This window comes from Brugia malayi (genome assembly GCF_000002995.4).
Source record: "Brugia malayi strain FR3 genome assembly, contig: Bm_v4_ChrX_scaffold_001, whole genome shotgun sequence".
Lineage (NCBI taxonomy): Eukaryota > Metazoa > Nematoda > Chromadorea > Rhabditida > Onchocercidae > Brugia > Brugia malayi.
This window is the reverse complement of record NW_025062479.1, coordinates 1134127-1263059: the sequence shown is the minus strand read 5'-3', so window position 1 is coordinate 1263059 and position 128933 is coordinate 1134127. Positions and strand designations below refer to the sequence as shown.

General features: G+C 25.9%; 11 protein-coding genes and 1 non-coding gene across 16 annotated transcripts; 7 read left to right on the top strand and 5 right to left on the bottom strand.

Annotated features, from left to right (window-relative positions):
* Positions 1-13823: 13823 nt before the first annotated feature.
* Positions 13824-14467, bottom strand: Bm17886 (Uncharacterized protein; the record flags this gene model as incomplete). The annotated part of the gene is made up of 2 exons (XM_043073217.1): positions 13824-14060; positions 14228-14467. The coding sequence occupies 2 exons, from the start codon at positions 14465-14467 to the stop codon at positions 13824-13826; spliced, it is 477 nt and encodes a 158-aa protein (XP_042929151.1).
* Positions 14468-21088: 6621 nt separating this feature from the next.
* Bma-osm-3 (Uncharacterized protein) lies at positions 21089-28455 on the top strand (the record flags this gene model as incomplete). Its single annotated transcript, XM_043073216.1, has 15 exons — positions 21089-21160; positions 22315-22461; positions 23118-23309; positions 23416-23731; positions 23879-24018; positions 24347-24435; positions 24666-24784; positions 25294-25556; positions 25686-25761; positions 26373-26476; positions 26778-26903; positions 27175-27316; positions 27475-27548; positions 27878-27983; positions 28307-28455. The coding sequence occupies 15 exons, from the start codon at positions 21089-21091 to the stop codon at positions 28453-28455; spliced, it is 2115 nt and encodes a 704-aa protein (XP_042929150.1).
* Positions 28456-38014: 9559 nt separating this feature from the next.
* Positions 38015-39858, top strand: Bm1833 (cysteine-rich protein 1, putative; the record flags this gene model as incomplete). The annotated part of the gene is made up of 3 exons (XM_001891881.2): positions 38015-38054; positions 38471-38571; positions 39739-39858. The coding sequence occupies 3 exons, from the start codon at positions 38015-38017 to the stop codon at positions 39856-39858; spliced, it is 261 nt and encodes an 86-aa protein (XP_001891916.1).
* A 2261-nt stretch (positions 39859-42119) lies between these two features.
* On the top strand, positions 42120-44255 carry Bm1219 (Uncharacterized protein; the record flags this gene model as incomplete). Its single annotated transcript, XM_043073215.1, has 5 exons — positions 42120-42204; positions 42390-42472; positions 43048-43139; positions 43509-43692; positions 44064-44255. 5 exons carry the CDS (start codon positions 42120-42122, stop codon positions 44253-44255), a joined length of 636 nt encoding a protein of 211 aa, XP_042929149.1.
* On the top strand, positions 42435-42565 carry Bm15572. The gene has a single exon (XR_006227957.1). It is a non-coding gene; the product is annotated as an Unclassified non-coding RNA Bm15572 (non-coding RNA).
* Positions 44256-46262: 2007 nt separating the features above from the next.
* Bm6565 (Uncharacterized protein) lies at positions 46263-55549 on the bottom strand (the record flags this gene model as incomplete). 4 transcript variants are annotated; one of them, XM_043073214.1, is made up of 10 exons in its annotated part: positions 46263-46283; positions 46495-46718; positions 49129-49217; positions 50229-50318; positions 50724-51044; positions 51159-51385; positions 51686-51799; positions 52459-52709; positions 53082-53629; positions 55476-55549. In XM_043073214.1, the coding sequence occupies 10 exons, from the start codon at positions 55547-55549 to the stop codon at positions 46263-46265; spliced, it is 1959 nt and encodes a 652-aa protein (XP_042929148.1). The 4 variants fall into 4 exon arrangements, with proteins under 4 accessions (XP_042929148.1, XP_042929147.1, XP_042929146.1 ...); XM_043073213.1 differs by having other exon boundaries at positions 50724-51035; XM_043073212.1 differs by having other exon boundaries at positions 52459-52595.
* A 2767-nt stretch (positions 55550-58316) lies between these two features.
* Bma-qui-1 (Uncharacterized protein) lies at positions 58317-69566 on the top strand (the record flags this gene model as incomplete). Its single annotated transcript, XM_043073210.1, has 29 exons — positions 58317-58458; positions 58860-59032; positions 59172-59271; positions 59472-59605; positions 59834-59969; positions 60061-60254; positions 60526-60815; positions 61041-61470; positions 61632-61920; positions 62110-62210; positions 62498-62684; positions 62908-63044; positions 63649-63748; positions 63980-64101; positions 64172-64328; positions 64692-64792; positions 65078-65185; positions 65296-65398; positions 65469-65571; positions 65802-66045; positions 66185-66287; positions 66467-66576; positions 66768-66902; positions 67131-67348; positions 67742-67910; positions 68304-68496; positions 68743-68831; positions 68961-69126; positions 69277-69566. The coding sequence occupies 29 exons, from the start codon at positions 58317-58319 to the stop codon at positions 69564-69566; spliced, it is 4824 nt and encodes a 1607-aa protein (XP_042929144.1).
* Positions 69567-77452: 7886 nt separating this feature from the next.
* Positions 77453-80011, top strand: Bm2990 (Glycogen-binding regulatory subunit of S/T protein phosphatase I, putative; the record flags this gene model as incomplete). Its single annotated transcript, XM_043073209.1, has 6 exons — positions 77453-77620; positions 77832-77950; positions 78120-78263; positions 78366-78582; positions 79432-79563; positions 79829-80011. The coding sequence occupies 6 exons, from the start codon at positions 77453-77455 to the stop codon at positions 80009-80011; spliced, it is 963 nt and encodes a 320-aa protein (XP_042929143.1).
* A 5171-nt stretch (positions 80012-85182) lies between these two features.
* Positions 85183-87043, bottom strand: Bma-vti-1 (Uncharacterized protein; the record flags this gene model as incomplete). Of its 2 annotated transcripts, none has more annotated exons than XM_043073207.1 (5): positions 85183-85267; positions 85406-85533; positions 85965-86054; positions 86491-86644; positions 86838-87043. In XM_043073207.1, 5 exons carry the CDS (start codon positions 87041-87043, stop codon positions 85183-85185), a joined length of 663 nt encoding a protein of 220 aa, XP_042929141.1. The 2 variants fall into 2 exon arrangements, with proteins under 2 accessions (XP_042929141.1, XP_042929142.1); XM_043073208.1 differs by having other exon boundaries at positions 85193-85267; positions 85420-85533.
* Positions 87044-88053: 1010 nt separating this feature from the next.
* Bma-mrps-7 (Ribosomal protein S7p/S5e containing protein) lies at positions 88054-90010 on the bottom strand (the record flags this gene model as incomplete). Its single annotated transcript, XM_001895030.1, has 4 exons — positions 88054-88295; positions 88634-88810; positions 89366-89504; positions 89864-90010. The coding sequence occupies 4 exons, from the start codon at positions 90008-90010 to the stop codon at positions 88054-88056; spliced, it is 705 nt and encodes a 234-aa protein (XP_001895065.1).
* A 4697-nt stretch (positions 90011-94707) lies between these two features.
* Bma-cars-1.1 (Uncharacterized protein) lies at positions 94708-97702 on the top strand (the record flags this gene model as incomplete). The annotated part of the gene is made up of 6 exons (XM_043073206.1): positions 94708-94803; positions 95150-95311; positions 95807-95931; positions 96215-96350; positions 96995-97115; positions 97665-97702. 6 exons carry the CDS (start codon positions 94708-94710, stop codon positions 97700-97702), a joined length of 678 nt encoding a protein of 225 aa, XP_042929140.1.
* Positions 97703-102259: 4557 nt separating this feature from the next.
* Positions 102260-110943, bottom strand: Bm7866 (Uncharacterized protein; the record flags this gene model as incomplete). Its single annotated transcript, XM_043073205.1, has 10 exons — positions 102260-104594; positions 104925-105003; positions 105272-105404; positions 105657-105773; positions 106867-106978; positions 107278-107422; positions 107883-108006; positions 108403-108534; positions 109337-109465; positions 110773-110943. The coding sequence occupies 10 exons, from the start codon at positions 110941-110943 to the stop codon at positions 102260-102262; spliced, it is 3477 nt and encodes a 1158-aa protein (XP_042929139.1).
* Positions 110944-128933: the final 17990 nt, after the last annotated feature.

Below are 128933 nucleotides of genomic sequence, written 5' to 3'. Positions count from 1 at the left end.
ATGGCAGTAACGTTGGTTGTGAACATTTTGTAAAGAGTTGGGTTATCTAAATTGACGAGAATTTTTGGATAATTAATGTTGCAAATTATAGTTTCTGAGTGCTTTTTTGATCACATTTCTACGAATTATTACTGATATGATTCCTCGTAATATGGAAGTAGTAATTGAATGATGACAATGATTTAAAAAAGAAAAAGGGTTTTATAATTAGAAATTAGTGGAAACATCGACATAAAAAATTCGTCTCGAAATTTTATGCATCGTTTTAGTAAGCCAATATAATGTGCAATATCTTTAAGAATTGATTCGAACTATCTTATCATTTCATACAATATATTTCTCATCAAAATTATATCAGCAAACTTGTGCATTTAAACAAATTCTGATTTCAAATAGAAGTGTCGGTAATTTGAAACATTTGGATCTTACATCTCTTTTAACGTGTTCGCACGACTTCCGGTATTTATAACATGTTTTGATGCTTGGCAGTGACTTTGCTAGAAGAAGCGCTAAAGGAAATTGTATAATGTAAATGGAAACTGGTGCCTCTATTGAAATAAATATGAAATTAAAGTCGTTCGAAAAATTTGTGACCATTTTGAAAGTATCGTTTTGCAAAAGTTTAACACAAATAATTTTATTATAATTAATTTGCCATTAAATCATTTGAAATTTTTGGTTGAACTGTTAATACTCCAACCAGATTACCATAAATTGAATGGAATGATTTGTTGTTCATTACTGATTTCATAACTGAACAAAGGTAGCGGAGACCTGCGTCATATACTAGTTGCATTTGCGGTAAAAGTTTAATGAACAATAAATAAGGATTCAACTATCATGAACGTACAGGAACTTATCATTAACCAATGCTTATACACCATTTGACCTTGGAAGTCCTTTAACAGTCTAGTCTATGCATACCTGTGTAAGATCTACTTGGCAAGATATAAGGTAGTTTGTAAGCCAGGAATGAATTAATAACAAACATGAAATAGTATGACATATGAAATTAACGAGAAAAGAACTGGACCATAATGATCACATTAGCATTTTTACATTTCATAACCGGATTGTATGCCAGGATGCATTAGTTTTCAATCTCGAAATAGGATTTTGTGACCAGAAAGAATATATTGCATCTTGTAAAGGAACTGATCTCGTTAGTAGCTCTTCCACTACATTGTCCTCTATCGCTGGAAACAACCTCTATCACTGCTCAACCATCGTATCATTCAATTCGTAAGTGCATTCACTATACCACCTATTTTCTTCTTTTGGCTATAATAATATAATTATTGATTGATTCCTTAATTTCTAAGCACTCAAACAATGGAAATACGGCGATGGATTCATTGGGTAATGTCAAAAGGTTGTTCAAGAAAATTTGTCCTCTGCGTCAACAGTAATCAACATTTATTCTTTTGTTAGGAAGGCTTAGTGTATAATATCAACACTAATTGTTGTGATCATGCACAAAATGTTGTCGCTAGTGATAGTGTAGCGAATTATAAATTCTAACCAAAATAATAAGGTTAATATAAAGAAAAACTTAAAAGTAATCAATCATTTTTAAATTGTAAACAATCTTACGGCATCATAAATCATCTCTCCATAAATTTGGCTTCTTAAGATTTATTACTCATGTGATTTTATGTGAAATTAGCCCCTATCATAATTTCTTATTTTAAATTCCTTGTAAACACTCCCAACCCCTATGTAAAAGCAAATTTAGAATTTCTTTCTTAATGCCCTGTTTCCATGTGAAACAAAATAGGTTTTCTTTCTTGATAGTTCAGATCGTTGACTTCTTTGTCTTCGATACTGATAGATTCTCGAATCTGTACTGGTACCGTTCTGTGTACGTGTACTGTGGGAGTCTTCGTAAAACACTTTATTATTCAAACCTCAAACTTGGGTAATTAAACCACAGATTAACATTAAAAATTATACAACATTACAATAATGAATTGATAAATAACACACAAATGTAACTTAATTATAAAACATTTAAAGATATAAGCAAGCTAGACACCTCACAATCAAGCCATACCAAACAAGGAACTATAATGAATGGCTTTATAAGGAAGAAAATTGGGAGGGATTTTATGAATGCTAAGGTTACAAAGCGGATTAAAATCACTTAAAACACTAGCCTTTGTTCATTACGTTATAGCTTCCCATTGTGGCGACACCCTCACATATGTGATTTTATCATATACACACTTAACCTTCTACATGTATGATCTTATTGTAAACACTTCAAAATTCCTCACATATGTGATTTTATTATAGACACGCCCAATCCTCACCCATATAAATGCAATCTTGATAAACAAGAGTTTATTGTCGACTATAACCTTCATAATAAAACTCTATTTCCTTCAATTTTATAAATTCACATATGTGATTTTATATGTGATTTTATTATAGATTATTCAAACCTCAAACTTGGGTAATTAAACCACAGATTAACACTAAAAATTATACAACATTACAATAATGAATTGATAAATAACACACAAATGTAACTTAATTATAAAACATTTAAAGATATAAGCAAGCTAGACACCTCACAATCAAGCCATACCAAACAAGGAACTATAATGAATGGCTTTATAAGGAAGAAAATTGGAAGGGATTTTATTGAATGCTAAGGTTACAAAGCGGATTAAAGTCACTTAAAACAATAGCCTTTGTTCATTACGTTATAGCTTCGCCATTGTGGCGACACCCTCACATATGTGATTTTATTATAGACACGCCCAATCCTCACCCATGTGATTTTATCATAGGCACGCCCAATCCCCACTCATATAAATGCAATCTTGATAAACAAGAGTTTATTGTCGACTATAACCTTCATAATAAAACTCTATTTCCTTCAATTTTATAAATTCTATTTCTACTGATCAGATTACTGTTTTGTAAGAATAAAAAATTACAATAATTTCTCTGCTATATTATAAACAACAGCGTATTTCACCTTTTACTATCTTTAACGCTCCGAGCGGAACACAACAATCAACGTAAGTCCATTTAACTTTTATATTTCACGAATTAAAGACAACCTTTCGCGACAAAATTTTTTGGTGCCAAGAGCCGGGATTGTATCCTTTTCCTTGCTCAGGTTTGGTAATTATAGGTTTAATATTGATTTGAGAGTGAATGTTGGCAGTTTCTAATCTGCTCATTCACATTAACTAAGTTTGTCAAAAAGTTTCTTAATTTGAGAATTGACCAATGCATATCCTTTTTCTTTCGTCTATATATTTTATTTGATATCCATGATGGTAATTTACTCTCGATCAAAATTTCGATATTTGAATGTTCGAGGCTTTCTCCTAAAGCTTCTCGTTCTATTTTCTCAATAGTTCCAATCCATTCTTGTTCATTTCTATTAATTGACTGGAGCTCATTGTATAGTAATGTCGTTTTCCTTTGAGGCATGAGTACAAATAATTCAGTTTTTGGACTTCTGGAATTGCTTGTGTGTGGACTGTTGCGTTAAAACTGCTCCAAAATTGTCGCCATTGTCTAGCGTCTCCATCGAAAGTAGGGAGCGATAAATGAGGAAGATTTACATTAATATTTGAAGGAATAAATTTTACCTCTTCTTTTGCCTGTTTGCTTGTCAACTCCTTTGAGAGTTGCGTTAAGTTTTGGTCAGCTTCATCCTTGTGCATTATTAGTGTTATTATCGCTCCCCTTCCTTCGTGCAATAATTGAAATATTCTTTGGTCGCCTTCTGTTACTGCTTTGTATTTTTCTTCTTCTTCTCTTCTTTTCATTGTGACGATTTGTTGAGTGTATGTGAACCATTTATCATTGATAGAATTAAGCGTAGTTACGCATAATTGGATTCCTCGAAGTTTATCTTCGAATAATTTTTTTCTTATTATATAAAAATCTTCTTTTTCTTCTATTGTCATACTTGATTCTGGAGATTTGATCTCCAGTTAATTTATTTCTTTAAGAAGATTGACTAACTTTTCTTTTGCCGGTTAAAGGCTTGCAATAATGTTGCTTGACATGATTCCCGGCTCGTGGCACCAAATTTTGTCGTGGAAAATTTGATCGTTTAATTACTAATTTTGGGAGAGGTTTTGATCGCAGGGAGATTCGTTGGATGTGTATACATACGTGAGATAACAGAGAAATAAACCAATTTCTTTACTAGCAGAAGTGACAGGACAATACGTTGATGGAGAACAATTGAAATTGAATTCGTCTGGTTCTTGATAACAAATTACACACACACACATTCTTTTAACAAGGATAATAAAGAAATTGGTTTATTTCTCTGTTACCCCACGTATTTACACATCCAACAAATCTTCCTGCGATCAAAACCTTAAATTCTTTTAACAAGAGTGACCCTTATACAGCAATTATATCTTACATTATATGTGTTAAGACGTGTTTTATAATTAGACGAGTGGTTTATAATTAGACATTTTTGTACAAAGTATAAATTGTTTAGATATAATAATGAGTTACTTTAACAATAGGTTTTACAATGACATTGTGACGGGTGCCTACTATAATATTCTAGTGTATGTTGTCGTGGAAGATTTGATCGTTTAATTATCAATTTTGGGAGAGATTTTGATCGCAGGAAGATTTGTTGGATGTGTAAATACGTGGGGTAACAGAGAAATAAACCAATTTCTTTATTATCCTTGTTAAAAGAATGTGTGTGTGTGTAATTTGTTATCAAGAACCAGACGAATTCAATTTCAATTGTTCTCCATCAACGTATTGTCCTGTCACTTCTGCTAGTAAAGAAATTGGTTTATTTCTCTGTTATCTCACGTATGTATACACATCCAACGAATCTCCCTGCGATCAAAACCTCTCCCAAAATTAGTAATTAAACGATCAAATTTTCCACGACAAAATTTGGTGCCACGAGCCGGGAATCATGTCAAGCAACATTATTGCAAGCCTTTAACCGGCAAAAGAAAAGTTAGTCAATCTTCTTAAAGAAATAAATTAACTGGAGATCAAATCTCCAGAATCAAGTATGACAATAGAAGAAAAAGAAGATTTTTATATAATAAGAAAAAAATTATTCGAAGATAAACTTCGAGGAATCCAATTATGCGTAACTACGCTTAATTCTATCAATGATAAATGGTTCACATACACTCAACAAATCGTCACAATGAAAAGAAGAGAAGAAGAAGAAAAATACAAAGCAGTAACAGAAGGCGACCAAAGAATATTTCAATTATTGCACGAAGGAAGGGGAGCGATAATAACACTAATAATGCACAAGGATGAAGCTGACCAAAACTTAACGCAACTCTCAAAGGAGTTGACAAGCAAACAGGCAAAAGAAGAGGTAAAATTTATTCCTTCAAATATTAATGTAAATCTTCCTCATTTATCGCTCCCTACTTTCGATGGAGACGCTAGACAATGGCGACAATTTTGGAGCAGTTTTAACGCAACAGTCCACACACAAGCAATTCCAGAAGTCCAAAAACTGAATTATTTGTACTCATGCCTCAAAGGAAAACGACATTACTATACAATGAGCTCCAGTCAATTAATAGAAATGAACAAGAATGGATTGGAACTATTGAGAAAATAGAACGAGAAGCTTTAGGAGAAAGCCTCGAACATTCAAATATCGAAATTTTGATCGAGAGTAAATTACCATCATGGATATCAAATAAAATATATAGACGAAAGAAAAAGGATATGCATTGGTCAATTCTCAAATTAAGAAACTTTTTGACAAACTTAGTTAATGTGAATGAGCAGATTAGAAACTGCCAACATTCACTCTCAAATCAATATTAAACCTATAATTACCAAACCTGAGCAAGGAAAAGGATACAATCCCGGCTCTTGGCACCAAAAAATTTTGTCGCGAAAGGTTGTCTTTAATTCGTGAAATATAAAAGTTAAATGGACTTACGTTGATTGTTGTGTTCCGCTCGGAGCGTTAAAGATAGTAAAAGGTGAAATACGCTGTTGTTTATAATATAGCAGAGAAATTATTGTAATTTTTTATTCTTACAAAACAGTAATCTGATCAGTAGAAATAGAATTTATAAAATTGAAGGAAATAGAGTTTTATTATGAAGGTTATAGTCGACAATAAACTCTTGTTTATCAAGATTGCATTTATATGAGTGGGGATTGGGCGTGCCTATGATAAAATCACATGGGTGAGGATTGGGCGTGTCTATAATAAAATCACATATGTGAGGGTGTCGCCACAATGGCGAAGCTATAACGTAATGAACAAAGGCTATTGTTTTAAGTGACTTTAATCCGCTTTGTAACCTTAGCATTCAATAAAATCCCTTCCAATTTTCTTCCTTATAAAGCCATTCATTATAGTTCCTTGTTTGGTATGGCTTGATTGTGAGGTGTCTAGCTTGCTTATATCTTTAAATGTTTTATAATTAAGTTACATTTGTGTGTTATTTATCAATTCATTATTGTAATGTTGTATAATTTTTAGTGTTAATCTGTGGTTTAATTACCCAAGTTTGAGGTTTGAATAATCTATAATAAAATCACATATAAAATCACATATGTGAATTTATAAAATTGAAGGAAATAGAGTTTTATTATGAAGGTTATAGTCGACAATAAACTCTTGTTTATCAAGATTGCATTTATATGGGTGAGGATTGGGCGTGTCTATAATAAAATCACATATGTGAGGAATTTTGAAGTGTTTACAATAAGATCATACATGTAGAAGGTTAAGTGTGTATATGATAAAATCACATATGTGAGGGTGTCGCCACAATGGGAAGCTATAACGTAATGAACAAAGGCTAGTGTTTTAAGTGATTTTAATCCGCTTTGTAACCTTAGCATTCATAAAATCCCTCCCAATTTTCTTCCTTATAAAGCCATTCATTATAGTTCCTTGTTTGGTATGGCTTGATTGTGAGGTGTCTAGCTTGCTTATATCTTTAAATGTTTTATAATTAAGTTACATTTGTGTGTTATTTATCAATTCATTATTGTAATGTTGTATAATTTTTAATGTTAATCTGTGGTTTAATTACCCAAGTTTGAGGTTTGAATAATAAAGTGTTTTACGAAGACTCCCACAGTACACGTACACAGAACGGTACCAGTACAGATTCGAGAATCTATCAGTATCGAAGACAAAGAAGTCAACGATCTGAACTATCAAGAAAGAAAACCTATTTTGTTTCACATGGAAACAGGGCATTAAGAAAGAAATTCTAAATTTGCTTTTACATAGGGGTTGGGAGTGTTTACAAGGAATTTAAAATAAGAAATTATGATAGGGGCTAATTTCACATAAAATCACATGAGTAATAAATCTTAAGAAGCCAAATTTATGGAGAGATGATTTATGATGCCGTAAGATTGTTTACAATTTAAAAATGATTGATTACTTTTAATAGTTCTTCTTTTAACCTTATTTTTTTATTTATCTTATTATTTTGGTCAAAGTTTTCGCGAAATTATAATTCGCGACAGGTGGTAAAACTAGGATTCCATCCAAAAAAGAGCATATGGTAAGATTTTCGTCTTTTTTTTTTTTTGAAATTTTAATAATTCCTTAAACTCTGATTCATTATTATGCTTGGAATTACGATCTTTTAGAAACATTCCATTTGGAAAAAGATTTGATTTCGACCATTCATGCTGTGGATTTGAGAACATCTAATGCTTCAAATCAACGGGCATTGTCTGACAAATTTTATTTTTTCTCCATGGAATTTTTTTTTCTTTTTCATCAAATTTCACTTCTTGGCTTGAATAATAATGACTAAGAGAAGTGTTAAAGAAGTTAGTTCGAAATTGTAGTGGTTGTGAGCATGTGCTATTGTTCACTTTCTTTGTGCAACTGATCCATCCGGTGTTAGTGATTTGCAACGAACTGGACCGTATCGGAAATCATATCGCCATATACAGTAAGTGATACAGATTCATACGTGCATGTTTACAGGTAGCAGTGATTTATTCATTTTTGAAAGCTAGTTACTCAAGATGAGATTTTACGACATAAATATTGAAGTTATTGGTGTTGAGAATTTTTCATAAACTTTGAATTGCACTGAAAAATATCGACTGCTTCTCTACCGTTTGAAATAATAAATGCTTTTTCAATATCTGTGCTTGTCTTGGTTTATGTTAAGTAGAACCTTGTTTAAAAACAACGTTTTCTGGTGAGGTATCACACAGTCGTAATTTGATTAATTTCTTCATTTCAGGTACATTCATCGCTTATTTAGATTTTAAGCTAATAAGTTGGCTGCGAATGTAACACCGAAGTTTGATTAGCTTTGATGCATTCATTATATGCACAATTTAAATGATCATATTCATTTGTTATTCAAAATATTGTAGAACAATTAATGAAACAAATGAAGATATTAAAATTTTACCAGCTAATGAGTGCATCATTAGATGGCTTACAGTGTAAGTTATTGGAGAATTTTTATTGTTTTGAAGTACTTAAATTTTTTGCTGTAAATATTACCAACTTTTGAACTAAGGAGTAAACTAAACAAAATAACTGTGTACTATTTTAACAAAATAAGTTTCCTAAATGTTATGTACCAGTGGCTGTTTATTGTTATAACGAACAGTCCTGGGTTTAGTTCTTTTAATTATATTTTATATAACTTTGCTTCTTAGTGATATTAGCAACAAAACCCAATTCACATTTTACTTATTTTTCCAGCATGTTTAATGAGCCTTTTTCATACAGAAATTAAAGTTTAGCTATATTACAATATAGTTTCTTGTCATAAAAAATGATACTGTGGGCTAAATATTTATCATTTCTGATGATATTTTTCTTATATCATGAGAAGAGTAAATGAGAAGACTCTCGTGAAAGGTTTGTCGATGGATACTCGAATAATTGTAATACAGCAGTAAGATTAATAAATCTTTATTTTTACGAAAACGTATTATTAATAATCTGAGCAATAAAAAAGGAAATTTATAATAAAAAGAGGAAATTGAGGTTGGTTATCAGAGTAATAGTTGACAATAATGACAATGAATCCTTTTGTTTATTAGAATTGAATTTATATGAGTGAGGATTGGGTGTGTCTAAGATAAAAATCACATGTGTGAAGAATTTGAAGTGTTTACAAAGAAGAGATTAAAGTGAAGAGGGATTGGTAGTGTTTACAAGGAATTTAAAAATAAGAGATTATGATAAGGGCTAATTTCACATAAAATAACATGAGTAATAAATCTTAAGAAGCCAAATTTATGAAGAGATTGTTTTTGAAACGTAAGATTGTTTACAATTTAAAAAGGAGAGATGATTTATGATATTATAAAATATTATAAAATTGGTTAGAAGTTTTCGCGAAATTATAATTCGCGACACACCCAAAGCGGGAGAGAAATTGTTTTAAGATGTAATTTTGAGAGAGTGATTTTGAGGTATATAGCTAAATGTATGGAGTTTAATGGGTGGGATTTCTTCTTTAGTTAGGAATTGAGTATGTGATGATTCCATAGCGAGAGTAATGATAGTAGTTTAATTTGAACTTTGTTTTGGAGTACTACAAAGGAGAGATTGAATTAATTTAAATTTCCACTTAATAATAACTAAAATAGTTAATATTGTCACGATAATTATACAGACAAAAATCAATTTCCAATGTGTTATCATCACGTCTTCAAATTCTTCTTCTATCGGTAGAACAATTTCGTTAAATTTCCTTTCCATTTGTTCAATAATTTTTTCTCCTTCTTCAGAAATTTCTTGCCAAAAGAATTCATTCTTCATTTGATGTGGTATTGAATTGATTGTTTCGTGGTTTTGAGTCAGGATTTCTAATTCTGCGTTAATTGTTTCAATTTCAAACTTACTTATTAAATCTCTTTTGAATTCGATATTTTCGATTGTCGGTCGTTCTGATTTGCAAGGAGCCACCATCAAATTTCCGTTAATTCTTTTAGCTATCACATCGTTTCTTTGAATTATTAGTTTCGCGGAAAGTGTAGGGTTGTTGATTGATAACCATTTGATCAACAGTAATAAGTTATTTCTGTTTTGGCAACTTCTTTGATGCGTTTGTTTGAGTTGTTGAATGAATTCTTGTGAATCGAAAAGGTATTGAAGTTTTACGTTTTCAGGATCGAACTTTTTGTCAGGAAACTTTTCCATCATTAATAGTTTATTTATAATCCTTCGTTTGAATTTTGTAGTAGAGTTCGAATCATCTTCAACGTCTACCTCAATAACTATATCACCTTGCATTAAAAGTGGAGAGGTGAATCAACAATTTTTGATGTTTAATATATGGGGGTTTTCATTAATTATAAGCGATGCTTGTAGCTCGTCGATGATGAAGTGTTTGTTATACTTTGTAGCCTTAGATCTTCCGATCTTTCGATACAAACAATGATTGGTTGTATCGTTGTTATTCCATATGATAATGTTAGTATTTGTTATACATTCCCCCTTTTGTGTCAAACAATCCTTTATATCGTTAAGGATCGTTAAGGTTAGAGACTAATCCTCTTCCATCGTATAGGAGAATTTCTCCTTGGGTTAATATGAAATTTGATGTTGATTGACAGTTGACTCCTAAACATCCATAGGAGTATTGTATTTCCTTATTCGTTATCCATTGATTAGGAGAAGATTGAATTAGTCCAATTCCATTCATTTGTTTTCGAACATTTAAATATCTGCAGAATTGTGAGGAAGTTGCAGTAGTAGACGTATGGTCTGATACTACAGATAGTGATATTCTAAAAAAAGCTTTCGTGCATAGTAATATTCTAAAAAAAAAAAGTCCGTGTAATGTTGTTACATTTTATAGCTGTTTTTCTTACATGGATGCGTGTGTACACATCCACTTTGTGATATGTAGCATCTTTGTTAATAATTTCTTCACAATTCCATTTTCAGGAATATTAAAGGGTACTCCAGAAATTCAATTACAGCTGTTAATACCTGTCTTGGTATTAACGACATCATCGTTATCAATGATAAAGTTTTTATCAAAAGATTAGACTTATCCTTTGAATCGACCGTAGTTTGTAATTTTTTAGCACTTCTGGTTCGTCTAGCAATGATTCTTCCGGTTTATCTTCCACTTTGTCTTCTATATCTTCAGCAGCATCTATTTCCATAGGATAAAGCATATTTATTGATCGGTCAATTTGTTTTCCAGTTGGTGATTCTATTGTTGCGCTTCTTATTTTTCCATCCCATCCTCGTTTAATTTTTATTATCTTTCCTAATTTCCATTCATCACGAGGTATTTCTCCTTCATTTAATAATACTATCTCATTTTCATGTGGTATTCTTTTTTCCACTATTCTAGGTGATGCTAATTCTCTTTGTGTACGTTCTCTAAGACTTATAAGGTATTCTTCTTTCCACAACTTCCAAAAGACATTTAATGTGATATGAGTACTGATCCAATACTTGACTAGTTTATCTTTAGTCTTTATTGTATAAGGAGTATATTCGTCTTGATCACTATCATAATTGATTGGTAGATCTAATGAGGCGATAGGTGATATAAAATCAATTGAGCGTATGATTCTGTAGTCGTCAAACCCTACATAAGTTAATGGACGAGTATTAAGGATTCCTTCTATTTCAACTATTAATGTTATTAATTCTCTTTCCTTTAGAAGTTTTCTTCCTATTGCTCTTCTTAATGCCCTTTTTGTGAGTCCTATAAGTCTTTCATATACACCACCACTCCATGGTGCTCTTGGTGTAGTATTTTGCCATACCATACCCTTTGTCGCCAAAAAATTAGCGTTTTCTTCCATAATGGTTTTGAATACCAGTTGAAATTGGCTTACATTATCGCTTAATATTAATTTTGGATATCCACGTCGAGCGATAAATCTTCTTAAAACATGTAAAAAATTCTCGGCAGATAAATTCTTCGCCATTTCTAGATGCACCGCTCTGGTAGTAAAGCACGTAAAAAGTGCTATCTATCTTTTGACCAGACTGGTATTAGATTTGACTGAAAGAGGACCCATGTAATCTAGACCGACTTGTTCGAAGGTTCTAGATCGTTTTACTCGTGTTTCTGGTAAACTTGGCATCGCTGGCAGTTTGAACGGTCTAGCTTTCCAGCGAATGTAAGAACAGCATAAGTTTATGATTCGTTTTATAGCAGCTCTTTCTTTCGGTACCCAAAACTTCCGTCTTGATTCAGATAACGTATGTGCGATTCCTGCGTGATATAATACATTATGCTTGTGTAAAATGATAAGATTGGTGGTATAACTATGGTTCGGTTCGGTAAATATATGGAATATTTGCTTTCGTCCGTTAATTCTGAATTTTCCAGTCGGCTCATTAACTTCCATAAGTTATCACCTTCATCTTGATATAGATTCCATTTTTCCTTTTCGTCCTCTGTTAACATTTGTAATTGGGCTTGTTTGATCAACATGTTTTTCGCTATATCGTAATCAATTTTAGTCATATATCTCTTTTTTATGTATAATGGTTGTAGCCACACTAATTTCCTTTTGCAGGTTTGTTTAATAAATCGAAGAGCCCAAACAGTTACTCGAATTAGTTCTATCCAACTGCTGAAGCGATGTTCGTCAATAAATTCAATTGTATCTATTTTAAAAGTTTGAGTTATCTTTGTCAAGTTCAAAGCGATAGCTTCTGCAAATTCATCGTTTCCTGAATAACGAAGTTTACACTTAGGCCATTCAGATTTCTTGAGTTCCAACCATCGAGGTCCTTTCCACCATTGTTTGCAATTTTGAAGTTTAAGTAGTGATAATCCTTTGGTGGCTATATCTGCTGGATTTTGATCACTTGGTATGTATTTTAATTCGAAGTTAGATTTCCTTATTTCTTCGATGCGATTTTGTATAAATCTGGGAAGCAGCTTTGTATAATTCTGGATCCAGTAAAGAACACATTTTGAATCTGTCCACAAAGTAACTTGATTATTTTCAAGATTTAATTGTTTCAATACGAATTGAGCTGCTTTTACTCCAATTAGTACAGATAATAATTCAAGTCTAGGAATTGACATACCTTTAATTGGAGCAATTCGAGATTTAGCATAAATTAAGAATGAATTCGAATATGTGTCTTGATATCTATGATTGAGAATATAAATAGCTGCAGAATAGGCGACTTTCGAAGCGTCAGTAAATATATGGAATTCTGTTAATTGTGAAGTTTCCATTACAAATCTTGGCAGCTCTATTATATTTGTTGGCCATTCTTTGATGAGATTCGTCTTGTTTGTTTAAAGATTGATCCCATGGAATATTTTCTTTCCATAAGTGTTGTATGAATAATTTAAGTTTGATCATTATAGGAACGAGAAGACCCAATGGATCGTATTGAGAGGCTATGAATTGTAGGATAGTCCTCTTTGTTAAACTTTTTCCTATCCATGGTTTCAGTGTCACACGGATAATATCTTGTTCATGGTTCCATTTAAGACCAAGAAAATTTTCCTGGTTTATTTGGCTTAGGTCGCATTCAGGTATTCTTTCATTAAATTCTTCGTCATTTGAAAGAAATTCTCTTATGTTCATCGATGCTTCACCAAAAATTTCTTTCGTTCTTTCATATTTATATAAGGCCTCTTCTGTTCCATTAGCTGATATAATAACGTTGTCCACGTATAAGTTCTTTCTTATCTCCCATGCCAATTCACTACCATTATTTTCTAGGTGGTAATTTAATGTTGCTGCTAATAAGAAAAGTGAGGATATTACCCCAAAAGGAACTCTCTTAAATCGGTAACATTTTATATTTTCATTGGTTAGTTCTTTATCAGTATCATCTAACCAAAGAAAACGTGTACAATTTCTTTCCTCATTTTGTAGTTCTAGTTGTAAAAATGCTTTTCGATATCAGCGGTTATTACTATTTTCATCATCCGAAAACGTAATATTACTCCAACTGAATCCGGTAGCATTACTGGACCTCGATGTAGTACTTCATTTAAGCTTTTAAAACCTTTGTGATGTGCTGAGGCATCATATACTATTCTTAATTTAGTTGTTGATTTACTAGGAGTTAATACTTCATGATGTGGTAAGTAATGAATAACGCCTACCTCATCCTTTGGAGGTACTTCTTCAATTATACCCGAATGTAGTTGATCCATAAGTATTTGATGATATAAATGGAGATTTGAATTATGTTGTAGATGGTTGTCTTCAATCGTCCCAGGCATAAACCATAATTATTGCTTAATTTTTGTTTGGAGTCTTTCAATGGCCAACAAACCTGATATCTTCCACCCTGCTTGATGATGGTTCGTTTGAAATGCTTTAAAGCTTGATCATCATCATCATCTTGAGATGATTTTTGAATATCAATCGTCTCTAACTTCCAAAATTTTTCTAACTCCGAGTTAGTATTGGCGTTTGTAGAATATACTACTTCTTTAGGATATAATTCGTTCTTACAAAATTTCTCAATATCTCCACTTCCAGCAATCATAGGACCATTTGATTGAACCAACATATGCCCTGATTTTAATTCCTTGATTTCTGGTAGACTAATAAATTTGAAAAACTAATCAGCTCCAATCAATACGTCAGGTTTTTTCCAATAATTTGTTAAATTTTGAATTTGAAGTTCATTCGATGTTTTCACTACCTGCAGTTCGTTCGTTAGATAATCAATTATATTTGCTTGTAATAGTATGATTTCGCTTTCTGTAGTTAGCACATTTAGTTGTATGCGAGCAGTGGGACATGATTTCGGTTCCTTCATACCAAATGGAGTTATTATCATAATTTGAGTTTCGGTTAACCTTAATTGACGTGATAATTTTTTGGAAGTGAAGGAGAGTTGTGATCCAATGTCAAATAATGCCAAAGCATTTTATTGTGTTGAGGTTGTAATGGACTGAAGACTTTTATCACCTTGCATAAAAGTAAAGTTTCTTTTGTCCCTTTGGATCGACTTGTAAATGTCGAGTTATAAAGAGAAGTTGAACAATTCCTTTCTTTCGAAGGTACGATTTTTTCTTGTTCTCCATTCCTTTGATACATTGTATTGTTCAAAAAAAGTAAATTCCTTTTATCACATAAAGCACTATTATTTGAGGCTCTGCAATAAAAGCATTGTTTTTTGGCTTTACAATTTTGTCCTTTGTGATTGTCTTTAAGACAAATAGCACATTTCTTTAATGCCTTAAGACGATTCAGTCGAGCGTTGAGAGTCGTGTAAATCTCACAATCACTGTCCCAATGATCTCGACTGCAGAATACACATGGTCTTCTTTTCACTGTTGTAGTTTTTGAAATATTTTGATTATCTTTTATTGTTGAAATGCTGAAGTTCCTCCGGGATTGTATCGTTGTTTTTGTTCAGGTTTGGTAGTTGTAGATTTAATATTGTTTCTAATCTGCTCATTCACATTAACTAAGTTTGTCAAAAAGTTTCTTAATTTGAGAATTGACCAATGCATATCCTTTTTCTTTCGTCTATATATTTTATTTGATATCCATGATGGTAATTTACTCTCGATCAAAATTTCGATATTTGAATGTTCGAGGCTTTCTCCTAAAGCTTCTCGTTCTATTTTCTCAATAGTTCCAATCCATTCTTGTTCATTTCTATTAATTGACTGGAGCTCATTGTATAGTAATGTCGTTTTCCTTTGAGGCATGAGTACAAATAATTCAGTTTTTGGACTTCTGGAATTGCTTGTGTGTGGACTGTTGCGTTAAAACTGCTCCAAAATTGTCGCCATTGTCTAGCGTCTCCATCGAAAGTAGGGAGCGATAAATGAGGAAGATTTACATTAATATTTGAAGGAATAAATTTTACCTCTTCTTTTGCCTGTTTGCTTGTCAACTCCTTTGAGAGTTGCGTTAAGTTTTGGTCAGCTTCATCCTTGTGCATTATTAGTGTTATTATCGCTCCCCTTCCTTCGTGCAATATTGAAATATTCTTTGGTCGCCTTCTGTTACTGCTTTGTATTTTTCTTCTTCTTCTCTTCTTTTCATTGTGACGATTTGTTGAGTGTATGTGAACCATTTATCATTGATAGAATTAAGCGTAGTTACGCATAATTGGATTCCTCGAAGTTTATCTTCGAATAATTTTTTTCTTATTATATAAAAATCTTCTTTTTCTTCTATTGTCATACTTGATTCTGGAGATTTGATCTCCAGTTAATTTATTTCTTTAAGAAGATTGACTAACTTTTCTTTTGCCGGTTAAAGGCTTGCAATAATGTTGCTTGACATGACTCCCGGCTCGTGGCACCAATAAATTTTTTGTCGTGAAAGGTTTATCTGGTTGATATTTGTATAGTTGCAATACATTAGGGAGATTAAAAAATTTTTATTTTTTGAAAACATATTATTAATAAACCGAGCAATAAAAAAGAAAATTTATAATAAAAGAAGACCGGAGAAAATTGAGGTTGGTTATCAGAATAATAGTTGATAATAATGACAATGAATCCTTTTGTTTATTAGAATTGAATTTATATGAGTGAGGATTGGTGTGTCTAAGATAAAAATCACATGTGTGAAGAATTTGAAGTGTTTACAAAGAGATTAAAATGAAAACTATTTTCAGTTTTACATAAAATTACATGAGTAATAAATCTTATGAAGCCAAATTTATGGAGAGATGAGGAGAGATGATTTTTGAAACCGTGAGACTGTTTACAATTTAAAAAGGAGAGATGATTTATGATATTATGAAATTGATTAGAAGTTTTCGCGAAATTATAGTTTGCGACAAAGACTAGCAGAGATTTTTTCTTAAAAGCAGTCAGTTTTGTTGCTTTTCAACACTTCTAAATTATGTATAGATATTTTGTCATATTGCTTGAGTAACAGCGCTTAATAATGTTAACTTAAACTAATCACATTCTCAAAACTATTAAATAAAACTATTTCGATACGGTTAGCAAACTAATCCTTGCAATTTCTTTAATTTAATAAGTTGAAACAAGTAGGAATTACAGAGTAAAGAAAGCTGAAAAAACTGTTTTAAACTAGAAACATGTTTAAATAATGAGTACAATGTGAGGAGCATGCTAATTCCGATTTTTTTTTCAACTATGTTTATTGCGACTGCTTAGTAATCATTTCTAATAGAAATTTATACAAACTGTGGTCTGAATACTGTAAACGAATTCCATTGCTTTCATTTAGTTACTACTTCAAACATAATTAAATAGTATTGTATTTTTGACTGTAACAATTTGGACGTAACGCAATGAGACAGAAGAATAAAGCGGCAGAAATTATTTAAATCATTCATAGAGTTCAACAAATTTCTGTTGGAATAGCAGCATTAGTATTATATCAATATTATATTAATGTGTGTTTGTTTTTTTTTTTTTTTTTAGTTTTACTTCATTTCAATATGTATCATCAACAGCTGTTGATGTTTTTCATCAATGATAAAACTTATTGTATGACCTTAAATATTTACAATAAATATTTCTTTTAAAGAATTCGAAGTCTTTAATTTGATAAGGCTTGATTTCTTGATCCGAATCACTTCTCAACCTGTTTTACATTCTTTTACTGACTGCAATTTTGACTTCTTCCGCAACATTTCATTTTTGATTTCTCTAACTGCTAGAATTTGAGCAAATAAAAGAAATAAATGCTTTATTCTTTTTTTTAAAAAAAAAAATACTGTTTTTTTTGTTCCTAATTTGAATTTTTTCTTGGAATTCGTTCATTTTTTTACTGCGAAACATCTTACTTCTTTTGATCCTTATTTTTCAGTTCATTGTATAGCTTACGTCAAATAAAACATTAATATTTTGTTGGACCAATTGACAGAATGTTAAATTTATTGCTAACAATTGAACAATAAACTTTCTCAGAAGATAAAATATACAGCAGTAATAGTGGAAGTTAAAAAAAAAAATGAAAGAGTAGAATGAGAATGAATGGTTCTGAGAACGGTCCACCGTTTGATAACAAATTAAATACGACCATAAAGTAATCTGCTAAGGTTATTCGGGTTATTCAACTCTTTTAGCAGAGTTAATGAATAATTTTAGTGTTATTGCTCATAGATCGAAATATAAAATTGTTTTTATTTCATTTAACATTGATGAAAATTTTTTATATTTTATTGCATGCATATATTTTTAAAAAACTTCTTTCTATAATGGATAAAGTGTTTTTCAATTTATACAAGGTTTACCTATTGTTGCTCGGCGGTAACAATAATGCCACAATAATTATTAATTATTCCCGCATTTTTTCCTTTTTACTTCTATGTTATGATTTTTTTAATAAAAATACTGTGCTTTTCTGGGTGATTTTTCTATTATCAAAAAAAGAAATGGGTGAATTACCCATTTCTTTTTTTGCTTTTGGCGAGAAATTTTTTATCAAATCTACTGTCATCATACTGCAAATGTATTATGATATCTAAGTTGAATTATTTATGAATTAGAAGAAATGCAGTTTTCGAATTGAATCATTTTCAGTTATAATTTTTAATAATTAAAGAGAAAATATGTTCGAAACATTTTAATCATTCTCCAAAAGTCTATTTTAACGAATGCCATCAGTCAGTAGATTTTCTGTATCAATCAGAAAACACAGTATTGGTGATTATGATGGGCGAAATTTTTCCGCATTTGTACTTTTTATAAAAAGTACGATGATCGATTCAAGAATTACAATAATATCAAATTTCTCTCATCATTTATCATAATTTGAAATTAAAACAAATGTAACTGGAAAGAATGGTTCAATGTTATACACAAAACAATAATATATGTCAAGTATGTTGACAAATTTTGTTAAATCTGAATTATAGTCATTTTTCAATCGCATTGAATCCAATTTGATAAACACAACTTCTGCAAAATTCACTTATATTTAATCAGAAGGAATTTTCTTAGTATCATAAGATATTAAATGATTTTTTTGTTTTCGTACTTTTTCACTTTTCTTTAACGATTATAATAAAGTAATTTTTATTAAATTTTCTCACGTTATTACCACTGCTTGTGATATTTAAAATCCAATACTCAAATATTATTAAAGGTGGCAACGAGAAAATAAAAGGCAAAAAGCTTTTTAGTATAGGAAAACAGAATAATTGAAAAGAGAATGAAAATTTGATAATGTTTGTATCGTATAACTCTTCTTCATATTTGATAAACAAATCTCTCAGATCGCTTCATGCTAAATTTCAAGTAACAAATTTGACTGATAGAAAGTAATTACAAAAATAAGGAAGGAATAATTCATTAAATAGCAGTAAAGTTTTTTCAACAAATTCAAATCAGTAGGATTAGTGACGTAGCGGTTTGAGTTCCTTTAGTGCATCCTAAAAAAGTGAGTGTAAGTGTTATTTGATATCTTCGAGAAGAATTGAAATACCTGTAAGATGTTTTCATTTTGTAAACAATTTATACGTCAACATAATCAAAAAAAAAGAAGAAAAAAGGGAAAGTGGAAGAAAATGTAATAAGAATTGATTGGATGGCATTTAGAGTATATTTGTATTATGGAATATCAAATCACATCTGATCTATTTAGAAAATATTATTATATATTATGAAGGGAAACAAATAATATGGTTTTGAATTATTTCATATCAGTTGGTTGTAATTTAATTTTTAACAAGTATTATCTATATATATATATATGCAATATTGTACTGAATTCATATCATTGAACTGAAATGGATTTAATAAACTGTTAACAAATATTTTGTTGAAAGCTGTTTGAAGCTATCGGTTCTTTGATGGTCAATGAAATAATTATTTTTAATTTAAAAAATTTCTTCTCTTAAATACACAGTCGATTTCTTTCTTTTTCAGTAAAATAATTGGGGTAGAGGAAGTAAACTTAATAGTATATGCCTGCGATTGAGAAAAGAAAGAAGGAGGAAGTGAAATTTTCAATTTTAAAATATTATTAGTTATTAAAATGAAGGAAAAAGAAGAAGTGTTGAAAAATTATCATTCAATAATCGTTTCAACTTCTTTCACTTGAAAATTTCAATTTCACCTTATTAATCTATTTGTTTGAAAAGTACTTAAAGAGGGCATTTTAATTTCCACGAAATGTTGACATCATAAATATCGAAATTGAGGAGAAGCAGAATATTAAATATATTCTGTGTAACGTTGTAGTTTGTAACTTATTCATGGTCGTTTATTTGTTTGCTGAAATTTTAACGAAAATTTGGAACAAAAAAAAAAAAAAGATGAGTGAGAAGTTGCATAACAATTTTTTCTACTTTTTTTTTTGCATTCAAATTTTAATTTACGGAAAAAAGAAAACTTAAAAAGAATTTAAATAATTTCATGTTAAATGGAAATAGGTAATTGTTTTTATTATTAAAATAATAATTTTAAATTTCAGAAAAAAAATTTTTTTTTTCTTTTTTTAAATTATCTAATACATAATGAATTTATATCATAAATGATAATTTAAAATGAAAGTAAGGAAATATATGAAAATGCAATTTTTCTTATAACTAAATAATAACAGATTTGGTAATCATTGATTAATTAAAATTTGCGTCATCGTTTGCACCTTTTGAAATGATACATTAATAAGAAGTGAATTAGAAACGAAAATGAAATATGCATAAATGCATCGAAGGAATCTAATCTATGATAGATGCAAACGATGATGGAAAATAGGAATGGAAGAGATAGGAGAATTGTTTTGGTGAATAAAACAAGCCTTTATCATTGATTCAGCTGTTTCTAAGCTATCATATGCTTGCTATGTGTCTGTCTGTGTATGCATGTGTGTGTGTGTTTGTATGGGTATAAGTATAGATACAAGTATAGGTATAGGTGTGAATATAAATATGAGAATAAGTAATGATCAAAAGTATGGATTGGAGGATGAAAAAAGAAAAGAAAAAAAAAAGGAAGGAAGGTTATGTTTGAAATGATCTTTTTTAATTTTTTTTTTTTTTTTTTTTGAAGAGAAAGCTTAAATTAAAGTAATTTAAATGTGAAAGTGCACAGTATGTATTCCATAATGTATGTTTGTATGTCTGAATATATATGTTTGTGAATAGCATTATGCATTAAGAGCGGTTGCTAAGAGCGACTATTATTTGAATGCAATATTCAACTTTTTAGATTCTAACAATTATCAGAAATATTCGAAACAGATGGCGGAAAGTGTCCGTGTAATTTGTCGATGTCGTCCATTAAATAATCGTGAAATAAATCTTAATTCACAGGTAAATAATGCATATATTTTAAACACTTATTTATTTTCATCCAATTTTTTTTTTATTTCTTTCCTTTTTTCTTTTTTGTTTTTGTTTTCACTTCTTTATTTGCATCTTTATTATTATTGTTTATTTATTATTTTATTTTTATTTTTTTGACAAACAATTGATACATATTTTTTTAGTAAGATATTTGTCCACATTTTGTTATTGTATCTTTTTTTTTTTTTTTAGAAAAGAATGAAAATTATGTTAATTAATAAAAACAAAAATTCTAAATTTACTGTGATTCATTTCATCAACTTTTTTTTTCTTGAGTGTAATGAGGGAAATGTATTTTTCTTTCTGTTTTTAAGTTTTAAGAATTTGACGAAGTGATGGAGGAAGAACAAAACACAATTATATATCACTAGATTTAAAAATTTGAAATTTCAGTTAAATTCGTTTAAATTTGAATTTTACTTGATTCCAAATTTATTTCTTAAAATGAATTAAGATGTAAAATGAAATGAGCAAAATTTCGTTGAACCTTTTTTTCTGATCAGTTAAATTTATTTCTTATAATAAATAAGTAACCGAATTATATTTTAAAAACATTACACGTTACAATCGTAATTGCATAATGAATTAATAAATCAACATCACTGCTTAACATTCACTATTACAACACTTCACATATTTGTAAATAATCTTTATTCAATTTTTGGAATTTAAAATATATTTTAGATCAGAAATAAGCTGAAATATTAAAATCCATGTTACTTGATTATTGACTAAAAAGTCTTTTTTTTTTGAAAAAATAGAAAAATTACAAGCTCTAATTAAAATAGAAATTTTACATTTGTATTTTAATTTTTTGTTCATTTTTGAAATTGTTTTTATTGGAAATAATTCTTTGTTATAAAAAATATTCATCAGATATGATTCTTAAAATATTGTTAGCAATATTCTTGCTAATAATTGGAAACAATACAATGGATAAATATACATGCATTGAAAAACAAAGCAGGTGTAAAAATAATAATTTATTCTCATTTAATTATTATTAATCAGTTAATATCTTCAGATTACTACTATATTTTTCATTTTTTTTCCTGTTTTTTTTTTTTTTTTTTTTTTTTTTTTTGTCTCTGGAAATTTCAAATAAGAATTCTAAAATTTAGATATGTGTGCAAATGGATCAGAGTTGCGGGCAGGTAATATTACAAGGTGAAACTGGTTGTCCGAAACAGTTCACATTTGATAGTGTTTACTATATGGATGCTACATCTGAGCAAATCTATAATGAAATTGTTTATCCGCTTGTTGAAGTAAATATTTATATTTAATAACAAAATTTGAGGATGGATTAAATTTAATAATATTTTAATAATCTCTCAAATATTCGGTATCTTGAAGAATATTTTTAAAAAAAATTAATTTTAAATAAATTTCGAATTTATTTGCGAATTTTCAAGTTAAAATCATCAAAAACAAGCAATGCGAGGGATGTTGCATTTTACAAAGAGCGGTAAATATAAAAAAAATAGTGTCATTTTAAGCTTGCTGATACAGGTAAACATAGCCAAACATTAAGGGCTACTAAGACGTTTGGCTGGAAGATCAAATGTTGAATGAATATTAAATTTGTATAAAATATTTTTTTTAAAGAAATAATAATTTGCAAAGAAAAAACAAAATTTTAATTAATTTTTTTGATTTTCTATTCTGTATATTTTAAATAATTAATTACTGTCCTATAATAATTTTGTTACTTGGTACTTTTATTTTCCTTACATATAATAATTTCATGATTTAATGAAATACACTAATTTCAAAATCCAACTTACCATGTTAATCTTACATCGATTTTTTGCTTTTAAATTTATTTTTTAAACGATAATTTTTTACAGCATTTTTTGCTTCATAAAATAGATTTAAATTAGTTTAATTGCGAAAATAAAAAACAAATGTGCATTGTTTGCAGAGTGTTATTCAAGGTTATAATGGTACCATTTTTGCATATGGTCAAACAGGTTCCGGTAAGACATATTCTATGCAAGGTGATGATAATATTTCATCTCAAAAAGGTATCATATCTCGAGCATTTGAACATATCTTCGAAGCAACAGCAACCACCGATGATGCTAAATTTTTGGTTCATGCATCATATTTAGAGGTTTAATTTATATCGCAATTTGTGTCAAAAATTTAATGTTGTAGACTTTAAAAAAAAAAGAAAAAATGTACAAAAATTTCAAATTTTAATTAAATAATATTTCTAGATTTATAATGAAGAGGTACATGATCTATTGAGTACGAATCATACTAAAAAATTGGAAATTAAAGAGCATAGCGAACGTGGTATATATGTTGCTGGATTATCCATGCATGTTTGCAATGATTATAAAGCTTGTCAACGATTGATGAAGGAAGGTTCAGAGAATCGACATGTTGGAGCAACATTAATGAACAAAGATTCATCACGATCACATTCAATTTTTACGGTTTATGTTGAAGTAGCACTTAATAATGGATCAATACGAATAGGAAAATTAAATTTGGTAGATTTAGCAGGCAGTGAAAGACAAGCAAAAACTGGTATTTCTTCATATATATATATATATATATTTTTTTTTGACAGATTTAAATTAAAATTTGTTATTAAAAATCAAATCTTAATTACATTAAGATTGAACTAAAATTTATACCATTTGATAAGAAATAATGAAACATTTCCTTTTAAAGGTACTGTTGGTGATCGTTTCAAAGAAGCAACCAAGATTAATCTTTCATTATCTGCTTTGGGCAACGTTATATCAGCTTTTGTTGATGGTAAATCAAAGCATATTCCTTATCGTGATTCAAAATTAACACGATTGTTAAAAGTACGATTACAATAATTATTAATTCAAATGTTCATTTCTTTTCTTCTTATTATTATATAATAATAATTATAACTTTCAAGAAAATCAAATTTAAATATTTCTTTAGTAATATGAATCAAGAAAAATGATATATTTAATGATATTTTTATGATATTTTAAATAATATCGTAATTAAGATTTAAAAAAAAGAAAATGAATAAAATTTAGAAACTAATAAGACGTTGTGAACTATATTAATTCTAAGATAAGCATTTTTAAGTTTTTAAAAAAGTAAAAAACAAAAAGCTCTGTTTGATAATTTTCTTTTTTTTTTTGCTTCTTTTGTCAGGATTCGTTAGGAGGAAATATGAAAACAATTATGCTTGCTTGTATATCACCTTCCAGTGATAACTATGATGAAACGCTTTCAACTTTAAGGTTAGTAAATAAATTATTATTATTATTATCAAGCATTTTAAAAAAGAAACGAAAAAAAATTGCTGTGTGGTTATTATAAACAAACATTAAAATCATGAATTTGATTTTAGTTGAAGAACGAAAAACTGAAAAATTATATTTGGTACTATTTTTTTTTCTCTATCTCTGCTTTTACTATGAATGGATATGATAATTTGATGGTTTTTACATTTTAATTTATACATTTTCAGATATGCAAATCGTGCAAAGAATATTAAAAATAAGCCAAAAATTAATGAGGATCCAAAGGACGCATTACTTCGAGAGTATCAGGAGGAAATTCAACGTCTTAAAGCTATGATACAAGGCGGTAAATATCATTTATATTTCATTTGATATGTGATCAATTGACAAATAATTGCTAAGATAAACGTGATTTATAAGATATCTAATATATTTTCATTGATCAGATATCTGAAAATGAAGGTAACATTAGAATTGAAAAAGTATAAGTTCAAAAAATAGTTGAATAAATTTTCATGCATACTTAAAACATTCATTTACATAAAGGAAGGAAAAAATTAACACTTTAATTGGTTGAATTTAGAATGAAAATTACAACCTGCAACAAAAATTGCTAAAGTAAATTATCGAGATTGAAGAAGTATTCTTAAAAAGTAACAATGAATGAGAGAATGAGAGAGGGAGAGAGAGAGAAGAAGGTATTAAACAAAACAAAATATATTTTGACTGAAGAAACAATAAAGATTGATAAAATTGTTGAAATAAATATAATAAAAATTGATCATATAAACAAAATAGATAACCAAACAAAAAAAAAGAAGTATTTCACAAATTTTTAGTTTCAATTGATTTTAGATGGTAATACAAATTCAAATTTAAATCAGTTGGATGAAGAGCGTGAACAACTTAAATCAGAATTTAATGCAGCAATCAATGAACTACGATTACAGTATCAAAATGAGCAAAAAAGTAAAGCAAAATTGCAAGAAGAATATGCAACATTAAAGGAGCAATATGAAAAAGCAGCGGAAGTATTAGAAAATGATCGTAATTTAGACGTAGGTGAAGCAAAAAAACGATTACAAATTTTGGAAAAGCAATTTGTTGGCGGTGAACAAGTTAGTTCATTTACTTTTACAATCATTAATTTTAATTAATGAAATTATTGTTTTAATCTTATTATGAGAAATGATAAAATTTTGAGAATTTTTTTTTTTTTTTTTTTTTGCAAACAAAAAAAATTATAGGCAAATAATGAAGCCTTGAAAGAACAACGACAGATTAAAATGAAGGAAGCGGAAAAGAAGATGGAACGACTTGCTGGTATGTTTTTTTGAAATGACAGAAAATTTTTTTTTTTTCGAATCATTTTTTATGTATTTTAATAGGAGTTATATCTTAGGATATTATTCATATTGACATAATAATTTTTTATTGTTGTATGATTATATTATTTTTTGTTTATAAAATTATTTTATTAACATTTCAAAATGTTACGTAAATCATGAATAAAAAAGTTCAAAAAGTTAAAAAATTGATTGAAAAGTTAACGAAAAAAAATGATATCATGAAAAATAATAAGTATTTATTAATCATAAATATGACTATTATTAACAATGAATATCTGTTCAAATTAAAATGATCTGATAAGTATATGCCGCTAATGATGCTAATTTTATTTTAGCTAATCAAAACTAGATAGTCTAAATCATTGATATTTTAAGTTTATAGTGAATTAAACAAATGTGTAACAAATGTCATTTGATACATTGGATACATTCTACTACTACTGAATGAACTTAATTATTGTAATTTTTATTTTATAAATTGATGTTATTTTATATTATAAATTAGAAGATTAATTAAATTCCAGAAAATATCTAATTTTGAAAAATCAAACTTATATTTATAGTTTTAATTAATGCAATTTTTAGCAGCATTGAATGTACATAGTGATGATCCATTACTTCATGTTTATAGTTCGACACAAGAAAAGTTAGAAGCAATTACGGAGCAATACAATAAAGCTAAATTGAAAGTAATGTTTAGTTTTATAATCTTTTTAATATGCACTCAATTGTTTTTTGTGGAATTTCAATTTTTAATTGCTAGTTAACTTTAATTATTACTTTGTCAAGTAATTATAAGCAGAAAAAAAAAAAAACGAAATTCAATATTAATTTTCTCGAAAGATGTACACAACAACTCAACCATTAGCTAAATAATTTACATGCCTAGTTGAAAAGATTTGAAATTCCAATTAGACAAAAAGACAAAAAAAAAGAAAAAACGAAAAAACGAAAGAATTTTAAATTGATAGGTAAATTTTACACTTATAGATACAAGCGCTAGAAAATGATATTGAGGATTTACATGGTGAATTTGAACTTGATAGGCTTGATTATTTGGAAACGATCAGGAAGCAAGATCAACAAGTTAAATTGCTACAGCAAATTTTGGATAAGGTATTAATTATATTGAAATTTTAAATGATAACTTTTAACGAATTTTTTTTTCAACAGCAATTAAATGTTAATTTTTCATGACGTAATTAAAGTAAATAAGATGAAATAATTTTCGTGAGACTTTTCATAGAAATACTTCAACTGGCAGCTTGTTAATATCATCATTTATTCAAAAATTTTGAAATTCCTGGCCACGTTTTTTTTTTTTTTTTTTTTTCGGAATGATATAATTAACAACATTGATTTATGATATTGACATTTGACAATTTAGATACATCCAATGCTTAAAAAAGATTGCAATTATTTTAATATGGAGAAAATTAAACGTGATGCAATGTGGAATGAGGATCAGGGAAAATGGATTTTGCCAGATTTAATTATTCTTCGTACAACATTACCTCATGCAGCACCTGGTGTGTTTCTTCAATATTTTTTTTTTTTTTTTTTCAACTAATGAATTTAAGAATAATCTTAAACAATTAAAGTGATTGGAATTTTATCGATTATTTAAAAAATGAATTTTTATTATTCACATTATAAGTTTGATTTAAATATATTAACTCAATTTTAGTAACTGGTAGCATAGCTGATTCACATAATCCATTACGTTTGGATACAACAGATGATTTATCCAAACTTAAACAGGTTGAATTTTATTCTTATCTTCGTTCTAAATTCAATTCTAAAATTGAAAATTTATCATTACAACAATTTCGTTTTTATTTTCCTTTTAATTTGTTCCAATTATTTCTTCAAGTAAATTCTTCAATTATTGTTTGATCACTGAAAAATTAGTTATTGTTAGAATATACAATGATGGTAGCAATCTTCTGGCTTTCAAATTGAAATTTTTACTCCCTCATCTTTTTCATTGTTTATTATTTGAATTTTCTGTTAACGTCTTAGCAATTCATTAAAGTGAAAATAGTAAAATTAATATAATGAATTGAAGATGTAAAACTGAAATATTACAGAGATTAGCGAAAAGTGCAGAAGAAAATATAGCAAGCAATTATTTTAAACCGTTCAGTAGGGATGGTCTTGTCAACAAATATAAAGCCGATCGGAATCGTACGATTGGTTAATAGTTTTTTTTTTTTTTAAATTGCTTTTTCTTTTTTTCTCTCATTAGAAATTAATAAAAGTTTAAAAAAGTTTTCTATTGTTATTAATTGTAGACTAATTCAGGTAATGGTAATGTCAGAAAATAAAGTAAATTAAATGTTAATTGATAATTTAGTAATCCTTTTAATCCTAATATCTTCCAAAAATGAAAACTATATTGAATAGCATAAATTTAAAAAAAAAGAAAAATGATTTATGAAAATTATATTCAAATATTTTATTTTTCTTTTTTTCTCCTCTTTTCTTTGATTTCTTCATTTTTTTTCTTATATTTACAGATTCACGACTGGATAAATATTTGCAACCAAGGAAGCAAACATGTAATGATTTACTGAAAGGTGTTGTATACACGGATGATATCTATGAGAGGTCTTCTCTATTCCGGAAACCACAACGCCTTGAAGCACTTTCAGTGAAATCAAAATAATCATATTTAAATGCTTCAATTCATTTATATAGGATTCATAAATATTTAGTTCTTTGTCAAATATTTGTTTGTTTTTTTTTTTTCCTTAACTGAAATTAATTTATAAATAGGCGACAAATATGATAGAGTATATTTTTAAATTCTCTGAATCATTTCTGTAATTTAATTGCTCAATAAATATGTTATAGTTTGTGAAAATTATAAAAAACTTTGAATATATCTTTCCTATTTCTATTCGTCATTTTTTTTTCTTTCATCTATCTTCTTGATTAATTTCTTATCATTATGTAATCATATTTATTAAATTCACATTTAGTTTTTTAATTGGTTGTTTGTGTAATTTATGTCAAATAACAATTAAAATTTGTTCATTGTAAATTTTATTTTATTATGCGTTTATTGTTGTTCATCAATTGCTCAATTATTATTATTATTTTTTTAGTGTATTATATGATATTTAATAAACATTGCAATGCAGCAGCAGTAGCAATAGTATCAGTGATAGTAGTAGTCAAATTAGCTGGACAATGGTCAATCATTTCTCAGTTAATGTTGGGAAAGAAAAAAAGCTGAAAATATCAGACGAAATAATTGAATTCCATCGTTTTCATTTACTTATTTGTTTGCTTATTTATTTATTCATTTAAATATACTTTAGTAAAGTTTATATTTTCAACTGCTATTCTTCTTTCTGATATTATTCGCAGCTTCAATATCTTTATCACACCATATGATGCAGTAAAACTTTTTGGAAATTTTGTTAATCATAGATAATAATAATTGAGGCCATTGCTAAATGGATATTTACTAAGGTTGTTATGGTGTTTAACAGTGTATTTAGGATATTTATCACAATGACAACTGGAATTACTTTCCCGGAAGAAGAATGAAGAGATTTGGTAAAGCAGCAACTTATCAATTAATTAATTAATGATATGGAACAGTTGCTCCACTAATGAGTACATCCATCTCAACCTAATTTCTCTTTTCTTAATTTATAAATTCCATTTCTTCCTTTTTCACTCTTCTATTTTCCATCCTTCTTTTCACAATTTCACACTTATTGTTGCACTTTCTTTTTCTTTTTTTTTTTTTTTTTTTTTTTTTTTAAGTTATAATTTTTAATAGATAAAGTTAAATTGTTTTAAAGTAATATTTTGATAGTAATAGCATGAAAATTCAAATATACAATCAAGCAGTGAAGAATTTTCAACAATCAATAAGCCGAATTATGTTGAAAATTGCAATAGATAAGTGTGGAGATGAAATTATGCAAATTGGCGCCTTGGTGCCTTTCCTCTTTTGTTCATTTCAAATCAAAATTTAATCAAATAAATGTATTATCATTGTTCGAAATATGTTATTGATGAGTTAAAAACTGTTCATATTAATGATATCATTTTTCACTTTTTGTCAAATTATAGACAATATTTATTTATTTTTTGCCTTTATGTTCATAATCCAAATCCTTCCTCAATTCGTCATCATCTATTATTACAATTGAAAACAATTTTTGCTCTAAAGTTAAAAATTTGTCCACATCCAAGAAACATTTTCCATTGGTTTCGTAAAAATGGCATTAAGTTTAATTTTTATGTTTAACATATTTTAACATATGCAGTACATACATACATACATACATACAAATACATGCATGACATGTCACATACATGGATTGATATATATATGTCACATATAAACATTTAACATAAACATCTATACATACATATAAAAAATATAATAAAACACACACACATACATGCACACACACACGCAGACAAACACACACACAGACAGATATATATTGACATTTATAAACACATACACTACATAATCACATGCATAAATAAACATACATCAATCATACTTGTCGAATAAACATGTGGCACATATTTTATACACACATTTACTAATATTTTGATTTTAAAATAGGGTAAATCGAAATTTTGTTGAAATTTTATGGATTCTAAATGCTTTTGAAATGTCATCAACTTACATAATTTCTCCTGCTCCTCTGACTCGTTTCGTAATGTTTCTCATTGAAATTCTCAATTATCATCATCATTCCAGTTTCCGTTTCTTTTTTTTCCTTTTTCCTTCTATATCACAATTCTTGCTTTTCTAACATTTTCATCCTTTTTTCCTTCTTTTGGCTTTTCTTTTCTACTTTCCTTCGTTATCATATTTTTATATTTTTAATTTTTTATATATTTTAATCTTTTTTTATTAAAACTTTTTTATTTCATTTCAAATTTTTATATGCTTCATTTCATTACATTAAGTAATTTTGTTGCTTCTATTAATTATCTCTAAATTAGATTCAATTTGAGATTTCTGTCATGGTTAATAAATTAGCATGGTTGGATAAAGATTACATTCGATTTGCAGTTTTATTAGGATTAATAAATTAACTTGTTAAAAAAACTAACAATACATTCTTTCAATTTGATAAAAGAATATCAGTATATTCTAGGAATATAAAATTTTATTTTTAAACCTATGAATATTAGTTATCATTAATTTAATTGAACAAAAACGAAAAAGCACTAAAAAACTGACTTCATTGCTTCTTATTTATATGAGTAAATTTGTTGAAATTAAGTACACAATCTTACTTTTGCCTCCTTTGATTGTCCTATTTTTGAGGCTAAATTGTAATTTAAATTTAATAGCAATAAGGAAATTATATTCTCATTTTTGCTTGATTTTTTTTCCGTTTCTGTTTTTTCCTTTCTTTTCCAAAAAAAAATCATATAAATAATATGCGCTTTGCACTTTCTCCTGTGCCACCTTTGTTTACCGTAGAAAGTGATGAGTCACACACTCCCTTATCTGTAGTTTTCTTCTTGTTATCGGATTTTAGTCTTCGGTTAAAAAATTTCAATTTCTTTTTTTTTTTCATTTTCAATTTCAGTTTCGTTCAAACAATCCAACTAATTTCACTTAATGTTATAATGCCATATTAATTTTTCCTATCAATTCCTTCCATTTGACTTATTCTCCTGTTTGATTTAATATTATAATCCCATGTTACCAACTGCAATAGAACTAAACTGTTACTAAAATGAATTGAAAAATTAATTCTTCACTTATTGTGAGCATCCAATAAATGAAATTGAAAATTTTAATAACATTTATTTAACTGTTATATATTAGATTATTCATACCAGTCATATTTTTAAAATCTTGACAAGTAAAATTTTCTCATAAAACTGATACCAAAAAAGTATATTTAAAAATTTTTGTTATTTGTTTGATATATATTAAACCAAACTTTTTCACATCACTATCATTTTTTGCTAATATCTTCAATTGACACTTACAAATTTATTTTATATCAATAATATATCATTGATATTATCAGAACAATTTAACAATGACTGTTATCATCTCTTCGTCTTTCTTCAACATTCTATTGTTGCACGATATGATTTTTCTTCCATTGTTTCTACTTTCTATCTACCGCAATATTCATATTTTATTAGTATTCTAGCAAGTTTCCCTTCTTTATTTATTATGTATTTCATTTATTCATTTCAATACAAATAATATTTGTGTAAGAAGAATATTATTTTACTTAGGAAGGATTATGAAAATTAATTACTGAATGATATTATTAGTCAAAATTAACCTTTTCACCCTGGAAAAAAAAATAACTGTTATCAAAAAAGGAATGATTGGAAGGAGAGAGAGAGGGAAGGGAAGAAATGAGAAAGAGAGAGGGAGATAATGGTGGAAAGAAGGGGACAGGATATGCACAGCTGTCGAGTATATTATTCTTAAATCATCAATTCATCTATCTATGTATCTACATTTCAATATTATCTCATCAGCATCTATATTCGCTTTTCTATTTATTTATTTATTTAATTTTGATAGGAATTTCAAAATAGTTTTATGCTAATTTCAAAATACTTTATCTTTTTCTTCAATTTTTCTACATTTCATTCTTTCATTATTTATTCTGCAAAAAAAATTCTTTGTTTTTTTTTGCAGAATAATTTTTTTATTATTCTTTTATTCTCCATTCAACAATTTTCTTTTTTCACTTTTCTCTTTTTTTTTTTCGTGTTTATTTGTTTTCCTTTCTTTCTATTCTTACCATTTTCGTCTTTAATTAATCCATCAACCACCATTTAAATAAAATGTGTCAACATTGTTTTGATTCTTTTGTTCGTTAGACAAAATTTCATCCTAAACTTTTTCAAGGTGTTCTGCTTTCATCATATCATTAGTGATACATCGCTGTTCAATTATCTCACTTCTCAATTCATCCCTTCTCTGTCCCATACGTATAATCCTGTATTTCAACTTCTTAAGCGTTATTCTGTATTAATTTATATCTATCCATCAGTGATAATTAGACCTCATAGACGCTGAAATTCACATGATGGCATAATGATGTCGGAATTTATCCTTTTAAATTGATTTTGATTCATTGTGTATAATTCCATATGATTGATCTATGGGAATGTATGTTTGAGTGTGTCCGTCTTATGTATGTGTGTATGTGTATGTGTATAAATATATATGTGTTTATGTATGTATTAGTGATATTTGACAAATTAAAATTTATTTTCCGCGCAATCACTTTCATTTGTCAACTTTTCTGCTGGTAAATTAATTTAAATTGATCGTTGACCTCCTTTGTAATCAACAGTATAACTTGCACATCAATTGCATACATCTTATCAATTATTACCTTATCAATTTTATTAAAAATACGTCCATTTCATGATAATATTGATAATAATGTTAATAAATAATAATATTTAATAATAATATTAGTAGCAGTAATAATAAAATAAAGAAATGGCACTAATAATGATGATAACGATAATAATGGCAATGGTGACAGTGACGATAATAGTGTTAGTAATGGTAATAATGACAGTGATGATAACAATGATAATAATAAATAGTGCGTGCAAGTTTTCGACAGTTTCATTTGAAGAATTTATTAATTTGTTTATTCATAGAGAAATTCTGCTATGGAATTTCCAAACTGTCAAAAATCGAATACTTTATGAAGAGTGACTGCTGCTCTCATAGATAGCATATACTTTACCTGGCCAAAATTTCTATTCATTAGATCCTAACCTTGTCGCGTTCATGTACGTACGTCTTAAACTTCCACGGGTTAACCCATTTCCTTCCGTGCTCGCTATGCTTGCTTATATCATTTTGAACTTGTCTTATCCCTTATCAAATCTCTTACAATCACGCTTTTTCTCGACTTATTCCATTCAGGTATGTTCAGCTTAATTTTGCCCTTTATCCGGGTATCTCCAAATGAAATTAATCCCAATCGTTACTTTGGTTTATATTACTTTCTTCCCACCGATTTAACTTCTTACCAATATAAATGAATTGACTCCACTTCCATCCTTATCCTTTCTCCTTCTGCGTTATTTTTCAAATATATGCCAGATTTAAATAAATAAGTTTGACATTACATATGCCTGAATTATGTGAAAGTAGCTTACTCCTTCGGGCATCTATTCAAAAAAGAAAAAAAAAATAAGCCCGATTTGGAATAATTGGAAACGAAAACTTCAAATTTTTTTCACCTCAAAGGTTCCTCCTGGCACAATATTTCCAGATGTTTCCTCTTTCATTCTTTCATTTTTCCTGTTTTAATTTCCTTATTTCCTTTTCTCTTTCCCTAAACTTTCTCCTTTACTAATTACATATCTTCTTTTCTTCTCTTCCTCTCTCCCTCTCTCTCTCTCTCTCTCTCTTCTTAATGTATTTTATGCATACAAATTTATTTCTCTCAAATAAAAAATGGCATTGCTTAGTTTGTTACCTAATTGATTAGTAAATATAAAAATGAATCAATTTCAATTCATTCCTTTCTTTCTGATCGCTCAGTAAAACGAAGTGAAATGGGAACAAAGCCGCCTGTCTTTCTGTTAGCGCACAAAGCTTAAAAAGGTTGGCAAATAGAAATTTAAGAAGTTTTCAAATTTTCTTATAACTTTCAAATTGTTTCCGCTGAAATCCTTCACTTTTGACATTTCTCGATCTCAGCACCAAATAGCAATCTTTTCCGGCTTTAACCTGAATGGTCTCAATAAATGATTTAGCAATTCAGAATTCGGTCAAAATTGATCGAAATTACCATTGAGTAAAGATAGGAAATGAATTTTAGAATGACTGAAATGTCATATCCGGAAATACGGATATAACTTTCCACTTTTTTTAGTCCATACAAACTTTCATTATATGTAATTGGCTTTTTACAGCCCTGTAATCCATTAATTGTACACCAATTCAATATTTCTTCTCTTCCTTTTCCTCAAACTTTTCGTAACTTTAATATCGCACTGAATTTGTTTACTCTCTGTTATACGATAATATTATCTCAATGCCTAATTTTTTATGAGAAATCTCCGTTATAATCTAATGAATATCCAAGAAAAACTTCGATATCCGTCGTTTCAAATGAATTTCAATTAATTTTAATCCTAAAATTCAATAATACCTCTCAATAAAACTGAATTTCAGTTAATCTCAATTCTAAAATTCAGTAAAAATTCAATAAAACCAATATGACTGTCAGAAAAAAAAACTTTGTATATGAAGATAAAAATTCATATTTTATTGTTGTTTGTTATTGTTATTTTTACTGTTATTGTTGGTGCTATTGCTATTGTTGTCATTATTATTATTATCGTTGTCATTATTATTATTATTATTATTATCGTTGTCATCTTGTCCTCATTTCCTTGAACAACATTGAAAGTTTATTGAATTTTCAAAAAAAAAAAAGGAGGAAATTGAGGAAGGCATTGTGCTTTGCTTCTTTTTCTTCCTTTCTCCTCCTTATCAGGTAATGGTATCGATTTACATTCTTTTTTTTTTGACCAGAAGCGCTCATTTTTTCATTTGTGACACATTTGTTATATGCATGCGACACACAAATCGAATATATCTTAAATTTCCATTCATAATTATTTTGTTCATTTTTTCAAAAATGAAATGAATTATAAATGAGTTTTAGTCTAATTATTTTCACATTTTTCCATTGTGCTCTTATAATTATTTCACTGATTTAAGTTTAATTCGTTGGGAAAATATTATTGTTTTTTTTTTTTTTCTTGTTCTGATTTTTATTGACAATTATTTGGGAGGAATAAAATTGAGATGAGATGAGAATAAAAAATAAACAAGAATTAAATTTCGCCATTTATTTTTTTGTAATTACTAAATTGTAAATTTCCGAAAATTTTTACTTTAGTATTCTAATTATTCTTAAATTTTCAATCGCCAAAGTAGTTGATCTACTGATTAGTTAAAGGTTATTATCAGTGAAATGATCATAATTGATTACATATTTTCTGTGTAAGCGCCAGAAGATGGAAGTCTTTCTTATGGTTAACTTCCTTATCATTAATGATTATTGCTTCTTTGCACTAATTCGGAAATTTTGAACATTTCACTTGACCTTTGACTCCCACTGGGTTTGTTATTTTAGCTAAGTTATTGATTATTCATATACTTTGGATTTCTGACAGTTTCACTTATCTCATCGAACTCTTTTTGTTTTCATTCCTTCCTAAGGTTATTTTCTCTTTCCTGAATTATCCCTTCGATATGACTGCGTTCTGTTCAGAATTTTGAAACGTGAAATCTGGCGCGTCGATTGATTCATCGGAATACGGTGGGTAAAGGATACGGTGGTTGTTCCCGTAAAGGGTAAAGTTATGGGAAAGTGTAGTTTTGCTGTGCTATTATATTACATTTACGAGAATTCGCATACTTCTGCATCTTCACTCTTTCCGTTTTCCGGAATGTTGCCGGTATTATATATTAACTGCTCTTTACAGTTATTTAATTCAGCACTCTCACTATTCTTCTTTATCATCCAACTAATATTTGTCACAGTTATTGATTAATATTTTGTCACTTATTTGGCAGTCGTTTTTAATTCTGTCTGATAAACCATTTATTGAAACTTACATCAAATTAAAAAAGAGAAGGAAGAGATTTCTATTATTTTATTTGGTTATCAACTGATATACATCATCCATAGAGCGCACTTGTCCATCTGTCAATTGCGACACGTAATCAATCCGTACAAGTCGGATTATCTAATTTGCTTCTATAAATGAGAGTTACTCAATTATTGATTCATTTATTACTTATTGTGAGCCATTTATCACTTCAAATGTAATGTACGCCTATTAGTATGTGTTCAAGAATTCTTAGAAATACTTGAATAATTGAAAGTACTGTGTTAGCTGTTGAATATCTCAACTATTAGCCAACAGGAATCCTCGGGAATTTCCGCTGCATCCAAGTCGTCCTGTTGCACACGTTTTGCCGTACGTCGTAACATTTGTTTGATTTCTGACACGTTTAAATCGTATATTGCATGACAACCTCATAACATAATGACGTGCATTCGTGCACAAGCATTCATGGATTTGTGGGTTGACAGCATGTCATACCTGTCATTAGTGATCAGTGAGGTTGTTGTCACTTGACGCCAACGCCACTGTCTCCTTGCCAGTCAATCCATCTTTCTATATTTTGTCATCATCTGTGCTATTCTTTACAGTCAGGAAGAGAAGAATTGAATTTCCCTGTTTTTTAGATTAAATTTCATCACAGTGATCTGTGCTTGACCGGTTTTCTTTTCTTCTTCCATTTTAATTTCATTATTTCCTCTTCTATCCTATTTTTTCTTTCCTTCTTCTGTTCCTTTCCACTGTACTTTATTCTTCCCTATTTTTTTATCCTATTTTATATGAGAAATCAGATGCTTCCATGAAAAGCTACCGCTGTTATTACTTTCCCTTATTCCACTTTTCCCTCCCTTTCTCCCTTCTCTTCCTTCTTCCCTTCCTTCTTCCGTTCCTCTTCCCTTTCCTTTTTCGTTTATCATTTCCATTTCCCAATTGCTATACCATCCGATGTTTGTCGTTGCCGTTCATTTCAATTTCATTTTATTTCCACTCATCAAATTCCCACTAAATTTATATCGTTCCTTTCATTATCTCTCTTCATTTTATCTTATCAATGAACAATTCTTCTATGCTTATTCTGCAAAAGAAAAAGGGACTTTTCTCGTTGTTTTCTGTTTAATAATAATTCTTCGAAATATATGTATATATTCCTTCAGAGAATGGAAGATTATTTTTTTATGAAAAAAGATAATTGAAAAATTTTCCTTTATTTGTTTTCTTCCTGTAACAAAAAATTCGAATTCAAAATGAATCCTCCGTACTTCTGATTTTCATTGATTGAATTGCCTTTCGCTTTTTTTTTCTCTTGACTTTCCCACACATACTTTCTTTTTTTTTTTATTCTTCTCATATCCAATTTCCTCTTCCTCTCCCTCTCCTTCTTCTTCTTTTGTCAGTTGCCTTTTTCAACACAGTCATTTTAATAATGTTCGTATCCTTAGTATCCGATGACTTTTTCTTCGGTTATGTTTAAGATTGCACGTATTTCTTTGTTTTGTTAGGTTTGATTGATTTATTAAAATTGATGTAATTAGCGTGAATTTTCAGAGAGTCTATAAGAGTATTTTGGATTAAAACGTTTGGAAATGCCGAATTGTCCAGGCTGCAATAAACCTGTATACTTCGGTAAGATTATGCTTGTCTTTTATGTTTGTTAATTTGTTTAATGTTGACTTGATTAGATTCATTTATTATTATATTATTTATCAAATTATACAATCTTTTTAATTTGATGACTTTTCTGTGTTTGTACTTTTTTTTTTTTTATGATAGAAATTTATTACGTGAACGATGAGCATTTTCCTTCTATCGATTTTTTTTTGGTTTTCTTTTATAGTTAATTTATTCTGAGCAAATCTTTTTATCAGACAAATCATATTAATGTTCAAATTTGCAATAATAGTACGCCTAGAATTGTTTATAATTTTAAGTCATATTAGAGAACAACAGTATTTAATTCAGGATTAAATCTGGTTATTCAATTTTATGTTTCAACATATTTGAGGTAAAAAAAAAAAAAAAAGAAAGTTGACTCGTTTTAGCTGAGCGTGTCTCGTCGATTGGAAAAGATTGGCATCGCCCGTGTTTGCGCTGTGAAAATGAGAATTGCCGAAAGACTCTAACAGCTGGTAATCATTCCGAGGTATATCAATACAAATAATTCTTTTCAAATTCTTCTTCCTTTTTCAGAACTTTCCTCTGTTCCTTTTTCTCTTTCAAGTTTCATTTTCTTATGTTTCTATTTTTTGAAAATTTGTTAGATATGCCTACACTGCATGAAAATTCAGAAAGGCTTTGAACATTTTTTATTTATGTTTGCCTTATTTTGTTCGTCACATTTCTATATTTACTTTTGTTAAGAACACTATAATTAGCTCCGTAACTGCTCATTTTTGAAATTCTATAACTGAGGTGCTTTATTTCACACTTTTGTTACACTCCTTTTATTAGTTCGTTAATTCTTATTATGATTCGACTCTAAATATTCTTTTTTGGCTAAGGAAAAGATCTTAATTGTCACATAAGAATTAAATTTAGGCATGACTTGATTCGACTTAATGCGATTCCAATTATCATTAATTGGGGTAGTTCTTCTGATAAATGGCCCTGTCCATTATTGTGGTACAAAAAAAATCTCTTCCTACATCTTACGGCAAATGTTCTTGTGATACCCTGAAATGTGGAATAATTTCAAACGCATTTTCATTTTTGATCGTATAGTTATTAACCACAGTAAATCTATTTAATTTTATTTTTTTAATTTTTATCGCTTTGCTATTTGATGCCTTGAAGATTTTTAACGGTTTTGATTGGTACTTGAAAGTTATTAATTAGGAAGAATCGCAGAGTTTATTTTAACAGAAATAGGAAGTGATGGGTTTGAATTACATTTCTATTGATTGAACTGTTGATGGAAAGGGGAAACATTAGTGTTAGGTGTTCGTTACAGTGATGAACAACTGAAGTATAAAGGCGAGGAAGAAGACAGTATCAGAAATTTAGGAAATATGGTTAGGAAAGAGTTGAAATGAATGCCCAAAATAGGTTGTAAATAATATAGTATTAGGATGAAAAGTAGCGATTTAGATGGAATAAAAGGGGAAATTACCCCATAAAAGCGGATTTTTAAAATTGGTTCGAACTGTATTTGAGAAATTTTAAAAAATTGTCTATTTATTCCATTCATTCATCCAAAAAATGTAGTCAAACAGAGATCATCGTTAGATAGTTGAAAGGTTGTTATACTTGATTCTTTAATAAAATAACTTTGGCATTATATGGTTATAAAATCTTTGTTGCTTTTTTTTAGCGCCAAGGGAAGCCATATTGCAACCACTGTTACGGAGCACTTTTTGGACCGAAAGGTTATGGACATGGTGGTTCGGAGTCTCACACATTCCACAATGGTTTGACGGGAAAAGCAAATTGATTTCAAAAAAATTTCTTCAAGAAATTTACAAATACTTCTCAACAATATTAAAATCGTAGTGTTAAATATAATGTACGGTGTTGTTGCTGATCCTGTATGAAATGAAAGAATGTTTTTATGATTATCTTGTTAAAAATTCACAATAATTTAACTCAAATCATCTATCTATTCCTCTCCTTCATTTCTCAGCTTTTCTTGTTCTATGTAAAATTTATTTTTAATCCTTTTAAAATTTATTTTTAATTCTTGTAAATTGACCTGAGCGAGGATTTCCTGGATTATCCACTCTGGACAAATTCCTAAAAAAGAGAAAACGAGCAGAATAATCTTATTATCGGGTCTTTTCTTTTCTTGCCCATTCCATTTAACTCTTATGCACTTGTGAAATAACGGTTTCATTTTTAAATCGATATATTAGACAGTTATAAATGTTTAACCTTTGTGGTTAATGAAAAGAATTTTTCCGGTATTTTACTGTATTGTTTCTGTGCCACACGGTAGCTTTGATCATGATGGTGTTAAATAAAATTCTACCGGCGGTGAAATGGATCTTTTTTTTTTATACATTTACAACAAACAAAAATGAGAAGTGAAGTATATTAGCTAAAAGTTTTTTTGAATCAGACCAGATGATTCCAATTTTTTAAATCAAATCAAGTCAGAAAAGTGCCAGTTTTGAATCTCGAAAGAGATTAGCTCACATATGCCACGAGGAAACGTAACCTACGTCTAACAGACGAGGAAGGAAGAAGCTATCATCCAATCAATATATACCATATTCAATGGAAGGAAATGTCTTTTCAAAAGTTGCACGTATTTGTATAACTTGGCACGTTCTATAAGCGTAAGGATAACATCAATACTGCGTGCAAATTACGAATAGTCCTGCTGCTCTGGGATTTCTGGTATCTTTTCCCTGTTGTTTGAGGAACATTTGGGAGAGAATGTAATAGTCATTCATTAATTCGTAATTGAACGGTTGCTAAATAGTTGATTGATTGGTTGATTCGGTTGTTCGCTTCGGTTGATTGGTTGTTCGCTTTGGTTGATCGTTGGTGAGTGGTTGGTTGATCGCTTAATTGGTTAATGAGATTGATCGCTTGGTTAACTGGTTTAGTTGACTGATTGATGAATCAGTACATTTGGTGAGTTTGAATTATCTGGGATTCACTGCGTTTATGTTGCATTGTGTTAGATTGGAATTTATTAAGTAACATATGATGTTATTTGAGTGTTTTTTTTTTTTTGTCCAGTGTTTCTCAGTTCTCAACAATAGCACTTAATTTTTATTATGTTTAGAATATTTACTTATCTCTTCATCTACGCCAAGCGTTCCTCTACACAATAACTTTTATAATGAATAAACAAGACAAAACATCTGAACTGGGTACTTTTTTTAATTAATTGGTTGTTTGGAAGTGATAACTAAACTTCAAAACAGAAAAAGAGAAGTATATGTTTTCAATAAGATGCAAGTTAAAGATTGATAAAGCTTTCATATATCTAATTTGGATAACATTATGGATATATGATGATAATAAAAATTTTGTAGCTGAAGGATCACTACTTGGATTATACCTAGGCACCGAAATGAGTGGTATATTACCGCTTGATTAATTCCGATAATCAGCAAATGAAATTTATCCCTTTTATTTTCAAAAAACAAATTTCATGAAAAAAAGTGCGAATCTCCAGAACAATATCGCAAAATTTTTCTTTAGAAGAACTTCAGCTTAAAAGTGAGAATTTACTGCAAAATCATCAAAACCTCAGGGTTCTTAAATTGCTTTCAAGCACATTTCGATTCTCATTCCAGAATAATTGCCTTGATAGAGAACCAGCCATATTTAAGTACATCACCACTCTTACTGAAAATTTAAACAAAGGAAAAGTAATACAAAAGTAAAACTAAATAATATAGGCAGCAGATGTTAATGTAAATTTTGATTCTTCATATGGCTGTGACAATTTAAAATATTTTTGCTTCCGTCTTTAATACTTCATGAGCCTTTACTAATTTAGAAACATCTGTATCTGACGATGATGACTTCAACTTTCAGCTGACGCAAAATACGGCCTGGTAATTTCCCGTCTATTCTACAAAAGTGTTCATCGGTGATCTCCCTTACGATGTTGATCCAGGCAAAGGGTTCTGCCGATTTTGTCTTTTTTTATTGTTTTATAAAACAGCCAAATTCTTTTGTTTGTTTAATACACTCCAATTTTAATGAATATTCACTGAATTTCCAGATGTAATCGGTATGGCCCTAACTTCGTTGATTGACCACATCGTAATTGCTGTAACGTCGCGGCTCCACGAAACAGTTTATTCGTTATATCGTTTTTGTAATATATGATAAAGCTGTTGTATAGATAAGATTATCTAAATCAGTTCTGTTGAATATTTATAAGTTTTCTTCTGCCGTTAAAAAAATGATGCATAAAAGGCATAAACAGAAGAAACTGGTGGACAAATTTCGGAACAAATATTGCAGGATATGCGTTTATCATATTCAAAAATAAGCATGCAGTTCGTCGACTTATTTATGCGAGTGATATAAAGCAAGGAAAATTGTTTATCGATATGAAGAACGGTGACGTACTGGTCAAAATGGTTAGTTTAGTATATAGAACATTTTTGCTAATTTGGCAGCTAAAAGTTTGATACGCTTTGTACCCTACTGTATCACGATCCTTTTATCGACAGTAATCCAATTGAATATATGCTTCAAGCAGCTGCTTTAGATCACTTTTTCTTATCATTATAGTTTGTTGCTAAAAGAAATGAGACACAATAATGTGCCTTGCTGTATATATCAACACTGTTCGATGTCGCCTAAATTCCAAGGAAAAGTGATAGTGAGCAGGATTTTATACCCATTATTTGCAGATTGCAAGTGTTATGCAATTAATGAAATATGATAGGATGATTTGTCATGTATCTCTTGGCACTTTTAGTCTTTAAATTAGTATTTCACCAAACTGTTATATGATTTCAACTGCAACAGCAAGGAGATTAGAATGAGAATTCATGATAGCATGATCAAACAAGCGAAGATTTGTCTTCAATTTTTATCGGTGCTGGGGACCATGGTGTTTCTTCAATAACACATCTTCTGATAAACGAACTAGAATATGGCTTTTCTCAAACAGTATTTTTTTTATTTGGCTTATTAATGCGAACATAAGAAACAACAGTATATCGTTAGACGACGATGGTCAAGAATAGTCGGATCAAGAATGAAATTGTTCCACGCTGCATTAATAGTATTATTGCAAAAGTATGGCTTATTTGAAGATTTCCCTAAATTCTCGTGGTAGCGTGATAATGGTTTTATTGTACAAAAGGAATTATCATAAATTTTATTGTGTCTTTGATTTGTTGAGATTAAAATGGAAAATGTATAATTTTGCACTTTCGTTTAATGGAACAATATTGTTGGGGAAGTATAAATTATTTTGCCAAAAAATTGATAGATCAAGTGTTCGCTATTTTAGAAGTGTTACTCTTGAAGTTTAGGTTGCACAGCTAAACAATTTCAAATTTTTAACTTTTCTAGATGAAGCTAAAGTAAGTTGCTCATAATTAATCAAGAGATAGGTTGAAGATATTGACAGTTTTTTTCTTTAATAATGTATGATAATAATAGGTGCAAAGTGAGACCCTGGTATTTGAGTGGTTCGAGTTGTACTCTGCTTGTTTGTGTACCACTTGCTTATCGGTACTCTCCAAAAGGATCGGGACGATTGGTTTTCGCGAGTCGTGAAGCGTACCTTTTAGCTCTTGCTTTTCGTTACTTTACATTAACCATAACTGATGGTCGAAAAGTCATAGTAAGTTTTTCTTGAAAGGAAAAATCTTCAAATTTGCACAGGTTTTGTACTTTTTTTATCGACATATATTAGGCATTAGCTGAAATCAGTTTTGGAAGTAATGAAGAAAGTTTCCATTCTAAGCAACTTTATCTGACTATTCAACGCTTTCTAGTATACCTTCATTATGCACGAGGTTTCCTGAAAGGCTTATTTTATTCCATTCGATTTATTCACTGCTAAAATTGTCAATGATAAAGTTTCCAAAGATATGTTCCACCTTCAAGCTTTCAAAAATATAATCACATCCATTTTCGCTTCACGTTGAAATATTTAGCAATACAAAAACATTCAACAGTATACTCAAATTTTTCAACAAATGCAACTTTTAGCTGGAACTGAGACCATACATGCTCGATCGAATGTTGTGTGAGATTTGTTACGAAGCTGCCGGTGTTTACTTGTGCCCTTATCTTCCTTGTTTCCTCTACTATTGTGTTTCATGCTGGAATTTCACCCATCAATACAACGGTATGACGGGTCACAAACCGGTATCAAAAAGAAACCTCAGATTTTTCAAATAGAATTACATTTTTCATCTCCATAACTACTCCATGCGGCGCAGATATCACCACCGTTTCTATCAGTAAAATTCGTTATCGAGAGCGAGTCGTCAGCTCTTCTTTGGCACGTACAAACTTCATTTATATAAGGGTTATTAAAATACTTTACTGCTCAGCTGCAAGAATAAAGAATTATGTAAGTTGAGAATCTGAGAGACTTATCGTGAGGGTATAATAGTTATTTGAGTTTTCGACGTCGGAGATATCATTAGGGATAAAGTCTTTAGAGCTTTCTTTTGCAAATATTTTCATTATTAAAAAATTATTTCAAATGGGTTCATTAAGTGTCCTTTTCAAGATATTTTACACAATAAAAAGGGATTGTTCCCAGTCTCGAATGTAGATGTTTCTTGTTTGTGGGCGTACATGTTAACTGTTTAAATCATAAATGATTAGATTTTATTCTTGATTCATCAAAATATTCTCCATTTCGTTTTCTCGCCACTTTACGACTTCTCCGTAACTGTTCTTTAATAAGGTTATCTTTTAATTTATTTAAGCTGTTCTTTATGAACTTTGTTGCATTTTTCGTCTCTTATTTTATTCCTTGTTTGCGAAGTTAATTTCATTCTCTGTCATCCATCGCTTGGATTCTGAGTTCTACCTCATCCCTCATTTTTATTATTTCCCTTTCTTTAAAAAACATTTACGAAAATAAGGGTAAAAGGTTTTTCTGTAAATAAAGTGTTTTAAATGAAATGTTTTATCTGTAAATAAAGTGTTTTCAATGAAATGTTTTACCTGTAAATAAAGTGTTTTAAATAAATGTTTTTTGTAATGTTCAGTTTACGCGCTTAACGTTTCCATGCTATCCATTATCTTTCTTTTTTTGGCTTCCAAGGTAAATAACAGTTTACTTTACATCCCCTATTAATTCAATTTTAGTGACCTTTTATATGTGAATGAAAAATGGAGATTACAACGCTAAGTTCAGAATTTTTAGGAGAATGCATGAAATGTGTTATGCAAAAGGTTAGATAAGAATTGTATCTTTTCAACAGCAAACTGAAATGAGAATACTTGGAAAAAAGTACTTGAAGAGTCCAACCAAGATCTAGTGCTTCATTTCGATGTGCAACAATTGCACATTAAACAATCGTACGTGATTCTCCCGTGATCTACGTGATAATGTTGATAGTTTAATACACACTTGACGTAGTATATACTGTCGCGTCCTGACATATTGAAGTGTCAATCACAGAAATTATAGCATAAACTAAAACATACAGTCAATCCTTGTAAAATATGCGAATTTCTAATTTTATGAAACGCTTTTTAACGCTAAATTGGAATTGTTGAAATATTTTTCAAATCTTTTTGAAAGTTTCCTCTTTTTTTTTTTTCGAAATGTAAAAGAAAAATTATGTTTTCACTAGATAAATTTTTTTTCTATTTTATTTTCTTTTCATTCAGCATAATATAAACAATATGTGTGATATTACATACGAATCATATAGTATCTCTTTTGCGAAATAAAAAAAAAAAGAAAAAACAACCCAGTGTAACTTAATATTTGACGTTTATTTTATGCAAAAAAAAAAGTAGGTTAAAAAAAAGAATAATGGCACGAAATTTTGCACACAAAATTAAAATGATGTTGGGAATAATAATGGCACATTATTATTCAGTAAATATAAACAACAAGAACTGAAAACAAAGAAGACATGTTATTGAGATGAAGAATTGTATTTCTCTTCATTAATGATTTAAAATTTAAAGGAAAATTTGGGATTTTTTTTCATTCATAAATATAATTTCAAATGAATTCCAATGAAGCAATGATGATGAAATTATCATTTTCTATAGGTTTTTCTTTCTATTTTATTTCTGTTATAACTTTAGTTTTTCAATTTTTGTTTCACAATTCTTCAGTAGTTCATCTAAGTAAAAAATAAAAAAACACAATTTTTTTTTTTTTTTTTTTTCAAATTCAAACGAAGATTTCGAGGTGAACATTGTGGCTAACACTTATGCATTGCGAGTTTCACTCTGAAAAAACAATGAAATTAAATTTCACAAAATTTTTCATAATTTTTTTTTATTAACTGGAATAATTCAAAGAATTCAATCTTTGATTAATTTCTTCTAGTTTCACGTTTACGGAAAAAATGAATCTAATAATTGCATCCAAAAAATAATATTTCAATTGTGATTATCTAATATATTATCAGTTTGCTATTGACTAATGCGCTAACTATACCTCAACAACATAATCACGTGTATAAAAGCGCCTGTTATCAACAAATGATGCTTTTCCATCTGCTGATATCTCTACTTTACGATGCCATGTTTCACCAGTACCATTATCACGACGTCTTAATCCATCATTTTCACCTTTCCAACTTTTCATTGACCATTCATCCATAATATCACCTTTTTCATCACGTGTTGTCCACTTATCTGTCACACTTCTTTCCATTACTCCTTTAACAATACCATTTCAACAACAATTTTTTCACTGATAAATAATAATAATAATAATATGACGTTAAACGAAATAAAAGAAAAAAAAAAAAAGTTATGGATAAATAATGATGCTATGGAATTTTGGTTTCTCTTCATTTCACTTGCTATTTTAAATATTCTTTGGTTTGATTGTATTGTTGTCATCGGTAACGATGGTAACGACAGCAGTAATAAGCGGAAGTGAGCGAAATGAATTACTTAATTGATTCTTAGCTTAGGGTTTCCTTTCTATCATACTCTCTATTAAATCTTAAAATAGTTAATCCAATAAATCATAACGGAAACATGTAGTGTTATTCCTAATTTTTTTCTTCCCTCTTTGTTTCCTGTTTGTTTTACTTCATCCTATTGTTTACTTTTACATTTATTTCTATTGTTATTGTTAGATTTAAAAGAAAGAAAAAGAAAAAAAGAAAATCCCATTTAAATCTTAAACAATAAACTAAGTGATAAGATTTTAAAAAAAAATTTTTTTTTTTTTTTTTAATATCTTTAATCATATTGTTTCATTTTAATTAAAGGAATTAAAAAAAAAAAAAAAAAAAAGGACTATTGTCGATATTTTAATTATTAATCTTCAATACAATATTTATCCATTAATACTCTAATTAATTAGTATTAATTCAATTAATACTAATCAGTAGTATTTTATATTTTATAACGATTAATTTCATTTAGACCTTAATTTATTATCTTTCATCATTTATCTTCAACTATAAGCATACTAATTACAGCTATGCATGCTATCAGCAAATAATGAATTGTTTAGTTGGAAAAAATAAAAAGAAAAGCAAACAAAGGAGAATAAATGAATACACTTGTTGCATAATTTTATTTTTTTTTAAAGAAAAAAAAAATTAAAAAGGGATTAGTGGTATTATTTTTTAAAAAAAAAATGGATCAAACATATAATTAATTAACTAGAGTAAAAAAAAAAAGAAAGTTACACTATTTTATTGCTAATAAATATTTTAAAATAAATCAATTCTCCATTTTACATTATTCTAAATAATTTACTGCAACACAGTTTCTCACTTTTATAATAATTTTAAAAAATAAATGTATGAAAATTGCAAATATTATTAACAAAAGATTATTATTCCAATATTTGTGAATTTTACATTTTTTTTTTTTTGCACTTTTTTTTCCTCATTGAATGCATTGAAACACTTTTTTGGAATATTGCATTATATTTCGTTTATTCAGTTACTTTAAATAATTTAAATGAATTTGCTAAAATTATATGAAAATAGAAATGAGACGAAAAAAAAAAGGATGTGGAAAAAAGTTTTTTTTTTTCTAATCTTCTTGCATTTCATTTTATGACGTCAACAATTATATTAGTTTGTAATAGTTGATTCAGAATATTAATTAAATACTTTGTTAAAAAAATTATTAAATATTTAGAAACATGTACGTATACGTGTGCGTGTGTGCGTGTACGTATGCGTGTGTGTTTATGTTCATAGAAAAATTTATCAATGAGTAGTGATGTAGATGTAAATTTTTTTTTTTCTAAAGCAATTCGAGCAAAAGAAAAGAAGGCTTTTTTTTTTCCTGAAAATATTAGCTTACTCTTCTTAGCTGGAATAAGTGGAAGTGAAAAGTAAAATAAAAGAAATAGATGGAAGTGAGAACATCTTGAATATTTCATTGATCAAACTAAAGGGAAATTTATCAGTGAGAAAAAAAAAATGTTAAAAATACGCTTGAAATATTCATTTTCGGTTTTCTTAGAAATGATAAAACATATAATTCAATAACTGAAAAGAAGCAAAAATGAAAAGATGTATGAAATTATCAATTCAATTTATATTTAATTGAAAAAAAGAGAGAAAGAAATGGATGAAGTTATAAAATTATGTTTGTGTTAATTTAGTTATTAACTTAAAAATATTTTTTTTTTTTTTAAATACAAAGATACAATTTACTTTCAGTCTTCATTCTCGTATAGGTAACATATAGCTAATATATTTTTGGAAAAATGCTCCTCGACACAATTTTGAATATAAAAAATTTTTCAGCAATCAATAATTTTACTATAATTCTATTAATTCAATTAATATTTTAATTAATTTTATCAATTACCATTAGTGAAATATTCAAAAAAAAGTTTAAAAATAAGATTTTTCTTGTTTTCTTCTTTTTTTTTTTTTGAATGTACAAATCAAATTAAAAATTAATATCTGATGAGAAAATTTTTAAATGTCAACTATTTTACTATAAAATGTCATAATTTCAAACATTAGTTTGCTTGCTTTTTTTTTCCGCTTATTTTTTCACTTTTGTCTAATTTGAAATTTATAACAAATGCAAAATATTTGACAATAGAATGATAATGTAAAATATGTTTTAAGAAAATACTTACTGCGACACGAAACGATTTCAGTTGGAATAATATTCCAATTATCTTTAGCTACAAATACACCACTTGCATTACTTTCAGGTGGCCATTGTCTAAAATTAACCACTTCTCACTAATTTATTCTAAATTAAAATTTTATAAAAGTTGCTAAGCTTAATATTTCTATAGCCAAAAACATTAGCACTTCAATTTTTTTTTTTTTGAATAACGAAAAGGAAAAAAAATTTTTTTTTTAAAATATTAAATTGACAATTTAAAGAAATTCTTACGTAAATGTACAAATTTTTCAGTCTTTTTTTTTTTTTTCTCTTCAATTTAATGAAATGAAAAGAAATTTTAATTGAATTTTTGAATCGTAACTTTTTTTCCTCTTCTTAAAACCACAAATGCATACGGAAACACAAAAAAAAAAAGCAAAAGGCTAGTCATTATTTCCTTATCCTTGATAAGCCTGACGTGTCTATGAGTCATTACGATAGCATATATAAGCAAATATGAAATTTTTAATTTAAACTTATGATATCAACAAAAAATTATTTTTTCCTTCTTTTTGGAAGAAATAAAAATTCCTCTTTTATATTATCGAAAATCAATTTCAGTTTCGTTGCTAAAAAATTCAACTTCAATATGAGTTTAAATTGTTTATAAATTGACATTTGCATTTATGTAATACTTCCGTTTTTTTTTTAAATTCAAATTTCCAATATTTTAATTTTCTTTTTTCTACAGACGACAAGATAGGTATTTAAAATCTTTTACAGCATTTTATTTTTTTGATTATATAACTTTATTTCTTTTTGAAAAAAAAAATTTTAATAGCAGTGACAGCTTTTTTGTTTTATCAAAATTGCCTTACATTTTATTTCACATTTTACTAATTTTTCGTTAATTTAGAAATACGAGGAAAATCTTCAAGTATTTTATTAAGAATATATTCCAAATTATATTTCAATTTACTTAAATAACTTTTAATAAGAAGAAATTGATTTCAGTACCTTTTTTAACACATTCAAATAAGCTTTTTTTTTTTCTCTCAACAATAAAATTTACGTCATTATCAGTGTATAATTTTTCAATAATTCAACAAAAAATAAAATGTTTACCTGGTAAGAGTTTTTACGGTACCTTCTGCTAATCGGGGTTCCACGGTTCTGGAACGCTGTCTCAGCATATTTATTCCAGTTTCATCTCTTCTATAGAATTTATGAAGAAGTACAAATAATAAGATTTAAAATTGAATTAGCATATTTCAAGACATAAATCCACATTCAATTACTAGGATGTTTTTTTTTTTTTTTTTAATTAAGTATACTTAGTAAAATGTTTTTACTTTTAGGCCGGCTAAGGATGTTGTGAAAGTGAATAGCTAAAAATATTCATACTTTGAACGAAATATGTTGCAGAAATATAGCAAAAATTATATTGATGAAATATTAGAAATAACGGGATTTAAAAATACTATCTTGAAAACTTTTCAAAGCTTAGTGAACTTATTGACACATCCGAAATAAACACAAAGGTAATTTAAATTCGTTTTTTCTCTCTCTCTCTTTTTTTTTTTTGTTACATAAATAATTAATAATTAATTGTACAATTACCTTGGAGAATGCATTTGGTTGGTAGGTGGAGGTGAGATGACATTATGAATCCGAGATTGTGAACGTGAACGACTCGTTGGATAACGTGAAGAAGAATCCATTTGTGAATCTAGTGCTACTTCAAATGGCGTATTTATACGTGATGTCATAGAAAAATCATCCAAAGGTGTATTTAAGCGTGAGCTAAAAAAACTTTCTGAAGGAGTCTCTGTCATTCGTCGATTTACTCTATCACGCATTTCTTCCGCTTCACGTATTGGTGAAAAAACACTTCGACCCATCAAAAAATTACCATCTGTTAATCGATTTGATCTAAAATTCCTATAATAGAGCCACATTAAATAATTATTTACCATACAATTCATATTATTTTGAAATTTTTTCATAGTATGAAGTTATGTACTCGAAATTTATCAATAATAAACTGACACGTACGTAACATTTTGATGTGTTGGTGCACGAAAGATAAATTGAGCATCCTGATCGGTTGGTCGACTTATCCTTGAAACAATGTTCCTCCTTGTTGATCTTATTATTTCACCATCTTCACTTTCTTTATTTTCGATCATTGATTTCTCGTCAACTTTCGTTACTGGCATTTTCCATTGAGCAGGTATAAACCTTCTACTTGTCACTGTCCAATCGTTATTCATTTCATTATTCTAGAAACACATTCATTATATGTGATAATTCCTTAACAAATGATCATCTTTCTTGAAATCATAAGTGATAATAAATTGTTATTATTCAATTTTAAAAATTTGTCCATAATATGAGTAATAAATGAATAAGAAATTCGGATTCAATTAATTAAAAGGAAAAAAAAAAGGAAGTTGAAATGAGATGAATTAGATTTTGGGCGTAATTTAAGATGAATTTCATTTTTTGTTTAAGGTTTTAATTTCATCGGAATCACTTTTTTTTTTCAAAGAAATGCGTAAATTTAATACGCATAAGCGTACCTCATGTGATTCAGCTTTTTGTTCAATTAATTTTTGCTCACGTTCTTTAACTCGAGCATGAGCTTCAGCCATAATATCGAGTGGTAAAACAGCAACACCACCTTTTGGTGGTACCTGTAACTTTTTTTGCTAGGTGATTTGTTATACATTTAATAATGTGCAATTTAATATTTGTAACCATATATCCTAAAAAATTTATAAAAATTTTTAAAATTAAAAAAAAAAAATAGCTTTCAATCATCGTAAAATCAATTTAGTAGAGGTATTCAAATTTATGAACCAAACAATTAAATCATTCTGCTTAATTATGGAAACTTCACAGCCTAAAGATAAGATTGGAAACAAAAATTTAAAGTCTAAAGATTATTTTGCATAGAACATATTTCTTATCACATTCTCTACTCTCAGATAATTGGAGTTTTTACGATATAAAAAACCGATTGATCATAATGTAATCTGAATAGTTTGACCTTATGCTGGGAATAGAATTTTGTAAATTTTTAACTTTGTTAAAACTTCTATAGCACTGTTGTATCATACTTTAATAGTGTTTGATCATTATTATCCTCTCGCTAACTTATAATTTTCAGATTAAATAATGTAACACTTTAATCCATAATTGGAAAAGTTTTGAGTAATGTTTAAAGCTATATCTTCGACTTAAACATATTTTTCTATGCTTTGTTAAATTGTCTAAACTGATATTATTCAAATACTTAAGTTTTATACATAAAATAAAAGTGATGATAATATTGTAGTGGTGAAGGACAAACTTTTTCGCCATTTTTTGTACTTGTTGTTGATGTTTCTGTTTTAAAAATTGGTAATGGAAAAGAAATAGAAGGCGTTGATGGTGGTGGTGGTGGCGGTGGTGGTGATGATAGTGTTGTAACAGCAACATTTGAATCTTCTAAAGTAGGCCAGTTAAAATCACTTGTATAAATTTGCTTCCTAGAATAAAATTCTACCGGTTGAATAACTGGTTGGTCAACTGATGGCCATCTCTGGAAAGTTATGTTAGCATCTGAAAAATAAAAATTTTTCACTTCTTTCCGAGAAAAAAATTTCTTGACAAAGCAATCTTGAATTAAAACTTTACAACTATTGTATCGTTTAAAAAGTTAAAATCTTTTGAAAGTTATACAGAAACACCTTCCTTCTTTTTTTTTCCTATCAAAAATTCGAAATTTTACATAAATCATTTATAATTTTAAAGAAATCTGAATTTTTTTTTTTCTTCCATTTCTATTTCACAATAAATATTCTCATTGAAATTTACAGAAAAGATATCTTTTTTAATTTACGTTTTTTTTTTTTTTGGATTCTAATAAAAAAGATTTTTGAGGAACGTAATTTAAAATTTGAAATGAAATATGACAAAATTTAATAAAAGTACCCGTTGCGGAAGAATGTTGTTGTTGTTGCTGCTCATTTTGTTGTTGTAAATTTTCTTGAACTTTTTCAATAGTCGTTTTTTGTATTTGTATCTGATTTGGAATGTTTCCTGTTGAAGTTCCAGAAATTATTGTTGAACTTCCTGAGCTAATAAGCCATTCGTAAATAATCGAATAAAGCCATATGATGAAATGCACTACAATAGTACCAATATATTTCAGGAAACAGTAAAAAGCGCTGTATAAATTTTGAAACGTTCGTGCCATTTTATTGGCATATTGTTCGCTTAGCTGTTGATATGAATTCATTTTTTGAAAATTTTGAAATTTTGACGTTGTTGTTGTTGTTGTTGATGATGTTGTTTGCTTATTTTCTCTCCAAATAACTCCTGTTTTGATAAAATTAGTCTGTTGTTCATTAGTGGTTTGCATATTTTCAGTTGGCTTCGAACTAATGGATGCATCCGTTTGCACTTTCGGATTGTGCAAGCAGCAATTGTTCGTTGTACAACGTTCAGTTTGTCCTATTTTCTGCCATTCCGGTTTCCCTCTATAACATAATTATAGAATTATATATTTCTTTTCCTAAAAAAATAACTAATTCAAATTAAAATAATTTTGCAAAATTAAAGATCATTTAATAATTAATCTATATAACTTCTTCACACTTTAAACTATATTTAAAAATAGTCATCTAGCAAGTTTTTATTTGTTTTTTTTTAAATTAATGTGTTTTTTTTTTTTTTCATCATTTCGTATTCTGATAATTTTGTTCAAAAGGAAAAGAAAAAAGTGGAAAATCTTCCCGTTATTGTTATTTTGCTTTCTATGATATGCTCTAAGATGATCGATCACCTGAAGTCTTGAAAATTGACCTTTGTAATGTTCCAGCGCATTAGTATCAATTTTACTTCATGATAAGGTTAAAAGCAAAAAAGATAATTGGGAAATTTCGACTAATCGAAAATTTCAATTAACAATCGATAATATTATTTTCCCATAATATTTATGCTTATTTAATTAAAACTGACAGTAATTAAAACAAAAAAAAAAAAATTATTTTGGAATTTTAAAAAATATATTTTTGCTTTGAAATTTTCTTCAGTAATTTTTGTAATACATTTTTAATTATGAAAAAAAAAAAGGCTAAGAAAATTTGAAAACACTCTAATATAATTAAAAAAAAAAAAATTTTTTTTTCACAATGGAAAAATAAGTGAGAGACGCACTTTTTTTTTTTCAAACGATTGATCCGTGAATGAGACGTAATTTGTTTTTCCTTTTCCTTTTTTTTTTTTTTTTTTTTTTTTTTTTTGAAGTGAAATAATTGTGGCAAACTTTTTTTTCTCATTTCCATTATAATTTATGAAAGAAAATTTATTACATTTATGTAATTTGTCTAGCCAACTGGAAAAGGACAATTCAACTGAAAGATATAAAATATCTAATTGCTTTATTTTTTTGTTTTCAATTGCTACAAACTAACTTTATTAACTTGTGAAAAGATCGTTTAATGCTCCTTTCTATAAGTTTATTAAATTTCTAATTTTCTTTCAATTAATAGTAAATGCTAATTGAAAATATATCACACGGTATATAGTATATTAGTACGATTTTAAGATGTATTCAATCCAATTTGTTTCATTCAATTTAATTTATGCTATATCAATTATATTATTTAACATTTGAGATGCGTCAATTTTTCCTATTAAGTAAAGTCAAATTATTAGATTTTATGATGATATTGACAGCTTTTTTTAAATTATTTTATTAAAAAACATTTTACGGTAGTAATTAAACTGCTAATAATATATATGAACCTGATTAACTATATATAATAATTTGATAATAATTGACAATCAGTTAACAATAATAATAATAATAATAATAAATAATGATAATACAGTACTATTATTACTTTTATTATTGTTATTATCAATATAGGGAGCAAATATTTTGCTATCTTTAAAAAAAAAAAACAATTTGATTTGAAACTTCTTTCATAAGCAGTGCGATCAAAATACTTTACAAACTTGCAATATCTAACTGCAAATTAACAGCTAATTAGCATGTTATTTACCACAATATGCTAATTAATTTTTGTTTACTTTAACATGTTAATTACTAATCATACAATAAGAAATATCAAAGATTAATATCATGTAAAATTTAGCTAAACCTCTAGCAAAATCATTAAGTGCAATTTAGCACTGGAAAAGCAAAAAAAAAAAAAGAAAAAAAATGAAAGGAAAATAAAAAGGAGGAATTGAAAATTCCACATAAGTCGAATGAATGAAAAGGAAGAGAGGAGCGGGAAAATGGTCGGGAGAGAGGAGAGGGATAAAAGTGGGTTAAAAAAAGAAAGAGGAAAAAAGGAAAGAAATGATTTAGCTTACTTGAAAAGGAAATAGAAGAAATAGAAGAAGAATAGTGCGAATTGATAAAAAGCAGCTAGAAGGCAGCTAAGCATTTTGAAGTTTGTGAAGGAAATCTGTAAAAATGTTGACAGCTGTTTGAAGTTCATTACACTGTTAAATGAACAGCACAAGCATTAAAATGTATTGTAATGCATATGATAGAGAGAGGAGGTGGAGGAAAATAACGAGGAAGGAAGGAAGGAATGAATAAATGAATAAAGGAAGGAAAGGATGAAGCAACTTATCTAATAACTAAGTTTTTTTCACTTTTTTCTTTCGTGTTCCTTCAATGATTAAAAATAGCTTTTGTGAGGATTTGAAAGTAAAAATTTTAAACCCAAATATTATTGTTATTGTTTTTATTGTATTTTTTTTTTTCGAGTTTTTTAATATTTTGCTTTATTTTTACAAAAATATCATGCATTTATATTGCTATATAGTGAGAAGATATGCTATCAAAATTAATACCACTAATATATCATAAAAGACAGAAAGAGAGAGGGAGAAGGAGGAGAGAGAAAGAGAGAGAGGAAATGGAAGTATTGCTAAAAATTTTTCTATTATCTATTTTTGTTTGAAAAAAAATGTAAATTTTCAAATATGCTATGAGGATTATTTAACTTTTTTTTTTTTTTTTAAAAAAGCATTACTTGATTTTTTATTATTGTCGTTTCGTTTCATTTCTATTTTAAACGTTAGATTTTATTGAGCTCAAGAAATAAATTTCTAAATTTTAGGGTTTGAACTATATATGTATGCATAGAATAAAATTCGGCAATGGTTTAATATTTAATTTAATATTTGTTTTAATCATAATTCATTGCTAAATAAAGTATTTTAAAGGTTTTTTTAAGGCTGAATTTTTTTAAACTCTGAAACGTTCGTCATCTGTCTTCAATTTAATACGTTTTGTGAAATTATTTAATAAATAAATGTTTGATTTTCAATCATTTTCGAATGACTGTCATAAATCAGTAATAAGTTATTGCCTCTAGCTGAGCGATAGAAGAGAAAGTTTGAAAAAAAAAGAATAAAAGTTTAGAAATTATAATTTAATTATTTAATTTAATAGTTATTTTATGTCATAATACATGAAATTGGTTGCTATTTCAGTAATGATTTATCAAAAGATGCAAAAATGATCGAATAATTTTGCTGTAACTAATGCTGCAATCATCATAGGTCTTTGAGAAAAAAAATTTTTTGAAAAATGTTTTTTAAAAGGTTTAAAAATTTAAAGAAGGAAATAGTGGAGATTTAAATCATGGAATGAAATCATTATAGTGATATTAATAACCCTTTTTTAGTCGCTATAGATGATATAGTGATAATAGTAATATCAGTAATTATAAGGATTGATAATTAACAAAGTTACAAAACTTTTCATAGCTATTCAAATTTGAAATCGGAATTTCGAAGTCTTAAAAGAAAAAATAAGAAAAAAAAGGAAATTAAAAAATTGTATTCTTAGTAACACAATTATTTATCTAAATTTCGGAAATAAATGTTTTTAGATTAAATATTTTGATGCTAAAATATTCGATGTTATTTAATTTCAAGATAATAATGAATTAAAGAAACTTGCAGAATTTTTTTCACTTCAAATTAAAATTAATGAAGCTTTTATTTGATAATATCCTTGTTTTTGCTATTAAAAATAACCACTGGAATTAATTTTTTTTCACTTAAGTTTTATTTTTAAATTTAATTTTTGGTCAAAAACTTGCTAGTGCAAAATAATTTACGAATAATATATTTGTAAAGTTTTAATGCAATAAAAAAAAAAAAAGTTGCACCTTAGGAACTAAATTAATTTCATATGTTAAGAATCCAAGCTAAATGAACAATATTTACATTCATTGCTCGTCTTTTTTATTTCATTTCAACTAATTAGTATAATATTTAAAAAAAAAAAAAAAATTTTTTTTTAATCAACTTTTAACAATGACACGTCACTGTTATTCAGTTGAGTTATAAAATTAAGCCATAATTTAAAAAAAATTTTTCTGCCAATAAAGTTTTAATGCTTCGTTGAATGTTAAGCTTGTTTGGTTATCCACTCAAATAAATCGTTTTCTGAATAAAAAAAGAGAAAATTATTTTAGTCTTTTGTTAAATTTGATGAAAATGCTATGTGTTTGCCTCGTCTATTTTGTCTTTACAATTTCTTTCAAAAAAAAAAAAAAAAAAAAAAAAAAAAAAAAAAAAAAACAAACAAAAGGAAAAACAAAAGAAAAGAAAAAAAAAAGAGAAAAACAACAATAAAATTTGTCTATGAAGGCCTTGCTTCGGCCTTCTTTTTTATTTTTCTATTTTTTATTTTTTTGAGAAAAATGGTGAAAAAAAAAAGAAAAAAAAAGTTCAATAAATAATTGAAAAAGGGAAATGAATAAATAATTCTGTATTAATTCAAATGAATTAAACAAATTAATTCACACAATAATTTTACATTTATTCAATGTATTTATGAGAATATTTAGAAAAATTGTTTAAATTTATCAATCATTTAATTATTAATAAGCGAAGAGGAAATATTAATGATTTATCTAATGTTTTCTATGCAAAAATTTTTTTTAAAGCTTTTTTTAATTAATAATAAATAAACTTTGGGTAAAATGGTATTGAATTTTTTGTTTGTTTAACATTTCAACACCACATAATATATTTAACATATTGAAAAGTTAAACGAATTAAAATTCAGAACGAAAAAAAAAATGTTACAGTTTTTCTTTTCATTTTTTATTTTGTCTTTTCCAGATATTAATGTTGCTATGGTCACGAGGTTAGTTGAATTATATGGCGTAATTATCACTAATTTCCATGTTTCGTCTCAATGCTAAATCAGGTGCGACATATGTGCACCCGGAAACTGATAATAATGATAAACAATTACAAGAATCGAAACATTCTGCAAAAACATTACAACAAGCTCGTATTATATTTTTTTTTCCTTCTTTAAAAGGTATATTTTGTTAATTTTCATTCCTTTTTTTTTTTTTTTTTTTATCCGATAATTTATGTATAATTTTGACATAATTTATATAAAAAATTAAAAAAAAAAGATTAAATCACAAAAGTCATAAATATTTTTATAGATATTTAATTAAAATTAACAATTATTAATATATCATAGAAATGGTTAACTTATATGGATGAAATTAATGTTTGTTTGATAATAATTAATGTATATTACAAAATAAATGTTATATTATTATAAATGAATAATTTAATTAAATGATTCGCTACCAAATTTACGATTAAAACTTTTTTGTTTCTAAATAATTAGCATTGATAACTTTTCAAATTATACTAAATGATTTAAATTTGTTTTTTTGTTTCAAACTTTTTTTTTATTTTTAACAGAATTTGAACGAGAATATCGAGCATTAGTGAAAGATGTAGCTATAAATATACAGCATTATGCGTTTCAACTTGGTATTGATGTTGAATTTGTGGAACCAATTACTGATAATTTAGATATTGAAACATTTGAAGCTATGCTTAATGTCTTTTCCAATTGTACATCATATCTTATGGTTTGTATTAAAATTTTTCATGTTAAATATGTGAAAAAAAAAAATTGTGTCAGGAATGTTTTAATTTTTTTTCTCTATAATGTGGAATTAAAAATTTTTGAAATATTTAAATAATGTATTCAATCATTTCGATTTTTAGTGTTTTCTGGGTGATCAATATGGGAAATGCATTTTACCGAAAAAAATTCCAGTCGAAAAATTTCAAATAATTCAAGCAGCATTTTCAGAAACAAGTGATGGTATGTTTCAGGTGCAATTTGAATTTTATAATTTCAAATATTTGTAATTATACATTTTGAATTTATGGAAAAAAAAAAAACATATATGCAAATTTAGATAATTCGAATGATTTGCTGCAAACTAATAATATAATTTAAATGTTTATATTATAGCTTAAATTGAACAAAAAAGAAAAAGTAATAGACAGTTCTTTTTCTAGAAATTGAATTATTTTATCGGTATTACAAACAATGTGAAGAAATGGAATCAACAGATTATAAACTTCTGGATGAGCCCATTAATTTATCTGATCGAAATAAGCTCGCATCTATTTTACAACAAGCTGCTGAGATGGTTTTTTTTTTTAATTTTTCTTTATTTTTTTTCCTCATTTTTGTTTAATTCATTTTCAAACATCTGTTTGAAAACTTTCTAAATTAAAAGAAAAAAAAAAGGAAACGAAAGTAATAGAAATAGCAATTGTTTATCGCTATCAAGTGAATAATTAATTGATTGATTTTTTTTTTTTTATGAAAAAGATGAAATCAGTAAATAAAATTGCTTTTTTTTTTTTGTTTTCAGATATCACAAGATGATAACAATGAGCAAGAAAAATCGGAAGTATCAAAAAATCTTTTCCCATCTGCTGCTGAACAAATTACTCAAATAGCATTAATTCAACCAAACAAAGTTTTATTTTGTTTACGAAATACAACAGGTTATAATTAATTAATAATTTTTAGGAAAAAAAAAAGACTTTCTTTAACAATTTATTAAAAATTAAAATATTTTTTTAAAATGTTTTATAGCTGATATACAATCAACGAACAGTGATGCCACGAAACAGAATGATTTTGCAAAAAGACATGAAAAGATTGAAGCATTGAAAAAAACAGTTTTATTAAGTGAAGCATCCATAATTTCGCTAAATATGGAATCAAATGAAAGCAAAGAAAATAAATCACAAAAGAATGATAATTATATTAAATGGTTCATAACAGAGGTTACACTTTTTTTTTTTTTTTTTTTTTTCATTTCTGACTAAAAAAACGAGAAAAAAAATCAATATAAACTTGAGTAGCTCACAAAATTAAAAAATATTGAAACAAAAAAGAAAAAAAGAAGTTTTGAAAATAGATTAGTATAGTATGATAAAATTAATTGTATTTAAGAAAAAAAAAAGACGGAAAGATTGAATAATTTAATAAGAATTTTTTTTTTATAAAACTTGATAAAATTTTTGTACATTTTTAATTTTTTTGTTTTCTTTTCAGATAACAAATCATTTGCAAAATTTCATTTCCTCATTAAGTATGCCACCAATGCCATCGAATGATGAATATTTTATAGCAAAAGCTGAAAATGATGTACATTTGGCATTTGCTGAACGACAATTACCAAAGAAATGGATAGCACGAGAAAATATTGATAAAATGTTTGATATCTTCATCAATAAAAGCAAAGGATACTTTCATATTTTAGGAAATCAAATTTCTGGAAAGACAGCTCTTCTATGCCAATTATATGAAGTATTAATTAAAAGAAATCGTTATGCTATTATTAGGTGTGAATTCTTTTTTCTTTTTTTCATAAAACATGATGTAACATTATTTAGTTTAAATTATAGTTTGCAGTTGAATTTTTTAATAAACATTTTTTCCTGCTATAATTTTAAGCAATACATATCAATTTTGATATGTAAAATTTGAAATTAGTTAAATTTGTTTCAAAAATCTTTTTTTGTATTTTCTTTTTTTAGCACTTAATATTTTATCATTAAAATTTTTAGGTTTATTAATTTAACATCTTCATCAGAATATGCTCATGAATTATGGCATAACATATGCATGACATTATGTGCTCTAATGGGTCAAGATACGGAATTATTGATAAGATCATTTCATTTATCATCAACACTTGCCATTTTCAAGTCATTGCTGGAAAAGCTAAATCGGCCGGTATTTGTACTAATCGATGATGTTAATTTGATTAAATATGGACGAGTGATGAGTAATTTAGATCAACAATTCCGGAAATGTTTATCCAATCTTGTTTTAATATGTACAACAGATCAACCTCAAACAATACCATTTATGCATCAACAACCTATCCTGTATGAATTACCGGATTTTACCACTGATGACATCATGCAGTATATCAAATTAAATATTGATGATAATACATTAAATAAACGACAAATGGATGAAATACAAAATATTGTACGCCATTTTTTCATCTTTTTTTTTTTTTTGGTTTAATTTGGGTGATTTAATTTTTTTAAAATGCTATTTCAACTTTTCAAATTAAATTTGTTATATAATTAACTAAGCATTAAATGAAATTTATGCGTCACATTAATTTTTTTTTCTTTCTTTTTTAGGTAGAAGCTAATAACAACAATATTATAATTGCTCAATTATTACTAAAACAAATTACTGATGGAATTAATCGTCCATTTGTTGGTGACATCGATGAATATTTTTGTCATACTGAAAATTACAATGGTGTTTTATTTGTACGAACATTTGCGCAACTTTTAACTGTTACACCATACGGGCTTACTACGTTGGAAATTTTGGATGCATTAACAATGAGCGGTGAATTGGACAGTGAAATCACCGCAAATTCATCATTATCACTAATTCTTCATTCAGTTATTGATAAACTCGGTTTACAAATATTTGTTTGATTATTTTTCTCATCCATTTTGTTTGTCTGATCAGTTGTTACTTATAATCCTTAACAATTAAGACTTAAAGTTTTCGATACATTCTTACATATTTATCATCAATTTTTTCTTTGCTTGTTAAGATTTCATACTGTATAACTTTTTTTGTCTTTTGAAAAGTAAAATTTAGGATGTTTTATTGTTGAATTTATATGTGGAAATCGTCTTGTTTACAAATGGAGTCATTTATTTATTATAAATATTGCTCGTCGTCGTTATTTAACTAATCAGGTCTATTTTAACATAGCATAAAATGATACAATGAATTTTAATGGCTAAAAAAAAAAAAAAAAAAATCTGAACATTCCAGAAACTTTCTTGCTTTAAAAAGAAGGAAGATTTGTTTGTTTGCTTACTTGTTTGTTTACTAATGAATTTTCCATTTAATATCGTTAGCAGCTAAGATAACTTTTTCATTTGTTAATTTATTTTTAATTCATTTTTTGAATGTTATAGATTAAAAATCAAATTGTGATAAATATGCTTAAACAAAAAACTTTGTTATCCTATTACTTTAGAGTGAACTGATAAAAGCTCACGGATTAATTGCCCATTTATTTGCTGATGTTAATAATACTCATTCAATTTGTTCACTATTACCTTCACCAAATGAAATTCCAACATTTCCACGACCACTGAAACAGGATGACGGTACGGTAAACATACGGAAAGTACGCAACCTATGGTATCATTTATTACATACCGGTAAATTATTTTAATTTTTTTGTTTTTTTCAAAAGATTAAATAATCCTTGAAAATAGAGCTTTTCTAATTGTTTCTTTCTCTCTTCTTGAAATTATCTAGAAGTTGAAAAAAAAAATTTTTTTTTTCAAAATTTAATTGAAAACGATAATATTTTACTCATTGACAAATATTTTCAAATTTTTGTTAAACAAGAATTAATAAAAAATGTCAAAATTTAATTAGGTAATATGGATGATTTGAAAAGGTTTGCACTTTGTCATTTCGAATATATTGAAGCATGCATTAGTGCATGTGGAATTTTTCTATTGCTAAGCATTTATGAAGAATGCTGCATGCAAGTATTGCACCATGACATACAGGTATAACTTGCAAGTATTGCATTAAATTGTTAAGAAATTATTGGCATTTTTTATTTTATAATCCAATTGCTTTTTAATAAATTATATTATTTTCTCATTAATATCTATTTTAAAGTATTTTAAACAATTCATTAAATTATTTCGAATTAGGAATAAACAGAGAGTGAGACAAAAGAAAAAAAAGAGAAATAATATTTATTCTATAATTTGAATTGTTAATTGACCTAATAATCATACAGATGGACAATCATAAAAACAAAAAAATGAATTGAACCTAAGGAGAAAAGCATTCATGATAAAGGAAGTAAAAAAGTAAGCGAGAGAGAGCAAAAAAAAAAGAAGAGGTTATTGTAAACTTATGTTTAATTTATAAGCCTCAAATAGGATTCAATAATGATAACAAAATATTGTCCGCCAAATAATCTTATCAGTTATTCTTCTGTAGCATTAATTTCTTTTTTATTAATTTTTTCTTTCAATTACTGCAAATTTTTAACTTTATTACATTTAGTCACATTTATTAACTAAATTTGGCATTTACAAAAAAAAAAAAAAGTGAGAAAACTAATTCTTTTAATTATTTAAATTCATATATTTCATTTAGGTGCTATTTCAACAAGTTATATTTCCTTCCTTAAATACAATTATTCGTGATCATAATCAATTAGCTGCGGAATTGATCAACAGATTACAATATACAAGCAGTTAGCTCTCAAAAAACTTCTACGAAAAAATTTACAACTTAATTTTTAACTTTTATTATTGTGATTAAAAGTATTTATTATGAAAGAAAACACAAAAAAAAAAAAAAAAATTGATTGAGAAATAATTAAAATTATTAAACTAAATCTTTGTTTATTAAATTGAATAACTAAATGAATAATAAAATATGATTATTTATTTTATTTTTCCTCTTTTTTATTTTTTTTTTTCAGAAACAAATAGTCAATTTTTGAATATAATGGTTGAACAGGCGATGTCATGGGTTGATAGGTATCATGATCAACCTTTATTGGTACCTTTAACTTGTTGGATACCACCAAAAAAAGTAGAACGGGTATGTTAATTATGAAATTTAATAAATATCAAATAATCAGTTTTGTTTTTTTTTTATCATAATTGTTTAGATTTTATCATTTACACTACCAGAATGGCGTCCATCATATACGATCCTACAACCAACATACAATCATCAACATTTACTCATTGCTGGAAATGAATCATCAATTGGTTTAGTATATATGTATCATATAACATCGCAGTTATTGATTCGTACATTTAAAGGTTTATTGATGATTTTGAATTTTATTAAATATGTCTAAAATTAAACATAGGTAAATGATTTTCTTTTTTCTTTTTCAAATACTGCAACAAAATGATTGCTTCAAAAATAATACATAATATTGTTCTTTTTTTATCTTTTTTTTTCCAGTTAATTTTTTATTTTTAATTAAATAATTATTACATATCGAATAGTGAAAAGTGTTTCTTTCTAAATTAGTTTTGATATATTTTAAGTTAGCAAAAAAAAAAAAAAAATTAGAAAAAAAAATACTTTTTTTTGTAAACATTTTAGATTATGAAAAGAAAAAGTGGTGAAATTAGTGAAAGAAAAAAAGAAAAAGTAGTCTGAAATTATTATTTCAGGTCATGAAAGACGTGTTACGTCAATATCTATTAGTCCTGATGGATCATTTTTTGCAACAACATCAACGGATTGTACTGTTAGAATATGGGATTTCTCAAAGGTATTATTAATAATTAGCAAATAATTAACAAATTAGTTAATTATTCTTTCCAGTTTTTTTCTTTTTTTTTTGTGAAAAAAAACGACATACTATTATTACTTTTTAGAATAATAATTGTAAATAATTTACTAGAAATAGTAACGGTTTTTTTTTGTTGTTTTTTTTTTTTTATATATATAGCTAATACTTTTATTAGTAAATTTATTCCATACAAAGTTTTTCTTTTTAATTTTGAATTAATACAAGCAGTAATTTCAAATAAAATCAGGTGATGATTGATTACAGGACAAAGCAGTACATATAATGAAACCACACAGAGGTCGAGTGATTTGCTCATTGATAACTTCTGATTGCAAATATGTTATCACTGGTGGTACCGATTCATGTGCTAATGTAAGAACTTTTTTATTTACTTGATAATCATTCAAATACTATAAGACTGTAAAATTGAATTTAAAATATCAAATATTTGATTATAACATCTTAAAACAAAAATATTTCAGGTAATCTCGGTGGAAAATTGGGAAGTTGTGCATTCTTTCAAAGATCATACAGGAACTGTTGTTTCATTAGCGCTTGCATCAAATGATGAATTCTTGGTTACCGGTATGTTGCAATTCATTTAAATATAAATCGTTAATGAATTATATATATCAGTAATGATTATTAATTTTAGGATCTGGCGAATTTGTCGTCATAGTTTGGAATTTATCGACCGGTGAATTGGCCGTTCGGTTAGCTGGGCTTATGGCACCAGTATCATGCATCACAATGACTAGGTAAAATTTTTATACTTCTTTAATATCATTTCTTTTTCCTTTTTTTTTTTTTTTTTCTCTTGAATAAATATAACAAATTTTCAAATTTAAGAAATTCATCTTAATCTTATATAATTTTAATGAAATAATATCAGTTTGCTTATTATTTAATTGTGATTTTTAGGTTAAATTAAAACCTTTTATTTCTTTGTTTTTTGTTTTTTGTTTTTTTTTTTTTTTTTTGTTTTTAGTAACGATGCTTTTGTGGTAGTTGCATGTGAAGATGAAACGCTAAAGGTATTCGGGACAGTATCCGGTCAGGAATTACATGAATTATCCGGTCATGATGGAAAAGTTGTCTCAATGGTTGCAGCATATGATGATTGTCAACTTTTTGTTGCAACATTTGCAAAAATTTATGTTTTTGATATACATAACGGGAAATTGTTGGATATCCTGAATTGCATCAATAGGCAACCGGTTACATCGCTAAAAGTATCATTTTTAATTCATTTTAGATATTAATGGAATTAATTGTATATTTTGCAATATCAAAATATTGGTGGAATAATTTAATTTGCAGAAATGAATTTTAAATCTCAATTTTTCGTCAAAATTTTACAAAATTTTTTAGATTACAAATGATAATTATTTCTTGCTATCAGCATGTGGTAATCGCATTAGTATTTGGAACATTCAGCATCAACACCATGAAATAAATGCCAATCATGAAAAAAGTAATTGATAAAAATAAAATTATTGTAAATTTTTTTATCACAAATATTTTTTCTTTTTCCTCCAATGAGCTCATTTATCCAATTATCATTAATGCAAACAAATAATTAACCGCTAATTTGAAATAATTAGTTAATAAAAAAGGATCAAACTTTTTTTCTGATTTACTATAATCTTGCAGGAATTGTAACCGATATGTGTATATCACCAGATGAGAAAAGTGCTGCTTGTACAACAACTGATGGTACTGTGGCATTGTGGGATTTAGAAATATGTCAATGCGTTTGTACAGTTCGTTTCTCGAATTAATTTGTCAAAATACAATCTTAGGATTTAATGAAATTTAAATAACATAGAGAATTATATGCCAAATAGTAGACTAGTAAATTTAGCTAAAAAATTTTTCCATTTTTTTCATAAATTTTATTCAAAATTTAAATCTGAAAGAAAGAGGAATGAAAAAAAAGAAGATTGTTTTCTAGATGATTCAAAAGCGATCTGTACCAGCACTTCGTGTAAAATTTTCTATTAATTCCATTTTCTTGCTAAGTGGTGATGCTGAAGGTCAAATTAATATTTGGAATTCAAGCAATGGAAAATTAAGACGAATCATTACTGTATGGTTTTTATTCATAAATGTATTATTTTAGCATATCCATAATGTTGCAATTTTTTTCTTTCATTACAATTTTAAAATTTAATTTAGAAAAAAAGTAAAAGTTTTTTGAATTCATGAATAGTTCATGAGCTAGACTAAATTTTAAATTGAGAATGTAAAATTATTTTAAAATAAAATTAAATTATAACTTGAATGGAAGAAAATCTTTATTTTGCTATTTTTGTAGCATCATAGCAAAGCTATCGAATCAATATTTTGTTTATCTGATGGATATCGAATATTATCTGTTGATCGGTCTAATATTGTACTCATATGGAATTTATTTGGCACTGATGAAACATTTCAAGCGGATAGGATTCTTGCATTCACCGGTATTCAATCACCAGTTTTCCTGCTACCAAATAGTACCTATCTAATCGGATATCTTCCAGACAGTAAAAAAGAGTAATTATTCTCTTTACTTTCTTTTTTATTAAATTTAATTGCTATTTCTTTTTAATGTTAGCAAAGAAACAAAATTTATTTCAAACTTTATTTCTTCTTATTTTATATGCTTTTGTAATAAATCAATAAACAGTGAAAGTTTAGAGCAGAAAAAAAAAAAAAGGACAAAGTGATGTATTATTTGTGATTGTTGAGAATATGAATGCATGATATTTTGCTTAATTTAAACAAATAACTCTTTTATCAAATGAATCAATTGAAAGTGCAAACTTTCAAAAAATTTTAAAACAAATACATGAGGAGTTTTGAACAAAAAAAAAAAAAAAAAAAAAAACTTAAACCTTAATTTTAAACTCTAGAAAGAGTAAAGTTTTTTTCTTTTTTTTTTATCAGATTAAGAATATGGTCAATTGAGGATGAAAGCGTTGTAATGAAAGCAGAAATTTGTCATAACGAAGAAATAACATGCTTGAATACCTCATCAAAAAGTACTTTGCTTGTAACCGGTTCAGCTGACTTATCTTTGAAACTTTGGCAAATAAACACTGGCCTTCTTATGCAGGTAATGATAATTGTACATTTTTACTGATAAAATATTTATCCTCTACATGAAACGAAAGAGAAAAGAAACAAAGAAATACGGTATAATTAAGCAAAAGATACTTTACTTCTAGGAAGCAAACTTTGTTATTAATTTTGTTGCTATTATTTATAATCTATTCAATAAATACTTACTTACACAATGAACAAGAAACAAAAAAAAAAAAAAAAAACTAGTTAATATAAAGCAATAGTTTAATTATATCATTGATAAAGCTGGGTTCATTTTTTCTCAGAAATTTAAAATTGAAAAAAAAAAAAAAAAAACGAATGCAACCAAAAGGTCATCTAATGCAGCAATAAATTGCATTTATGTCAATTCTTCAGACATCTAAAATTTCAATTAATTTTACAGGTACTTGTTGGACATGAAGAGACAGTTATGTGTTGTGTTGTCGCAGATGATGAAAATATAATTATTAGTGGTGCAAAAGATTCGCAGATAATTATTTGGGCAACATCAACTGGAAATGCTCTTATTTCATTGAAAACGGAATCACCTGTAACAGCATTAGCTATCAATGCTGATGCAACTGTTATTCTTTCAGGTTACTTTCATAAGTAATTATTTAAAAAAAAAAAACGGTCGATTGATTGAAATTTTTATCAAATCAAAATGAAGATCAAAATGCAACTTTTGATAATATAATCTACTACATTTATATCACGATTATAATTATTGATTATAATTATTTGCAGTAATAATACATACATATATTTATAAATTTAATTTTATTTCAATTTTGTAATATAATTTCAATTCATCGATTTAGATCATAATGCGAATATTTTAGCAAATTCAACTGGTTGGATAGAAGCATATAGTGTAAAAGATGGAACACTACTTTCAAGCTTCAATGCTCACAGTACTGCTAAAAAGCTTGTATGTATTAATGGCTCAAAATTAACGAATGAAATTTGAATTAATATTTACCAATAGATGATTTAAATTCGAATTATTCGTTGGAAATTGAGCAAACTTGCTATAAAATATAATTCATAAAAATTTAAGGCATCTTCTATGGATTGTCATCGTATCCTACTGCAACTTACCAATTGCTCTCAATTACCAATTCTTTGTCTTCATAATATTCCAGCAAGTGAACTTATTGGTTCGGGTATGAATAGAAAATCAAACGATTATACTCACAGAAAATCGAAACCAAGCATTTCATTTGGTTAGAATTCAAAAATTTAATTTTTTTTTCTTTTTTGTTTTCTGTAATACTTAAAAAAGAGAAAGTTGAATAATATGAAATATTTTTAAATGATTATTGAATTATTTAACTGAGAAAATAGAAATTAATAAATTTTATTGTATATTTAAGGTAGCAAAAATAATGATAAAAATTCATCTCGATTATCAACAGCAATGGAAAGGAGAAATCGAACATTATCAAAAGCAACTGATTATCATAAATCAGTAATACAAACAGATGGAAAGGAATCATCGGCACCATTGCATTCAATTTTGAAAACTAGTAAAAGTTTGGTACCAAATTCATCAGTAGCTGTAACATCTACATCAAAACCATCATTTTCAAAATCGGTAACCAGTAAAACCTCTAATTCTTCAATGCATTGTCCAACTAAATCAAATTTATGTACAGTGCAGTAGAATTGAGATATTTTAATTTTTCTTTTATCAAATAACTTGTAAATAATATATAATTTAAATTGATGTTTAAATTATTATTCATCATTTGCATTTATATTATAAATAAATTATGCACAACACTTCTTAAATACACCAACAACAAAGACTGCAATGCATTTCTCAACAAATTTTATAAATCTAAATGCTTCCAAATTTTAGAAAGAATAAATTGTTGGGCAATAGATGGCATGAATTTTAATAATGTTATCGATTCTTCTTTTGTTGAAAAATTTCATATATTATCAATTCCTCTAAAAGTTATTATATTTTGCTCAGAGATGAAAAAAGAACAATGAAATGTGAAATTGAAATATTGAAAATATAATCCAGCTAAAGTAATTATGCAACTTATTAAATTAATTAAAATGTCTTTTTTTTTTCTTGAGTATTATAAGCTTTTAGAGAAATCTGCCGAAAATTTAAAGTTATTGATTATCCCATAAATTTATCCGAAAATATTTTGTTCCAATGAATTATGACTAATTAATTACTGAAAAGCAGCTATCAGTATTTCTCAATAACTAAGTAAACTTTAGTATTGAGAACTAAATTAGAGATAAATTATTTCCAATCTAAATACATTTTTAAAATTTTTCTTTGAAGCAATGACTAATTTTCGTTAAATCGGCAAATCTTCTCGATCAAAAATTCGTCAATCTACAAAAGCGGTGCTAACTGCATGTAGAATAAAAATTGATAATTTCGTTAAAATTCCGTATGTCTAAATTATTTTTGTGTTTTTTTTTTTGAAAAAAAAAATGCTAAAAAAAGTGTAATAAATGAACTTGAAGATTGTGAAGTCAATTTCTGCTTTTTTTGAAACAATTTTTACAGCGCAATTCTTTTTTCTTTTTTCTTTCTTCTTTTTTTTACTGAAGGAACCATTTTTCATTTAAGAAATAAAACATACGAAAGGATGAACTTCGATCATCAACTTTTAGGTTAAATTTTTTTTTTGTTTGTTGTTTTTCTCTTTCTAAGTAAATCATTCATTTTAAATTGCTGCAATAAAATTTAATGAATTTATAATGGAAAAGATGTTTTAGTGAGCTAGTTAATTTTAAAAAAATAGCTAAATCTCATAATAATTGTAAAAAAAAAGAGCTAAATCTCATAATTAGAAAATTTTTATTTATTTTGTTTCTTCCTTTCATTATTCATTGCATTAATTTCATTAGAATCAATTAAAAAAACAAATACTATGAGTCATATTGAATCATCTAAGTTTGTTTTTTAACATTTTTTTTTTTTTTCAAAAAACAAAAAAAAAAAATGCTCCATTCTTTTTTTTCTTTCATTTTCAAAAATATGATAAATTTGCTTTAAAATATCAAAAAATTATGAGATGATTTTTCTCCTAACCACTGATCAAATTTTGTTATTTTTTCTTAGCTATTTAACTTTTAGTAAAATAGTAAAAAGTTTTTGTCGTATTCAAATAATTGCCTAACTATCTTAAAAGTGAAACAATAATTTATTAAATAATTCTATATGATTAATCTTATTTAATACTCATTGAAAAAAATTTTTTTTTTTAAAAAAAAAAAGATATTTTTATTTTTTAGATAGAATTATAAGTTTGGTTTTCTTTATTGTATTTCTTTTATTATAAAATAAATGCTTGAAAAATTTTTTCCATTCATGCATTTATTGGAACTATTGTCAAAATTATAATAGCAAAAATAAAAGCATTAATCATTTCAATAATTATTGAATGGCAATTATAATTGCAATTTTGAAAATATAAATGTGTGTAAATCATTGATATTAAATCAAAATTGTTAAAGTAATCAACAAATTTTGCATTTAAAAGTGTGCAATTTGATTCCATTTTCAATTCAGTTATTATTTAGCAATACCAACAAAGAAATGAAAAATAAAACAATTTATTCATTTTATTTATTTATTTATTTTTTTTTTTTTTTCAAATGGAAAAATTAAAAAGAAGGGAACGAAGTGTACTTTATGTTTACAATTATCATTTTTCATAACAATTGGTGTTAAGTCATTAAATGAAAACATTAATATCACTGAAGTAAAAATAATTAATTAATGCATCTTATCACTCTATCCATCTATAATCATTTCATTTTGATAATTTCTCTCTCTCTTTTTTGTTTTTGTGAAGGAAAAAAAAGAACAAATATTTTTAATAAAATTTATTTCTAAAAGAAAAAAAAAAGCATAATGATAATATATTAAAAAGATCAATGTGATATATATTAAATGAATTAGATAAATAACAAAATATATTGTTTCTTTTTGTCTTCAAATGTTTGTTTATATTAAAAAATTTTTGTCAAATGCTTACATTAAATGAAATTGATAAACGGCTGAGTAATGTAATTCCATTTTTTTTCTTCTTTTTTGCTTTTTTTGTTTTTTTCTTTGGGAAGGGAAAATGAACGAAAACGAATTATCAATACGATATGCTATGTAAAAAGCCTAAATAAATAATCTATTATTGGTAAAGTTAAAAAGTAAAAAAAGAAAACAAAAAATAGTAAATAATCTGTGCAGATGTCAAATCAATTTTGTAAAACTATTACTTTTAAGTAATAAATTCAGGAGTCTTCTTTTGTTTTTTTTTTTTTGTTCATTAAAAACCTTTTTTAGCAACAAGAAAGAAAAAAAAAAAAGACAGATGAGGAAAAAGAATGATAGAGGAAATGAAAAATTTTAAAGAGAAAAAAAAAGTCAAGAATAGTTCAACGTTAATTTATCAAAAATCTTTAATATATTGGATGATAGTAAAGGAGGAAAAGGAAGAAGTCGATTGGATCAATTGTTAATGTACTTTGATATTATCATATCAACACTGAAGAAAAATCTTTTCCATCAGATAAGCCATCTGTGACGCATTGTGATTTTTGATGTTCTAAATCTTACGACTTCAATTTTTTCGTAATCTTTAAGTCATTTATTATAATAAGTTTACTTAGTTGTAATTAATTAATTCCTGGCAACTCATTTTTGTCTCATATATATATATATATATATATATATATATTTTTTTTCGAGTGGAAAATGATATAAGTTATTTGAAATAAGAATATAATTTTAGAAATTATTACAATATCTATATGATGTAAATTATATAAAATACATTATCATTATATTATATTACATGGGTAAGTAAAATTCTTCATTTTATTTGATAAATAATAGCAAATGAATGCAAATCGATCATTCTGTACGATTAAATGTGATTGCTCGATGTGTAGAAATGATAATTATAAAAATGTAACAAATGATTTGATATAAATGCTTTTTTGAATGCTAATATTAGCTAGCATTATGTTATCATCAACTATATAATATAATTCTTTTCTCGATACGGTCTGTTTCCTTTTTCCTTCACTCTCGAAATGTTAAGAATAATATTACTGCATTTGTATTATTTAAAAATATACAATAGTTCTGAAAAAGTAAAATTAAATTAACTTTGAAATTTTTTAAATATTATCCTTTTTTTTTTTGCTTTTTCTAAATTTTTTTTCTTTTTTTTGTTTTTTTTTTTTAAAAGTTTGAAATATATGAGCAAAGAAGGGAAAAGAAAAATGGTAGGAAAAGATGTGAAATGAATGAAAAAAATTTTTTTTTTTGTCTTAAATTTGAAGATAAAAATGAAATCAATTAAAATAACATTATATCAATTTTATATGAAAATATAATTTTCATAATTATTGTCATGAAATTTAACTGATATGAAAAGATCAAATTGATAAATGATGTTTAGTATGAAATAAGAATGTTCAGACAAGTTGCAGAAGAAGTTAGGAAGTAGATTAAAAAAATTCTCAACAATTGCTCTTGGCAGTATTTTATTATCATTTTTTTTCAATTTGTTTTCATACCTTTTTTTTTCTGCACTTTTTTTTTTAAAGTTTAAATTGCTCTAATGTTAATTCACATCTTTCAATGTTTCCTATGCTACATTAGTTAACATCTCTTCCTCATTACTTTGTGACGATACCTGAGCGAAATGAATGATCAAAGAATCAGTGAGTAAATTACAGGTAAAATCTATACTGGTCATCACTGTTTTTTCATTGATACCAATATTAGTTCAATATTTTTATTGGATACTTGCTAATTACATTACTCTTTTTTGCATTTACCTTTTTTTTTTTTTTTTTTTTTTTCATGTCACTTTATTTGTTTTCTATTATTTAATTAATTCATCATAAATTTGCTTAAAATTGATAGCAGAATTTTTCTTACTCTTTGCACATTGATACAATAAAATCAAAAGTTTTGTAATTTTACAATAATCGATTTATTGACATTTTTTGATTTCTGTACCAAATCAACTTGTAAATTAAAAAAAAGGAAAAAAATAACAAAGAAACATTCTTACGCTTATTAGATCTGAACGTGGACATATAAACGTATTCTGTAATGATTACTATTCGTTTATTTTATTTCATTTACTATATTATTCAATTAATTCATTATAAATTTGTTTAAAAATAATATCACAATTTTGCATACTTCACATGTTAGCACAATAATATCGAATTTTTTTTAACTTTGCAATAATTGCTTTACTCTTATATATATATATATATTTTTTCATTTTCATACCAAATTAATTTATAAATTAAAAGAGAAACTGAAATACTGAAACTTACATATATAAAATCAGTATTTACTATTTTAATTAAACTGATAAATTCAAAAATTCATCATCAGATCTGTAACCTATAACATTTATGTTATACATTATTTCACGTTATTTTATTTGAAATTATATGTATGATTGATTATTTTATTGACCAAAAATTTTTCACAATTGGGATTATTATCAAATTTCAGAAATCTGATAAAAATTATCACTATTGTTTGTTATCATTATTATCATACCTATCATATTAGCTTTGTTTAATTGTAGCATAAAATGCAACATTGCATTCAATTTGCTGTAGAATGAATGTTCATAAGCTTAACATAAATTTCTCTAACGTAAGTTAAACGAATTTAATTTGTGTATGATATTGCAACATAACATATAATTTAATAAGTGAGCAATTAAATTAATAAACGTATAACATAGAAATTCATCATTTAAAATAGTGATTTTTAATTTTAAACCTTTTTTTTTCTTTGTTTTAGGTATAAAGTATTGTACCAAAATAGATTTAATATTTTTTACACCTGTATAAGATTGGTATTTTTAGTGGAAATTATTTGTTTAGCTGTCAAAATATTGACATGAATGAGTTTTTAAAATCAGCCTTGAAAAGTTGCAAACATCAATTTATTACACAAACTCATATTGCCATGGAAATAAGAAACTGTTGTTGGGGAAATAAAAGATAAATTAATGAATGCTTTCTTGAATATAACTTTAATATAAGTTTCTCTAACATAAGTTAAATTTGTATATGATATTGTTTTTATTTTTTATTTTTGGAACTGAATACAGAGAAAATTCACGTTACGATGTCATTCACTATGCAACTGTTTAAGGCCAATTATCATCTCAATGAGTTAATTTCTCTTTTCTTTTCCTCTCGTTTTTTTTTTCACTATTTGAAAACTATGTCTATTAGAATGAACAAACAATCTATTCTAATTGCCCAAATTTTTATTTATTTTTCACTTTTATTTCATTTTATTTATTTATTATTTTTTATTTTTATTTATTTATTTTTTTTTACAAAAAAAAAAAAAATAAATATTTATTTTTTTTTTTTTTTTTTTTTTTTGTAAATAATCCGAATGGCTTTGATAGTATTACTTTCAAATTATTCCACATTTTATGTTAGCATATTTCTTTTAATTGAAATTTTTGTAAAGTATAAAACTTGTAACACAACAAAATATGAAAAATTTAAATTAGTTTTTTTTTCATTTTTTTATTTTATACTTTGATACTGAGAGCACAATATGGAATTTTATAATTTAAATGGACAGAAGGATGAAGTGAAATCATTGACAATAGAGAAAAAGAATAGTTTACTGATGAGCAAGTAAAAGTATGTTAGGCTTTCCAATTTTCAATTTAGCCGGAATACATACACACATACATACCATTCGTTTAAGTCTCTAATTTGTCGAATTGAACAGTAATCCTAAATATTGTGATTGCATTTAGGCGCTTTTGTCAACACTAAGGAAAGTTTTTTTTTTTTCAAAAATTCTAACGATAGCTATTGAAAAGTATTAGATGGATATTGGTAAATAAACATTCTTAGCTAATGTACATTCTTATTTCTGTCTTTTATTTTTCCATTTTGTTTTGTTAAATTTATGTTTCAAATTGTGATATTTTTGCAATAACTTGTTAAAATATCTAACAATTTTTTTTGAAGTGTTAATCAATATTTCAATATTTTCTTAAATTAATAATATTTCGAATATAACTCTTAATCAGTCTATTTGCTATGCTAATCTTAATGATAGAGATTATTTCACATAATTTGTAAGTTATTTTTCTAAATTTCCGTTGTCTTAAAGTGCTTGAAACTTATAATTTTAAGGATCATTTTTTTTTTTTTTTTTCAAGAAGCTCTTTAAGAGGAACAAACAATAAGAAAAGTGTGATAGCAATTTTTTTCTTTTCAATAAGCACAGCTGCTGGCTATAGTTGAGGGATGATCAGTATCAAATGTAAACCAGACGCTGATTTCAAGAAAAAGGAAATTGAAAAATTGCTTTGAAAATTAAAAAAAATTAAGGTAGAGCAGGAAAGTGATGGAAAAAGGCAAAAAAAAAAAAAGAAATATAATTGTTAGTGAAATGGACAGATAAGATTAACACTTTCAAAAGTTTGAAATTGATAAATTTAACTTAGATAAATTATTGTAGCATACCACATTCTTTTTTCTTCATCTAATCTTTTATTACTAATTTTAAAAAAAAAAAAAAACTTATTTACAACAAATTTTACTTATTACATTCGTCAGTGATAATGATAGGAATTCAACATTTGTTATAGCAATGAATTGATAAAGTAAACATTGCATTGATGTCAAAGTAATTTGTATAAATATAAGTTGATAATTTATAATTATTGAATTGTTTACACTGATGAAATAATCTTTTCGTTTACACATTCAATGTATGATCTATTCAAGCAACAACAACAAAAAAAGAGCCAAATAAAGTGAGAAAAAGTAAAATTCATAATAGCATTCAATGATAATACAATTTTTTCTATTAAATCATTTTTTTTTTCTTGTTTTTTTTTTGCTGTCACAAATAAAAAAGTAATATCTTACTAAATGTTAGAATTTTTGCTTTTTTTTTTTTTTTTTTTTTTCATCACTAAATATTTTTGACACAAATTTGTTGTAAGTAAAAGTAAAACAAAGAAAAAGTAATTGAAATAATTGTATTTTGAAAAGAAACAGAATGACATACTTTATTTGCAAATCGAAAAACATTTTCTTTTTTTTTTTTTTTTTTATAGCAAAGCAGACTATCAAATATCAGAGAAATATCATTTTTTTAAAAGTCTTCTCGAAATTTTCATTAAATTAGAGAAATACGTATAATATATTTCGTTGTTTGCACACTAATATCTTACGAAATGGTTGGTCTTTTTTTCCTTTTTCCTTTCTTTTGTTTTTTATTTCAAAGATTTTACAATATTTGATTATTTTGATTAAATTATTTACATGTTTCATATGACTTACGCTTAATGATATGATAAAAGTAGAGAAAAAAAATTACATGATATTCTTTTTTTCTTATTTATTTCAGAAGCAGAATGTTAATATCAAAGCTTCTTATTTATCATTAATTTTAAAACCATGATTTTATAATTAAAAAGAAAAGGAGAGAAAAAAAAAGAGAGAGAGAGAAAGAGGATCATGAATATTGTTATGAAAGGTAAAAAAATGGCAATGGATGTATCGACGGTTGCAATTGATGTTGGACAATTTCCTGAACAAGCTACCCTGCAATCACTCATTAGCAAAATTAAACATCACAATTTGCTTGACTTGAAAATACAACTTGGCACATCACCAGCTAACGAAGTTAAGAAAGTAGTTTGGACTCTTGATGTTAGTGTTTTACAACGATTTTTTATTTTTTATTTTTCTTTAATAATTTTTCACTTTATGATTTTATAATGGTTTTTCTTCTTTCTTTTCATTTTTTTTTTTTTTTTTATCTTTTTTCTTTATTTTTCTTTTTGATTAGAAAACAACATTTAATTTAAACCTCAAATTTATCAAATATTATAAAAAATTAAAAAATTTTTCAAAATTGCAGAAACCCGAAGAATCATCACTTCGTTCATTCATAAATCTATTCAAGTGCTTACGTAATGATGATACGAATTTTTCATCGGATGATAATACACAATCAGATGTCACAAAAAGCAACAAATTGTAATAAGTTTATTCTAATTTAATCACTCTATCTATTTCTTCTTTTTCTTTACAAGATAAAAAGAAAAATTTCGTTTGAACTTTTATCATTAACTTTAAAATTTTTAATTTTTCATTGATGAAATTTGAAAAAAAGAAAAAGACTGCTAAAATCATGTTTTGTTATAAGGATGCGTTCAAAATCACTTCGATCAGCGTTGCGTACACCTTCTACACCAAATTTAGGAATGCGAAAAACAGTGCATTTCGCCGATTCATTTGGTTTGGATCTTGTACATCAGAATTATTATGAAGCAGATGATTTCTCAGTCGAGTATGTATTAAAAATATTGCATTCATTTTTCCACTATAAACATTTCATTTATTTTAAAATATTTGTTTTATTTAAATAATTTTAAATTATTACAATTTCTAGGTTGCAAAAATTTGGTGCAACATTTCCTCCATTATCTACCAAAATTATCAAACGTCCAAGAAATGTTATGCTAACCTTAGCAAAATTTCACGAACGTACTGATGCGGAAATTGATTATTTAACACGCAATCAAGCAGTTTGCTTAGAATGTGTTAAATTTGTTGATATGAATATCATTGGTACCATAAATGTTCTTAATATTGCATATGAAAAGCAGGTTAATCAATTTATTACATTTATCATTTAGCTAATCTAACAGATAACATTCTAGCAAATAAAAGAATAAATGATAAATTAGGAAGATTTAGATTAATTATTAAACTTCATTTAAAATAAAATCTTTGATTAAATGTACTAGTTAGTATTTTAATATTTTTAACAAATGTTTTAACAAACAAGCATTTCCAATTCTAATGGTATATAGAGATACACCTTTAGTATAACTGAAATATGAACTAAACTCTAACCTAGTAAATTTATATGAATCATTATCAATCGGCAATCTATATTTTCTTAATGAAAAAGCGATACAAATGAAACATTGAATTTAATATTGACATTCGTTTCATAACCTAACAAACATTGGATAAGAAAGTTAGTGTCTGCTAATGCTAATTAGGTCACAAATGACTTTTCAAGAAAATTATTTTAGTATTCTAACATTTCGATTAAAGGAAAATACAATTAATTTAATCAGTTTAATGGTCTTATAAACAGTACTAAGTTTTTAGAAGATTGTAAAGCTATCATTTTTCTTTTTTTTTTTTTTTTTTTCAAGTAATCATTATAGAAAAAAGGAAGAAAAATACATCTAATTACTTTATGATGGTGAGTAATGCTGAAATCTGAAAAATATAAAATGAAAATTGTAATTCTGATTGAGATGAATATAGAAATATAATGAATATTTAATTTAAAATATAAATTACCAAGTTATTGAGTATGCCTTAAGCTAAACTTTTTAAACTTTAAAAATAAGCCAAAATGTATATTTTTTTTCTCCTCATCTTACCTTACATTTTTTTATAAAAAAGTCTAATTTACATATTTCAATTTTATTTTTTAGGTATATATCAGATATACTACAGATAATTGGAGAACAAATATCGAAACAGTTGGAAGATACAAGAGTTCAGTTAGAAACGATGACACTATAGATAAATTCACATTTATCATTTCACTTCCCACCGATTTCCCGGTATAATTAGTTTTCGTTTTTCTTTTTTCAAACATATTTTTGCTAAATATTTAATTACTTATACCATTTTATTATAGTCCCAATTAAATATTAATAGTATTTAGTATCAGTATTAACTCATTTTATTACTACGAAATTAATTTGCTCCTTAAAAGAAGTGTAGTTTTCCTTTCTTTTTTTCTATCTTAAAACAGATTGCAATAGTATCAATAATACTATGAAATCAAAGATTAATTTATTCGATTATTTTTTATTATATTTTCAGCTTGGTGCAACATGTGAATTTTGTATACATTACATTGTTAATGGTATCACATATTGGGACAATAATAAAGGAGCCAATTATATTGTTGAAGCAGTGGGGAATATCCCAATCGATATGAAATTGATTGCAAAAACATTTAAATTATCAAAAAATACTCATAATCAACAGATGATAAAAGATTAATCATATGATAGCTTGTATTATATCATTCGCTTCATACTCTTTATCATTTTCATTTCAATCAGCAAGTCGAAACTATTATGAGAGACGAAAATATGCAAATTGATAACAGTTATTTGGTAGAATGTTCGTTATTTTTAAAGTTTCGTTTCATTTTTTTTTAGCAATTGTGTTGTAAACAGTCAATGACATAATGTATATTCATTGTTTATTTGTTATTTGTGTCTTTAATATACATATATATGGTATTATTATTAAAATGAAAATTCATTTTTTTATTTTTATTCCAGAAATGAATTATAAAAGTTTCAGATTGGCTATAATATATGCCTACATTATTATTTGGGATATTATTTAATCGATACGAAATAAGCTGATAGGAAACAATTTTTATTTGTTAATTGGTTCGAATGTAATTACTAATAATCTCTTCGCTAATAAATAAATCCTATGAAATTTTCATATCTCAATGACATATACAAATGGATGAATTGAACAAAATTAAATTTGATCCTTTTCGTTACGAATGTCATAGCAAATATGATATTTTTTTTTTGATTCTAAGTTTATGTCAACATTGAATATGATTGAATAAAACTGTGTTTTTTATAATACAAACGATTGCATTACTATATCTGTGACTCGTTTTACTTATTAATTATTTGTTTTTAAACTTTATTTTTAAACATATAATTGATACCACAATAAATTTGATTGCATAATTCCAGAAGAAGACAAAAGAAACAGAAAGGCAAATTTTTTTTTTCTCAGGTTATTGAACGGGAACGAAACAGGTAAAATTATGAATGAAAATTCATCCTCAAAATAATTAAAAATTCTTACTAGTGGATGCTTGTATACATATTCTCTTTTTATGATTTAGGCCTAAAAATGCAATATTTCCAAAAAAGTTAGGCTAAATTTAAATCGGGATAAAAATATGCCAATTCAAATTAAGAGATGAAAAATGATGAAAATCGAAACTGGATGCTATCTTAATCAAACGAATTTGCAGTTATTAAAATGAGATAATTCCTAATAATTTTTCGATTGTCTTCTACCATAAAATGTTTTTCGTCGAAGAAAAATAAGACTATCATAAAAATAATTCATGAAATTTATTGTTTGCCCAATTCTATTATTATTTTTATGCGGTTCAGTTATCTTTTAATCAATTAATTATGTCACTGGACAGTCCTCAAAATTATCATATTTGACATTATGCAATTTTCAAGTAGTTGCTGTTCATATAAATTTAAGGATGTATGTTTTAGATGAATGTTTTTTTGAAATATGTTGTCTTTAATTGTTATTAGAAATAATTAAGTCATTTCTGTCATAATTCCATTTCCTTTTAAAGATAAAATATTTAAAAAATATTATTAATTGGGCTTATAAGTTATTTACAAATAATCTAATTAAACTTATAAATAATTTTATAAATAATTTAGGTTACAAAAAAGTTTCCGCTTCCAATCAACAATTGCCATACTATAAGAGGTTGCGTTTATTGTTGGAAGTAGCATTCATCAGGAAGATTGAATAATTCCAAATGAGTGCTAGCTATTTAAAATTTTCAAAATATTCTTTAAATTCCTAAACAACACAGTATAACATCAAAATAACATTTAACAATAAATTAGCGAGAATAATAGCTTTTAAGTTTAATGTTCTCTCTAATACTCACTTAACCAAAAAAAAAATTAAATAATATGACATTTTTCTAAATTGTAATTTCGAAATTTAAATAAAATTTTACATCGTTCAACTTTCCATTATTTTTCTAATACATTCGACTAAATGATAAGTGTTTCTTTTTCATTTTTATTTTTAATTCAGCACAATAAAAGAAAAGAAAAAGGAGCTAAAAGTTGAGGCGGTCATTTTAACGTGTACTGCACTGATTCCTTTTTCTTTTTTTTTTTTCTTTTTTTGGATTTTCTTTTTTCGGATTTTTTTTCTCATTTTTTTAGATTTTTTTCTCTTTTTTTAGATTTTCTTTTTTTCTCTTTTTTTTGGGGGTTTTTTCTTTTTTTTCTCTTTTTTTTGGGGTTTTCTTTCTTTTCTTTTTTTCTTTTTTTTGGAGGGGTTTTCTCCTTTTTTGTGCTGTTAGTTCATAATGCGCCGTTTTGTTATTGTTAGTAATGTTCTACCTTTCGATGGCGCTTTTTTGTTTTGTTTTTTTTTTCTTTTTTTTTTGCAACCAGTGCAGGACAACGTACCATCGGACCAGCCCCATAGATGCATAGCCTAGAGATCATTAAGATATTAGTTTGGTATCTATTATCCAATAGTTTTGATTGGTTTACTGAAAACAGAAAAACAAATGAAAAAAAAACAATTCTTTAACATATTGTTGGATTATCATAAAAATATTTTTATTAGAAAATGAAAAAGTACTAAAGTTCAACAAATAAATATTTAAAAATAAGAAAGAAGACATCCAAAACAATTGAATTTTCAAAAATAAAAATCAAAAAGTTTTAATCAATTTTATTTCAAATTTCCAAAATATGAATGTTTTGTTTAGAATTCTTCAATAAATAAATTTTTTATTTTTGTTTTTTTTTTTTTTTCTTTTTTTTTTTTGCGCTAAGGTCATCTCTCTACAAAATGCAATTAAATTACGTTAAAGTAATTTAACATCTAATTAGTGCAAAAAAGAAAAAAGTTTTTCCCCTGAATGTGTCAAATTGTGTAAATTTCTGCATTTTCAGGCAGGGAATATTTTACATTTTACATTTTTTTTTTTTTTTTTGAAATCTTTCATATTTTCAAATGTTAATACATTTAAATATCATTTAGATTATTATAATCAAAGTTTTATTATACAATTAATGATTATATACGGTTTTCTAATCTCCAGTATAAGTCCTTATACACAAATAATTTTCAACAATTCGGCTAATTTGTAAGGATAAATTTAAAAATTAAACATTACCTTTACATTCAGCAACATACTTGATTACTCAAATTACATCGATGTTTATGTTTATCAAATCTGAATCACAATGACAAATTACAAGAAATGATTAACTTTTTGCTATATCAGTAAATTTGCCACTTAAATTATAAAATTATTCATATCGTTATTTTCAAATATGTTTTTGTATAATTTTAGAATACACATGCTTGTTACGGAAACCACGTAATATAGTTGTAATTCGTAATTAATTTAAAAAAAAAAGTGGTTTACACCATTGACTTTTAACCGATAACCTTACCTAATTAGTATGGTACTTACTGATTCATTTCTTTCAAAATTTAAAAGACTGATTTTTGCATGCAAATTAAGAATGACAGTTAAGTTATTGTTTTCTTATTATTCAAACTAATCTTAAACATAAAATTTGTCAGCATATTTTACCAATAAAATTTTCATGAATAACTTCCTAATAGATAGCTAATATATTACACAGTAAAATTGCTTGTCAGTAAGCAAAAGAAATATGAATTTCTTTTTTTTTTTTTTTTTTAAATAAAAAAAGTGGCGGTCAAATCTATTAGTGTTGCACCCTTTTTCTCATCCCTTTATACCCGACATTTTACAATTTTTTGCCTTTTTTTCGCAAGTTTTGTTTTTACAATTTTTTTTCTGTTTTTGTCAATTAACAATTTTCTTTTTTTTAGAGAGTGTCTTTTTTTGTCATTTTTCACTTTTTTTGGCTCGGGAGGATGCAGACACATTTTTATTTTTTAACTCAGCACTCAACCATACGCTATCCGCTGTTTTTTGGGAACACTAATAAGGACCAGCCCTATGATCTGATTATACATGCTCATAGATATGACTATGGTGTACCTTAGATTATAACTCTGAATGGATTGGACAGTCAACAAAGAAACAAACATATATATTTGTTACGGTTATCGATTCAATTTTTGTGCTGAATTTTTGCAGATTGGTAACAATAGCTAGGTTGAAACTGTCTACAACAAAATATCTCAAAAACACAGGAGTGTTCGGAAAATCTGCATGCATTTGCCAAAATTTACCATTGCAGAACTTTAATTTGAGGAAAAAGTAAAAATGAAATTCAACTTGAGTAGTGATGAAAAGTGACGAACATCCCAGTTAAATCTTTTTTATCTGATCACTTTGCTGAACCAAATTCTATTTGCAATTTCAGTATATAAATTTCACTTTTTTACCAGATATAAATTCGAAATGCCGAATTAGAAATCAACACTCTCATACTTCTTTCTAATTTAATTTTTTAAATTCCTCCTTTCTAAATTCCTAATTTAAATTCGTGCAAATAACTTTTATTATATCTAAACTGTCTTCAACTTCTAATAGTTCCCGAAACTTGAAAAGTTAAATAAAGTATATCAAAGATTTTATTGAATCGAGAGTCCAAATAAATGTATGAACATTTGAACAATACATAAACAAATAAATCCTACTGCTTTATCAATTCAAAACATGAAATACCTATTAGCATGAAAAATTACGAATCATTTATTTCAATATAGTTGAAAGTAATAAGCAAAAAGCATTCCGAGTATATATTCTGCTCTGAAATGCGACATTACGGTATTTTTTTTTTTTTTTGAAAAAGAAAAAAGAACCCATGACGAATTTTTACTGCTGAATTAGATTTAAAAAAAAAAAAAAAAAAAACAATATTTTTGCCTTGTTTTGAAATTCCTCACTCATCAGCACTTTAGTCCCTAACCGTAGTAAGATTACAAAACCAAATAAAATTTGAAGACGACACAGCAAAGTTACGCAGTGGCTCTTCCAGAAGCCGCAAGGGAAAAAAAATTTTTTTTTTGTTCTATATAAGTGAATTTTCAGAATTGAAGGACGACTAAATGACTGACAAATAAGTATGAGTTATAAGAGATCAATAGAAGATACATCATTTTGTATGAAATCTGAAAATTTGAAATCCACTACATAAATATGTTAGCTTTTTGGTTGGATAAGCCATATTGCTACATTACGCTACTTTGAAGAAAAGCAGTGAAGTTGTATATGAAGAATCATGATTTAATGCTATACTTTAGATCAGAAATAGATAGTGAAAGAGAAATTCTACCATCTGAGATTCCTACTTCTCAAGATGAACTACTTCAACCATAAATACATTTTAACCGTCAAATTGTTTGAAATCCAGAATTAACAAAATATGAAAATAATTGCTGCTAAATGAATATGTGTTCCATCATCACAACGATTTATAAATGATGAATAACAGTGAAAACAGAAGTAGCACAGCGACAATAAGTAGTAGTAAACGATTCTGGATTATTCTGAAAAACTTATGAAATTTTAAAACCATTCCTGAATGAATCAAAATCACTCTTGAAAAACTCGTAGATGCTCCTGAATCCTAATTAGCTCATCAACAATTTGAAATAAAGAAGAAAAACAATGCTAATTATGAATACCTGCGAATCATTACCGATAACATTTTATGGCTTCTATTTAAATCTCTATCTGCTTGTCGCATACGTTCACGTGCCCGCATTATTGTTTCACGCTGCGAACTCAGATCGTTTAACACTTCTGTTCCAATCTGAAGAAATTTTTTTTTCACTACGAATTATATTCAAAGAGAGTTATTATTCGTTTTTAATACCACAGTAGCCATGACCACATGTAACTGCGTAGAGAATTTCGCTGCATACTGCTTATCCACTTATCACAGTTTCTTTATTTTTATGTTCACGGGACTCGTTACATTTAGTATCAGATATAAAACTATTATATCAAGTGAAGAAGCAATAAATATTCATAGATCACTTTTTACTTTCTTTTATCTACCTTTCTCCTCTCTCCTCAATTTTTTGAAAAAAAAAAAAAAATGCATTTCTTCAATCTCAAACAAGATTTAGAGTTCAAAACAGCAATATTTGTCCAATAAAAGTGATGAATTCTGAAGAAAAAAAAAAAAGAGAAAATTTAATGGTTGTCCGATAATTACTACAAAATTCAAACATAAAGAACCTGGTCCGTTTCAATCACCATTCTATAAGTATCTTGAAGTCTTCTGGATGTTCTCTCCAATCTTTCGGTATTTTCAATCAGTTGGTCTTGCTATAAAAAAGGATATTGTCTGACATGAACTCGAAATTCGTGAGGAAAATTTGAAGCTATTCATGCGTATCACTAGAAAATTACAGAACGACAGAACAAAGTCTTTCTAATTACATGGTGATTATTAAAATACATATTTGTTTGAAAAGTTTAGTCTCACATTTTTCGTTAGCAAACATGTATTCTTATGAATGTTTAATGTTCTTAACAAAATGAAAACTTTAAAAGAATGCTCATCAATTTGAGAAAACAGTATATATGCAATCCAGACCTTACAACTTGCATGGATCAAGGAAATTAAAGTGCTATTAGATTTAAAAGTAATTCTAATCTTATCACTAACAATGAAGATTCAACATAGAACATGACTGAATGGTGAAAATGATGCATTGAAAAACGAAGAAGAATGTGGGACATGAAAAAATTCAAGACTGACTTGGTTCAAAGAAATTTGATTATCATATGCCAACAGTTCATCGCGGTCAGCGTTATCCTTCAAGCGTTGAACTGCTTTATCCAGTTCAGCATCTAACTGCTTTTTGTCATTCCGATAGCTACGAACTCTTAATTCATATTTTGATCGTTCAGCACTGTAAATCGAAAATATGTTTTTCCAAAAACAACAAACAGAAGAAATTACAAGCTTTTTAATTCAATACAATCATTTTATAATATTGTGAAATTACAATATATATATATATATGTTTTTGTTATTTTGATTATGTAACTTATAGTTAATAAAAAGAACGACATACATGCAGTTCTCCTAAGATAATAACGTACCTTGATGGCATTAATTCCCTGACCGTCAATTCCATCTGCTCCAGAAGATTTTCAACATCAACCAATAAACGCTGAATCTGCTGAATCCCTTCAACTCGCCCATTTTGATCTAAATCTCTCAAACGTCCAATACGTGCTGTAATTTCAGCAGTCTGCACTGAATACTGATGTTCAAAATCACTTAACAACAATGTATTCGTTGTCATCCTCTAGGAAATCAGTTCCTGGACAACACCATAATACCCTGAAAGACAGGAAGACTTTATGCCAAACAGAAGCAATAAAAATATTAGAATTTCCTCATATATAATTACATCGCATTCTTCGTTTTAAAAACGAATATTCATTAACACCATTAAGATGTGGCCATCAATCAGTACAACTGAAAAACCGGATATATGGAATACGATGTGAACCACAAATTATATCTGTATAATTCTAGTATTAATAAACAAAAATGAATGTGCAAGTCTAATGCAACACTGCGAAAAGTTTCCCAGTAAAGCTGTAAAACAAAAACTTATTATGAGGATGAAAAAGAGAACGGTAAACAAATAGTTCAAGTAAGAGGGATTTCGGGAAAGCTTAAGCCTAACAAGTTCTGAACTGCCTTACAGATACTATAAAATCGCATAGAAGTAGTTTAAATTGTAGATGATTTGCAAAGCACAAATAATTTCCAAAAATAACAAACCAGGCACTACTTTAGTTCAATGTAGTTACTATCCACTAAACCACACTATAAAACAGCTTTTACTGATGACAATTTTCAACTCAAGAAAAAATGTGAAACAGGTTATGAAACCAACAACTCGTACTAAAGAATGTGCATTTATTTATTCAATTTAATTGAATGAAAAAATTTAGTAGGTATACGCGTAAAATTCAAACACAAAGGTATGTTTACATATCAATATGATATCATATTGAAACATTTCACAAAATACACGCGTTCATCGTCTGACAATATAAAAACACAATGATCTGCAAATAGTCGGATTCAGAGCAATTTTGTGACACGTCAATACATTAAAACCGTTTATGTATGTACAGTGAGAAATTAACAGATGAATTGCGAAAATCAGCATGATATCACATAAACTTCCCTTTATTTACAAGCCAACATAATGATTTCTATCATTCTTCAAGAAAAATATTAAACAATATCTAGCATATTAAATAAAATGTTATGAATAAATCGAAAAAAACAAAGATTTTATTGTCTCCTATAATGAACATAAGCTCGATTTGCTTCACACTGCTTGTGCAATTCCTGCTTTGCTTGCACAGTTAAACCTTCGTTTTTGTAAGCAGAAAGCAACTCATCAGCTAATATATGTTGAAAATGAGTAGCACCGTGAAAGGTTTTCTGTCGGCAGATATCACGCATCATTTTCATTGCTCGGAACTCAGCGTGGTGATCTGATATCGGACATGGTACCATGTAAGTTTGTCCACCTGAAAAAAAGTCCTTACAAGGAAAATTTTTTTCTGGGCGCAAAAGAACTGACATTACGCAATTTACTGCACATTAATTTAAGGTTAAATAAAATATGTAACACAAAAATGCATAAAAATCTCAAAAGGATATATGATAACGATCAAGATAGTTGATCGTAAAGAATAGTGAAAAGTTATGGTGGTCAATTAAGATAAAACTCATCCATCAAAAGAGTTAGACGCATTTTGAAGAATTGACGCTTGCTTCCATGCATTTGTTAAATTACTTGTAGTCGACTTCCATTTAAGAAAAAAAAAAAAATTGGATAAGAAGTAGTAAACAAAAAAGGACTTACCACGAATAAATGGACGTAAAATCATGATAGGGCAGCAATTCTTAATAGCTTTTTCAGCAATTACTACCGGATCAAGCTCTATTTTCTCTTTCTTTTCATCGCTGGCATCTCTCCACAAAATGTACTGACGTCTTTTTATTATTTCTAGTGCTTCCAAAACAATTTTCCGCATTTTTTCTACAATATATAATAAAGGAACATATCAGTGCGTTATATATATAATCTCGGATGGTAATATATTTCAAAGACATGTGATAAGTATCAGTGTTTTAGCCACCATAGGTTATCATTTTGGAAGTAATGCTGCATGCGAAACACATAACACAGAATGATTCAACAATATAAATTATAAGTTGCCTAAACAACTAGTGAATAAAAGAAGCAGAAACAGCGATTTCTTCAGACACAAACTCTTATACAGATTTCGGACATTACTGAACTCCGAAGGGTAGACAAAACTATCTCACATTACAAAAACGATAGAAAAGACCTCATATTGGTACCAATTAAGGTATTAACATCCACGACAGACTCTAACCTGCCAAAGAGTCAAACAGCAGTGTTAGACAAGATTAATTCTAAAAGTCAAATTTTCAGAAGATCTGATTTCAAAATAAAACAGGGAAGAGTGAAGAGATAAAATCCAGATTAATAATGGAAAAAAGAATGTAAGGGGAAATTTCAGAATGCCATTAAGAATTTTCATTTGATTAATGGAATAATTTGACTAACCTTTCATTCCACGTAGCATACACACATTAATCAACCTATCTATCACGGCATTTCGATAAAATACTGGTGTCTGAACACTAGTCATTGCTTTTATGTAGCAGTACCGGCGATCATCGTCTGGATCCAGCGGTTGATTAAGCTGAAAATGACCATAAGGTTTGATAACCTTTCAATTCGCTAACCCACACAGCTTGATGAAAATGACATAATCTTAAGGATATAAAATCCCTTCACATCGTCTTATATACTAGATCACCTTTCGTATCCAAATAAGAGGTAGATTATTCAGTGAGAAGCTGCTATAAAAAAAAAAAGCGAAAATTGCAGAAAATAACAAAAGTCAAGCAACCTATTTTGATAAACTTGAAATGAATAAACAAGTTTACAGCAGTAATAGATATCATATTTAGTAAAGCAAAATGATTACTAACATGATCAGAATATATAAAACCCACTAATAACTGTCTCAAAAAAAAAAAAAAAAAAAAAAGGAATAACCTGTTCCAAATCTACGATTGGTTCCCGAAATACTCTTGGATCATATCTGGAATATACTGCAATAGACTGTGAGAGCATTCGTCTAGATGTAATACCAAATATGCATAGATGAGACTTGTTTTCCAATAATTTTACCAATAATTTCATGCTGTAATATGTATTAAATTGCACGAAATTGATATAAACATAAAACACGTCTATCATCACTCTTTTTCCTTTTTCCATTTTATAAATTTCTGACAATTTAAATTTCCACTAATGTTTAGTTTTAATTCATATAAAACTACTGCTACATGCTAGCAATTCCTCACGTTCTAACAATTACAACTAGCGTACCAATAACGTGAAACAACGTGTTAACATCTATATCATTCAATCTGTCAGAAACTATTAGCAATTCCGGAACGAACCAGTTATAATGTAAAATTTGAGAAATAACACTTTGTCGCATCACATTTCTTCCTCTTTCAATCACTGAATACAATAAATATATATTACATGCTGCACTTTTCCTGCTGTTCCTCTCAACATTTACAACATTCTCTCTCTCATCGCATCAACCTTTGTACTCTCTTCGATTAAAACAAAAGAAGAAGAAAAAAAACTTCCTCATGTTCTTCATCATTACCACTACTATTTAAATAGCAATTAACAAATGCTTCTATCTAATTACATCATATTTTGAAAATTTCATCTATTCCTGCATCTTCCTCATCTCCTATATTCCTTATCTCATCCTTCGTCTCTCTAAACATCTCCTCATACTCCATTCTATTATCACTTCTTGATATGATTTTAAACAAACATGGGATTGTCACGAAATTGTCATTTTTGAAATTCTGAAAAGTTTTAAGTGTGTACTGTATTGATGTATGTCATGCATTTGCCTTTTATCTTCTTCAAATTTTGAAGAATTTCAAAAAAAAAAAAAAGGCAGTAATCATTATAAGATTGTCAGTCAGGAAAACATGACTGACCAAAAATGACCAATCATTCAATGCTATGTCAACAATTTAAACATTCCTTTTAATTGCACTGCTAAATATACTATCGTTTATTCTTTTATTAGACCAAATAGATCAGTAAGTTTTCTCTTAGATTAAACTTATGCTTTTTTATGATTTCATTATTGATGGAATTTATTAGATTTACTGAAAAATGCCAAATCTAAAAAAGAAATTTTTTTTTTTTTTCATATTCTTAAGCATTAATTTATTTAATAATATAAGCATTATATGGATATAATTTATCACTATAAATCACTGTTATCATCATATTCTCCATAGTGACCTTTCGTATTAGATGATAGCATTATTCTATTGTGACAAAAGCGCATATTCCATTTTCCTTCTTATTAGCTAACAACATTGTCTGTTAATTATTTATTAATCAGATCTTTGCTATTGTTTTTTGATCATTTTCAATGGGTACAAGAACAAAAATGACAAAGGTTTCTTTTTGATTTAGAAATTTATCCCTAAATGCCAAATGTTTTTTTCCAAAATTCAATTATTTTGATGAAATTAAAAAATTTTAAATTTCACTAATTTCTGGAATTATTTGAGTAGTTTCAACAAATTATTTAAGGAAATAAAATGACGAGATATTTTTGATATATGAGTTAAATCTTTATTGATTTCTTGAAATAAATGATATATTGATATTTTTGGTGTGAATCATACAGAAATATTTAGAAATGTTTGAAACATTTATTTTCTTCAACGGTTGCATTTTTGTTCTGGTTAATAATATTCCAGTTTAGGACAATTCTGAAATTTCTTGTTGCAGCATTTTTGGAAAAACTTAATTTGGTACTCTTTTTTCTTTCTAAATTTAATTATCGATTTAGAACTTAAAATATTAATTTGAATAAATAAGAAAGAAAAGAAGGGAGAGTGTATTGTACATTGACCTTTCATGTAAAGTAATTATGAATTGCGACATTTGTGATCTTCTAAACTGTGGCTAAAAACGAAAGAAATCCCAAAAATATTTTCATCAAAATTTTTGTATATTGCGCAATCCATTGTTGAAAAGCTTTTCCGAAAATATAATCAAACAAAATTTTCGGAATTTGTTTTTCTAGGGGAATTTGTTCCTTTTTTTTTTTTTTTTTTTTTCATTTTCTTTGTTATTCTTGCCTTTTCCCATTCGAAACGAAGAAAAAAACGAAAAATTGAACAAAAAAAGAGAAAAATTCATTAATTTGATATTTTTCAAAGAATAAAGTATTTAAAGTCAAAAAATTTCGTTCGATTAGATCAGTGGTCATTTATCAATTGCTTCATATTAGAAATCTTTTCTTTTCTTTTTACTTTTTTCTTGTTTATTGAAAATTGAAAATAGTTGACCTTTTTATGGGGAAAAGCAAAAAAAAAAAAAAAGGAAAAAGGAGAAAAAAGTATGGATGACAAAAAAAAAAAAATGAAAAAATAATGAAACTAATTTTAAAGTAACCATTGCGACATCTATACGATTGAACAAATAAAATTGATGTTCAGTCGCTTCATTTTCGTTGGTCTTTTTTTTTTTTTTTTTGAAATATCTTTTATGTTATTGATAATATCAAAATGACTCACTTAAAACAGAAGTGACATTTTTATTACCTAATTTGATCTCAATCCTTTCGTATACTTATTGAGTTTTCTTCATTTTTTGTAATCATTTCTTATCAGTATTTAATCAATTTAATCATAACGATTTATTATCAAATAGTAGCTTTCAGGAATACTTGAAGAAAAAAAACAATGATTTTTCAGCATGTTTTTTTTTTTTTTTCTTTTTGAGTGGAATTGGCTTATTCATTCTTATATGTTTTAAAATCGTACAAGAAATTTTTGAAATGATATTACTTTTAAATTTCAAATATTACGCTATCATAGCGTAACAACGTTTTTTTTTTTTACACGTGCACAATGATTATCAATTTGAATGTATTTTTTGACGAATAATATTACGCACTACGTGAAATAATATTAATGTTAAACCTAAATATACGCATACTAAAATAATTTTTATAACATACAATAATGCAACAAAAAATTTTCTCAGTTTTCAAATTATTTCCCATAAGAAACACATGAAATTTTGAAAGATATAACATTATCAAGTCTTTCAGTAGAAAAGTATTCAAAATTTTTCAATCTTAAAATATTTAACAAAAATTATAATAAAGCAATAACAAAACATATAAAACATAATAAATAGATGTAAATTGTCAAATTTGAAATAAAATTTTGAAAAAAAAGGAAGGAAAAAAAAATGCTAACATAAGAAATTTGTTTCAAAACGAAACAAAACTTACTTTACGTATTGATCATACCAAATTCTTCTTTCTTCTTTTTTTTTTTTTTATTCCATCCACAACTCATAACATTTTATTTAATCATTATAGCAATTAATTTGTTTACCTATTCTCTAAAGGTTTAATGATCAGTTTAATAATTACACCGTGTCTATCTATTATTTTTTAATAAGTTTATTAATTACTTACTTTGGAATAGTTATGTAATAGCAAGAAATCTACTTATTGAAAAACAAATATTTGCAAATTTTACTATCATTAACCTTTTTCTTTTTCTAAGGTTAATAATGCGAGTTAAGCAATGATCGAAAAAAATTTGTGAAATTATATCAGCCTGAAAAGACTAAATTTAATCTTTAGCTTAAATTTAACTATTTCTACCACTATTTGTTGTCTTATTATTAAGAGTAATCAACAATAACTTTTTTTTTTTTTTGTCTTTAAATCAAATACTCAAAAATCTATTTCAACTAAATGCTATCAAATTATTGCTAGCAAATTCTGAATTCAGTTGAAAAAGAAAAAAATTAATTTAAATTTGAAGAGAAAAAGGAGCATTTACAAATTTTATTATCATTAACCTTTTTCTTTTTGATGTTATGTAGTACGAATTAAAATGTTGATTATCAGATATGATATTACTAAATTTATCAGTACGCTGACATATAATCATTTATCATACTTCATTGGATTGCTCCCTTTCTTAAACAAATTCAAATGTTTCCGCTCAAAATGGAACTGCACAAGTTCATACATACCGCACCTATTAAACTCGTTTATTCTATGAATAATATCTCTAGTGCAATCAATTTTCCTCATCTTTTTTTTTTTTTTTTTTCTAATGATAAAATTTTTAAAAAAAGTGTTTGTTTTTTTGTCACAAAGAAGAGTGCATGTATTTATTACCTATGCATGCAATGCAAGCATGCAGTTACATGTATATATTTATATGCATTTCATTATCATATATAAATATATTCACCTAATTTTCTGCTCATTTATCTTCCAATTAAGTTTTCAAATTTAAATGATTTGAAGCGAAAATGTCATTTGTTTGTGCATTGCGTGATGCGCAACTGTTATAAAAATTTAATCAATAATGCTATCTTTTAACACTGTACTTTTTTGAAGACTTCTGAAGATGAGTGATGGATGTTTTGTCGCATGCATACTTTTCATTTGGATTGTTGTTTTAAAATTTCCATCATTTTTTAACTCAACATTTTTAATTTTACATTTTTCAAAATTAAAAATATTTTTTAATTGTTCTTCCTTCTAACTTTATATATATACTTCTGGCCTATAGATTGTATTCATCAATTATTAATCTTATTTTTGCTTCCTTTTTTTCGTTATAAAAAAAATTTTTTTTTTGTTTTGTTAACATTTAAAAATGTTAAATTATTTTGCAAAAAAAAATTCATTCAATGTTTCGTCGTTAATAATTATAGAATCTAAATTTTTGTTATAATTTTTACATGAAATTTTAATAAATTTTCAGTGATTAAATTTTTGCTGTCATTCGAAAAGTGTACAAATAATGAATACATCAACAGACTTTGAAAAAATTGCAAATGATTTTCTTCTTCTAGTTAGAAAATATATTCGACTATATTACAAGCCAGATATCAACGAGGTTTTTTCTATTTATTTCCTTTTTTTTTTCTCTCTTTTAATTTCATCCAATATTTATTAATTACTTAAATTTTCATTTATTCAATTCAATATTACTTAATTAAATTTATAGACTTTCTTTTTTTCATATAAATTACATCAATTACTTTTCATTATTTATGTATTTCATGCTTCAATGAAAATGCAACAAGAAGACTGCTAAATAATAAATTAATGATGATAATGCTTACAATTATCATAAATAGTAATTTATTTTTTTGTCATACTTAAAGATACTGATTAGATAATAATTTAACTGATTTATAATAAAATTTCATTTTGTGATTTGCACGAAAATTATCTTACAGGGTTATCAAAAATATGACAAAAGAGAATTGCAATTAATGGATGAGTTTTTCAAGATTAAAACTCAATTAAATGCGGCATTGTGTAATACTATTGATATAAAAATTATTGCTGAAAAATTATGTCAAATAATTGATCTCGGAGAAGAATATATTAATGAAATGGTTAGTAGTAATTTGTTTCATTAAAAATTTGTTAATTATTTTGTAAATAATTGGAAAACAGTCCATTACATTAATAAATGATATGGGATAATATAAGATTTAAGCATTCAAAGGGATGAAATTGACTAAATTTCATCTTTTTTTAAGTTTAAAACATAATAACTCTCATTACTTACTTTACTAAATGCTCCTTTAAGAAATTGAGAGTAATTTTTATTTTCGTATTAATGCATCAAATTATATTAGACATCAAATTATATTAGTTTAAAGTATAATCAAAATTAAATTAGTAAAAGTGTAACCTGAATTGAAAATTTAAAAATTGAATATGGTTAGGATGATAAAAAAGTAAAAGTTCAAAGATGCAATAATATATATGAATGAACAAATGCCAATTTAGAACAGATAAGAGGATAAAACTTTTTTAAAGATTTTTCAGTTAAAAAAAAAATTGATTTTTCAGTTAATAAAAAAAAAAATTCATTACTTTTTGAGGAAGACGATAATAAAATTCCGAATTGTTTACTGCTACGAAATATTGCTGCTTATATGACTCCATTATTAAAAGTATTTGGTACTACATCGAAAGACATAGATAATATTTTCTCTGCTGATTTCAGGTTTGTTTTTTTGCACAAAATGCTCATTTACTAATTTTGAAAATTCTTTTTTTTCCCCTTTTGTAATAGTTTGTGCAATTTAAATTAAAATTTCAGTGGCAAAAGAAAAAAAAAAGGAAGAAAAAATGAAATTGCAATTTGTTAAATATGCTAAATTTGATGAATGCAAAAATTATTTATTGTCATAAATTTGCCTTATCAGCTTTTCTCTTTATCATTTCTCATGTGTAAATGATGTCACTCATCTTTATCACCACTGATGATAACATGTTATCTCTTTCAGTGAGATAGTAATTTGCAGTCCTTCATCGAGCACTTCAGCTCATGAGCTAATTATGCCTTACGTTAGCGCACTAACTGTCTTCCGTGAAACCATTTCGGAATTGGCTCAGCAACGGAATGTTAACGATATCATTAAGGTGATTATCTTGAAAGTTTAATCAATATAGAAAATTCTCGTATAAATTATTGATATCAAAAAAAGTTATAAAAAGCAGTGAAATCAGTATGATATGATCTTGTTCAGGAATAAAAAAATTTCAGCAAATTTAACGCTTTCAATAAATTTAACATGAAAGGGAATTTTAGCAAGGATAGGTGAAAGGAAAAAAACAGCGAAAAAAAGTTTAAAAATTGGTAAAATTTAATTAAATTTCAATTTTAAACGTTATAATTTAAATTAAATATCAAATGATCATTTTCAACCATTTATTGCAAAGTTTTCATATTGTATCATTGATCGAACCCAGATTCAACACTTACTAAATTATTTTATTGGATATGATAGTTCTTTCTTCTTCGTTCTTTTTCTTGAATTTTCTATGGGTATAATTTCAAATATTAACTCATAATATGAAAATTAATTATGATTTAATTACTAAGTTTAAGTAGCAAAATATGATTACATTATATCCGATATTCTGTTAAATAAATAATTTTCTAAATAATTTATAAATTTATACTTACATCCATTTTACACTTCCATCATCTATCTTTTTAGTTTTATGTAACTTCCAATCCTATAAAATTTATATGCTATTTATTTTATTTACTGAATTTGTAGGAATGTGATCGCATACGAGATAAAGTACTTCCGGAATTAGGCATTATTCTCAATGAAGCAAATCCTGAAAAACCGGTGCTTGCACTAAAAAAACAAAGTATATCTCGTGAAGCTATCACTGGTAAGATACATCCATATAAATATTTTTTTCTTTTTTTCATCAAATTTCTCTTCTCGAAATATGCTTATTCAGTGTATTTAAAAATTAGATAAATTCAAACTTAAATTATCATTTTTTACAAAAACGCATTAAATGAATTAATCGCCTTGTTTTAACAAATGAATATTTACTAAATAAAATGACAATCAAAATATTTTCTCTCGTTGAATCAAAATAATCATCTTATTTATCAGTATTAAATGATCATAATCAGCTTTAATTGATAATTAGGCTTTGAATAACTTTCATCTTTTTCTTTTTTCAATATATTCTATTTTTAAATTATCAACTGAAATTTCCATGCTAATTCTTCAATAAACGATGACAGAATAATCTTTTAGTTATGAGGAATACCTGAAATGAAAGATTGACTCTATCGCTGAACTTTTTTTTTGCTCTAAAATTATTTTGCTTTGTAATTTTATAATATTTTCACAATTTGATCACTAACAATTATAATTTGACTTATATTTTTTACAATAGTAATGCTTAATTAATTTTGATTTAAAGAAGTACGACAGTCACATAGATCAGAAGTGGCAAATTGAAGAAAGTACGATGCGATAAAATTAATCAGACAAATATGACGAAGCAATAGATTGATAAATATTGCATCAGATAAATTTCTATTCAAATTCCATTATCATTTATTTATATTTCAAATTTAAATCATTGAAACCTGCGTCACCAATAGCAAAAAAAAAAAAAAAAGGAAACTTTCATTTTCTATTTTTTACAAAGTATTTCTCATTTGCATTGTAAATTTATAGTGAAAAGAAAAAAAAAAAAGAAGTGATGAATGTTTAATGGATATATTATAAATTTTGTATATGATTTTCATTAATAAAGGACGAAATTTTGCTTATTAGTATAGCAAAGGAAAGTTTATGAAGGTGAATAAAAGATTATGCAATAAATAAAATTGTTTTAGTTTAATAATAAAATTTTGAATTCGAAATCTTTAAAACTTAAAAGAAAAGGTTCTAAAAAAAAAAAAAAAAAAAAAAAAAATATAATATTAAACATTGAAATTTGATTACAATTTTTTTTAATGAGACGTGAAAATGAATAAATTTGTGCTATACTAGCAAGCAAAATGGATTCATTCGTAATATTGTAACTTTTGTTGATTAAATTAAAATTTCATTTTTAAAATTTCCACATACATATATATGTATATATAATTTCATTATTTCAAGTAAACAAATTTGAATAGTTTGTTTTGCTCTATTCGAATGTAAAATGCATTCAAATAGAACTAACAATTGTTAATTAGAAAAAGCCAAAGAGATTGCATGTATTTTAGCAATTCATAGCAATTGTTTCAGTGAAATTTTGAAATAATAAATGTTAATTAGATTAGAAAAAAAAAATGACTAACTCAAACTTTTTGTATAAATGCAGGAATGGATCTTTGTTGTTATTAGCCTTTAATAAAACCTTATTGCAATTTCATTAAACTAATAAATTATACTAATTTCTTAATTTCATTAATATTTAAACATTCAGCGAGTTTGATTACTTGCGATGTAATATTTATTATAAATAAGTTTTCTTCCGTTAAAAATGTTTTGCATATCAAAAATGCATTTGCATTTATCTTAATTTTCATATATGTAACAGTAGTTGTGTGTTTTATTTTGCATTCAGTGTAATAGCAGCTTAAAAAGTAAGCATAAAATTATGATAAAATTTTGTACGTGAATACATGTACACGTACACTTTTGAGTATTGTAAACGTGAATGATAATTTTCAAAAATGAACTCTTAGATTGGCATAAATTGCAATAAAATTTATTATCTGAAGCATAATTTATTACATATTTAAGAGAAATTTTTATGCGAAAACAACATTTGAAATGAAAATAACAAGCTAAGTGCTATCATCAAGAAACAAAGCAAAAGAAACATCCATCAAAATATGCTCTAAAATAAATTTTAAGTCAGCATAAGAACGAATTTAATTCCATCTGTTCACAACTACCAGCTTTTAAAACTGACCCATCAATCAGAGTATTTTGATAAAAGAAAACGATAAAATATAATGCAAATAGTTTCAGAAACAAAACGAAATAGAACAAACTAGGATATTTCATTATTTGATTCTCATTCATTTCATTAATTTCGCAAATAACTTTGAAATTTTACGAAAGCAAAAAATATCTTAGGCAATAAATTTTTTGAATCAAACATTTTTAATCAGATTGTTAAGATGTTTCATGAAATTTGAATTTATTGTATGACATTTGGAAACTTCATCATCAAGCATCATTATTTTATTGTTCATCGATCTTTAGTTTAAAGTTTTAAAAGCATTTCACATAGTAATATTTGATGTTTTAAAACAATTTCTAAACTAATTTCAAATTTGGAAATTTGAAATCTCATTATTCAAGGCATTAAAACTGTCATCTGTAAACAACCAGTTGGTTAATGTTTGATGACATCATTATAATATAAATTACAATGATGAAAATATACTGATAAAATAAAATTTTGAAGAAAAAAAAATTACAAAAGCAATGATCAGTTGACTCATATATTATCAGTGTTATTTTAAAATCATTTTTTGTTTGTTTTTGTTCGGTTTTTTTGTTTTTTTGTTATTTTGTTATTAATCCTCGTTTGGCATAGATTTTTTTTGAACATAATATAAATAATAGAAATATGAAAAGATGAAAGAGAGGAATAGTTAATTTAACTCTTTTTTTTTTTCTATATTTGGATCAACTACTTTAAATTTTATTTCTTTTAAATAATACTTCTATTAAAATGACATATGCAAATATATAAGGAAAGAAAATAATTTTGTATAAGCAATAAAACAAAAGAGAAAGTACGGAGCAAATATTTTGTTTAGTAGCATTTCTATCACTATGCAAAAAAAAATAATAAATAATAATTATATATGAGAGAATATAATAATGATGCATGTTATTTGCATGAATTTGCAAATTAATACAGAGTGGCAAAAAAATTTGAGATAATTTTGAGTCATTTGTGGTTGGAAAATGATATGTAATTGCTAAAAATATAATATTGTTATTTCAAATAATAAATCGATTGTATATTGCCGTATAATTTGACTATTGTTTAAGAAATAAGATTTATTTTATTTTATTAATGAGGAAAAAAAAGAAAGAAAGAAATCAGATAATATATTTGTTTTTAAAATTAAGTATGAAAAATTAGGCATAATTTTGACAATAAATATTTGTAAAATGGTAAAAAATTAATCAATATTAGTAAAATTTAATATTAGCATTAATTTTAATATTTTTTAATAATATTTACCAATACTGATTTCATTCTTTTTTTTTTCTAGTCGATGAAATAATTTTGATATTTTCAAATACTAATTTTTTACTATCTTACTGTCATGTCAGAAAGAAAAATTATTGAAATCAAATTTCTTCTTTTTTTCCCAAGGTAGATTGATTATTTCTGCACACTCTGTATAATTAAACATTATTCAAAAAAAAGGAAGAAGGAAGAAAGAAGAAAAAAAAAGAATAAATTAAGCCGACTTAAATTTTGCTTCAAATAAAATATCAACTAATGGGCAAAAAATATTATCCAACAAAGAAAAAAATTCTGTATCACATTGCTTTTTATCACCATTATCAATGATGATTATTAAAAGTACCGGAATGTAATATTTGACTATTGAAAAAATAAAAAATAAACTTCTTCTAAATTAAAAATTTGAAATTCTATGATAAATTTAACGCTTTAATTATTAATAAACATATTATTACCTACATAAAGACTTAGGTTAAAGGTTTTAAAAAAAAAGTGAAAATTTTTTAAATAAATTAAAAATTAAAATTTGTCTTAAATCTATCTAAAAATTAGAAATTTTTGAAAAAGCTACTCAATAATATCACAAAAATTTTACTAGAATTCGTATATGGATTTCCTTAAAATGTTGTAAATTATGTTAGATTACCTTACTGATTAATTATCACTTACCTGAAATTGTCCATATGAAAGTTACTGCAATTATTTCATTGTTACAGCCACTACTGAAAAATACCATTTTGAAATTTACCTTTTATTCATGTCGTTTCGTATAGTTCGCATCATTTTGTTAATGCTGTCAAACTGCGCTTATCTCTGATATTGAATTCTGTCAACTGCGCTCATCTCTGATACTGAATGCGCTGTTCAGTTTTGAATATGTTGACAATGTATATTTGCTAGATGACATCAAGCTCAAGCAAGCAAAGGTATACATCACTAGGAAGAAATTAATGAAGCCGTATGGTAGCCATAGATTGCATCATTCCTGATTTGAAAAAGTATATTATCCATATTAATTCCGGTTTTCTGTTTTTTTTTTTTTTGTTTTTCTCTCTTAATGGTCTGAGAATTTCTGAATGAAAATCATGAAAATCTGTGAAAATATAAATGAAACTCAAAATAAAGTGCTTTTTTTAACATAATTAGGAAATATGAAAAGAAGAAGCTACAAATTTTGCTAAACAGCATAAAGAAAAGATAATGAAGCTAATTTGATTAAACAATAAAAAAACGGAAGAAGCCGGAAAAAAGAGAGTGAATGGTGATAATTAAAATATCAGATTCAATAATACTAATAATATACTACTATAATATGGAATATTGATATTATGATATACAGTAAAATTTAAAGATGGTCAATTTAAAGAAAAAAACAGAGAAGAAAGAAAGAAAGAAAAGAATAAACAAATAAAAGCTGAAGAAGAATAAATTATTACATATTTTTGTTTGACAGAATATATCTCTTTGTATAATGTTGCGTCTAATCCTTAATTGTTTACTGAATAATTTATTGCGCTTATTTGTATTTCTTTTTATTTTAAAAAGAAAAAAAAATTTATTTCTTAGCAAAAACATTAAATAAATAAAGCAAATTAGTTTTAATTAAAATATACAATCAGTGGTATATTTCCATGTAAATATTAGCGTTGTATTTTATTGAATTTAAAAACTGCAGTTCCTTTTTCTTTTTCAAGTCATTTACGAAATTTGATATTGTTTTTTTTTTTTTTTTTCAGTTCTTTTTTGCTTGATTTACGTCAATTTTTCTTTCGATTTATGCATTTTTTTGATAAAAAAAAAGTTTAATGAATGAATTCAAAATCAAGATCATCGGTACTTTTTTTGTCTCCAAACAGTCCATCTTGATGTTTTTTGGTGTCCTTATCACCTTGATTTGTCACTGTTGTAATAGTGGTGATATTAGTTTCGGTAGAATGATGAGTATCAATAGATCCACCAGTTAAATTATCATCATGACTCTTAAATTTATCAGCATCACCGGCTAAAAATTCTTTAGTATCGCCGAAATCTGATGATAACCTATCATTTCCACTAGAAATGCTGTAACTCTCGGTATGAACCTCATATCTACGTCCATCATCTCCTATCATTTCTTCCGTCTTCATTGTAAATTGCAAATCCGGTTCATGTTTTCCATCATCTTCACTGAGCATCTCACCAAATTTATTTCTTGTTGATGAGATCAAACTTTGTACAGAATCTGGTATAGCTGATGAAATAAATCCAGTTAATCCATGTCTATGAGTTGTTGTACTATTATCTATTCCAGATTTGTCAAAATCAAATTTCGTTCCTACCTGATTTATGTCAACTTTTTCACTCAATAAATTCTCATCATTTTTTGAATCTTTTGCTTCATCAATAGGAATTCCATAAATTTCACTTTGATAAGTTTCATCAGGTGATTGTCCAGGAACTGAATGTTTATCATAGTATTCTTCATATACAACAGACTCTCCATTTCCGCCCATTAATGTTGAACCAAATAATGTTGAATATGTTGGTGATGATACTTTATAATGGTTTGCTTCATTTGACAATTCATTCCATCCTGCTTGATTAATTCTACCTTCTATGAAACCTTCTATATGTTGATCGTTAAAATCTTTAGCTAGAGGATATTTGTCATCATCAACTGTCACATCTTTTCTTATAATTGCTTCTGATCGTGAATCATTGTTTATACCATTGTCTAAATTTTCATGAAAATGATTATCAGTTAAGCCTTTTGTCATATCAGTTCCATTAGTTTTTTCTAAAAAATCTTCTTCTATACCTTCTGAAATATGATCTTCAGTTATATCTTTCGGAATATAAGCTTCCGTTACACCTTCAGAAGTATGACTTCCTATGACATCGTTTTCAAAATGATCTTGTAAATAATCCTGCTTATCTTTCTCATTACTTCGTCTTATTTCATGATATCCTTCGGTATTATCATGAAACTCTGAAGCATTCGCAAATTGTTCGTTATCTTTTTCAGATGAATGTTCAATTTGATGCGCCATTGAATCACCCATAAATGATGTTGTCATTTCGGCTGAAATATTATATATTTCCTTATGCATTACCTCTTCTACAACATTTTCATCGATGACGCAACTCTCACCTTCAACAGAAGGTTCTTTATCTTTCATCAAATACTTCTCATTTTCAGTAATTGGATTTTCTGCACTTTCATTTCCGGCATTCTCTTCCATGGATTTCATTGCATCATCATCATTAGTATCTCTAACTTCCTCAACAATTCCAGAAATAATCGGTTTATCATCATCTGATAAACCTGAGATAACTTCTACTGCTGTTTCTTTCGCTTCTGATTGTTGTTCATTAGAAGGTAAAGTTATCTCGTGTTGCTCTTCCACATTATCTACTGCTATTGCATTCCTTTCTTCATTTTCTTTATGCAATCCTTCGTTGACATTGTTAACCATTTCATCTCTAAGTTTTAAACCTTCTGTGAATGGCTTTTCAAGAACAGTTTTCATATCATTAAAGCTATCATCTTGTGTTTCAGCAGTAGTATTCAAAAAATCATTATCATTTCTAGTGATATCATCCGGTTGTGCATCTTGCAGTACTGATGATTCAACTAGTTCTGATTGAGATGGTTCCGAGAAGTCTGATTTAGTTAGAATCACTTTTTCAATTGTTTCCTCAATAATATCCATACCAATATCATCCGAATTTTCATGTCGTTTCACCACCGTATGAATCGAATCTTCAACCATATTTTCCTGTAAATCACCTGATGCTCCATAATCGAGTTGTTTCTTCATTACATGATGTGTTTCCTCCTCTATCATTACATTTTCCGTATCATCCATTCTTGTGATTGGTTCATTTTCTACTGGTTCTTCATCTAATATCATAGCATTAGTAGATTCTGTACTTTTTGATAGTTGTTGAATTCGTTTAAGCATATCTTCATCTAGCAATTCCGGATGTACAATTGTTTTCGGATAACCGATAATTAATTCATCATCATCAGCTAATTTTTGCTTTTCATGCAAATGCAAATCTTTCTTAAATTGTTCAATATGATCAGGATTTGATGCATCCATTACAGTTAGCAAATAACCATGCTGCCAAAGTTGTGATCCAGCAAATTTTATCCTGAAAAATTAGCCTAATATAATATAACACTGTTTTATCATATTTTTTAGCTTAATTCTTAAATACATTTTAAATATTTATTCCTATTTCATTTTATTTCAATGTTATTTTTGTAGAAACTTTTTTTTTAGCATCAATTATACGGTTTCCAGAATTTACCGCAATATTTGTATTGAAAACATCCCAAATCATTTCTTTTTCTTTTTTTTTTTAAACCAAAAAAAAAGTTTTTGATAATTTAGCCAAATCTGTTCATTCATTTTTTAATATTCAGAAGTAATGAAAATAAATTTAAAAAAATTGGTCGAAAAAAAAAAAGATGAAGCATACTCAACGGAATAATCCATTGGTTCAAATAATGATTTTGTTGCACTTTTCACCTCTCCAGCAAATAATCTTTTCGGTAGATCTTTAATTTCAACTATTAAAAAAAAAAGTAATCTTTTCACTTTTCCAACATTTCAATTATTAAAAATAAATGATTGCAATTTTGATTTGTTTACATCTAAAAAATTTTCCATTCAATCTATCTTCTTTTTCATAATTCTGGATGAAAGTAAATTGTAAATTAATTTATGAATAAAATTTTTAGATTTTAAATTTAAATTATAAACCTCTTACCAATATTTAGTCATTTATAATAAAAAGGTTATTTAAGAATAAATACTTGATATCACCTGGCTCAGCAGCTACAGGTCTTGCAAGTGAAATACCTGCTGCCCAACCGTTACGAATTGCAGCAAGCATTTGCGCAAGTGTTACAAATCCGCCATTCATAAACAATTTTGTTCGCGTCAAATGTTTTCGCATCTGAAGGAATTTTTTATGCATATGAGAAATTCAATTCGTGAATTCAGAATTTAAATTCAAAATGAAACATCCAATTTAGAAATAAATTCAGTTAAATGGGTTCATTAAATGGGCAAATTGTACGATTAACTAAAAAAAAAAAAGTTGAAAACTAAATATGCCAATACTTCGAGGTGTTAATTACAAATTATTTTTTCAAAAAAAAAAAAAAAAAAAGAGCATTAAGTAAATGAGAATAAAAAAAAAACATACTGTAAGTACAAATTTTTGATAAAAATATTCACACTTTTTCGGATCATCCCCACGTTTTAGATCTTTGATTAAATCATAATGTCCACCAGTTATAGCTATATAATCAAAACCAGTTTTCTGTAAAAAAAAAAAGTAAATAAATGAATAAATGGAAGTAAGAGTAAATTGAGAAATTTTTGAAATATGAAATGATATTAAATACTTTTCTTGTAGAAAAAAAAAAAAAAAAGAACAAAGAGAAAGATAAGTGTATTGCAAAAAAGCTAATTAGTGATAAGGAAGATACAATTTCCTGGTATTTAATTTCGATAGTGAAGAAAATAAATTCATTATACGATTTGAAATTAGAAAAAAAAATCACTAACTGCAAATTAGCTACATTGTTGAATGAATTGTGAAAATATTTTTCTTTTTTATTATTTTTTTATATGCTTTTTTTAATTTTTTTTTATTATTTTTATTTATTTATTTACTTATTTTCCTTTTTTGTAGCATTTAGTTTTGATAGTGAAAAATGAATTGAGCAAATAGCAAACGATGAATTTCAGCTAATGAACTAAAATGATTAATCATTGTGTAATCATTAAAATTTGATTTTCACTAAGAATTCAAAAAATTAATAGAAAAAAAAAAGAAATAGAATATGATAATATGGAATTTGTGCAACTTTTTTTTTTCTTTTTTGAAAATCTAGAAGAAGGAATCGAGATGGTGCAACTAATTTAACTTTTTCAGATAATCTGTCAAATGTAAATAATCCGTTAACAATTTTATACGTGGCGCATTTGTCTCATCAAATAATTTATTAATTTACTGAATCCATTATAAACTGCTCATCAACTAATATAAACAGCTTCAGTTTGTTTCTGCAGAATAAACAAGAATTTGACATTTTGATTAAACTATTGAAAAAAAAAAAATAAGAAATGATATGGGAAGTGAAATAATTAGTTACTAATTTATCAACGCCTTTTGATCCTATTTGTTTAGCGCAAAGCAAAAATTAGATGAAAGTAAAAAGTGTTAGAGTTTAAACTTAAGAAATGAATTATACAACTTGCTGAAATAATTTTTGCAAATAAAAAATTTTTAAAAAATTTTTTTTTATTTGCATTATTTATTTTATTATAGCTTTGAAAATATTAACAAACTTTTTTTGATAATTATGTAAAAAATTTAAATGATAATAACAAAAAGAAAATATGCTAACCTCAACGTTATGAACAAATTCACCAAATGCATCATTGTTGTAATCAGGCTCAAAATTGCCACAGAATAATTTCAGGCCAATTACAAAACGGCTTGGCTTACAGATTTTCATTCTTGAAAAAAGGAAAAAAAAAAAATTGGCGGAAAAAATATACTTGTAATATACATGTAATCTAATATGCTAATAATATGTGTCAATTTGAATTTCTCCTTTTGAGTGTTAATTGAAAAAAAAAAAAGAAAATTCAAGCTTAAATGAATTTTGAGAATACTTTAAAATAATCATTCGCATATGATTAATACCATAAAAGCAAAAAATTTGTAAAATTTTGATAAATTTATTGTTAAAAAAAAATAATTAGGAAAAAATTTATAAATTACTAAATGAAAAAATTTTTTAGAAAATTGATACCGTATAGCTTGAATAATTTTGAATAAAATTTTAGCACGATTTTCCAATTTGCCACCAAATTCATCGTTACGAATATTATCACTGCTTGTGATAAGTTGACCAAGAGCAAAGAAATAAGTGCATGAAATTTCCACACCATTGAAACCTTAATTAATCAAATTTTATCAGCAAAAATTTTGCCATATTAATGCGCTTACAGTAGAAGTAATTACTACAATTTAAGTTATTGCTAACAAAAGAAAATTCAATTATTTACAATTTTTTTTTAAAAAAAAAAAGAAAAAAAGAAGTATTTTGTGATAGATAAGACAATATTATTAGTTTAATATTAAGATCTGATATAGCGTAATATTTGAGAAAATCAAAAACTTAATATGAAAATCAGTTTAATTTGATATTAAAATAATAGCTAGAAATACCTATACTGTTGTAACATATTAATTACATGTTATCAGGTAAGTGATATGATATTCAATCAAATTGATGATAACTAATCAATTCATTGTGGAATTTTATTTTGGAAGCAAATGAAATTCATCAGCAACATTTTCCGGAACAGAAAAATGAAGCAAATTTTTATTGGTCTGAAAGAAATGAAAACAAACCACATTGCTGAGCATAGCTTGCAGCATAAGCATATTCATTAATTAGTTCTGCAATTTGTTTCCGTGTCAATTTATTGATATTAAAATCCGTTTTATGTGGCAAATCAGCGGCATATTTTCCAGGCTAAAATAAAAAGGAAAATAGGAAATGAAGATGTGAAAATGACACAATAATGTAATAATTATTAATTAGTATATATTTCATTTTTTTTTTTTATGGCACAAAATTTTAATTAAATTATTAACCATTATATGATTATAATCATTTTATTTCATAAAAATATTTATTTAATAGAATAAAAAAAAATTATTAATTTATTTCATCATATTTATTGATTTGTTTACTTTTCTCATCAATACAGAAAGAGGAATATCCTCGAAGAGACCAATTATCTACTTTTCAATATACGTTTTCCTAATATTACTTATCAAATAATTGAATTGATTTCAAGAGAAATGAAAAAAATATTAAAAAAAAAAAAAAATATATTTTATATTTAAAAAAAAAAGAAAAACAAACATGGAATAATTGAGCGATAATAATACTTCCATTTCTTTTAGCGCATTGGGTCCATTCCTTAAATGCATTGCGACGCTCTTCAGAATCCAATTCCTTATCGATGATTACATTGCCGGGAGCTTCAATATCTTTCTAAAATGTTTAAGCAAAAGCTAATAGAAAATTTAAAAAAAAAAATGAAAAAAAAGAAATTGATATTTTAAGTAAATCAAAATTACCTTGAAAATATTGAAATAGAATAAAAAAAATATTTCTAATTTTAATAATAAATTAGTGCATATATAAATTAAAAAAAAAATAGAAATAAATTTTTATTTTTTTTTTCCATATTATAGAGGAGAAAAAAAACAAAAAAAATTGAATTCGAATTTTGTTTTCACAAAAATTCTGATTGACATCAAATTATCAATCACAATTCCATTTTACCAAAAATTTTTTTAAATTTAAAAGCAAAAAAAAAAAGAAGGAAGAAAAAATTTCAAACAAAATACAAAGAATAGATTTTAAATAAATTACATATGCCATATGCTAAGAATGCTGTCCTTTTCAAAATTGTTTTATCGTAAAATTTTGATTAATTTTTTTTCTCCTTTTTTTTTTCCGTGACAGTGAATAAAAAAAAATGATTTCTTTTTATTGGTTTAAAAAAAAAAAAAAAAGAATGAAAATTCTTTTTTTTAAAGAAATATTGCAGTTTTGTAAAAGAAGTTACAAAAACGAAACGATATTAATTATCGTTTTTTTCATGTTGTTAATTACAATTTACAATTAAATTTTTTTTTTCTTCAACAATTTAACAAAAAAACAAAAAAAAAAATAAAAGAAGGAGAAATAATACAATGACAATTTTATTTATTAGACTAGATAATAGTTCATTTATAGCAGTATCATCAACATCATGTTAACAAAACAAAACAAAACAAAAAAAAATTACCCCATTAATTATAATACAGCCAGTAACGATGGTCCCAAAACCTCCATCAGCAAATTTTTCATACAAATTAATCAACTCGCGTGTTGGTATACCACTCTTTTTCATATCATTCTTATTGTATGTTGCAAGCTAAATTGATAAAAATAAACAAATAACAAAAGAGAAAAAACAAATAAACAAACTATTGAAAAAAAAAAAAAAAGAATAAATAAATGATAATATGATGAAATTTTCAATTAAACTCAAGAATACATTCATTTAATTTTCAATTATAAATTATCAAAAAGTTTTCTAAATTAAAATATTACAGTATTTTAAAAAGTATGGAAAAAAAATGATAAATAAAATAAGATAAAATCGTGTAATAAAGCATCTTTTTTTTTTTGACTGCCATTATTTTCTCTTTTCTTAATTACTAATTTTGAATAAACAATTTGGTAATTAGTCATATGAAATGCATTATCTAAAATAAAGCATGATTTTAATTAATTATTTGAATTGCTAATATACCATCTTTTTGTTTCTTCATTCATCATTTTGCACAACAAAAGCACAAATTGAAAGGTACTTAAATTGTGAAGAAGGAAGTTTAAGAATGAATTGAGAATTTATGCGGTTGTAATCCAATAAGTGACAACAAGTAGCATATTTGGTTGCTTATTTTAGCATTAAATGTCTAATGAATATTTACAAAACTGATTTTTAATTTTAGTAAGTTCCTTTTTTTTTTTTTTTTTCTTTTTTCAATATAATAATGAATTTGATGAGTCATTTAATTAAAATAGAATCCTTTTTCACTGAGAGTTAAAAAAAAAAAAAAAAAATATTGCAAACAGATAAAGTGAAAGCTTTTAAAATGTTGAATGTATATAATGAAGTATAAATAAAAATAAATAATGGAATATTGGAAATTTAAATTTTACTTTTCTATTTTTAATAGATACTAAATACTATTTTATTGTGTGTTATTTTATTTTGCTGATTTAAATAGAAAATTAAATGCACCTATCAAGTATTAAAAGGACAAAGAAAAAAATAGAAATAACAATAAAGGTAAAATTCAGTTAAGTTCATTTTTTCTTATGCATTCTTTTTTTTTTCCTTTTCCCATTGTCCAATTTTTATTGATGAAATAAGGAGGGAAAATGTAACGAAACTTTTTGATTAATAAAACTTTTTCAACGATCCTTTATCAATCATTTCCGGAACATTTAAAATGAAATGAATGCTTTTTGAATCACCTTTTTTTTTTTTCGTTTAAATTTCATTTAAATGATAAATAAGTCTGAAAAATCAGGTCAAATCAATTTTGAAAAACTAAATTGTGTAAGTTTTGATTAAAGACACATCATATTGTATCAACAAATATTTATCTTAAGCTTTAAATAAACAAATGAACCAGTAAAGTAAATTGCAAGTTGTTGAAATTTGATTACCTGTTCACTCATTGCGCTTTTCATCATTCGATTTGGCGCAACAACGTTACTTGCATACGGGAAACGTAATCGTTCACCAAGAATTACCTTAACCATTTCTTGATCCACATCCGAACAGTCCCAACGTGTTGTAGGTTCTTTGCTGCTATTGAGAATACCGTTTGCTACCATTTCACGCACGTTTTTTTTTTTTTTTTTTCAACGCTTAAAAAAAAAAAGTATTAGAAATGAAAAAAGAATAAATGAAGTATGTAACGCATACTTGTTCAATGATTCAAATGAAAGGTGAAGAAGAAGAAGAAGAAAAAAAGAAACAGTGAAGGAAACTCGATGGAAAATGATAATTTTAAGATAATTTTCTAACAAATTCATTATTAATTGGGAATATTTTTTAAAAGAAAGGAAAAAAAGTGCAAAAATTTTTACAATCTCTGAAAGTTTCATCTTATTAAAAAATATTCAGACGAAAAGATATAGCAATAAAAGATGAAATTCTTATCAATCAAAATTATGCGTACATTAAAATTGTTGCACTATTTATATAGCATTCATAAGTTCAATTTTTATTTGCGTATTCAGAAATTAAAATGTGAAATAATATTATTATATAAGAGTGATGAAAAAAAAAAAAAAAACTTGAAACAAACCGATGAAATCAAATATGCCAAGAGTTGTTGTAAATGGCAAGTAATTATGAGAAAAAGATTGATATGAACAATTGTGTGAATTTAAATTTGTCATGAAAGTTGGTTAGCTTATTAAAGAGAAATATGCTCGATTCGTTAGCATGAACAAATTAAATGCTTATAGCTATTTATAAAATTATTTTATTAAAAAAATTCCTCAAATTTTCTCTTCTCACCTTAATTTATTTGTATTATACAACTATTTATTTGTTATTCTTTATAAGACAATAGGATAAGCAGTAATTATAATTATTATGACAAAAATGACACAGACATACATATACATATGTTGTGCAATTTTTTAAATTAAGATATTGCCTAGGTGTTAATTGGTAATAATTCGATTGTCCTCAAGGATATATATTAACAGTGTTAAATCAATAAATGAAATGGAATGGAAAAATTCAATGACAGGTAATTAATAAGTCTACTTCTTTTTCAGTAAATGTCTAGTGTAAATTATTTTGCTCAACACAGAAAGAAAAGTAATGTGTTATAACTTTGAACAATTAATTAAATGCTAAAGTAATATCATTCAACAAGTGTAAATTTCTTATAGTAAAAATTATGAATTTTCATGATAACACTTGCAAAAAAAAAAAAAAGAAACTTTAATGAAGGCTAAAGGATGTGGATAAATTAAAATAAATTAAAAAGAAATGAATTTGATAAAATTTATGAAAGTTTTAACTTTGTGATAACTAAAACAGATAAATGTTAGATGTAAAGCTGATAAAGTGAAATTTCAGGCTGGTTATTTAATGCAAAAAGATAGAAAGCAGGAAGTTAACAGAAAACGCAGATGACTGATTTAAGCAAAAAAATGAAAAAGGCCTAGGTACATTTTTGATGCATCTATATGTTTTATGTGTTCATCTATTTGTCTCGCTTTAGGCTCATAATTTAGGCCTTAGCTAGCTAGCTAGACTAGACTTCTAACAGTCCTTATATTAGAACATATAGAAAGAGGACTAGAAGTGACAAAGAGAAATGAATGTCAAATGACAATAGCTAAAACGAAAAGTATGTAATGTTTCATACCGAAAAAACAAAATCCTAAAATATATTCGATATGATAAAGATTTCCTTCAAAGCTAACAATCTCTTATTTCAATGTATTATTTCTTTTCTACGGGATTCTTCCAATCTTTCGTTCGTATATAAGTCCTAGGGGAAGCGACAACGAACATTTATCTAAATGGGATTTTAAGCAGAAAACACGCAAAGCTTAAAACTTAAGCTAAGAAAAGAAGAAAACATCCAATAGCTATGTTTCAGGTCAATTTGCATATTTGTGCATTATTTTACATCCTTAAAGAAAAAAAAAAAAAAAAGATTATCATTTACAAAAGAAATTTCTAAATTCTTTAATGCATATATATTTTATTCTTTATGCTTTTGTTTTATAACAACGCAATTATCCAATTTCAAATGAATAATAATTATGGCACTGTAAAATTGTTGCGCATATGTCTTATTTTGTTTTGCATTTTGCGCTAGATTTAATTGTTAATTTGGGCAAATATGCTCAAATAAGTGTTCATCTATTTTTTAGATTTTCATCGATCATATCTTCTTGTCTTCATCTTGATACAAATCGAGATTAAAATTCAGTTCGATTAAATTGGAGAAATTAGTTAGAAAAAATTTGGAGGATTATAAAAGCAAAGTTAAAATGCGACATAATTACAATAAGAAAGTGTTTGTAGAAACGAAAGAAAAAAAAAAAAAAAAGGAAATTTGATAAAATTTTAAATGTTGTGTACTTTCCAATACTAAATACTGTAATACTTATATATAAGATAAAAATGAATAAAATAATCATTTTAATAGTTGTAAAATTGCAAAATGTTGTCAAAAAATCGTATTCATAATAATATCAAATAATAAAATAAGAAAAGCATATAAAAATAATCCATTTGATAAAATTATTTTAAATTAAAGAAAAAAAATGCTTATTATTTGAATTAAAAAAAAAAAAAAAAAAATGAAATTATTGCAGGAAAGATTAAATAAATTTGTAAAAAAGAGTGAAATTTATGATAAGATAAAGATGAAAAAGAAGAGAAAAGATGAAAGAGAAATGAGAAAAGAGGAAAAAAGAATGAAATTGAGGATTGGAGTGATGCTAATGGTTACTGGTAGTTTCAATGAATGAAATGCTTCGTTGGTTTTGCAAGAATGAGAAGGAGTGGCATTGAATTTCTTTTTCGACAGCTATGTCTATTTAGAAAAGAAAAAAAAAAAAAAAAAGTGAAAAAAAAAAAAAAAAAAAAAAAAAAAAAAAAAAAAAATAAACCAAACCCTCAAATTTTTAAATCTGCAAAAAAAAAAAAGAAGAATAGTAAAGGAGAAAAATAAATAAATAAAAAAAAAAGTATAAGAAAAAGTAAGTAAATCTTTCTGCTCTCTCTCTCTCTCTTTCTTTCTTTTTCTTTTTCTCTTTTTTCCATTTCTTCACTTCATTTTTTTTTCCTTTATTTTTTTCTTTTACCCAATAAAATTAAAATGCAAATCGAACCAATCTTCTTTTGCAATAACTAAACGATTTCGTTTCTCAATTTTCCTTATTTTTTTTTTTTTTTTCGTCTATTCTTTTTGCAATTTTTAAGGAAAATTTTTCAGTAGAAAAAAAAAAAAAAAGAAAAAACAAGAAACTGAAGGTTTGTTCGTCTTTTTTTCTTTTTCACATTCTTTTAACAAATAAAAATGAAAAAAAAAAAAAGTGAGAGAAAGAAAAAAAAAAATGAAAAAGAAGCAATTTTTCAAGCTAGATAATGTACTAAAAACTGAATCAATTTTATTCTTATAATCTGCTTCAATTGACTGACTTTCTATTCATCCATTACCATTTCTTTCTTTCTCTTCCTCTTTCTCTCTCTCTCTCTCTCTTTCTCTTTTTGAATTATCAATTTCACTTTTACATTTTTTTTTTTTTTTTTTTTTTTACATTTCAATTTTAACCGTAGTCTAATTCATCCATTATTGGTATTCTCATACAATCACCACAGATAATGCTTCTTTTCTTCTTTTATTTTTCTGTTTTTTTTTTTTTGCTTATTTTAAGAGAGAGAGAGAGAGAGAGAGGGAAAGGATGGAAAAGAATAAAGGAAGATAAAAGTATACCCTTTTGTATTATCAGGAAAGATGAAACTTGCCGGTTTTATCCAAACCGTTTTAGGATTCTTTTATAATGCGTACATGCCACAGACACACACACATGCATGCATTAAGCCATTATTATACACTAATTATCTAATCTATTGAATCAGTCATTATTTAGGTCAATAAAATTTCAAACAAATTACTTTCACAAAAAAAAAAAAAGAATAAAATAAAAAAAAGAGAGAAAAAGAAAAAAAAAGTATGAAAAATAGTTCCTTGCTGACTAATTTAATCTTCTAAGAAAAAAGAATTATATAAAACAAAAAAGGAAATAATTTAAATTATAATAATATTGCATACAAAATAAAACCAAAGGTTATGAAGTTACCATTGCTTAAAATACAAAATAATTTAATCAAATCTGTAATTTCTAATTAAATATCTTTATTGCTAAAAAAAAAAATAATAATAAAAATAAAATAAAAAAAGTTAAAATTAGCAATAATTTAACATTATTATTCAATGTATGCTTTTTTAAAATCTCAAGAATTTTGCACAAAACAAAATTTTTAATTCTTCAAATTTTCTTTTCAAATTAATTATAAGCATATTTATTTAGAATGTTCATTTGCACTTCTGTTTGCATTGAAAATGAAATGATCGTTTGGCTACAATTTCAACGATGATTTGGCACAGTCCAATGATTCTGCGCAAAAAGGCTTAACATTTTCATGTAGGAATGTTAACTTTAGCTTTTAGAGCAAAAGTTGTTTTATAAATTCGAATTAAAAACGAATCTTAGCTTAATTTAAAGGAAAAATAAGAAATAAAAAATTATGCCTAATTTCTATGAAAGAAGAAACAAACTGAATACAATTCACAAATTTCCAATCAGATTATTATGAAAAAAAAAAAAAAAAAAAAAAAAGAGAACTAAAAGAAATATTAATAATAATAAAATCTTTAATACACTTCAACAATAACTGTCACACATGAAATTGATTTATTTAAGTTCAAAAATTTGTAATTCCAAAGGAAAAAAAAAAGCATAAAAGGAACATGTATTTTTATTATTCAATTGATCGGAATGAAATAATAACTAAATCATAGCAAATTTCACTTCCGATATTTTCTGATACCAAAGCAAGTAATAAAGGCTGTACGTGCTGCTTCAATTCATCAACATGTCTATAGTTTGAATGTTTCCAAGGTAACGTTTTAAGAATTATTAAAAAAAAAAAAAAAGGTGAAAAAAATTTCACCATAACAACAATCCTGAATATTATGATTATATGTCTGATCTCTCCCTCTCTCTCTCTCTCTCTCTCTCTCTCCCTCTTTCTCTATTTTTTTCCTTCTAGATAAACTAATACTAAAATTTTGAAAAATAAAGTAATTGTATTCTTTAAAAGTTTTTTTTTTTTTAAAGAAAAAGCGAGAAAAATTTTTGTCTTATTGAAATGTAACAAGTTTTAACTTTGAAAAGCAGCAAAAAAAAGTGACAGATTATTAATTTGTAATTCTCAAAAGAAACTTAATCCAACTTTTTGCCATATTTCTATTTTTTTTTTTCTCGTCTTCTTTCTTTCATTTTCAATTGTAAAAGTAAACGAAACTTATTTTGTGAAATTATTTAGCACTGATTAATAAAAATTTGGGTAATTGATAGTGATTTGTTTAATTTTTGTCAACTATTTGTATTTTAATTTTAAAGCTATCACTGCATTTATATTTTTATTCAGTATTATCATACATAACTGTTTTTTTTTTCTTGCTTCACTTTTATTTTAAAATCATTAACATATGTATTAAAATAATACAAATAAGAATAAAAATGAGCCCAGTAATATATCTTCGTCATATTGTATATAATGCAATTTAATTACTAATTCAACGCTTTTTAAATTTATAAATTATTAAAAATTATTCCAATATATAAGCTAATCTTTCAGAAATTTTCATATTTTATAAGTTTTGAAAAAAAAAAAAAGAACAATTTAATGCATAAACAATTAATATTCTAATAGTTGAGTTAAGTGTTATTTAATTTAATTAAACTTTTTAGTTTTATATTGGCAATATTAGTGATGTTTTTTTTTTAAAAAAAAAAGCGAGAGAGAGAGAAAAAATAAAATTATCACAACGCTACCGTAAACTTTAATAGCTACTAAATATTTTGCTAATAAAAAACACACAACACACACACCCATTTATACATATGTCTCATGAATTGATCAAAAGATTTAAAATGATACAATCTGAAAGTGAAATTATTATAAGAATAATTAAAGTTGCTTATAATAGAATAAATTAATGAAACATTTCTTATTGCTTATTTTTATTTTTATTAATTACATAATTTATGTGAAGTATTTTTGAATTGCTCAGTGCAATATGTCTTTCGATGACATCATAATATTCATGGCTGAATTATGTAGTTAATTATGAAAAATCAAATAAAAAATTATTAATGCGTAATTAAACGTTAAGTTGAAACAAATTCATTGAGTGAATGAATGAATGAATTTTTAATTTCAAAATTTCAAAAGATTGAGTAGATTTTTCATGATGAAAAAATGAAAAAAAAAGTCTTTTTCTGCATACGTCAACATTAAATAGCATATGAAAAATGAAAATTTAATTTATATGTTAACGTTAATAATTTTGATCCATAAATATTTTTAAATTTGCAAAATGCTTCGATAATATTAAGTATTAATATAAGAAAGTTTAGAGTACTTGTTTATATTATTTTGCTTAAAATATTTTTAAATGTGAAAATATAAATTTTGAAATAGCATTACTAAATAATCACATAATTGTTATTAAAATAGATAGTTAGATAGCTAAAATAATCTAACAGAATGGAATATTTGATTTTGAATTTGTTAATTTCAATTAAAACAATATTCATCTAAAATGAGTAATCGTTTTTCAAAAATTTAATTTTATTTAAATTTTGACAACGAATTGAGTGTAAAAATATGCATTTCAAAATTTTTTCTAGTTGAAATTAAGCGAATTAGTGGAATTTCTTGACTGATTGAACTTCAGATAATCCAGAAAAGTCCTTGAGCAAACGAATTATGAGTCATTTTTTGATTATTTTATAGCATACATTTGCAATATCATTGAAAAAGTTGTATGCTGATAATACTAAGAATAAATAAGTGAAAATTTTGAGAAATAATTTATAATTTTGCAAAAAGAAAAAAAGAAAAACATTACAGTTACAAATGTATGGTATTAATAATCATTTAACAATATAAATTGTACAAAAAACAAGAAAATAACTTCAGAAAGAAGAAAGAGAAAAGCATTTCAATTAGAATTTGATTTTTCTTTAAAAAAAAAAAAAAAAAAATGCGATAGTTTGTTGGCAATTCAAAATAAAATATTTCATGAATTGCGATTGAAAAAAAAAAAAAAAAGAAAGAAAAGAATTTGTGAAATTCAAGGATGACGATAATTTGATCGGTACAAGAGTAATAATATCAATTAACAATATAATAAAGTGAATAAAAGTATTATATTATCGAATTAATTTTTTTTTTACAAAAATTTATTTTATATTGCTTGAATGAAAAATTTGTCTGTGACGTATCAAGAAAAAAAAATGAGAGTTATTTGGAGATAAATTCTAAAGATATGCTTATGTCAAGACTGAGTTAAAGAGAAATAGTTTAAAAAAAGATGGAATTAACCCTTCAAGTGACAGTAATCAGGAAAAGGATGAATAATGATAGTGAAAGTTTTGATTTATTAGAAATACCGTATGAAATGCTTTCAAACGGAATGTATGTACAATCAGAATCGGAATTATCTTCAGTTTTTCTTTCATCACAAAGCTTATGCTGTCATTTAGATAAGATTGATGTTATTCAGTAGAGATAGGGGAAAAAATTGCCCAAAGTTAACTAAATTGAAAGCTAAGAAAAAAAAAACTAATTAAATTGAAGATTTTTGGTCTAAAAATTTGATGAATAAAATATATTTAAAAGAAAAGAAGAAAAAAAAAATTGAAATAAATAATGTTTCGTGAATTGATAAAAAAAAAAGAAGGATACAATGATATTCGAAAAATGCTACTAGTTGGTAGTAATTAAAACTCTGAAATTAGAAATTTCTACTATAACTTTTTTTTCAAGATGGATAAAGTGGATAGTTTACAGTTGATAAATTTGAATCTAATTACTGGGAATTATTTAATTAATATTTATTTATTTTTTGTTTATGCAAATAACAAATATGCAAGCTAAAAATCTATTATTTGGTATTTTTGTCATCACTTCATAAATAATATCATCATATATAAGATGGAGAAAATAAACAAGAAAGAAAAGAAACGAATTCAATTCTTAAAATGCAATATTTTCTTATTTTTTTGAAAATGAAAATCTTCACTTAGCCACTTTAAGCAAAGCTGAAATGAATTTATTTTCATCAATTTACAATTTAGAAAACGATTGAAAAAAGAAAAAAACATTTCAAGCAAATAAGTAAATAAATATTTTGTTATTGAATAAAACATTCGTCCAATGCTATCTGTCACTATGCTTAATTTACTATTGGATAAAATATCTAACATTATTATTTATCATTTTATTCACTTTGCTACTGATCAAAATGTCCGTTTTTATTGACAAGTAAACATTCTCATCTATTATTGGATGAAATATAAATTTTATTCACAACGAAAAAAAAAATTATAATTATGAGGATGAAAAAAAAAAAAAAAAGAAGATAAAGGAAGAGAATGATGTGATTGAAATTTGTTCGTTCAAAGAGAAATTGCCGATTGATGTGAAGGTCATCGTATATATATATATATATAACATTCAATTGGTTTGTAAAAAAAAAAACGAAAATTAAAAATTAAATTTTTTTTAATTAAAAAAAAGAAGTTGCGAAATGTAAAATGTTTAGGACAGCGAAAGCAGAAATTGTTTAAAACAGTCCTTTCTCACCAGTTTTTTTCTTTTTTTTTTTAATGTTTCTTTGTTTCTTTTTTGAACAAATGGAAAGAAAAAAGCAAAGATAGATTAGATTAAAATTTAAATATTATCATAATATCAATGCTTGTTATAGCAATGAAATGAATAAAAAACACTAACAATGAAATTATTGAAAAAAAGAGTTACTAATTTCTATCATTGTTTATTCTCTTCCTTCTTTTTTTTGAATGCTATTATTAATCTTTTACATAATATTCAATTACTTATATATGTTTTTTTTTTTTTTTTTTTTTATTTTTATGTTTTAAAACTGAGTTAATAACTTTTCAATCTCGTTTTTTTTTTTTTTTTAAATCTTGGCAAAATTTTAAAGTGTAGAAATATACAAATTTTCACTTATAAATTTATTTTACATCCTAATAAAAATGGAAGTAAATTTTTATCAATTGGAAGTGAATATAAATAACAGCAAATGTAAACATACGAATGGCAACTGAAAATTGAATTTTAATAAAAATGGATAATGGTAAAACTTGCAAAACCAAGCATTGTAAATGTTGTAATTTAGCAGAAATTAAATTTAATAGTTATGTCATTTGTAAACAGTATCTATTTAATAATTGTGATACTGATAATAGCAATAATAATAATAAATAATTTATGGGATTTGTTCAAAATTATTTATTAAATTTTCATTGTTATTTACAAATCATTTAAATAGATATTTATTGCTACAACAAAATTTTCAATTTATGTTTCAATTAAGAATTGAAAGTATGGAAACCGAAGCTTTAAGCTATTTATCCACTTGTAAATATGCTTGAATAATAATATTTCGATATAAAATAAAATAGCTATTACTGGTTTGGATTATTGAAAATGACCGGAAACTTTCTGTTTTTTTTTTTTTCTTCCTTTTCTTTCCATCTTTTTCTTCATCCTTCTTTCTTTTCCGTTTCTCTTCTTCTTTGACAATACCTCTTTTTTTTTTTTGTTTATTTTTCAAGAATTATTTTGGCGTAAAATTGGTTGACATAAAATTATCAGTGTCATCGTCATCATCATCATCACTATCATCATTATTATCATTACTGTTTGTAGGTGTTACAGACAGTATTTCGTAATTTTTACATTATACAATCATTCATTTGGGAACCAGTTCCTCTGAGGAATTGTCAAATGTCCAATTGAAATAATTTATAATTCTAGGATTACTTTCTCGAATGACATCAACGATAAGAAATGATTGAAAAACATTGAAATATTAAAATATAATTTAAAATTTTTCACAAAATTTAAATTTATAATTTTTGACTTAAAATAAGCTATATATATATATACGTTTGTTCGTTTGTTTTTCTTGCTAAAAAATAACTTAGTACTAATTAATTTAAAATAATTTTGATTTAATCTTGTTGAAAACTGTAGAATTTTAGAAATGTTGAAAAATTCTTTCAAAATATACCTGTTATTTTAGCATTAAAAAACAAAAATTTCTTTTATAACAGTTCAATTTTTTTTTTTTTCTTTATTATATTCTCAGCAGCTATTTTACACTAACTAATTTCATTAATGTTACTTTGTTATCATTATTTTCAATTAAATGATAATATAATTAGACTATTTTATGCGACGTTATTGATTTCCTCCTTTCCCATATCACTTTACTCGGATATCAATCGCATATTATTATCTTTCTTTACTAATTCTTTAAATTCTAAAAATTGCCCACCACATATCTTTTCTATTCTATTTTGACCTTTTCTAATTTAATTTTTTATAGTATAAATTTAATTTATCTACTTTGTTCACACTTACCTATAATCTAGCACCTTTCTTTTTCTAAACACTATTTCATCAATAAATATTGAAAAGATACTAAATTTCAATTTAGCTTAAATCATATTAAACTAATTACCTATCAGTATCAATGTTGCTATTCATTTTTCTTTAACAATTAATCAGTCAAAAATTTCAACTACTTTTTGCTTTTTTCCATTCCTTACCAAAATATGAGTTATAATTTTCACCACTCATATTTTTTGTTGAAAAATTACAATTTCGTCGCAAGAGTTCCTTTTTTTTTTTTTTTTTTTTGTTTGTTTTAAAATATAAAGTAACATTTTGAAAACAAATAAAATATTAAATGCATTCAATTATGTAGGGTAAGGGAAGCAAATATGTCTGCAAAAATAAAAAATTAAAAAAAAAAAAAAGGAATGTTTCAAGAATATTCTTTGCCACTTTTTGAAAGCTATTGAAAATCGAAGTTTGCTTCGTTTTTTTTCCTTTCTCTTTTTTCAAAAATTTCAAGCAAAAGAATCCGAAAACAGGGAAAACTCTAAAAAAAGAAAAGCGTGTGATATATAATTTAATAGGACTTTAGCAAAATCACTTGAATTTGCCAACATAATTGAGAAAGTGCTTCAGGCCCAAATGTATTTTGGCCTACTAATTTTTTTAAGAGAAGACGAAATAAAAAAAAAAAAAAAATTCATTAAACATTGTAACGATATGTTGTCTATTTTGAATTATTTTAAATGTTTAATTAAAGTACAGCATATTAATTTTGATCTATGTAATAAATTTAACTTTTTTAGAATAGCTGTGTAAATCTCGAAGAAAATAATAGCAAATGAAATTGCAGGTTTAATTAAGTTTATAGAACTCATAAAAATAATAATTAATAAATTAAAGGCAATTATCATTGTATGATAGCATTAACATTACGCTAATCAGTATTTCATTTGTTTTTTTCCTAATTAAAATAAAATAGTAGGAGCTATTAAATTTATAAAAAATGAAATTTAAAAGAAAAGAAAAAATAAAATCTGCTCATTTAGATCATCATAAATTCCTAATAAAAAAAGATAGCAAAAATTTTTCGCTTTTTTAAATTCAAAACCAAAATTTTTTTTTTTTTTTTTTGTTTAAATGAGATATAATTAGAATTGTTTCCATTTAATATGAAATTTAACAATTGGAATAAATATGGTAATAATCAAGTACTAAAAATATGCAATAAAATTTAAATGTGATCATAAAATGGTAAAATGAAAATGGAAAGGAAAAAAAAGGAAAGTTAAAGGCAGCTAAAAAGAAGAGAGAGGATGAGAAAGAAACGCAAAAAGAAATGAAAAGGAAAAAGGAAAACGAAGAAGAAGCAAATGATATTATCCATAATTGAAATAATTTCTCGACCAAAATAAATTCACGACTAAATGAACCATTAAACTAAACTATGAAAAAAATTTTTTTTAAATAAAAAAAAGATTGTTGAAAAAATGAATCAATAATAATTTGTTTTTCTAATTTTTAATAATATTTTTTAACAAAAACGAAAACGAAAAAAAAAAATGAAATTTTTAAAAATTTTTTCATCAACTTAGCCATTAATGAATTTATGATACTTTATCCCAAATAATAAATAAAAATAAATGAAATATCTGAATAAAATGCATCGCTAAATAAATTAATTTGTTTTGTTTTGTTTTTTTTTTTTTTTAATGTTAAAAAAGAAATGAACGAATTAAGAATGTCGATTATATCATTGCTTATTTTTTAAGTAAAACAAATTTTTTCATGTGGAAATTTCATTTTTCATCATACTTATTGTTGTTGTTGTTTTTTTTCTTTCTCTTCATTTTATTTTATTTTATATAAATCTAATATGCAAAAATTTTTAAGAAATATTCAGTTTTAGCATAATAGTCACTACGATCAAACATATCATTTGTATGCTTTATCAAATATTTTAGTCCAATTTTAAATTAAGAAAAACCAAAAAAGAGATTTAATGAGGTGTTTCTTTAGGAAAGCAACAAGTTTTAGTGATAAGTGCATAAAAGAGTAGAAAATCTACTAAATTATTCTATGTAAATCTTATTACTATAATTGTTTGGATAAGTATGATTTAATGAGATAAAATTTTGATGAGATAAAATAATATTTAAGGGATTATTTAAATAATCAATAATTTTAATTAGGAGTACAGATACCTCTGCCTGCCCTGTAATATTTACCAATGAGTTATCAATTAGTAGGAATAGCACTGATCATAAATGGAAGATAAAGAATAACTATGATAATATAATTCATTTTAAATTTAATTTACTGAAATAACTAAAACTAATTCCTACTAGTAACTTCAGCAATTTTTTTAATTTTTTTTGATCAAAAATAAGTTATCTCTATAAATTTTCTCTGGTTTTTTCTTTTAAAAAGTGAGAAAAATTCTACCAACATGGATGTGTATAATAATCAAAAGTGTCATACGTAGAAATAGAGAGAGAGAGAGGAAGAGAGGAGAAGAGGAATAGAAATAGGAAAAAAAGTGAAACTTCCATATTTGTTCAATAAATTTGAAAATTTTATAATCATTGTTCAGCAATGACCTTTTTACTCGTCATCAATGGTAATACATCAAAAATTTTTTGCAGTGAAATTTCCTTTTTGGTTATAATTAAGCTAGTGAAATTTTAATCGTTTGGAATTTTAGAAATTTCAAATTAATGACAGCAAATTTACAGCACTGCTACTATCATTAGCCCACTCACATCAGATATTCCAGTCAGTCTCGAAAATAAATTTATTTCCTAAAAAAAAAAAAAAAAAAAAAAAAAAAAAGAAAATGGATAATCTTGGCTCTTATCATGAATGTAATTTTGCAATAATTATTTATCTTATCAACAGATAAGCCTGTAATCATAAATGTTAAAACTATTATGTCTAATTTGTTTATGCTGATTCAATTACGGAAAATACGAGAAAAATTGTTGCTTTAAAAAGTTCTTTTCAAACTGTTAAATACATTTTTTTAAACGGCGAAAATAAAGAGCGAAAACTAATAATTGAACTAAAAAATGAATTAAAATAAATTGTTGAATTTGTCAAGGTATCATGAAATTTTTTTAAAAATTTGATGATCATAGTATATGAATAATTGTAATTGCTATTAGTAATTATTTCTCATTCATTTATGGATAACTTTTAAATGTTTCTATCAAATATCACAGTTAATGAGAAATTTATGAAATTTGGATAAACTGAGAGAGGAGCGCAGGAGGAGAGGAAAGAAAAAAGAAAATAGAAAAATTGGCTAATTTCAAAAATGCTTTGATTAACTATTGATAAATTTCATTCTTTATATTAAAAAAAAGAAAAAAAAAATTAAGCAAAAAAAGAGAGAAAGAAAGAAAGTAAAATAAAATTAGCTATGAAGATATATTTGTAAGTAAATTTTGTTTATATACAGTTTATTCATTTCTCTCATTTTCATCTCCTTTTTCTCATCCTTTCATGTGTATCCTAAATCTTGTTAGAAATTTATCATGTTCTTTTTTTTTTTGATGATTTTATTTCTAGCTTTTTATTTTTCAATAAAATTTTTCAATAAAATAAAATCTGTTGGAAATTGTAAAGAAGAAAGAAAAACAAGTCAAAAAACATTTTAGAGTTTATATAATAGTAATAAATGATCAGTGTTTACAATTAGTGTTGTTTGTAAATTTGTAATAATGATTGAAAAGTATGTTAATGCTTGTAATTACTAAACAATTTAATAACTTAAACTTTATAGTTTTTTTTTTCTCATTGCATTTCGAATTGAACCAAACAATTTCATTATTTTCATCATTTTGTTTCAAATAGTTTAATTAACTCTTACTTGTTAAATTGTATTCAAATTTTAATTCAATTTATTTGTTTCATAAAAATACAGTATGAGGGAAGGAGAAAGCGAGAGAGAGAGACAGAAGAAACACATTTAGTAAGCCAATTCAAGTTATTTTTTTTTATTTCTTTCAAAATTCAATTCCAATTACTTATAACAATTCGAAAAATGTATGGAAATCTATGTTATAAAATCATAAATAATGAATTCTCCTATTGGCAAAGAATCAGGAACTACTGGAAATTAGTAATTAATTATTAATTGCTTAAAAGTTTTTTTTACATTAATTTGACAAAAAAAAAAAACTAGTTAACAAAAAGACAAACAGACTTTTATCAATTTATCGAATTATTTTATTCATACTATTATTAAATCTAAAATATCATTTATGCTGTTTATGCCTATTACAAATGATAAACTTGTTGAATTCTTAAATATGCTCTAATTTTTTTCATTTTGTTAGCTAGTTAGAGTGATATAAGTGAAATTTGAAAACATTAAAATACAATCTCATATTTGCCTACTTTTAAATTTGAGAAAAAAGCGAAAAAAAAAAAAAGAAAAAAGGAATGCATTTAAAATTATTGGACTCTTTTTTTTTATTTATTTTATTTCTTTTTATTTAATTGTATTGCAAATTTTTATTGGTCATCATCAATCATGAATTTTTATAAATCATCTTCATCTTTTTCAGTCATTTCAATATCATATTGTTTTGTTTTTTGTTTTTTTTTCTCTCGCCAAAAAAAAAACAAGAGAAAAGGAAACTATTTTTTTTGGAGCAAAATTTCAGACAGCAAATAATTCATTTCAATAGCATTTTTAGAAATTAAAGCATTCTTATAGACTGTTAAAATGCTCATCTGATTATTTTCAAATAAGTTTATTACTGTATTAAAATTGAAATAAAAATTTTCAAAAATACATTATTTGCAGACATTTGCAACAATTTAATCTATTTTTCATATTTCCTTCATTACATCATTCGAAAAATTTAACTTCAAACAAAGCAAATATCAAATGAAAAATGTTTTTTGAATTAATAATGAATGCAATTTTGTCCCTTTTTTTTTGTTTAATTTCTTAAAAAGTATAATTTTAAAAAATTTTTATAATAAAATTAAAGAGAAGAATTAGATACGGATGAAGTAGTATAAATATTTTTCAATATTATTCTTTCGAGAATAATTTATTTAATGTTTCATTGATGGCAATAAAAATGGCGCAAATATGTTATTATACTTTTCCATACAAATGATTATGAAGCATTTCTAAGCAAAAATAATATTAGGTAATTTCCTAGTAAATAACAATTTGAAATATACTTAAACTAACTGATATGAAAATGTTAGTATTTTTGCATAATAATATTATAAAAGTGAAAAATTCATTAATAATATCTGAAAAAAGGATACCTTCTTCAATAATATTTGAAAATTCGTTGTAGATTCGAAAAAATTATTAAAATCATTTTTTTCTTTAGTACGGATAATTTGTTGATTGAAAACATAGTATTCTTCCAAAATTAAAATAATAATTTCTAAAAAAAAAAAAAAAAAAAAAGATAACAACCCTGAATATTCTTAATAATTCCATATGTAAAAAAATAAAAAAAAGTTATAATATTCATCATTATTACTATTATTATTCGAAAAGAAAAACAAAATTTTTTTCACTCATTGTTAGCTAATTTTCTTTCAATTAGTAAATGACAAAAAAAAAAAACTGTAAGTAATTAAATATTTTAATATGTATACCAGTAAAATTGGTTAATTATGAATTTTTTACAATAGTAGAATATAATAAAAAAAAATTATTTATAAATGATTGATTAAAATGCGGTCAAAATTTTCAATTAAACCAAATATCTATTTTATATTTGTATTTGAAATCAACAACAACAACAAAAAAAAATTCCAGTTATATCATTTAAATTAAAATATTTGAAAGTTACAGTTAAAAATTGTTATGAAAATTGTTTGCATGAGCAATCCTTTTTTTTTTTTTTTTTTTGGTTTCATGAAAATTATTTAATGTATGATTAATTTTATTTCACATTCTTTCCTTTTTTAGTCGTACAAAATGAATAAATGATTTGTCACAATAAAAAATGCAACATTTGAAAAAGTTTTAAATTTCCAAAATTTGCAGTAATTTTAAAATTTTAAAGAAGTTGAAAGTGTTGAAATTTGCAATAATTACAAAATAATACAGTAATTAGTATGTAATAAAAGTATTGCTTAGGAATAATTAAGCCATTGACAATCAATTAATGATAGTGTAAAATGATCCAATAAAATTAAATTGAATAATTAATGACTATTGTCACAGATTTCTTTTCTCTTTTCCTTCTTTAAAAAAAAAAGAAAATTGTAATATGGTCTGATATAGTCTGTGTGTGTGTGTGTGTGTGTATGTTTAATTTGAGCAAACAGATATATGACTAAAAGCTTGGCTAAATTTTTCAGATAAAAAAAAATTATGAAAAAGAGGTCATTTCATTTTCCATCGATACATAACTGATTAATTTATTGATATCAGCAAAAAATGCTATCATTTATTCTCCAAAAAAAAATTAACGTACTATATGACCTTATGTAAAAAGGAAAAAAAAAAGAGTGGAAGAAAAGATAACTGTTGAAATTTTTCAATAAAATAAAATAAAAAAAAAAGTTACGTAAAATGACGCTACTGTAAGAAGCATTAATTTTTCTCTTTCATTTCTTTCTGCTATTATCGTTTTATAAATTTACTGACCAATTTAAATTAGCATTATTATATGAAGTTCATTTCGTTACATAAAGTAATTTAGAAAAAGTAAAATGAAAATATCGCAAAATTTTAATTTTAATTTTTTTTTTGTTTCATCTCCCTTTGCTCTCTTCCTCTGTTCTTCTCTTCTAGGTAAGAAAAAATTTCTTTCATAGAAAAATGAAAATTTTTTTTTTTAAGAATGAAATATTAAGTGGAATTAAAATTAAGCTCTATTTCAAATGAGTTATTAAAAATGACATGTCGTTTCTTAAATGACAAATGTAACCAACGTAATAAAAGGATTTAATTTAGGTTTAAATAATTGCTGTTTTATTCAAATTTAGCATTATTTTACTTTCAAATCTCTTTTAATTCTGCAAAAAAAAAAAAAAAAATCTGAATTTATTTTTGACTTTTTAACTGTAACTTATTATTGCGCATACAATTTTCTTTCTTTTTTTTCCAAAAAAAAAAAAAACAATAAACAAATAACTTTTCCATTATATATTTACTTAACTCTCTAACAAATTAACTTTATAAACAAAATATAATATATGGAAAAAAACATTTCCCTTCAATAAAAATAAGTGAGTAATAACATAATTTTTTTTTTTTTTTTTTATCAGAAATGAAGCAATTTGTACGAATTTTAAACACAAAAAAATTGGTTTTTTTTTTAAGCAAAAAAAAAGAAAATGCAAAATAAGTTTTCAAGTGAAAATTAACTGATGGCTGACAATAAAGACAGAAAAAAAAAAAAGCAGAAATTGAAAATTTTAAATTAGCTAACAGCTAAAAAAAGGAAAATTAGAATTTAAATGTATATTATAAAACTACTATATATGAACGAGCAAAATGAAACGACTGAAAAGTTTAGGGTTTAAAGGTTATTATAAAACAACATTATAATTTATTTTACAGCAGTTGGATGGTAAATGAAATGGTTAAAATTTTTATTTGAAAAGAAATCGAAGAAAAGTAAGGAAGAAT